A 144179-nucleotide genomic window follows, 5' to 3' on the forward strand; every position below is an offset into this window, starting at 1 on the left:
GAGTTATAATAAGTTCATTATGAGGTCCAATAGTTTTGTTGTTTCATCCTGTTTCCTGAAGAAAACATGGCTAGTGTTTCCATCTCCACTGTACTTCACATGTACAGTAATATTAAGCTCTTGACATCAAGAACAAGTGATTGATATTTCATGAAGGAAGAGGCTTACAGTTGGTACACTGAGTGCAGAGAAAGAAGTTTTATTTCTCAAGTGCAGTTCTTCCATGGGACATTTTTTATTACAGTGGTCTCGATAGCAGTGAATCTTTAACTTCCATGAGTATTTAGTCTAGCAGTGGTGATTCAAAGGCTCTTTGGTAATCTTTCTCCCAGATTATCAGTAATTATTTTATGAGGCAGCTGGAGAATTTATTTTTTCTTTGGAAAAATTCAAGTCTTAGAATGCTTTAACTATTCAAAATCCCACACTTTACACTTGAGTCATTTTCTTTTTGCAGTTCTTTAGGAAGGAACTGACCTCAGTGCTGATAAGGTTTCATACCCCTCAATGCAGCTGTTACTAGCCGTGTGTGAAGATAATTTTACTGTACTTTAAACAGACACTGAGCTGAAGGAAAAAACTAACACAGACATTTGTGAAGAATTAGTGGAACATCAGCCTGTCTGAGAGACAATTTAGACTGGCCAAAAGTCAGCCCTTTTCAGATATTCAGAAACATTTTATCAGCTTAGCTCTTTGTGTAGAACTGAGGTGTAGACAAGAAAAATAATGATAAAAGATGGTTCCCACGTTAATCTTTCTGCTTTATTCATCACCTCCTTCTTCATAATCCTGTACAGTATATTTTTAATTTTATTTTTTTTCCATGTCTGTGGGAGTTTTCAATCCATTCAAGAATTTAAAACGTTAAAAAAATGGAAAAAACGGAAGTCTGTTGTGCTGAATCTGTTCTGCCTTCCTCACCGTTTCTGGTACATTGTGTTCTGTTCTTTCTCCCACTCCAGCTTGCTCTCTCTCCCTCCCACTTAATTTTCATCCCACGTTTTCTCCCTGCCTGCCCCTGCTCACTCTGAAGCCAGCTGACAAACTCCTGAAACAATTTATGGCCTCAGCTGATTCTTCAGTTAGCTCATCAGCACTGTGAAATGAGACTGCAGTCTAAAATTAGGCATCCTCAACACTCCCACACACGCACACACAAACACACACACACATACAGTTTTTGTATTGTTCCTGCCTTTTCTGGGTAATAATTTACTTATGTAACAAAGCAATTTTAGCTATTCTGCTTCAGTTACAAAACACAGCTCATAACTGAAATAAAGCTTTAAAGACCCTTATAACTATGACCTCTTTAACCTCATGGCTGTCTCCCAACTATCCAAGACTAATTACAGGTTATTCTGGAGTAGTATTTTATTAATAAAACGGCAAATACTTGAAAATATTGTGATTACAGTTTTTATATTGGCATAGAGAAAACTACTGGAACAGTTTTTGGTGAATAGCTGAGAGTACGTCATAAATTTAAATTAAAGTGCCTTCGGTAGAGTGAAAAAAATCCAAAATGCAGGAGATATTTTTTCTTGTTGTTTGGTATACTGTTTCTGTCTAGGCAAATAGAAACAGACTGCAATAAATGTGTCACATGAATTTCCATAAAAAATTGTTACGTGGATAGTCCTTGAAGAGCAAACAGCATTGGTATAATTCCTGAAGTCAAACCAGTGGAAACCTACTTAGGTTTTCATCTTCTCTGACATACCTTTTATAGAACAGTTCCAACACTGAAATCTGAATGAGTCAATGTGACGGTATTTATACAATGCTGGAAAAAAAGATCTATTGCATTCATTTATATTCTGTTTTTCTGCAGGCTCTGTGTGGTTGCACAGTCAACATTCCTACCATCGACAATCGAGTGATTCCTCTGCCTTGCAGTGACATCATCAAGCCAGGCACAGTGAAGAGACTGAGAGGAGAGGGCCTGCCCTTTCCCAAGTCCCCAACACAGCGTGGGGACTTAATAGTGGAGTTCCAGGTGCGCTTCCCTGACAGAATACCGCCACAGTCCAGAGAAATACTCAAACAGCATCTGCCCCTGTCCTAGGACCCAGGACGGAAAGGGAAGGGGAATCATTGGGCTTTCTTTTCTTTTTATCATTTTTTTATTACTCACAGACACTTATTTCAGAAGAAAGAAAAAAATGTGCCACAAAGAACTGCAAGAGTTAATTTTGTTATCTTTTTATGTAAAGATGTATTCATTTTTGTAAATTATAATATTTTGTGTTTTTTTTAATACAAGTGGGGGAAAAAAACTGTTTGTGAGGTTGATCAGCACCATGCAACCTCAGAAAGGTTCAGCAGTGGAATTTTTCTTCTACCTGCAATGCTTGTACTAATGGGATATGTTTTTCTAGTTGTTCTCTCTTTTGTAAGGACAAGTTGAGGACTTTTTGGGGGGATGGAAAAGAATATAGTTCTTTATTGTAAAGAACTTACATTTCTTTGAATTTTACAAAGGGAACTTGGATTTTATACTTTACAGAGAGAAGACCAGGGGACTAAGTTAACTTCCTTCGTGGCCTTTGTTTTCCCAGCTAAGCTAATTCAGCTGTTTTATGATGTGAATGAGCTCTGAATGTCAAATAAAATAAAATCCTTCTTTAAACCTTTGGGAACCGGGTCATTTAACAATAGAAAGGTACTATTCTTGTGACAATGATAAAGATTTATAATTTCAGCTGTTTTCAGGCATGACATGTGAAATTAAATCTTGTATGAAATCTTTGGTTATGGGGTCATTTTACAGTAAAAGGCTACTGTTCCTGAGATGTCAAAACCATATTGGCAGAATACAATCCTGTCACACACTAGTTAATACAGACACAAAGGCTGTGTCTTAAAGGTGCTTTTTGCCTGTGACCTTGGTATGTTAAAGAATGACTTAAAGTTGTTCTCAACTGCCTTAAACTTTTTTCAGGATTTTACACTAGGTGCCCAAATCACAGAGGGATTCTGAGTGCCTTACTTAGGCTCAAACCAGCAGCCTTCCATACAGCAGTTAGGCTTTGTGTATGTAATACACACAAGATTTTAAAATACTAAAATACAGGACACAGAAGTAACAAGTAATGATTAGTTAACATTTGAAATGTAGTTAAAAGGTGATATTTCAATCCACAAGTGCAAAATAGTGGCTTTTTACTGTACACTGGCCCTGAATGTGGACTGTGTACATGATGAATTGAGTAGGGGTGAGAATATCTATAATAATGTGCATTATGACACAGGGAATACATCAGATAAAACTAACTCCTTTTTTGTTACAAATGTTTATAAAATACTTAAGGTGAAGTGAGATTGCTCACTCTAATCATAAAAAGTTATTCATTCATATTCATATACTTTTCCACATAATTAAGACAAAGGTACCCGGCCATGTTGTTGAAGAGGGTACTCTGGCTTCTTTGGAGAAATAGCTGGAGGAGATCTTCTGATCATTTAACTGCTAACAAGCAATGAGCTGGATGGGCTACATGGCTTTTATAAAAACATATTTTTATGTTTTTATATTAGTCCAGACATACTATGCTGTCAGTATAATTTCTGCTCTCTTGAAACTAGGATTTCATATTTTACTATATACAATTTTGGAGCTTTTGTTTGGGAAAATGGTTTGTAATAAGATATTACACAACATTTGTAATACTTTGTTTAAATGAATGCTGTCTCCTGTATTTTTCCCATAATATTGTACTAATGTGCTCAAAAAGATGCCATTTGTGTACAGTAATACTTGATCAAGAAGTAATTATTCTTGTTCTTATTCAAGAATAGTAATTATATATAAAACTAGATTTTTTTAAAAAAAGTTACTTTAACATTATGAAATTTAAAATACATTTACGCTACACGTGCACAATTCCTGGACAAAATCATTTGTCTGTGCATGTACCCTAAAACGATTTATTGCTTAACAATATCAGTAGTATTTTAATGTCAGCATTTTCCCCCAAAATCCATGCCATTCAATTTTTGAATGACAAAGTATCATACATTTAACTAGTTAGTATCATAATACTTACTATAGCATTATGTTGCTTAACTCAACTTTGCATAGTGGACACAGAAATACCATCATTTTCTGTGTTATACAGGATACATTTACAATACTATCAGCATTTAACATAAAAAAGAATAATCAAAGTCTTTTTTCTGTCATTTGTTTAATCTCACTGCTCAATCCTATGTAATTATACCACCAAGTTAATATATTCTTTTAATTGTCCTTGAGAACTAGAGCTGACAGGATAAATCAATTCGATATGTAATGGTGGAACTTTGCCTATATACTGTATCCCAGTCAGTATGCTCAGCTCCAGCCACTGTGATCCAGTCCCATTGTGAGTTGCAGCTAGAACTCTTCAATCTCAAGGAAGTTAACAGGTTTCCTGTAAAAAGGTCCCCAACTTAGTCTGCTGATAGAATAAAGAGGGGACAGATGCCTCTAGCTGAACATAACCTTTAGAAACATTTTGAATGCTGTTTGTAGTGATCTTAGCAGCAGTTTTTATCTTTTTTGTAAACAACTAGGAGAACAAAATAACTTTACCAAATATTTTGACTTTAAATTTTGTTTTCTAATATTGTGGACATATTTGCATTGACGAACAATCCGAATCATAAATGAAATCTGTTAGTCCAGCATTGTATGTTTTTTATACAGCTGACTTTCTTCTGAGAAATGTAAACATGAATTTACCAATAAAAAGCACAGAAAGTTGATTTTTGGTTTTAAATGCAAAATCAAATGTTTACAAAAAAACAACCTGGAATACTATTTTGCATATATTTAAGCTTTAAAGTTTTAGATTACACTTAAAGTGTAACAGTCTACACTAACTACACAAACATGTATTGGCCATTGACTGGCGGCAAACTGTTTTATTTTTGGTGTTCTGCATTGTTTTCAGCATTATTAATTAGGATAATTGCACTTTAAAATCTTACTCTTTCTTCACCTTTATAAAGACTGCTCATGTCTGTCAAATGTAGCCAATGAATTCATTGGATTTCATATGACTTTGTTAAAAGAAATACATTGTTGATGAAAATTTATAGATAAAGAATTAAAAATACATTAAAAAAAAACTCAAAAGTGTTTTCAGTGTTATTCTGACTGAATTCAGTGTGTGAATGCCAACTTGTCACTCTCTTCCTAACAGAAGCAAACGTATCGAGCCATACCTGATATATTCTAAAACAGTCCGGCAATACCTGATACATTCTGATACAATCAGGTAAAACCTGATACAGTCCCAGAGAATCAGCCATTACCAGATAAACTGATGCAGTCAGGCAATATTTCATCTGATGCGATCAGAAAATACCTGTACCTCATTTGCAATACAAGAAAATGCTGCTGTAAGGCACTCAAGGCACATGAACCATCATGCATCTGGTGAGGCACTCTCTGCTTGTGTTTTTTAAAGCAGAGGCAATTATTATATCGGGGTGTGGGAAGAAAGGGGAAATGGCCTAATAGTTTGTGACAGAAACAATTCTTAAACTATGACTGCTGCAAGCTGTGTTGTTGCAAAATGGCAAATAAGTAAAAGAATGGAAATGTTTCTCTTCAAAGAAAGTAATGCTAAGTGCTCCAACTGCTGAAAGTCCAGTGAACTCATACTCTGGCTCAGTGTAGGGTACTTCTGTCATACTTTTTCCACTTTACTGCAGAGTGAAACAATCTCAAGATATATGGATAAAGTATTTACAAGTCAGATTTAAATGACGTCCAAGTTGCTCCGCCTGTAAAGGCCCTTATTTAGTGGGTAGCTCGGCTACTATGTCATTAGTAGACTGAGAGCCAAAGGTGCCACAGAACATCTGACGCATAGCACCAGAGTGTGGCGGGGTTAGAGATGGACAGGATATCCTTGACTTAGTGTGCAGTTGCCAATCTCCAGGTACTAGAAGAGCATCCATCCATCAATTCTGCTAACTGCTGAATCAACACAGGCAGCTTCACATTTCTCACAATTGTGTATGATTTTGACAGTACATATTCTGGAGGAAAGTGAGTATGAGCCTCATCTCACTTGTGCTGGAACAGTTAGGGAGATGAGAGAAGTTGAACAACAATTAGTAATGCTGATTTGGAGGGGTATGAATCAAAACATTACTTGCAATTTCAAATACCACACTGCTCTTGTGAAGTCTAGCTAGCATTTTAATAATACAGACTATAATTAAGTTGCTATTTGATTGTAATGCACAAAAGGTACATTTAATGAAATGTACAGATGGTGTTTGTGCAGCTGACAATTATGCTGACTACAAAAAAGCTCTCTTACTCTTCTTGTGCTTGTTTGTTGTCTATCATATGGAGATTTGTTCTACGAAATGCCAAGAAGACACTGGTGGGATGTCAATCTGAGGATAACAGAAGCAGGACAGATTGAAGATGGGCAAAGACAGACTGAGGCTACAAGAATTCACATTGTTTAAAAAAGCCTGTAATGCAGAAGATGTATTCAAGGTCATCCTAGATCCACAATGTCACAAAATAAATTTGGCACTAACAGCCTGAGTCCATAGGGTATTATGGATAGCTTACTCAGGCAGACCTATATCAAGATAGACTGTAGCCAGAAGATTTCACGTGGGGTGGTCTGTATTCCAGACATTCATGGGTATATGAATTAACATCTACTGACATCTTCTCAGTAGAAAGTCCATCTATCCTGGACTTTGACAACTTTATGGACTTGGATCAAGAAACCATGTTTTCTTCATCAGTCAAACACCTGGAGTCTACATGGAGACTGATACTCAAGCAGACATTTCTTTATAGTCCCTTAAACAACATGGAACAGGACTGTCACAAGGTGTCCTGGTCTGGTCAGGCATCATGATCTACGTACATTATGCTTCGACCTCCAAATCTTTGAATGTATGCCCTTGACTAGAATATAAAACAGAGATTAGTTTTTCTGAAAAAATGTCTTTTCAGTATTTCCATCAGCCCCCATTTCAATTTAATAGATAATTACAACACACGCAATCACCCATACGGGCTGGTCAGTAAGATCACCCAATCTGAATCTCAAACATCAAGTCTGGGATGCTGTACAGAGCGAAGCTTCCAAACATCCAGCTCCCAGCTCAGCTCTGTTGAATAACTTCATTTGCAGCATGAGAAGATGCCCAAAGGCATAAAAGGCATGTGCACCAACCTTCATGTCTCTTGTTGACCTCCTTTCCTTTTCGTCTTTACATGTCTTATCACAGTTAAAGTTTCTACCACCCTACTTGGGTTTCTGGCAGACGTACCACTGCTGCATGATTAAAAAGGTTCTTCATCTGTTTGCGTATTCACAACATCAGCTACTCCCAAAGCTGTGTTCCTAATGGAACTGTGACACTAATGTGACACGCTAGCAGCCTAATCACCATGCAATGCACAAGTGGCAACCCACTGAAGCTAAGCGGGTGTGAGCCTGGCCTGTACTTGGATTGGAGACTGGGGAAGCTAAGGTTGCTGCTGGAAGTGGTGTTAGAAGGGGCAGTAGGGGGCACTCAACCCGCGGTCTGCATGGGTCCTAATGCCCCAGTATAGTGATGGGGACACTATAAAAAGGCACCATCCATCGTATGAGATGTAAAAACGAAGTCCTGACTCTCTGTGGTCATTGAAAATCCAAGAGCATTTCTTGAAAAGAGTAGGGGGGTTACCCCAGCGTCCTAGCCCAATTTCCCATTGGCCCTTATCAATCATGGTCTCCTAATAATCCCCATCTATGAGCTGGCTTCATCACTCTGTTCTCCTCCCCACTGAGAGCTAATGTGTGGTGAGCACACTGGCGCACTATGGCTGCCATCGCACCATCCAGGTGAATACTGCACATTGGTGGTGGAGAGGAGTCCTGTAAAGTACTTTGAGTGGAGTGTCCAGAAAAGCGCTATATAAGTGTAAGAATTATTACTAAATGACTGGTATGTCATCTGAACCTGTTAAATTGAACTTTTCTAAATATCTAGTCATTGTTCTGCGTTGCCCAAGTGATGTGATGTTGGCAATTCACAATAAACAGTAAAGCACAAACTGAGGGCACACAGGAAAAAACAATGTGGAAATTGCATTTAAAACAGGGAACAGGAGGCACTTCTTTATCCAAAGGGTAAAGTGTGGAACAAGCTACCCAGCCCTGTTGTTAAAGCCAAAACACTGGTTTGTTTAAGCAATGGCTGGGTGATATTCAATTAGCTACTAACTACTGAATGAGTCAGATGGGCTGAATATCTCCCTTCCCTTTGTAACCTTTCTTATGTGCTCCATGTCATTCCCTGCTCCTGTGAACACTGACTCTGACACCCCTCTCCCCTGTAATCGCCTGTAATGAAGAACTGCACATACCAGTATATATATTCATTGCTACAGCTGTGAAGTGTTAATGTAAAGAAAGACCCATATTTTTTTTAACTTTTTTATCTCATAATTACTTTAAATCATTTAAATGTCTCTGACCCTTTTAACCATTCACAACCTTATCAATGGAGCATCAGTGTGGAGTAGGAGCTATTGCACCCTATTGTAAGATACTTCGCTCATACTGCTCCAGTAAATTCCCCACTCTACACATGAGTACTTTCCAAGTTGTCATTGCCAACGAGTATGTGGTCCTAATTAACTTATCCATCCATCCATTTTCTAAACCACTTTAACACCAGCAAGCAACAGACGCCAGACGGGATACACCCTGAACAGTCCATCACAGGGTACAGACAGACACAAACAAGAACACATCAGGGCCAATTTTACAGAAACCAATTAACCTATTAGTAAGCCATTGGACTTTGGGGGGAAATCAAAGTATTCAGAGGTAACCCACGCAAACTTAGGGAGAACACTATGCAGATAGTACCCCAGAAAATGAACCCAGGGGGGCCCCAGCGCTGTGAGACAGTAATACTAAACTCTGCGCCGCATAATGAATTTATCTGGTTAAAGAAAATATTAACCATACACCTCACAAAGCATTCAAGATAGGGCAATATCTCTTAGAAACAACCATCCTGGTATCACTGCTTAATTAAGCCATGGGTATGTAATACATGTTTGGAGATACATCTACAGTAGTCTTTAACAAACATTCACAGTTACATGATAGCATTAAGTTTACAGTATGTACAGCAGAAGCAGAGGTAGTGTTAGCCAAACTGTATAACACCCTGCTTAGTTTATGCTTTAATCTGGTCACTAATTAACCTTAATTAATGACTCACTTTATTTGCACTTGACCAAATTCACATTAAACTACATACTGTACATTGATGAAGACATTGTACATGATATTCACAATAAAGCATCAAAGGATCAAAGTTAGGTTTATCAAAGCACTCTGTCAATGACAAGTACATCCCAAAAATACATCAGTCTTGTAATGTTCATTTATCTTAATGACTTTTTTTCTCCACCGCTGTGGGAGAACATCTAATTATCTGCTAATTATTTTTTATAACAGTCTTCTACATTAGTGGAAATCTGGCCAATATGTCTCACAGGGACAGATTTTCATACTGATTTGAAATGTAATTTTTTTCTAAAGCAGGCTGTCATGGTGGACTCATTCCAATAATGGTACATCAAGTTATCTTATAATGAATGATTATACCTTGATAGATTTCCTTTGGGATTATAAAAGAGAAGTAAATTAAGAACACATAAAAGCATGTGTGAGAGGCATTTCTTAAAGAAAGCCATTCTTTAAGAAAAGGTAATTTCTTAAAGAATGGTACTTCTGATCTAAAGGGGAGAGTCCATCGAAATCAAATACACAAAGCAGACCCACAGACGGGCACAGAGGCAAATGCACAGAGCAGTTTCTTTGGTCTGTCGAAGTATTTCACAAATGAAAACTCATACTCAGTGACTGTTATATCCCTTCATAAGTTTTCCATCAAACTAATGTTTATTTAATTTCACCAAGCATTTGAATAGCATTTTAATAACTAATTAATGCATTCCAAGAACCTCAAAACACATAATGTTCAAGACGTGCATGATGTCACCCTAGAGGCAGAACAGCAAATCTCTTCTAATCTGCTTCAGGGAAAGTTAATCATAAAACTCACACACATTTTAAACTTGTGTTTTGTGGGGGGGTTTCAGAAAGCAGACTAGTTTTTAGTATTCAATTGCCCTCGTTTTTCTTCCAAGGTAACTGTTGACACCTGCTGGTTTTACAAGAAAAGACTAACGTTTTAAATCCTCAAAGTTAAAATCTTTTACTTCAAATACTGAATTAAGTTTAGATAGATTTCCACAATTAATTCAAAACGTTTTTGACAGTTTCTGGTTTTATATACAGGTGGAATCACCTCCTGATGATCAATGAATCTTTTGTATGTTATGGTGTATCTGGTCCTACATACAGTATACTCTTAATTGAGATGGTAGAACTTACTTTTTTCACACAAATATAATGAATGCTGGCTGATTATTTCTAAAATAAATAATGGCAAAGTAGAATTCTTGTGTGTTATTTGCCAAAAGAGGTCAGTTTTATCTACTAGGACTTGTTGAGGACTAGGTGAAGGTCATAAGTTGAAGCGGTTTAGGTCTAAATTTGTTAAAACATAAAATCTTAAATTGTACTCACTTTTTCACCACGCTGTAGATAAGATGTGTTGAACGTCCTTTGAGCCATGTATAAAACACAAATAGTTTATTAAGCAAATGTAAAAATGTGATGGGTTTTTATAGAGCGAGAGTTGTGGCACTACATAGGCCAGATAAAGCATATTCATGTTCAAAGATGTAGTGCTTTGTAGGCTGGTCAGAGAGCAAGTTCTTAAAATGACCACTATGTGTGTCTCAACATCAAAGCCAGAGAATGAAGACAAGCTGATTCTGTCTACTGTACATTATTTATGGGGTCATATGAGCTGTTAGCTCGTATTAATCTGCAAGCACTACAAAAATAATTGGCTCCCATATGGAACTCAGCATTCCACGAATAGGTTTCTGCACAAAGGAAAATGCTACGTACATTGAAACCCTTTCCTGGAAATAAAACAGCCCATCACACTGGATGGGAAAAAAGTAATGACATTACCTGTGAAATAATGATTTTCCTGTGGAAAAGCAGGGGGAATCAAAGTGAATGATATGATGGAGCTTGAATGCGTATTAAAGTCAAGTCCAGCAACTACATTTCAGGGTTCTGCATTTCATCAATACTAATCTTGCAAGGACATTTTTAGATGATTTGCGGTATTGGGCTTGCTAGAATGAAATTAAAATAATTATTAGTAATTAGTCAGTACTAAAAATATGCTTTTCAAAAGGCATCACTTAAATCAAACAATAATATTAAAATAAGTTTATTATTACAGGTAAAGCAACAATTACTCACAAATACACAGATTTCACATGTTCTGCAAATGGGTATTTTATCATTACCTTATCGATGTCTGTTGGTATATAAAGTCGGTATGAGATCTATATTAACAGTATAAATATGTAACTTATTCTAAGCTTTAGCTTTACATTTAAAGGTACTGTACCCTCTGTGCTCAAGCAGGACTTTTCATTCTCCAGGAAACGCATCATTGCCATCTTGTGGCTACTGAAACATAAATGTAGAAATAAATTCCAAGTTTCTAAGAAGGACCAGCAACATTAATTTACGGACACATAGGTGCACATTTGTTCTGGTTTAGAAATAATAATGCCAGTCTTGGTTGAGCATATAAACTGAGACAAAATGCACATAAGGTGTTTAGTCAAAACCTACTTAGATTTAGATCTTTGTGCAGCTGTTTTGTACTATATAGTACTCATAGTGAATGGCTATGTCATCTTTTTGAAACTGATCCTTGATTTGTTTACTAAAAACTACTCCTTTCTACTTATATACGATAAAGAAAAATCTTTCTAGTGTGAAACAGATGTTTTTCTCCTCACTCTTTCTGGGTTCCTGAGAAATGTCCACTCAATACTGGTTGAAATAAAACAGTTGCACAATTAAGAAACACTGTGAGTCAAACTGTGAGAAATTGTTCTTTGGCATTTTGTGGAAACATGTTAGAACTGCCTGTTTTCTTGATCTCTACGTGATGCAAAAGAGTGCAATTACAATACTTTTCAACTAAAGGTTTTGACATTTTATCTTTCATTCATTCCCGAGTAAGTCTAAGAAACAATTGGCTCTCAGTGCAATTTCAGGACACATTTTAAGGAATCACTGGAGCAACAGTAAAGAGCACTAAGAATCCAAAATTCCCTTCATTCAAACTTTTAATATTATTGCAGCTGGCATCAAACTGTGGCATGGGGTACAGTATGTTTCTCTCAGAAGGGGGCATCGGGCATCTAATTCATTTGATAACATTTACATATGCAAAAAAATACAGTACATGTAATTGCGTGTGTTTTCAAAAGGTTTCAATGAACCTTTAGGTTAAACAGAATTAAACATCACAAGCTTCCTAACACCAAGGGACAGACTTTGCCTTGAAAAATAATTACATAAAAAAGGAAATGTGACAAACCCAGACAGCTGTACTACTATAACATTGCAAGGGCAGTGATGTAAGAGATGAGAGAATACCCCACCTCCAGTTGGTGGCAGACCAACTCAGCTGTTACTCTGCTCTGGCCAGGCTGTAGAACTCTGCTTTGGAATGTTCCCCTTGTGTTATAATATGTTTTGCTGAATGACTAAGACAATGTTCCTAACCACATAAGGAAAACGAGCAGACTGCCTTTCTTCAGTTAATATAACCTCACTTTCAAGACCTTGTATATCACATAAATCTTTTTAATGCACAACGCTTATAACCAAAATCAAAAGAACGACCAGTACGTGTAGTTATTTCACTAAGTCCACATTATGATGATAATTAAATTAATTTATATAGCACCTTTTATCCAAAAGGACCCCAAAGGATTTTACATTTAGGAGGTGGACCAACTTTATCCATCACAGAAGTGCAGCAACTAACTGGGTGAAAGTGAGTATGCACCTACAGCCCCTCTATAGTACAGATGAGTTGGAGAAGAGAGAAATTCTTTCACTTATTGAATTAAGGGAGAACATTAGAAAGGGCAGATTGCTGAAGTTCAGAGCACAATTCAGCAAGGACACTGGAGTTAACATGTTTACACTCACTAACACTGCCATGGAAATAGGTCATGGGAATACAGAATATGTGGAATATGGAGTCATGGATTCAGGTTAAACACCTCTTCCAAAGAATGGCCCCTTCTACAGCACACTGTTCCCAGTACTGGGCTATTGGTTTTAAAATTTTGAGCCAGAGGGAAAAGTGCCACCTATTGGTTTATCAACATCAGTTACTGCAGAAACTTGGTTTTCCTTGACGATCTCCCATTCCACTACCGGCCAGACCCAGCCCTGCTTACTTTCCGAGATCTCATAGCTACGAAGTGATAAGGCAGCTCGCAAATGCTGCTACTACAGTATAACTATCAATTAAGGAAAAATTAAGGTTGCTGCTGGAAGAGGTGTTAGTGGGGCCAACAGGGGGCGCTCAAACTGTGGTCCATGTGGGTCCTAATGCCCCAGTATAAAGACGGGGACACTACACTGTAAACAGGCGCCGTCCTTCAGATGAGACGTAAAACCAAGGTCCTGACTCTCTGTGGTCATTTAAAAAATCCCAGGGCGTTTCTTGAAAAGAGTAGGGGTGTAACCCTGGCATCCTGGCCAAATTTCCCATTGGCCCTTACCAATCATGGCCTCCTAATAATCCCCATCTATGAATTGACTCTGCTCTCCTCCCCACTTATAGTTGATGTGTGGTAAGCGTTCTGGTGCACTAAGGCTGCCGTCGCATCATCCAGGTGGGATGTCCCCATTACCTGTAAAGCGCTTTGAGTGGAGTGTCCAGAAAAGCGCTATATAAGTGTAAACATTTATTATTATTAACTATGTAATCACAAAACAATCACATAAAAACAAAAAGGCGAATTGAAAAAAAAAATCTTTGTGCTTTTAAGTGAAATGTACAATTACTCTAATTTACAAAGAAACAGCCATTCGTCCAGTGAACACCATGCTAGTGTACCCTGTAATCGAAACTTTCCTGGAAATTTTATTATGGCTTTTAAAATCTAAATTAACTAGTGAAAAACCTCTAATTCTTGCTGGAAATTTGTCAATACCCATTATGTTCACGGACCCATCTTTCCTTAGCTCTCTCTTCTGGCAGAACGGTAATTGATTATCTGAGTTACTGCCAGACTAGCTCTTCTTCCGTATTGACAGTGTATTTCATTGGGTGTTGAAAGATATGGATGATAATGAGCACCACAAAATTTCAGGGTCCCTATAATAGACCCTGAAAGCACACTGTCCTCTCCCCACTTGTTTCTAGTATCTGTCTTTATTTATAGTTGCATTAAATCTCTCAGGAATAAAAAGAAGCAAAGAAGAAAAATGGCTGTGATGTTGATGATTATAATATATCAACAACACAACAAATATATTACAACAACATCACTCTCCCCTCTCTCCAACAAAAAGGGATGATGTAAGTGCTGCAGTGGGACAATTTACTGTATATACAGCACAGGATTTTTTAAAACATTGCCTTGAAAAAATGTCTTGAATAACAGGTGTGATTTGTAACAATATTTCAATTTACCTCACACAGAACAACATTTGTACTGTGGCTGTTATTGTAAGTCTGGAAAAAACAAAGAGGCAATTTGATCATGAAAACTTGATATTGAAGTTAATTTAAGACACTTGATTTGGTGGTTGCGGGTTTAAAGCAAGTAATAACAGAAAGACGAGAAAATATATTAACGTTACAAAAAGAGTTTACCCAGAGCTTGATCAGGGTAGAAGATGAAACAGCTGCAGTGTGGTAATATTAAAATCATATCCTAAATTGAATCAGAAATTCTATGATAAACAGAGCTCCTAAAATAATGCACTGTTTATACAAGATGATAAAATGGAAAATACCAGAGTGCCATTACAGCATACTGAAAACTGCCCATGAGCTATTGATACAGTAGATCCTAGATTTGTATATGAAATACAAGCCCACACTTCATTATCTACAGGGCCTGACTTTCAGTATCAATCTGTCATCATAAAACTGCTTAAACTGGTACAGTAAAAGAAAACACACAAGAAACATACTTTAACTTGAGAGAGGCCTTCATTTCTTGTGTATATTAGTTATGATTAAAGTCAAATTTCTACCTTAGTCCCAAAAGGAAAAAAAAGCATTTCATCTTACTTATTTTCAGACTTTACAAATTTACAAAAGTTCACCTTTTTACATTGTGGAGCTCCAATTTCAAAAGGCGTAGAAACATGCAATAGTGTCTTTACAAGATTTAAAGCTATACAGCTGCATCACCACATAGTTACTAAACCTCTGGTATTCCACATAAAGCCATAGATGAACTCCAGATATGCATGTATTACCATTACTTTAGTAATACTAAAGGTATACATATTAATTCGATTCAAATGTGCAATTACTCAAACATTACTACAATACGCATTTTCCCCCGTTTGTCTAGACAGCCTTTTATTTTCATTGCTACACACACATGTAGAGCAATACCCAAACTCTCTCTCCAGACACTACTGGCAATGTTCACAGCTCTTGAAGCTCCAGTTAATAGTTCCAACTTCAAATTAACAAGAAGTAAAATTGATATTTTTGTGATACAATATCTGTATGGAAAAAAATGATTTTGAATGGCTGCATCTGTATGTCTAAATGACAACAAATCTCGGAAGAGACTTAGGAAAAGATATTCCTCTATTCAAGCTATTTCAAAACTACTGGGGTTTGGACCTACAGGGTAACAAAATATTTGCAAAATCTCCTCCTCTTGTAGGGCTGCTTCTGTAACCTGATTCACAATTTATTCTGTGAAGCCTCCACTCCATTTAGAAATTACTTGCATTTCTTAGATGCCACTTTGAACAGCTGATCTTAATTGGTGATGCGAGCCACAGAACTTTGAGGTCAGCCAACTGTGAGCTTGAAAAGCAATGCTATTCCATAACTCCCTGTGTTTAATAATCTAAATATTGTTAACACATACAGTATCTGTGGAGCTGCAAAACACTCTTCTTAAATTGTAGATTTACCTGGAAACTTTACTGCTATGAAACGGAATGTTGTCAATTAGCAATAAAATATATTTTTTATAAATTAGTCAGAATTAATTAGTGAATAAATATAGTTCAAACGAAGGGGCTCCAATTTTGTCTGCAGCTATAAATGAACACCCTAAAAAAGGTGTAATAAACTATGTCCATCAGTGAAAACTCACATATTTTGACCTTAGAATTCATATTTCATAGAATTCTGTCAGATCTATTCACATCTGTTGTGGTCTCTTTCACAACTAGTTGACAACTAGCATACAGCATAAACCACAATCTACTGAACAAGCTTCTCTTTAGTTACAAGTTAACTAACATTCAGATATGGACTTTTCCCCCTTTTCAAGTTGTTAGGTAACAGATAAGTCAAGACTTTGACCTGACACCTGACCTGATATTCACTCCCATCTGAGTGAACAAATTCAGAAAGGAAAATGACCCAGTGTTGACTGAGGGACAAGAACGTTTTACTAAGGTAAGATGGACTTAAATGTTGTTTGAAAAATATTTGCCTTTGACACTTAAAACTATTTCCAACTTTCACTTGAAAACCACAAAACTGTATTTTGTTAAAGAAACAAATCGGTATGTTATGTCTTTAGCCCCAAAAATAGTCATGGTAGGAACAGAACAGGGCACAGACGTATAGACAAAAAGATTCCCAAAGTAGAAGTGTTTAAAACCAGTTTCTCTGCATTTGATATTGACTGCACCTGCCAGGACCCACACATCATATCTAAAAACTAGTAGTTGTTATTAGTTCTGGTGAAATATAAACTAATTCAAGTTGCAAGACTATAATGAAACGCATGTCCTTGAAAAGTCTAAAAACATTATTGCAAAGCATTTGATTCTGTTTCTGAGGTGTGGTTCTGTTCTGGAACATGTGATTATTTGAATTGTATTATTTTTTTAGACAAAGAGGATCTATTTTTTCCTAGTTTTCAGAAGATTCAAATTTACATTAGATTCATGGGACACAACGTTTCTCTAAAAGACCAGGCCATGATAATTGGTTAGCATAGCAATGAATTCTTACCGATTTGAGTTCAGGAGAGATCTCCCTGTGGAAATTCATCAATCAAAACCCTGTTGAGGGTTCAATTGCTGAACCAGCATGAAAACAGAATGTGTCCATATTCCCCAGTCTTCAATCCTCACCACAGATAAAAAACAGACACTTTGACACAGATCTATTTACTGAGGCTTTGAAAAACTGAATTCACAGCATGACTGGAATTTGTGCTTTTAGCCATAGATGTCCTTCTGCATTTTTGGTTTTGTTTTTATGTTTCAGATAAACCAACAGAAAAACAAAATATTCTTCCAGTTCCCTTTGTTCTGACACAGCAATAGAAAATTGTGAAAGCTTCGATCATTTCACAAGGACACAAGTTATTTGTATTGCTTTTACAACAGATGACAACTTTCTCTCTTTCGCTTTTCTTAAAGTAAGCTGAAGATAGCATTTTGTATTTGGATGCGTCTTCATCCTGGGTTCCAGCAGTAATTATTAACAGCTGACAGCTTTGCAAGAGAGAGAACTGGGTGTAAATGCTTTTCCTAGTCATGAAAATATGAAATCAAATCAGCGTTTCAGATGTATGTCATATTACTAGTGTATTTCCTACTTTATGTTGAAAAGCTTTTTTTTCAGGTGATCAACTAAAGTTATGTGTACCTTTATTAAAGGTATATTGAGACACAGTTAAAAGCAATCATTACATCAAATAAATGAAGTCAAATAGTGTCCAGTATAGCTTGGATTTTTAAAAACTGTTAATACAAAGTAATACATTTAGTCCTGTAAGACCTTTTTGATTGATTTCCAATTGTTTCTCCTTTGAACAGGTGTTTTTATTAATGAAACTGAAGTTATTATATATAATGTATGTTATGTAAATTAAGATAAAACTACGGAAGTGTATCAACATCGTCACTGTCAGACACAATACAATTTCAAATTATTCATATAATCAGTTATTTGCTCTCAGTATTCACTTCCAGCTTACTCTTTAACAGCCAATTATTCATTATAGAAGAAAAACTTAATAAGCACATTTTTAACGCAAAGCAGTGTTAACTCAACCTCTGAAAATAAGCAGTTTAATTTTTAAACCAATGGTTTGAAGATGGTTCATGAAAAACAAGACGTTACTTGCAGCAAAGTTACTCTTGATTTTTCACCCCTGTTACTTTTCAGGCACCCTGTGTTAGAAGACAATCCCAGTATAAATCATGAGCGTTCCCTACCTGACCCTCTCCATTGGGCACAAGATGCCACTCATAGGACTTGGAACCTGGAAGAGTGCCCCTGGACTGGTCAGTGTTCAACTGTGATGAGAAGTGGCCATGGCAAGCTTGAGCTAAGATTTCAAATAAAAAAAATTAAAATATGTTTGATAAATCACAGGTCACCCATGACCAGCTCCAACCAAAGGGCAGAGGATGGCAGCCCATTGACACAGAGAATCTCAGCTGAATACAGAGCAGAAACAATTAAAATAACATAAAATGTACACTGCAAGATAATGCTGACCTGCATTAAGGATTTTAATAATTCCCTTTATTTTTATTGCAATAAAAGAGATATATAGAACATCAGAGTCCTCTATAATGCAGGCTAAATGAGTAGATGTCTTTACCATGCCCACCACCAAAGAATTTGATTGTCATAGTCGCCTTTATACAAAATATGAAACGTTAAGCATGTTTAATGCATTCAACTAGGACATTCTTCACGCCTTCATTCTACCACACTGAGAAAACAAAAACAAAAGCAATATTTACTATCTGTGAAGAAAATAGGTAAAAATATGGGGGTCAACTGGTATGTCAGATGAGCTGGGGAATTTTCTTACATTTTTACTAGCAAAGGCTGTAAGAAGTATACAAGTACCTATGGATATCCCATGTTCTAGGATTAAATGACACCTGGCTCTGTAGACAAATACAGAAAGTATCCCTCTAACATTCTACATTCAGAGCACACATTGGAAATATTTTATTAATGTTCTTTATTTATTAATTGTTGTTTATTTGCAGGATGTAAAGTAAATAAAGTAAGTAAGCAGTGTTATAACTAAAATGGAGTAAATCTGTGAAGTCTGGCAACTATTCAAGAGCATATCCTATTCTTCAGGTGGCATTACCAGACATGTCTGTAACCGATTCTGGTTTTCTTTTCAAACAGATGATAAATTATTATTCATTACATAACAAATTTGAAAGAAATTAAACTTTGGGTCAACAAGATTCTATCCAAATTCCCCTCATAGTAGAGCAAGATGAAAAAAATGTGCTAAGTGTTGATTTTCCTCAGTTCTAATGTAATGCTTACAAAGAAATGAGATTTGGCTATTCTAAAGAAAATTCAGCATTTTGTTGAAAGCTAAAAAAATATATTGTCTCTGCAAACGCCTCCTGGATATTCTATTTTCTTCTTTGCAGGACAAATACCATTTTTATGCCAAAACATATGCTACAAGCAGTTATTTTAAAACAATTGATTTTTTAATTATTTTTTTTCAGACCTCAGACATGTCCAAAATATGTTGTTACTGCTGATAGAAAGAATCTTGTCTCTCTTGTTGTATGAAAACCTTCTAAATCTATTAGCAAAATAGAGTATTATACAGTAACTGTTTAGTAACCTTTAAAAAAATCATTGCATATATTTACTCAAAATAGAGTGGAAACAAATAGATATGGGACAATATTAAGAGGGAAGATAATATAATCAAAAATTAGGAAGGAAAATGAAAAAACTTGCCCAAAGTTTAGGAAAATGCAACACTTCAGATAACTGCTGCTGTTATGCCGCACTGAGAAACAAACAAGCCTTTTCTGAAATGCCAAACACATTTGATTTAAACAAATTCAGTGACCTCCAACTATGTGGAATTTTATAAATCTAACTCATTTGGTAATTAGCAGTTAATTGATTACTGTTTATTCTGAAGACATCCACTGGGTTGACTTTGTCAAGGTTGTTGAGCAACTGTTAGAAGAGTTGTGTCAGCGGCTTATGAATAACATCTTGGTTCCTTAAGTACAATACGTAGGATACCAACAGGCCCTGGAGATTTATTAACCCTGACAACTTCAATTCTCCATAGACTTCCGCCTCTTCCTTGTTTATACTATAAAAAACTTTGTCCTTCTGTTGGCTGAGGCAGATTGAAATAGTCATTTAGCACACCAGCCATTTCCCTTTCATTGTGTAGATCTTTCCCATTACTGTGCCAGATACATTTTACTTTATTGTTACAATTAATTTTGCTGTTGTGACACAGAAATAACGTTATTATTGATTTTAGCCGCCATTTTAATATTCCTTTCTATGTGTCTTTACCTTTCTAATATTTACACTTTTGCAATTCATTTTACTCCTTTAACTGGATCCTGTTTTTTGATTATTTTATAAAGTGCTTTCTTTACCCTTATATATATTTCCTAATTGATTTGTTAAACCAGTATCTCACCCACATAGAAAAAGGTCTTTCCTTGCCTCGATGGTTTTTGTTCTAAGTATTCAATCAAGCATTTATTAAACCTAAACAAATCTGCAAGAAAAAATAAAAACTACTCCAGGTACTCCCCGTGATACAAAACGTTTGGCTTATTGTACATATACAGTAGTTTGGAACCATTCGCACTCTTTCATGGTACTTTTGCTCTCGTTATCATTATAACTAATGTAATGGTACACATTATTACTGTAATAATACAAATTCACACTATTTCAATATTTATTGAAAAGTACTGTAGTATTCCACCCTACCAGTGATTAACACTGGGACTGTTCTTTAACCTTCCCTGTCCTCTTATAAAATCAGGGAAGTAGCCCTCTTCTTGTTTTTTTACCACACAGAATGTTAGAGAAAACTACTCTCTTTCTCAACCTCTCTCGGTGATTAGCACACACCTGTTAATTAAGGGCAATAATCCCCTATAAGTTCGTAGTCCTGCTGTTCTGCTTTACTTCTCTACTCACTGATATTTTCTTAGAAAAAGGTGTCACTACCTTACTTTAAGAATAAGACTTTAAGACACAGGCATTTAAAAAAAGTACACAAAATGGAACTTATACTTACTGTATACGTAGGACTAAAAAGGTTTTCAGCCATGATTAAAAGGGTAACATTGCAAATGAACACACAGAAGGCAACAAGTGAGAGCATATACATGGTTAGTCAAAATGCCGTCAACAACTTTGACAGTTTATTACAATTTAATTATTTGCGGGGACTCCTGAGATAGGCCTGCCGCACATGTTCCATAGGTGATCCACATTGTGGATACTGTGCAACTGCAGCACCATCTGTGAAGGAGAAAACAAAACTTGGGTAAAATAATTGGCATTTATACTTGTTGACAACATTTTGACTAACCCTGTACATACTTTGACGTAAAGTAGGATTACGCAAGTCAAATTTATGGAAATCGGGGAGCACCTTTTCTTGAGTATAGCAGTGTATTAATACATTAAGTGTATTAATTCTTAGCAGTGTACTAAGAATCTTAGTGTGCCGGTTAATATTTTTAATAAGTGCATTTCTCACCAGGTTAAGCAAGCTGTGCTATGTTCCCTGGACTGTGGCTACAGGCACATTGACTGTGCTGCAGCCTATGGTAATGAACAGGAAGTAGGAGAGGCCTTATTGGAAAGAGTGGGGACAGGCAAGGTAAGTCAAGTTTCTCTTTAACAGCTGAACCGAGGAATTTCAAAGTTAGACATTGCAATTTCATAACCTCTGTCTGAGAAATTAAAATAAAGTAATATTATAAGAACACAAAAAGGTTACAAATGAGAGGAGGCCATTTTCCCCATGTGTTCCATTTGGTAAATTGGCTTATTGATCCAAGGATCTCATCCAGTCATCTCTTGAAGGAAGTCAACGGATAATTAAAACTACTAATTATTATTTAATACTGTCTATTCAGTCCTATCTTCTTGGTTGAAATAAACTGATACTATTGAACCTGTTTATTCTAAAGGAGAAAAATTATTACAAAAATCTGGCTGACAGATGTCAATCAGGTATATGCTATTGGGTAATTAAGCACACTGAAAAGAGCTGTAAACATCCAATCAACCTGTCTCACTTTGAGGTCAGTATTTGTTGTCGAACGTCAAAGTGAAACCCAAAAGAACTGTCTGGTAAAGAAAACCAGATGATTCAAAATCAAGAAAACCTCGATCAGGACCATAATACAGGAACTAGGCATACTGTACAAGAATCAACAATTTAGAATATACTGAGGAAGAATAAGGCAAATATAATTACCAATCATCTAAGAACAGATGGGTCAAAACAAACAATAGTACAGTAGTTGATGACAGAACAATGATCAGAGCTGTCAAGAAAAACCCTAAACAACATCAGTGAAATCACCAACAATCTCCTGTTTGTGAGTAAGTATCAAAAACAACAAATGTGGAAGAATGAGACAGCTGATTCTGTCAAAATCTCTCAAAATGGAAACCTCTCTTCAGTATCAAGAATATAAAAGCCAGATTAGTTTGCTCTGAAGATCAGTCAGAAGCGTTCTGGATCAAGTTGTATGGAGAGACGAGCCCATGATTAAAAGTTTACTAAAGTGATTGTAAAGTCAATGTGTGGAGAAAGAAACTCCAGAAGCTCCAAACAACACCAACTAATCTGTGGTACGGTCTCACTCTTCTATATTGACAATGTAACAAGTGACAGCAGCTGCACAATAAATTCTGAAGTTTACAGAAACATTTTGTCTGTTTATGCAGGAGAAAATGCTTCCATACTTATTGGGCAGCGCTTCGTCATGCAGTATGGCAATGACTCAAAGCACATCTAAACAATGAGAAAATCTCAGAATGGCTTGTCAGTCTCTAGATTTAAACTGAAATGTGCATGCGTTTTATATGCTGAAGAGAAAACATTGCTTGGCAATGCATCATCAAGTATTATACAAAGAGCTTCACGTGCTCATTGCTCAAATGGCATACTTCATACAAGTATTCCTCATTTCTCAAATGGATATGCAACCAAATATTGACTTAAAGTTGACATTTAATGTGAATCTACCCCAATACTTATGGTCACTTGAAAATATTGGGTTAAATGCAAAGTATGTTTTTGTTGTAACAGGACTGAAATATTTCCATTAAATTACATAAAAAATAAAACATGTTGCAGTTATCATTCCTATTGGTCTCATGATCTCAAATACCGATTGTTAGTCTGTAATGCAAAAATAACAGGTTTGACTTTGCTTTTTCAGTACTTTTGAAGGACACATTTTTTAATTAAATGATTTCATAAACAGAAAAAGCTTGCCAAGTCTGGATGCCTGACAAAGCAGGACTGTATTTCAGTCATTGTGTATTTTCGACGAAGTGATATACTGCTGGAAAACTCAATCAACTTGATTCTCACATTCCTTCACCTTAATACAGATCATATGAAAAAAGATTAGATGCAAAATGGAAAGTTAATTCACATTCTTCTGCCCTAACCTTGTTTTCTCTAAAGAACATTAAACGGGAGGATGTGTTTGTGACTTCTAAGCTGTGGAACACAAAGCATCACCCTGATGACGTGGAGCCATCGTGCAGGAAGACGCTGGCAGACCTCGGTCTCCAGTACCTGGACCTGTATCTCATACACTGGCCCATGGCCTTTGAGTAAGTGGGGAACTGCATGAAGTTCCACAGGACTTCACCTAGTATCTATTCTCTGACTACTCTGAACCTTTCATAAACTTGTATAATTCATTTCTGCCCAAACTGGCGTCAAGACAGGATAATATTTGACTGCTATTTGCCCTGTGTAAATGGATAACCGACAACCTGATCTTTAAAAAAAAAAGTCCAACTGCTGTCTACAGGGCATCACATGCTAAGAATTTACAAATGTCCTTTTCCTATTGCTGAGCAACACAGATTAGTGTGCTGGCAATACAGTAACCCAGGTCACTCTAGATTGAGTGCCATCCCTACCAGGTTCAGAAGCAGCTGTTGAAGCTCTGCCCACCCCCACCCCCCCTCACTTGGCAGAAAAAGTCCATTCTTTACGCCAAGCCTTCAGGACAAGTTTCACAGACACGGAATAGTCATGGTTCAAGACCAGGTGTTCACATTAGATAGAGCTGCTATTCAGGGTCTGTCAAACCACTGCTCAGTCTTCTCAAAAGAGCTGTGTTCTCGTACAGGAGGGGGGAAGTGTTGATGCCCAGGAATGATGATGGAACAATGCGACATGGCGACACTCACTATAGGGACACCTGGAAGGCGATGGAAGGACTGCTGGACCAAGGTCTTGTCAAGGCCATTGGACTATCCAACTTTAATGCTAAGCAAATTGAAGACATCCTTAGCATTTGTAAATACAAGCCTGTGGTTAATCAGGTAACAAAACGTTTCTTTCATACATATACAGAAAACTTTCAAAAATGACTAGATTTACTGTACAACTATTAAATGTTGATTTATAAACAATGAAGACACAGATACTCTTACATACTTTGTCTAAGCAGGCACTGCTTCAAATGCATTTAGAAGAACATATTTTTATCAAACTTACCTGTAAATCTATTGACAGACTTTAAATGCGCTGATGAAGGTAGATCACTACTATTACAAAATTCTACTAATGTCATTTAGTAGAATTCTCATTCACAAACAAGAATCAGCGCAGCTCTGTCATAAGACGATGAATTACATTACCTGCATGATCCAGTGCCAGCAGCTAGCTATATTACCCTGGAACTCACAACTGGCAGCCCACTGAAGCTCAGCGGGTGTGAGCCTGGTCAGTGCCTAGATGGGTCCTCCTCATAGCTCAAGGTAATTTGGTTTGATAAGGAGTTCTCAATTTATACAACTGGGATTATCCAGAGCTGAGCGGCCAACCACATTGTAACCATCACGGCACTTAAATTACAGTTAGTAAATGAAAGCATAATAAGAGAGAGAGGAGAGAAGTAAAAACCATTTTAAGGTTTGATTTTGGTTTGTCAACAAAGAACGCAGCAGGTGTTGGGCCCTGAAGGGACTTGTCTTAAAATTAGAGAAAGGAGTTGTGTCCTTAGTACTTGTGGAAATATTCAACTTTTCCTGTCAAAACTGACAGGAAAAGTGTTTTCACTGTTCTTTGTTCTTGCATGAATTCTGTATATGAACCAAATGTAGTCTCCGTTCAGATCACGGGTTTACCTCCTGTGGTTGGTGTATTTTATGGAAACAAGTCATCCTTGCCACGTAAAGATTTGCCTACTAATGGGTAGATTATGGATTGTAAATGTTAGCAAGTACTCATGATTGGATGCAATGTTTAGGGAATCCTGAACCCACTTTATCTGTAGTCTTTAAATATTAGTTTGTTTTTTACTTGATTACTTATCACTTATCACTGACCACTGATTGACCAGTTATCACATATCTATTCACCACCAGGTTCTTCCTGAAAAATCAGAAAAGGTTTGTGACCTCACTTGGTATTCCCTAAGGATTTGGGACCTAATGTTATTATTTAACATTTACAAATCGCTTGTACTCAAGCTGATGTTAGGACTATTTAAATATTAAATTAACCTCTGTTAACCTCCACCTCAAGCATAACACAATATTCTTTCACCATCTAGAGGCCAGCTAACAGTTGATAAAAAATCATTTTCCTACTGCCAGAGTACCACAGATTAGAGTGCTGGCAATAAATTGACCCAGGTCAATCACCTCTGCAGGTTGAGTGCCATCCCTACCTCACTCAGAAGGAGCTGTTGAAGTACTGCCATGATCATGGGATAGCACTGACAGCTTACAGTCCTCTAGGGTCTCCTGATCGGCCCTGGACCTCCCCTGGAGACCCCCAGCTGCTAGATGACCCCCAAATCTTGGCCATCGCAGGCAGATATGGTAAAACACCTGCACAGGTGATCTTAAGGTAAGCACTCTAGCAGCAAAGACCACATATTGAACATTTTACTCTGCTCCTGAGAAACGCTTACAGTGTGTATTAACTGCCTATAACTGCTTGCAACAGAAAGTAAGAAAATATATAGTTCTTTCTAATATTAGACTGTATTTATAATGAAGCTAAATGGGAAATCTTCTCATTGTTTTTATGAATATGCAACATAATATGTTGCAAAAATAGGACCCTCAACTAATCAGACAAGTTTCAGATAGGACCCGCTTGTTCTTCTGAAGGTGGCAGGTGCAGAGAGGAGTAGCCTGCATCCCCAAGAGCACTACACCTTCTAGGATTCAGCAGAACATTCAGGTGAGATGCTCCCACCAGGGGGCTCTACTGAACTCCACTCCATAAGGATACTATACAGTTTCTCTATTAAAAAATAAAATACCTATAAAAAGAAGACATTTGATCATTGAATTATAAACACACTACTTTGATTTCTTGCTACTTATATTCTTCTACATATTTACTCTGCTCATTAAGGCCAGTTTTTTAATTATCAGCCTTTGCAGTAGCATAACTTGCAGTGATGCCAAACACCAAGGATTAAACAAAATACTATTGTATTTTAGTGCTTGGAGTTCAACCGTGATAGTTTTTAATGGTGTCTGTCTTATTTACTGTAAAAAGGTATTTGACTTTACACTGTCGAATGATGACATGAAGCAGATTGAATGCTTAAACCAAAATGAAAGACTGATAATTCCCACTTTAGAGGTAAGTATAAAAAGTGGTGAGTCCTTCTTTTGAATAAAAGAACATCTGTATATGATGCATTACTGTCAGAGTAGTTATGTAGTTCTCCATGTTAGTATTGCTTAAATCCACATTAAGCAAATTTCATACTACTCTACATTGTGTTCCTGCCATTGCAAGGAATCAATCTTGTGAACAGACACTAGAGATACTCTTTACATTATTAAAGAGATTCAGACTTCCCAATGATTTTTCTATCCTAGGAAAGCTTCCCAAAGGAATGAAACACAGGTGACATGTAACTATTAGAATACAGAGGGTGTAGAAAATATTGACCCCCTTTGGACCACATTTTGCTGTTTTACAACCTCAAATTGCAACACATTTAAACAGGAGTCTTTTTGTACATTAATAAAACACATTAAACATTTTGATGGTTTATAATCATTTTTATTGTAAAAGAAAATTTTAAGAAAACACGAAAACTGAAAATCCAGCTTGGACAAGAATTCACTCCTGAGACCTTTAAACATTTAATGTTTAGTTGCTTTCCCTTTTGCAGCACGTCCTTTGCATTATCTTGCAACCAGTTTTTCACATCTTACAAGTTGCAAAGTTGCCCCAGCTGCTGCAGGTTACTGGCAGAGAGGTGGTGTACAGCAATCTTCAGTTCAGTTCCCAGGTTTTCTATGGGATTTAAATCTGGGCTTTGGCTGGGCCACTGAAGGACTTCCACCTTCCTTTTAAGCCACTGAAAGGTTGTTTTCGTTTTGCGTTTTGGGATCATTGTCCTGTTGAAATATGAATCTCCATCCCAGTTTCAAATCTCTTGCATGCTGTTCAGGTTCTGCCTATATTTTGCTCCATTCATTCTGCCTTCTATTTTGACAAGCCTACCAGTCCCTGCCAATGACAAGGAATCCCACAATATTATGCCATACTTCAATATGAGAATGGTGTTTTGTGAGTAACGAGCAGAGCTTTTCTTTCGCCAGACATAACACTTGGCATTAAGGACAAATAACTTTTGTCTCATCAGACCACAGCATTTTTTCACTACATTTTAGAGGCCACTACACAACTTTTTGCATATTCAAGGCGTGACTTCATCTGAACTTTTTTTGAATGTGGCTTCCTCTTCACTACTCAAGTTCAAGTTCACCTTTGTCATTCCATCCATATCCAAGTATACAGTGGAATGAAATACCGTTCCTTCTGGTCCATGAGGCAAATACAGACAGGACAGACAAGACAGGATACATAGATATTGTAGACAGGATACACATAGTGCAAAGTGCAGATAGTGCGAATTACAAGGCAATACATAATACAATACACACAAAACCGGGGGGATTTAAACCCTGTTTCTGGAATTGGAGTGGGTGCAAGTAGATTCCAGGGTGTTGAGGAGCCTGACAGCCCGTGGGGAGAAGCTGTTACAGAGTCTGGTGGAGCTAGCCCGTACACTGCGATATCTTTTCCCAGATGGTAGGAGGGCAAAAAGTTTATGGGAGGGGTCATCTACTATACTGGAGGCCCTGTGTAAGCAGCGTTTGTGATAGGTGACATAAATGGGAGGGAGGCTCCAATGATCTTTTCAGCTGTTTCTACAATCCGTGGTAGGGTCTTGTGGTCTGAAGCGTTGCAATTCCCAAATCAAACAGTGATACAGCTGGTCAAGGTGCTCTCAATGGTGCTTCTGTAGAAAGTGGTAAGAATGGGTGGGGGAAGGTTTGCCCTCCTCAGTTGCTGCAGGAAACAGAAATGCTGCTGTGCTTTCTTGGCTAGAGAAGTGGTATTGAGGGATCGAGTGAGGTCATCTGTAATGTGTACACCAAGAAACGTGGTGCTTCTGTCTCCACGGGGGAGCCATTAATGTACAGTGGGGAGTGATCAGCGTGGGCCCTCCTGAAGTCAATGATCGTATATTTTGTTTTGTTTACATTAAGAGATAGGTTGTTTGTGCATCAGTCCACTAGTTACACTACTCTACTGTACAGCCCAGATGTGTGGAGTACCTAAACTATTCTGGACTCACTTACAGTTTCTCCCGTCTTATGAGACATTGTCGGTCTTTCAGGGTTGTTTTCTGCCTCTTGACTGCATCTCTGACCAACGGCCTCCTTGCCTGGCTGCTGAGTTTTGGAGGACGACCTGGTCATTGAAGATTCTGAATAGTTTTATGTGTCCTCCACTTCCTGATAATTGATTTAACAGTGCTTTGTGGGATACTCTGAGCCTTTAAAATCTTACTATATCACTCACCTAACTTTTGTCTGTCCACAGCTCTGTACCATTTTATACCTGATTGTATAAAATGTCCAAAGGTGGGAACTCACACAGACAGGTGTATTTAACCTTACAAAGACAGATCTGAATGGTTAACCACTTTAAATGCACACAGGTAGATTCCAATTTGTGAAAATGCTGAAGACAGCTGGTTGACAACTAAGGCAAAGCTTATTAAGGAGTGTTAATCTAAGGAGGTAAATACTTTCCCAATAAAGATTTTTAGTTTCTTTCTTTTGACTAGTTTATTTTTTAGCTCCAAACTTTAAAACACATTTACAGTATATTGTAGAGGACATTGTATGGATCAAAAGGGAAAATAAATATATCCCGTTTTCTGGTTCTGGTAACACATCGGAATGTGGCAAAATACAACGGAGTTAAATTTTTTACACCCACTGTAACTTTCAAATGTGTGATATTCTTGTTATACCCACAGAAGGTGATCTCTAGTAAAACCCATTTAAGTTAATTGCTACCATGCTTTATTACCAACCCCCTGCTTAAGTGATACTCCAAAAATCACTATGTAATGGATGGCAGAATAGTATCAAGTATATTCCAAAAATGTGTCCTTCAGAATTCTGACACAGGTGAAGAAAAGGTAACGGTCTTTTTCTCTGCTCACAGAAAGACGGCAAGCGAGTGTGGAGAGATGCAGCTCACCCCCATTTCCCCTTCCACGAGCTATATTAACCAGCACTGTCATCCAAGGACTGTTCACCTCTGATGCCACGCAGACATCCTTCTCTGTCAGGCCAGGAACTGTAAATTCACTAACTAATGTAATATCTGATTCAAGTTAAGAAACTACTCATTCCCCAAGATTTGACATGCACAGCTAATAAAATTAGTTATAATACGCACTTGATTTTCTATTAAGTTTATTCCATTTTTGCAGTCAGAAATTTTAATCCTTTACAACACTGGTTTGTAAGCATGTGTTGGAAGCCAATATAAAATAAATAAATGAACACTTGTGTATCATCCTTTGTATATCCTATAGACACCATGTTCCATACAGCATTTTAGAAAGATCATACAATTTGGAAATGGTCACAAAGGTAATAATTTCATTATGTTTTTTTAATACCAAAAATTTTATTGATAATAGAATTATTATAATACAATAGTAAAAATGTTTTAATTGCTCTAAAATACAAAATTAAATATCAGCAGTATTCTCTTTTAACATGTAATAGTATGTCTACAGAAAAACGCTTGAGATTTTTAGTAAGTGGTAGTAAATTAACTGAGTTACGTTCGGCGTCCAATCACATCCAAGTCGGTGTGGCTACCGTGTAAAAACTTCCCATGTATTAATCAGCAGCGAGGGGACTGCTTTTATGCGGAGAATTTAATTAACAATGACTCATTTAAGCCAGTAAATTCATAGTACCTCAATTCAAATAACTAGGGTGATAATTTAGTCGCTTCACTTGGCATGAAAATAAAAATGGGCAATACTGCCTTAAATCGGTTCATCGAGACATGCAAAGTGGGACGCACGGCCAAAATTTTCATCCCCAGTCACAAATTGAATTAACACCGAGTGTTATTATCAACATCTGTTAAACTAAATATTAAAACTTACCACGGCTGACGAAGAAGCAGTAGTTTATGGTACTGGTTAAAGTGTACACGAGCAAAATGCCAGAATGAACACTAGACCCTTGACTATACACCCAAAATGACGATTCCAGCAGCGTCTATGCCCAAGAAAACCGTCTCGTCCAACACTAAACCCAGTGACGAGCAGGGCCTGATGTATATTTCTCAGCTCTTGAATTCGCCGGCTTGTGAATACAGACTGAAATCATTTTTGGGGAAAACATTCCCCAATTGCTTATCACTGGCGAAGGCCCTGGTCGTTTTTTTTTTAAATTTCTACCTGCTACCTGTCTGATTTTACGCCCGTGTTGTAAATGTTATTTTAAGCAGTTGAATATTTTAAAACAGAAAACTAAGCCGCTTGTAATGCAATGACGCACGGGGTGATAGGTCCATCATCAACACCAGCTCTGAACGAAACTTTGCCCGTTCCGAGTTTAACGCTACTTATTCTTCTTCTCATACCCTGCGTTGTTCTTCTCCTGCTAGTGAACTGTTTCATATTAGGCTACAAGCTAATTACACTCAGTCGGAAAAGAAGGAAAAAACGGCGGCTGAGAAGCTCAGACAGTTCGTATACCATTTCGACACAGTCGACCGGGCAAAGCAGGATAACTAAGCTGTCGGAGGTGCCGTCGTTTGCGAACCAAGGCGGGAGAAGGGAACCACGTTCAGTTTCAACGCCAGGTGTAGCTCAGTCGGTCCCTTCTTCGCCGATGTTGTCCAAGCAGAAGGCGGTGACGGGACAGAGAATTAGTTTTTACCGGCCAGACGGGACTACAGGGGAAGGGTCGGGGTCGCTGAGGCCACCCAGCACCATCCTAGCCGCAATGTCCTCGTCTGCGTCCACCACAAGAGCCGATCTTCCGCACAGACCACGGGTTTTCACGCACAGCTACTCGGACTGGCGAAGGGGCGTCCGGGTCGTGCCGCTGTCCAGTGATTCAGAGGCGGATCGAGCGAACACTGTTCCGCCAAATTCACCGGCGACCGTGGCGCTACCAGGGCGGGTGAGTGCTGGAAATAGTCAAAATCGATCAAAGCCACCTTTGGCTTATGGGACGAGCCTTACAAACTGTGTATAAGATACATTTCTTTTTGAGTAGTTTCTAGAAGTCGAGTGCCGACCGTTTTTCCTGGACTGCATCCATCTTTCCCATTTGATCGGAAATCACGTTTTTCAGTTGGAATCTCTTCAAAGAGCTGTCCGAATTGCGCCAGACAACAGTGTAAAAAGGTCTATGTATATAGTGAAAATTTAACTCATCTAGCACTTGACTGTTTTTTGGTATGAAAATCGAACTGCTCTGATGAAAACAAGGGGCCTTTTTTTGTCGATCGTCCACCCTTCTTCAGTAGCTACGAGTGCAGTTTTAATTTGGTAGTTTGTAGGATGCGGCCCTGTTAAATGTAAACGGAAGGACATGCAGACATAAACTATCCATTTTATGACGGTTTAAGGCCCAACCACTTTAACAACAGCAATGTGTTATTGATACTGTTTTTATTTATGTGATACTGGAGTAATTCTGAAAAGTAATTGTGAGAGACTTTTGTGTAGGACTGTATCTAAGAAAACTAAGAAAGATTTTATGTTACAAGTCATTATATAAGAGCATAACTCCTGTAGCGTGAGGATCCCTGCTAATTTGTGTTGTGAGATAGAAGAAGGAACTTTATTTCAATGTTTCAAGGCTGTATAGATAAAAAAAAAATCTTGGACTTTTACACATGGATAGGTTGGACTACTCTGGAATTTTCCTCCTGGTGCAATTTAAAGCTGTATATCAACTCTGAAAGGTATATTGAACTTATTTTTTAGATTATGCTGCTATTCCAAAGAAAATAATACAAATCAGAGCTGTGATTGTGTCCTTAAATATTAGTTTAGGTTGAAGATGTGGGTGTTAAAATGATGCTATTCTCCATAGCGCAAACGGGGGGGGGGTGTTGAAGCTTGTGAAGAGGAGGCTGAAGATTCTGAAGGTTTTCCAGTTTATTGATTTGATTCATCTGTTGTAGGTGTGCTGAGGTCCTTGCGGCTGCTTCATGGAGCCAGCTGATATAATATCTTTTATTCATTGTTTTGGTGGAAAAACGGTTCGCTCAGCTTCATGAAAATTTGCAGTTCTCATTTACCATTTCTACCACTTGAAAATTGTATTTCTTCAGAAAACATTTATACCAATCCTGTTACCTCAAATCATTTTTAAATGCAACTCTAAACAAAATGGTTAATTGGAGGATTAAGTCACTTAAGATATTGGTTACAAATGTTTTCTTTTTTCAACTTATCCTGTTCAGGGTCACAGCATTAGACTCATCCAGGGTGTATCCTGCCTTGTGATGCCAGTCCATGAGATGGCACACACACACAAACTAGGGACAATATAAAAATTAACCCACAGAGAACAAACAGAATTCACGCAGATAGCACCCCAGGTGTTGAATCCAGGGCTCCAGAACTGATATACAGCAAAGCTAACTACAGCGGCACCGTATAGGGAAACACATTAATTATAAAAACAGCAAAATACACAGTGAATTTATAGTAAGCAGTCTCTTTCTCTACGCTCAAACTGTCCCATGAGACCAATCCTTATTTTATTTTCTAATTTTATATCTCAAACTCAACTCTTTCAATACAAACAAAAGAAAACCCTACAAAGATCACAAATCCCAGTCCTACATATGTCCACTGAAAGAAACAGTGTGTATACAGTATGTCTTAATAAACACTTCAGAAACATCACAAATTGTAGGCCAGAACATTTTTTTCACAATCTCTATGTTATGCAACCACTGCTATTATGTCAGTAGTAGTACTATTACTTCTAAGCTGTGCATTGATAAGGTCATGCCATGGTTTAATGTATTTATTGAGATTATTTATATGCACTTTACTGTGATTACAGAGGTCTTATTAAGGTTGGGGTGTATTGGGGTGTATAATGAGTAACTACTTTAGCTGGCTGCTTCAGGAACCACACCTATTCCAGTCCCTTAACAGATCTGAGAGAGTGAAATCATTCTTGTTTAATGTTATTTGAAATCTAATATTGGGCACTGTCTTCATGTTTTCTTTTTTAAACTAGAACATGTTAAATATAAGGCCCATCCGACGAAGCAGCACAATGGAGCTTCAAAATGAAAGACAAGCCGTTATCCCAAATCCTACTGAGATGATTGGCTTTGAATATGCCAGCAGCATTCCCCCAGAGGAGTCTGAATTAGTTATTTCCGGTAACTCTTCCACCCTGGGGCCTGGACTGGACAGCGATTTTGGAGCCAGTGCTGGTAAGAACTTGAAAGACAAAAGATGGTTTCATATACATTTATTTCTTAATCATATTACATTATAATATAGGGTGATATTTGCTTTTGACTGAAGGCGGTAGCTGGCAAAAATGTTTGTCTGTACTAATCTGTTTTTTGTGCGTGTATCTTTAGAACTAGAGTAGATTTTGTCTTATACCCACTCAATTTGGAAGAGCCAATTGAGTGTTTTTTTAGTCTTTCTCGTAGCTTCGAACCCTGCGACCCCGCACAGGGGAGAAAAAGGAAGTGTCATCCAACCTAGATTCTTTAAAGCTGTCTCTTTTAACATGACACAGACAACACAGCCCTGCCCTATAAGTTTAGTGCCAATTGGAGGAAAGGTGTGTCCCTCACTGACGGTATTGCATGTGTAAGCACCCAGGAAACCACAGTGGGCGCTGTATCCCTGAGAGACAAGGGATCCCTGAGTGACTAATTCCACCCTATCCTCAGGGACACTCAGACAGTTTTATAGCCACTTGGGGTCACAGTCGGGTAGTGATAAGCCAAACTCAAACTCTGAGTCATGAAGCTCAGTATGCACTTCAGTGAGCACCTGTAATAGTAAAGCCACCTTGGAGTATTCTCTATTTTGTATTGTGTCATGGTGATATTATATTTGCACGTTGGACGTTTTGGTTCTGTAGTCAGTATTACCTCAGCTATAAATATAGTAGCAATACAAACCAATTTCATTAATACTGACTCTATCGCTTGTCTCCAGGGATTTCTTTGCGAATCTTGTCGTCAGACAGCGAAGTCTTCCCTACCACTGTCAGGGCCTCAGGGTTGGATTGGGATTATTATGACCCCAGCTACAAGAGACGAAGCCAAATGCACAGACACTTGCAACACGTGCCCACGGTCAGCACCAAGCAATACTGGGTTTAACTGAACCTCAAACTCAACAGCTCTATCGAGAGCCACACAGCACAATCACTTCTGAAGGCACAGATACAAGGATAAATGAAAAATTCTGCAATTTTGAATGTATATTTAGAACTATAGTTAAGAAACACTTTAATTAACAGTGCACAATTATGTTCTAATTAATTTTTTAGTTTAAAAAAAAAATCTGAATATTTTTTGTTCCGAGAATTGAGCACACAGCAAAAATCTCACTTTTCAAGAAGATAAAGCACGTTTCATAAAATCTGTTCTCTTAACATCACGAAGGTAGACGCTAGCACCACATCTAACAGTCCAAACACTTCTGTTTAAAAGGTATTCACAAATTTAACAAAAACATATTCAGAAATGTTTTTTTTTTGCCAGGAAAATTAATCTACCTTCACTTATAAAAAATTTAACCATTGTTTATATTTCTAATTTAGTGAAGCACTTTTGTTTTTGCACTATTTATGCTAGGTATTATAAACCACAGATAAAAAAAATATTTGAAAACAATGTTGTGTAATTTATAATTATTTTGGGGGGGAAATGCAAAATATATGTAAATACTGTATTGTAATAATAAAATATTTTATAATATGAACCTACTGAAATTTTGTCTATGCTTTCAATAAGATCTCCTACCATTTATCCTTCCATCCAAGATCAGAAAGGCACTTATCCCTGGTAATTAACCATGGTTATGGACTCCAGTCCATTGCAGGGCACAAACACACACAATTTAAAGATGTTAATTTATCAAGCCTCCATGTTTTTGGAAGGTGGATGGTGATATAATGTAGTTTGGTACTTTATATATGATTATGTCAATAAGTTTGTGGAAGCTCATAATTAAATTTGTTGTAGACAGATCTCTGTATCACTTGTGTAGTTTCCTCTGAATTTAATACACTTGGGACTCAGATCCTTTTGAAATGTCAGCAAAACAGAATGTTCCTTCAGGCTTTCATAATGTGCAAACATTGTAACATGAAAGCCTTAAGATTAAAAACTGTAATCGCAGCACTGGAGTGTCGGGTGCTAGAAACTGCATTGAAAAATTGTGGGTTGAGAGCTGTCAATGATTTTTTATATTTTTCCTTCTACTTGTCAGTTTGAGACACCTTTAAGTTCACAAAAACAGATAAGCAACTCCACTGCCGACTAAAGAGGAAACTCAGATGTTTGATCCTTCCAAATCCTTGTAAAGGGCTCAAAACATAGAATCTTCTTTTCTCACAAAAAAGCACAGAGGTTGAACAAGAAGAAAAACACGTTTTGACCCTGACCAGAGTGCAGACATCCGGTTCTGTCATTTTTCAATTGTAGGAAGGGAGAATCAGCATTTTCTTCCAGTACATTGTCATGTTAGGCTGCTCCATGTACTAATGGGCTGTCTTAGACTACCCAACCAATATGCAAGTGCTGGGGAACTTTGCAAACATGGACTTGTTATATGATTGCTGTTAAATATTGACAGACATGGTGCACTGGCTGCTGTTGTAATGTCAGTGATTGCAGTCAAATGCCTGCCAGATATTGGAACACATTATGCAGGTTGAGTAGACTTTAAAAAAATCAATCTTACCTTGAGAGAATGATGTGCTATAAGTGAATGAGCTATACATTTCAGTTGTTGAATGTTAGTGTTGGAAAATGAAACAAATGTTAGGATATAGTTACAAGTCTAGAATTTCAAGGGATGTTATTTTACAATTGTACTACTTTCTAGTATAAAGTAATTTAGAATACTGAATACTGTGTTGAAAAATATTGCTGATATGGAAATAACCTAGAGATTATCAACCACATTCATAAGGGATCATCCTAAACTGACAAACTGGGAATTGAAACTAGTTTTGAACACAGAAGAGTGAAGGAACCTAATCCAATTCCAAATCCAAAATTGTCAAAGGCATCAACAAACGCATTCGAGTGGACTTCTTCAGAATCGACAGTGAAACATTAACCAGAGAATACAAGTTGAAACTACATGGAAGTGCACTTAAAATACGAGATCAGGAGGCACTTCTCTACACTAAGGCTTGTAGGAGTCCACAACAAATTAACCTGCTATTTTGTTGAAGCTGAAACCCTTTTTTCAACAAAGAAACAGCAAACAAAGAAAATCTCTTCACCTTACAAACATTTGTTACAGGGATACCAGCACTAACAGTGAATGATATTGGAACAGCTTTATCTTTTATACATCAAACAGGCAAAGGCCAGCTCACTTTGCAGGTTTTCTCCTTACATCTTTCCATCCATTTTTAATTGCTTCTTCCAATTTCGAGCTGCAGGGGAGCTGGAGCCTATCCCATCAACCAATGGGCACAAGTCAGGATACACCCTGGACAGGATGCCAGTCTATTGTAGGGCAGACGCACATACCTGGGCCAGTTTCCCAAGAAGGTAATTAACTCAGCAGTATGATTTTGGACTCTGGGAGGAAACACATGCAAACATCCAGGGCCCCCCAGAGCTATGAAGCCCCCTGTCTTTCTAATTATTTTATAATCAGTTTTTATGAGGAAGAAGTCTTAGAAAAAGTGTATTTGTAGGCAGACATTTGAGTGGTGGTAATTTCCAGTGACAAATTCTTTCATGGCAACGTTTGTATTAGTCCTACAAGCATTATACACACACCTTTTAAAATTCTTGGATTTTTGAGGCAGTGTCTCCTTTTTGAGGCAGACTTAGGCTTATAGGCTTATAGGCTAAGTTTAGAGAAAGTTGTTTTAGAAGTCACAATTCACTTATAGATCTCAAAAAAGTATTCGTATAAAAAGCTACCTGTGCCGAGATCACAGACCTACATCGTCCCCTTGCTTTAGAAAAGCAAACTGACAATATGGGTGCACCAAATGTATTTAAATGAACACGTCCAAAACTAAAAATTAATACTTTTGCCAACTATATTTTATGAAATAAGACCATGTAAAATAAGACTATCCTATTAAAAGGCAACCTTTCAAGTGGACAAGCAGCAATGAATGAATCGATGAATAGCAACAGGGTCTCCCAAGGTGTGACGACACTGCTTCTCATGGAATCCTGGTTATATTTGCACATAATAAGCCCAATCACAGAACAGGACTAGTAATGCACGTAAAGCATTCAACTAACACTTTCCCAAAAAATCCCAGATTGGTTTCCAAAATCCAAGATTAATTTTAAATTTGGAGGGTGTTGTTTTTAGATATAGGTCAGGTTTATAGAACATACAGAAATGGTGAGGCAGCATAATACACCCTCTGCTTTGATGGTCAGAAACATACATGGAAAGTATTGCTTTTCTTGCATCAACCATGTATTAAGATATCAAAACCAATGGAGATGTGAACAAGTTTGTTGCTTATCAAGTAATAAACTAACCCATCTCCCCACAACTCGCGTTAATGCTCAAAATAAACCAACATCGTAAGAGAAATTGAAGTATGAAACCTCTTCAACCACAGAACAAGAATTTTATAGAATTTTGCTTTATTTTATATATAAACAAGTGTCAAGCTGATTCCATGTCAGTGTCAAACAGCTAGAGTATAGAAACCTTACCCATACTTACTGTCTGAAATGCCCTATTAGCACTCCAGCAGAAATGAAAGCTGCTACCAGTACCACACAAACATTCTCTTGACAGACACTATCACCAGGTAATTGTTTCACTTCTTAAGATTTTATTTTTAACAACATTTTTTCAAACTCGTAATACATTATATGCTACGTTCATAAAAAATGAAAAGTCAATAGCAATTAATTTTTCCATTTGATTTTTCCTTACAGACTAGCATTGTACCCATCACTAAAGAGGCTCACAATGTAAAGTTGTGAATTAAAAAGTTCTGAGAATAAAGCCACTCTACTGTGTATGTATTCGCTCAAATGCTCCCCCAAACATTGATAAAGACCTCTTGGCCCTGGAGTAATCCTTTCATGTACCAGAGCATAGATACAAGCAGCTACATGCTTTCTCTGACTGTTGTGGGGAAGAGAAGAACAAAGGATCTTTTTAAAAATGAACACATTAAGAAGCATAGAGTCCTAGAAATGTGGTATTATTTAGATTTGAAGTTTTTGTACAACGTGGCCGGGATGGATAGATTTTGGTCCGCCGTGTGGTCAAGTTTAGCCATAAAGATCATCGTCATTGTCCTCGTTGTAGACGTTTCCACCGCTGCCACCAGCAGAGCCCTGGCTTGGGCCAGCACCACCCTGGTTACTTGAAGGGAATCTGGAGCAAAGAAGAAAAAAAAAAGAGAGACCAATCAATACATGGAGGTCTGGTACAGCCTTCTCTCTAGAGTCTTTACCAACTGGTATTGTTGGGATTCTGGTGTAGTGAGGTATGAGGCTAAACAGCACATTAATCAGGTCAGGTTTTATGAAGTGTCAGAGCTTAATATGCATAGTAGAACAACAACCATAAAGCACCTGAGTGTCAGTTTTCCCCTTCATTGTTAAAAAAGCTAAAGTTTTTTCTATTTTAGTCCTGTCATTCAGAAAGGTGCGGTATAATTCAAATGTTTCATTTAGGCAAGGTTATTGGATATTGTGATGTGCTATAAGCATTACACTACTTTTCATTTTGATCTGGATTATCCTTAAAGTCTGGAAATAAAGACATATCTGGCACTGTGCTAGAAGCTGACTCAACATTTTGATTTCCTTAACATACACCATGAATTTGCCATCCCACTGCTGTTACAAGAAGATATTTTGGGGTTTTAACTAGGCAGAGGGTTTTGAAAAAAAAATGATGGGTGAATTGTTTTTTACCTGAAGCTGCCAAAGCCTCGGCTCTGTTGCAGGGTCTGTGCAAACATTTCGTATTTACGAATGTCATTATCACTGACTGAGCGGCGAGCAAAGCGCATGGCCTCCTCAAAGTGGTCTTTACGAATCTCCGGAACAGGGTCATCTTCTTCCACCTCCTGCAAAAAAACGGGAGGTTTAACAGTTAAAACGTTACACAGTTTGGATTAGAAGATGTACTGCATATGCCAAGTGCCACTGGAGAAAAGTATTAGGAGTTACAGATTCAAACTGACTTTTTATAACAAGGGCTTAATAGATATGTTAGGAGCATTTGCTCCACATTCAACACTTCCAAGCCCATGACAATCCTGTTTCAAAACCTACTGTCACAAAAATTCCAAGACACTAATTTTGCACACTACAATATGCAATACTCACATTTTAAAGCAAGACGCCAACAAAAGGCTTAGGTTTTTGTCACATTATTCTCCTACACATCTAGAGAATGTTGAAGTGTGCAGATTTTATACTTGAATATTATAACTTGATCAAAAACGCTCACCATAGCTGAGGGATTGGTCTGTCTCTCACGTTCCCGCCTGATCTCATTTTCAATTGACTCTCTGATGGCTAGCTTGCAAGCTCGTTGGCAGATTTCTGTCAAGTCAGCTCCAGAGAAGCCATTGGTCATCTTAGCCAGGAAATCCAAGTCCACATCCTAATGAAAAAAAACGTTTTAAGTTAACAAGACAACACAAAAATCTCTGTTAAAGATGAATTTTTAGGAATAAAATCTCTTCAGTGAAGGTTTAGAACTATCAATAAACAAGTGTCCTGGAGTGCAGAGGTCCTAAAAGTTAGTGAGTTCATGATTTACAAAAATTGACTACACACTCACTTCAGATCTACAGCAAAGGTGGCAAAATACTTCAAATTATTAAATGTTCTTTTGTAGGTGCCCTAAGGACTAATTTGTTGAGATCATGATATACTATTGGTTTGTAACAATTTAAGTTTGACAGTCTTGTAAACTAAAGTCCACAATATTACAATATGAAATATTTTCCCCACACTGCAAATCAATTTTGTTTGCAAGTAAAGTTAGCACACCAACAATAAAACAAATGCAAGCTCAATTACAAAGAGAAAAAAAAAGACTTGCCTTGGAAATGGGAGACTTTCTGAGGTTAGCCTTGAGGATAGCAATACGAGATTTCTCATCAGGGAGAGGGATGTAGATGAGCTGGTCCAGTCGCCCAGGTCGCAGAATGGCTGGGTCAATGATATCTGGTCTGTTTGTGGCCCCAATGATAAAAACATTCTTCTTGCTGGACATGCCATCCATCTCGGTCAGGATCTGGTTGATAACTCTGTCAGCTGCACCACCACCATCTCCAATGTTGCCACCACGAGCCTTCGCAATGGAATCCAGCTCATCAAAGAACAACACACAGGGAGCAGCCTGACGGGCCTGGATACAGAGAGGGAAAGAGGTTTCAGTAAAAAGGGACCTTCACAGAAAAAGTATGAAAGTAAAAAAAGGTTTCATTACTAAAAAAAAAGCTAGCCATCTCCAAAAAAAAATTAATAATTCAATAATCTTAGCACAATAAATCTTACTATGAAACATTAAGATTATGCCTGAGGTTAGATTCATTCAGGTGCATTCTGGAGCTTTTGGCACTGGAAAACCTTAATGCAGCTTGAATTTACCCATTCTTGATAACCTTTTCTGCTCAATCATAACTTACCTTGTCAAAGATCTCACGAACATTAGCCTCAGACTCCCCAAACCACATAGTCAGCAGCTCTGGTCCTTTGATGGAGATGAAGTTTGCCTGACACTCATTGGCAATTGCCTTTGCCAAAAGGGTTTTACCACATCCAGGTGGCCCATAGAACAGCACCCCTTTGGATGGAGTCATACCAAACTTCAAGAACTTGTCTGGATGTTCTACAGGATACTACAAAAAAAACCCAACAAAATTTCAGTTTGTGATTTTAACCCTCATACATGTCTGATGTAATCATATAACATTTCTTTCAACATATACAGATCTGTACAACATTTTCTGTTAACCTTCCTCACAGCTGTTGATTGAGCTCTTCCAATTCCTAGATCATTAACCATGTGGATTTTACTGCTATTACCTGTACAAGTTCCTGCAGTTCTCTCTTGACATCTTCCAGACCACCAATGTCTTCCCAGGTGATATTGGGAACTTCCACCACTGTCTCTCGCAGGGCTGAAGGATTACTTTGACTCAGAGCCCACTACAAGATACAAAGGAAAAGATGAACCACCATACCTATCTAATAAGCTAGTAACGTCTGCATTCAGGTTTAATTTTACCACAATCTACAAACTTAAGAAGTATGTAGATGTAATTGTGATCAGTCCTAACAGAAAACTTTCAAACATGTTTTTGATTGTATGGCGATAATAGCTATTAAATGCTTTTGAGTTTTTCCCTTAATTGCCCACATTACCATATCACGTGTACAACACCCAGTTGTACACAACTGCTGCTGTGTGATGTTAGGACCTATGTAAAAATAACATTGAACTAGAATAAAATGTAAGCTTAACACTTGAAGGTTGTCAGGTTAAAATTTGTTCATTAGCACATTTTGACTGAAAGAAATACAGTATCCGCTAGCACTGTTAAGACTTCTAAATCCACCTTACAAAAAATGTAATCAAAAAGTGGAGATCCCTAGGTGTTCTCACCCTGAAGTCATCCATGGTGACAGCCAGAGAGTTCATGACCTCTGCATCAATGGTCTCATCCTCAAGATCAATGAGGTCCATTTTCTTTCTGATAGCCTGAAGAGCAGCTTCTGAGCAAAGAGCAGCCAGATCAGCACCAACATGGCCATGGGTCTCATTGGCAACCTGGAAATACAGATTCATAGACACTGAGAATTCTACCTATTGTAGCCAACAGCCAGGACATATCCTTCGTAACACTGGCCTAAACCCTTCACTCAGTCAACTGCATCCCACATTGAAATTTCTTTAGTGGTAGAGTTTTGAAAAATATGAAGTTATAGAAGAGAAACCACATCTGGCTTCAAGTCAGAAAATGCTTTCAACGAAGGGAAGTTTACATCAGATCAACAAAGAGACCTAAATACTTCCCCAATCATCCATTTTGCATAAGTGGAAAGTAAAATAATTCAACAATAATGCAATCTGCCTCTTACAATTTAATTAAGTAAATGCCCTTTACTAACAATTCCTTGAGCCAAGAAAAAAAAATCAAGATGAGAAGAGCCTATATAAGACAGACCTGTTCAAGATCAACATCATCAGCCAATTTCATGTTCTTAGTGTGAATCTGAAGGATCTCCAGTCGGCCTGTGGCATCAGGAATTCCAATGTCCACCTCTCTGTCAAAGCGCCCTGAAGTGACAGAAAAAAGGTGACATTAAAAAATGCAGATATCAAAACTAAGACATTTCTATCAGAAACAGATTTTAAATGTTAATTTAATTAAAGAGATCAAGAACTTCCTTACAAAAAGTACCTTTGCTCTTTATTGACTTTATTACAAAAATGTTGTATCAGTTAAAATGAACAAGCACCTTGTGAACTCTATCTAATGATTTAATCAAATCCCTAAGGTTCATCCAGGAGTGTTCATTTTTTTTGCTCTCATATCAACAGAATACAATAAAAATGAGTGGAAAACCCCAGATCCTAATCCCCATTCAGAATAGTAACCCCTTACTCAAAATGTATGCCATTAGAAGTCAGGCAGAAAAAAAAAAGACCAATATAAAAAAAACCTAATACTTTGATATCTTACCAAATCGCCTGAGAGCTGGGTCAATGCTGTTTGGTCTGTTGGTAGCAGCCATGACAATAACATGTGCTCTCTGCTTCAGACCATCCATGAGAGTCAGCAACTGAGAGACAATGCGCCTCTCAACTTCACCGTGGGTCTGGGAGAGAGAAGCAGACCAGTCAGCCTTTGCTCAGGGCTTTCACATGCTAATGAATGACAAGTCAGGACTGTACTGAGGATTACAGTCTACTATTTATACACGGAAGAAAATTCAAATTATATAAAAAAATCTATTTCACTCTGGAAAAGCTATTCTAAAGGTCTAGGTTTCTGCTCACCTTCTCTCTTTTTGGAGCAATAGCATCAAGCTCATCAATGAAGATAATGGCAGGGGCATTCTTCTCAGCTTCTTCAAATGCTTTTCGCAGATTGCTCTCTGACTCTCCAGCAAGTTTACTCATAATTTCTGGTCCTGAAAACACGAGTAAAAATCGGCACAGATATTAGATTTTCCTCAATATCTCTTGTTTAACTATTTCATTCTCACAGAATATTTTCAGTAATGTAGGATGATTGGATTTTAATGTCAAAGGGATCTCTCCATTTGCTTTGACAACACAAAAATTAAAGCACGATATGCACTACAAGTTAAATTATATTTATCCAAAAGTTGTGTATAGGTGTTTTTATTCTAAAGCCCCATTCAGAGCGGCATAAAAACGTAACCTGGCCTGAATCCGAAGAGTGTATCAAACAAACTGGTCTGATTTATATATAACTTTTTCAATCTCAGTTTACACGGAAATATATTTCTCCCGTATACAGCCCCTTACCATTAATGAGGAAGAAGAAAGCTCCTGTTTCATTTGCCACAGCTCGAGCAATCAGTGTCTTGCCAGTTCCAGGGGGTCCATAGAGCAAGATGCCACGTGGAGGCTACACATATAGGATTTTTCTCATTACAATTATACACTTACACACACAGAAAACAAAAATTGCTAGAATTCATATTTTTATTTTTACCTAAATTGTAGTTTCTTTTCAGTTACTGCCAAAGCAACCTAGCACTCTTGTGGCTGAAAATGTCCAGTTTTTACCCACCATTGCAATAGAGAGTATTCTCACCATTCCATTGCATGTTAGCAAACAAGTAGAAAGCATCTGTCTGCAGCTCCAGAACAGGCAATACCCACCTTCACACCAATAGCCTTGAAGAGTGCAGGGTGCCTGAGAGGGAGTTCCACCATCTCCTTGATTTGGGCCAGCTGTTTCCTCACTCCACCAATGTCATCATAACCAACTTCATTCAGAGATTCTTCCTCATCCTACACCACAAAATTCACAATACAGTACAGTACAGTCCTTTAATGTCATTGCTTTTCACAGCTTGGATTTAGTAATTCCAGTAAGTGAAAGACTTATCGAATAGTTAATCTAAAATTACACATTAGAAGGGAGCTCCAGAAATCTAGATTAAGCAGCCTAGATTAAGCTAATACCAGGGTAATAACTGCACAAGATACCGACAGATCAATCTGTAACTTATAAGCAAGCCACAGAATTTTCAACTGCTCATTGCTTCAAACAAGGTAGTGTATATAATCTTATTTTCATGTTTTTTTTACTTCAAGAAAAAAAGTGTTCTTTACTTTAAGTATTTTTAAGAAAACAGATTTCAATGCAATTTGGGTGAAAAAAACTTCATCTTACAATGTATGTCATAAATATAATAGCAGTGTAAAAAAGGCAAAAAACTACTGTATTCTCAAAGTAACCCACCTCTCGTTTAATAGGCTCTCCTTCACAGTGAATCACTGTGTCAGGAGCCACTATACAGTAAGGGCTGGGGTCTGTCTCCACCACTTTGAATTCCACAGCTCGCATTCCACCTCTTACCAGGAAAATATCTCCTACAAAAACAGCAAGTTTTGTACAAACAAGTATGTTTAGGAGCCAGCTAGCCAACTCCCATACACCCACCACAAAAATCTATCCATTCACCAATTTTCAGCTTCATCCAATTCAGGGTTGTGGGGGAGCTAGAACCTATACAGGCAAGCAGCAGGCAAAAGGCAAGGGTATATATACCCTGGATAGGACACCAATGCATCACAGAGCACACACACAGACTCAAACCAGGGCCAATTTATCAGGAATTCAATTAACCTATCACCATGTCTTTGAACATACTGTGGGAGTGGGGAAAAAGCCAGAGCACCAAAAGGAAACTCACACAAATTTAGGAAGAACATATAAGCTCCAAACAAATAGCATCCCAGGTCCAGATATGGATCCTGGACCCCAGCACTGTCAAGTAGCAATGTTACCCACTGCACCCCTGTGAAGCCCCCAATTTATAACATTCCAATCAATTTATTTGAAGGATATTCCATATTATTTGTAATTACTTTGAGAACATATTCTTTTAAAATGAATTTCTGGAAAACTGAAGGAGTTTAATTAACTCCCACCGAAATTAATATCACCTGTGGAAAATCACCTTCCGCTAGGTATGGAAGGGGAGCAGTAAATCCAGTTTCCAGGAAAAACAGGATTCAGTGAGACTTCAATACAGTATTTCATATCTATTTATTATTAAGACATTTACCTTTCCTGATGGGCCGGTAAGCCTCCAAGAAGTATGGCTTGAGATAAACCTCAAACAGATTTCCTGTGATCCCTTCCACTGTGTCATCAATGGGAAGAACATGAATGCGTTTGCCATACTTCACGTCTGGGCATGGCTGGATACTGTATCAGCAAGAAATGAAAAAACGAAGTTTAAAAATATCACCCATTGAAGACACAATTGGAAACGCAATTTAAATGACATTTCAGACTGCAGTTCCATGATTCCACAGGTGTGTGAATCTGACAAAAAGAGACAATGAACATGGTTATTAACCTGTGCAAGCACAGTCTGACAAACCTGATCAGTCTATTCAACCTGCAGATGCCACAATGCTCTCTATTACACTACTTTACAACAGCCTTCTCCCAATTTAATTAGAAGGATCAGTATAGACCTGATTGCATTAAAATACCTCCATGGAGCAGGTAGGAGCAGCTGCAAGTTAAGAAGTCTTGCTTAGCTTAACTGTGGATTCTTCACTGTGGTTAGATCTCCACCTAGTTAGCAAATCCAGCTGAATATACATTTCATAAACTTGAAACTAATTTTCTGTGATCCTTGTTATGTAATGAAGATTGTCATACAATTGATGAAAAACATACCAAAGGTCATCATGGCTTGGCAAGTACTCTACTGTATTCATAAGGGAAAGGTGAAGCCCTATTGAAACAGTGTTTGAAGGTTTTCTTTGATGTTACAAACATTAAATAAACCACTTTCTCATGCATGATAAAAAAAAACAGCTATTCTACTAATGGCTCCAAAAATTTAAAAAAGGCTATATAGTTCTAGTTCCACTTTGGAGCTATTAGATTATAAGCATACTTAATTTTAGATCATTTTACCTCATGTTCAGCCAAACAATTAAACAACCCACTCAGACACAATGTATAAAAATCTATAAATTAATAATTTTTAAATAGCAATAATAAAGAACCTTCAAATAAGCAGGTATAATATAGATAACACAATTAAAAACTAACTAAATACACCTGTACAAAACTGAATTTTAGTACTGTGGATCTGCGCCTGTGGCTGGAAGGTTGCTGGTTCGTATCCTGTGGCCGGCAGAGGAATCCTACTCCACTGGGCCCCTGAACAAGGCCCTTAACCCCAGCTGCTCCAGGGGTGCTGTATAAATGGCTGACCCTGCGCTCTGACCCCAAGCTTCTCTCCCTGTCTGTGTGTCTCATGGAGAGCAAGTTGGGGTATGCGAAAAGACAAATTCCTAATTCAAGAAATTGTATATGGCCAATAAAGTGATCTTATCTTAGAAATATTTAAGACACAAAAAGCTACTATTTAAAAGTGTATTTTATTTTTTTTCACTAAAAAACATTTCAGTTTAGCTGTTTAAAAGCTATTATAAATTCAATGTCTTTTATAGAACATAGCATCATTTGCATTTAGCTTTGTAAAACAATTATCAAAATGCACTCAAAGTGTCTGTAAATACTTAATCAGACATTGAACCCAACACATACAACTGGGGTTAAAAAAAACTAATAAGTTTGTTCACATCAAAGCCAAATAGCCAAGCTTCTACTAAAGCACCGCACCAATGAGAGTGGCAGTTTCCACCCTGAATGTCTCACCTGATGACGTCTCCCAGCCTGACTCGCAGATTGTTGCGCACAACCCTGTTCATGCGCACTTTTTCATCAGAGCAGGTGTCATCAGAGAGCACTATACACACTGTTTCCCTCCTCTTCTTCCCCTTCAGCAGTACTGTGTCCCCTCTGAAGAGCTGCAGCTCATCCATTTTCGCCTGTGGCATTGACAGTGAAACAAACAGCACAAACTACTTCTTTAAACGGTATTTTTATTCAAATAGTTTGTCTCAGGGCTGCACGGTGGCGCAGTGATTAGCATTGTTGCCTTGCATCACTGGGGCCCTGGGGTGCTATCTGTGTGGAGTTTGTATGTTCTCCCGATGTTCCTATAGGCTTTCTCTGGGTGCTCCACTTTCCTCCTATAGTAAAAAGACGTACTGCTAGGTTAACTGGCTTCTGAAAAAAACTGGCCCTGGTGTGAGCGTGTCCTGTGATGTCCCTGGATGGTACACATGTGTTTGTGCCCACTGTGTGCCAGGATAGGCTCCAGTTCCCTTGCGACCCTGAACTGGATGAAGCAGTTAGAAAATGGATGGATGCTTATCTTAATGTAAACAGCGACAGCCTTGAGAACTAACATTTGTACACACAAAGACAAAGTCCACGATACTAAATATGCAAATCAGGGAGTAAGACATGCATACTAAAGCTGGGATTACACAGGGTACAAGGGCTATTTTTTCCCAAACTGCTTATCATAAGAAAAAACTTGCGACTTCCCATTACTTCCATAATTTTAAGTCAGTCTCAGATTCTAATGAAATTTCTACAAAACTTTTTTGTGCTAAATAATGCAAAGCACCACAGATCCTGTACATGGCCAGCTCTATTTAATTATGCAATGCACGTTTTCTAAGAATTACTCGAATTAGCAGTGCCCATAAACACTTTTATCTGGTTTGTTAAAACCAAATCAGAAAATATAAAGTATCTTCCAAAACCTTTAATTGTCATCAACTTTGTTTTAATATCATGCTTCCACTTATTATTAAGCGGTTTTCAAAATGTTCTTTTCAATCGCAAAACCATCTATATTTTAAGTAACTTCAAAGGTCTTGTGAACCACGGATGTAAAAGACAGCAGGTATGAAGAGGATTTTTGTTCAGTTTACAAATCTGTTGCTTATGTTTGGAATGAAACAAGACCGAAGCTAAAAAAGTGGGGAAAAAAAACTTTGAAAGTCATCCTATAAATGTGAAGAATGCATTTCAGAGATCTACCAGACATACTAATTCAGAAAATGGTCTGTAATTGTGTTTAAAAGAGAAATGTCATCTATCATTGAGAGAAAGAAAATGGAATAAAGTTGACACTTTGCTATGTGGTAGGGGTGTAACCCCAGCTTCCTGGCCAAATTTCCCATTGGCCCTTACCAATCATGGCCTCCTAATAATCCCCATCTAAAAATTGGCTTCACTACTCTGCTCTCCTCCCCACTAATAGCTGATGTGTGGTGAGCGTTCTGGCACACTATGGCTGCCGTCGCATCATCCAGGTGGATGCTGCACATTGGTGGTGGTGGAGGGGAGTCCCCATTACCTGTAAAGTGCTTTGAGTGGAGTGTCCAGAAAAGCACTATATAAGCAATTATTATTATTATTCCTACTGACATTCAAGACATTTCTATTTTAGTCACAGGTCTTTCTCAAACTGTATTAATGAGGAAGTACTTTGTTGAATTGGAATGCATTCATCAAACAACTACCCCAAATTAAAAGTATAAAAAGAGCAAAAAGGCACAGCGAGAAAATTTACTACATATACCTGAATATACATATATAGAATATACCTGAGAAAGCGAAACCACACTGTTATCCTCATTGATGGATTCATCAACGATCAGCCTGTTTGGTCTGTTCTTCTGTTTTAAAATTGCAGTGGAAAGATCATCATTTTTGGATCTGTAAAAAAAAGTTATGTATTAACCAACAAGGTTCAATACTGTACAAATGAACACAAACCATTTAATTATTTGAGCAATTAAAAACTACTCAAACATTAATGGTAAATAATGACAAAAAGCATCACACGGCTCTTTGCTTTTCTACAATGTTGTGATTTTGTTATATTATTTCCTCGCTGTTAACACCTGTACACATTAGAAGGACGTTTTTGGAAGAAAAAAACTTGGAATTTAAATGCTGGTAAAAATGTCTTAAAATCATTGGCTTAAGAAAATCAGTAGGTACTGAAGGAATAAAATAGATTCATCATTTGGACAGCTTGTTTTTCTAGAACAACATGCTCAATGATTTTAATTTTTTCATTCCCATGGTAAAAAGGCATCATGATTTTGTATTGGCAGGGATGAGATGTATTATATTAGCTGAGTTTTAATTTGTTCACTGTTTAAAAGTCCTTCAGACTATAACAAACAACTCAAAAGCCATGGTTTACACCACTACAAGAAAATGTCAAATTAAAACTACATATACCCTTAAATGTTTAATAACAAAAAGAAAGCCACTGAATTATTGCACGTTTCAAATTTTCTTTTTTAGTTTCCCTTTCAATGTTTAAAAAACGTTTACATGTAACTGCTTAAATAACTACCAAATCACAGTAAAACTCCAAAATCAACAAGACAGACCTTTGAGGGAATTTGTTCTCTCAAAAAACAAATTTTGCACGTGCTTTAAAAAAACCTTCAGATTTAAACACCTAATCAAGTTTCAATCTGAAATAATTGAATTCTAAGCTACTGATAACTGACATGACACCTTGGATCGAGAGCCTTACATACCAATTGAAGAGGTCAATTAAAATGGTTTTAAAAGCGTTTTTAAAGAGTGAAATGGTACATGGTGAAAGCCAATGCATTTGCTTTTTCCCTGGCAAAGATAAGATTCCACCTTTTTTCTTTCCTATGGGCATTTGTCTTTCTATGCCCTTCTCAATGGCTCACTGTATTCTCCAGGGAATTGTTACTGTATATACTCCTAACATAATCCAGTTTACTTTATTGATTAAAACACCAGAAACTGCCTATAAGCTATGAGCATTAAAACGAAACGAAACCACTTCACCCTGCATAATTGTAAATGAAAGCAAACTCGCTATGCGGAAAACCCCTGCTCACTGACCAGCAGAAACAGAAACGGTAAATGTAGGTCTGGTAGAACAGTAAATAGTGCCTTTATTTCCTATTTTACAAGGCACTTTACTGTATTTGTACCAAATAAGAACACATAACATGTTTCAATCAGTGGATTACACTCAATACAAATTCAAAAATTACAGTGGAATGTAACCATTTCAACGGAAATGAAGCATGTATAATCAGTAATACATGTAGTGTTAAACGTCTAGTAATATATGTAGGCCTAAGACTACGTGCTGTGCTTTCTCCTACTGTCCAGTATGACCCTCCACGATGCTGGTATTGACCCACCAGCGGGCCTGCATGACTCGGCTTTGTTGTCATCCGTCTCCTCACGAGCAGGAAATGACGTCTAATACAATGTATTTACGACAAGCAATCTATCATACGGATTAGAATGGACAACTAAATAAAGATATCAAATTTATTGACGTGGACAGCGTCACAGATTTTGGGGAATAAGTTGTTTACTTTTTACTGAACCTGCCATTTTGCCCTCCGGCTCGAGCTATGTCGCCTTTGCAGTGTCATTACAAAGACGCCTCTGAAGAGTAAAACGTTCACAACTGTGCCCATTAGCGCACATATACCTTGTGTAAAATACATATAAGATATCCGCATTTTTAGTAGGATCCAAGCAGTGTTGTTTTTAATAATGCCTTTGTCGCTTTGATTTACACAAATGTTGCCATGTTATCCTTCATATAAACATTGAACTATGCAGCTTCGCTACAATCTTCCTTGTGTCTTTAAAACAATTTTCACTCCCAAACTGTCACGTGGTGGATAACTCGGCTCAAGACCCTCATCTTAAAAAAATATATACATAGTAAAACTAAAGCGGAAAAACGGGAATATAATGTCAATTTCGAGACCCCCAGCACAGGGTTTTGTGTTGAGGGACTGCGTCTCTTCACACGCGAACAGGCCTGGATGACACAGCAAGAAAAAAAACGAAACTAAAGTGCACCGAAAACACAGCGGGAACGAAAATGCTCTGGGCAAGCAACTGAAATGTGCTGCATTATCTAGAAAACTAATCGAACACAGAGGAGAATACGTGGCGTTTTAAAAATCCGCCACGCCAATCTAATAAAAATAAAATGCTACGACTGAGTGAAAATAAAAACTTCCGACAACAAAAAAACCTCCACGCTGACGATATTCCTGTGTGCCGGAACTGGGGGGGGGGAGGTGATCTCGCACGAAACAGACAAAATGTATCTAATTATTTGATCACATTCAGGGATTCGGAAATCGCGCCGCGTTTCAGCTGGTTTAAGTCAACAAAGTGAAGTTAAAGCCCCGATCGCCGGTTTGCGGAGCCGAGACAAGGTGCCGGTAGGCCGGAAGCCCTTCTCCTCGGCTCGCCTTGGTTCACACTTCAAACTGCACCGCTCGTCACATTTGAAAAAGCAGCACACGCAGGTATACATTATCGGGTCTTAAAACCCTTCAAAAACAAAAATACTCATCCAGATCTCTCTTTCCAACTGGTTACCCCCAACCCCAACTCTCCCCATCAGAGCCCCGCATTTGCACTTCGATCCTTATTGCGGATCAACTTCATGGTACCCAAACAGGTTTAGGTCACGAAATTTTCAGAAAGACAGGCCCAGTTAAATAAAGAAAAAAACATTAAACAACGGCATTTCAAACATCGGTACATTTAACTCATGACGTCTAGATAAAAACGTCATTTTTTCTCCGTTCCTCCCCGTTGGCTGAGGCGAAATCTCCTCATCGACGATGATTCATTAAAAATTCATTTTGGAGGAAACTAAGAAAATGTATTTTTTTAAAACAAACAAGGCGTACATCATTTTATTTTGTCCTACTTACTCTCCTCCCGATGCCATGTCGCCCCCTCTTGTGTTATTTTACAAAACAAAAAGAATATCTCGGTATTTCGTTATTTATTGCTCCTCTACTAGCTTCTCGCCACAGTCCTTTTCCTCTCCAACTGAGTCCAAGGCCGCTCGGCTCGCTCGCATCAAAGCTGCGGAGAAACTCCGTCGCACAGACGGTGGCTAAAAACTAGCCAATCAAAAAAATCAATTTTGTTTTTCACCTGGTAACGCTAAAACTATTGGTCATATTTTTAAAACACTGTGGATAATCGACCAATCCAGAAAATACGGGGGTTGCGGAATATTTTCTTTACCCAACAACAGAGGCGTTATTGGTTAATTTTGACAATGCTCAGTGTTTTGTCAGTGTAGCAAGTGTGAGAGGACGCCCCGTAAAGCGACATGGCTTCAAATCATTGGTCCTTAATCTGTCATGTTATGTAAATTGCGTTTTCTGTTAGGGATGCTAAATTCAATTAAAATCTTCTTTAATATCTCCAAATTCCAGCCCTTGTATTGTGTCACTTTCTGTTTAAAAGCATTGATTCGGATTTAAAACGCTTTACTGTTAAATTTGCAATCTTTTGATATTAAAGTGTAGTCTACAGTTAGGATCAGCTTTGCTTGCTAGCTACGGTAGTTATTTTCTAACCCACACGAAATGTTAAAGATAAAAGGCCCTGGATTAAACTTCAGGGTTTCTTAATAGATATGGTGCTAAAATAACACGTTATGTATTATTTAATAATATTCGTACGATAAACTAGTTAATTAAGCATGCAATAGGTTATAGTAATTGACACTTGTGAAAAAATTAACAATTCAACGTATATTACTTGGAAAAGTTCAATAAAAATGAAAGGTCTGGGTTGGCTGTGATTTCATTCCATGTACCAAACTTCGTCTCTTAAGTTCTGTAAGACAAATCGTTTCAACATGATTTTAACATCAGCAACACATCAACGGCCCACTTCAGCTCAGTGAAGAGGTCGAATCTCTGCAGCACAAAAAAGGAAATCAATCCACTTTTGCCCCCTTTCATTATTCTGCAAATAACGTATTGATCCATTAACGTCCATTAAGGATACAAGTCACACTACTGTTTGCCAGTTTTGTTATACAAGCGGTCCTACAGATATTTTTTTACTATTCTTGAATCTGTGACTTCATTTCTATTTATCATTTGGTTCCGGTTAATGTTGGGTTTCCATTAATAATTCAGGTTGGTTTCATCAATCTCCTTTCATCAGGAGATTGCCTGGATCAGGATCGTTTCATCAATCTCCTTCATCTTTGATTGCCTACAATGTTTTATACTGAACAAGTCTAGAGCCACCATATTAAGGGACTATTGCAGCATTTGTAGTGCTGAGACTTATTGTCTTACACTAAAAGTAACTCATCAACCAAATGATACCTATAGACTTTAAAACAATATTGTACAGTACATTGACACTTACTGTATCAGGTCTGAAACCTGATGTGAAACCATAAACTGATTGCCATCAACTTCAATAAATTAACTTGAAAAGCAAGATAAAGTTTACCCCATTATTTAAGTATTTCTTTATGAAATAATAACTATAGAGACAATATATGGCTTCTAAATGTTTGCTGCATTTGCATGCATATGCTCTTAAAAGAATTGTTCCCAAGCAAGACAACTTCACAAAGACAGTTCTCTACTGACAGTTTAAAATTTATACTCTGTGACTGCATGCCTGATAAGTAACTAGCATGTATCATTTAGTAAATTTACTCTTCATCGTTTTAGGGAAAATGTCTGAAATTGGAGCATTTTCAGGAAGCCATCATCTTAAAGATTTAAAATAAGTTTGTGACGTATGCTGAGTATATAAGTGCAAGGAATTATTATACAGCTGCATACTAACCCTAAAACACTGACACAGCTGCAATATTTAAGAAATGTCCATTTGAAACTGGCTGTACGTGTTTTAGGGTTTGATTGAAAAGGAATGTTTTGTATTTGTTAGGTCTGATGGGACTACAGTATGTTATCACACAGTATAGTTTCAATAGCTCTGCAAGGCCAGTCCAAACCTTTTTTTGCAGTTAGAACTGTTCCAGCTTCCAGCTGCTATAACAAATTTTGAATGCGTAGGAGAATTGAGAATTTCTCTGTGTGGCAAAAATAAAGACCCCACAGTCATTTTCACATAGATTATAGTGGTAGGTTGTTTACTTCCAGAACCAGTTTATTGAAAATGTGGTCTCATGCCATAAATTAAATCACAACCAAAGATTACCATACCTCCAGTTACATCATATTTCTTTAATATCCATGGTTTCCCCATACAATACCATTGTACAATATCTTCTGCAATTTACCTTTAACAACCCAAAAGCTTTTTAGTTTGGATTTACTGTTCCTCAAGAAAAGAAAACATGGGTTTCTAATGTATGCCCCTGCATTTATAAGTCTTGCATCATTTGTACTCTTTCCAGTGTATACAAATTAAGATACTAAGAAAAACAAAAAAAATAGTACAAACTCAAGGGATGACCATAAGTGTCAGGCCTGACAGTGAAAGAGTGGAGTTCATTTTGGTTATTGTGAAACGCAACTCAAGCAGTCACAATGGATTTTTGCATCTGGAAGGACAGACACCCAAGAAAAACCAGGATGGACTGGCACAAACACACGACGAAAATGCAAATAATGGGTTCATTCTTCATCCTTTGGTACTCAGTTTCTGACACATGCTTTGTAGTCAGGTCAGACATTTGTGGTACACAAATCCAGCACCGCACACAAGTCATATGATTAGATTTAGACATTCAGTTTCTTAGACTGCACGCTTGCAGGCTCCTTTGTCCTCCCAGTGGCGGTCCTCAGCTTGAGCATTCCCTCATCCTCCTCCTCGTCTCTTCTGTGTCGACAGTTTCCATCTCTCCAACAGAAGACATCAGATAAAGGGGAAGAGCTCTGCAATACATGCATTTATAGAGGGGAAAAAGGCATCAGGTGCAACATTCCAGATGGCCTTTGAAGGTGTGAGGAAATGTTGTGTTTCCTTTCTTCTCTTTTCAGCATGGAATAAACCTTTACTTGTGCCTTTGCAGCCTACACATGCTAATACAGCTTCCTAGTTGAACTTCATTTATATGACAATGCTTTTTTTCTGGGTCTTTGCTTTTCACTCAGAAATTTCTCTGTACACTTTAGTGAATGTGATGGCTGGAGGAAAAACTGTTCGAAAGAAGATGTTAAAGAACTTAGAATGTCAACAGCACATTGGAGCACAATGACATTGAAGTTTGCTGCTTAATTACCATATGGTGCATAAACATTTTTTATGAAGTGATAAAAAACATTACTAATACGCTAGAAAATAGGAAAAACGTTGTTACAGTAAAGTTGGGACATGGCTTCAAAATGGGTCCATCTACTCTGATTGTGCAGTTAGCAATAAGAGTTCGGATTCTGCAATTAAAATTAAGACATTGCATTGCAAATAAAGACATTGCATTCTGTCAGTTAGATCAGTTCTCGATAATGGTCATGAAGTACCCCTGTGTCTGCTGGTTTTTGCATTAACTCGGCCCTTAATCAACAGTACTAATTGATGCCAGTAGTTGATACGCTTCTTTCTTCATGTCTGTGCTCATGATGCAGTTTAAAAAATATCCTAACAGAACGGTCTTCAGTCTACTCCTGGGTAGGAAACTGGCCTATTTCCTCATCACAAGATAATTTAAATTTCCAATTTAAAAGCTTAAAAAAATTAAGTTTATATATTTTTTTAATTTTAATTTTGTGTCAGATCTTAAAAGGTCAAATGAGATTTGCGATCGGTATAAGCCCTGTGCTAACTGATGATTTTCAGGACTGTACTCATTCAGGTGTGTGAGTTGAAATATAACCAATTGGACTTAGTAAGAAAGTAAGACAAAACATCCTTAGTAAGAAAACAAATACTGTGTCATGTCTGCCTGTGTCTGTTCATCATTAATAGGTTACTTACTTAGAGCTGTTTAGTCAGAAAAGAGGGTGGCACGGTGGTACAGTGGTTAGCATTGTACATTACTGGGGACCTGGGTTCAATTCTTGGAGGGCAATCTGTGTGGAGTTTGTATGTTCTCCCTGCGTTTGTGTGTGTTGCCTCAAGGTGGTCTGGTTTTCTCCCACAGTTCAAAGACATACTAGTAGGTGTATTGGCTTCTGGGAAAACTGGCCATGGTGTGTGTTCTTGCCTATGAATGCCCTGCAATAGACTAGCATCCCATCCAGGGTGTGCCCTGCATTGTGCCCATTGCTTTCTGGGATAGGTTCTGACTCCCCCACAACCCTGAACTGGTTATTATCATAAATTCTTAAATTTCTAAAAACATCTCTATGTGCTTAAGCTGTTAGAAATAATGCACTTTAACTAGGGCATTTAACTAATACTTTTGAAACCACGTACTGAGTCACAGACACTAGTAAGTACTAGTGTTTAAGGGCCTGGATGGAACAAAAGCAAGCACAAGAGTTCTGTGAACCACTTACAATCAGAAAGTTTAATTCTGTATTAAGACCAATGCATGCAAGTAAAACTAAGTCATAATTCTTTGAGAAAAAATATTTTTTTAGTAATTTAATAATTTTTCAGGGTAAAGATTTTCCCTACATAAACAAGGTAAATACATACAAGATTCAACAAGGAATGCCTTATCCACTTGGATTTGGATTCAATGCCACTCTTCTAGACAAATGCCAATTCTTCCCTCACCTTTGCGGAACTTCCTCAACAGTTTCTTGCCGTGTGGAGCTCTGATGCTTGCTCCAGAAGGCCACAGCTTCCTCCCTGCGCCCCAGGCTCCAGAGCGCTTCCGTCAGCCACAGCTCCGTCTCTTCGCAGCCTATAGACAGACCAAGAGTCCTCTGAGCCTGTGTGACCTCCACCAGCATGGCAGCGTCGTTGCTGCACGGTGGAGGAGCTTGACAAGGGCCTAACTCTAACCCCGCCTATAACATCACGCACTCGTGGGACCATAACAAAGTAGACCACTCACTCGTTTGAAATTCAACCTCCTGAGTCATAAATTCCTCAGAGTCATCTGCAACGCCTCTGTATAGCCCTCTGGTGTCATACATCGCCTGACTATTTTCTGTAAAATGTCCTCTGTCGGACAGATAAACCACCCGACTCCAGGTCACTGCCCATGAAGTTGCTGGAGTGGTTAATTCCTCTGTCACTCTGGGTTGCACTGTTTCCTCGTCGTTTTTTTTTAGTTTTAATTTAGTTTAGTTTTATAGGGAAGACAGAAATGAAATGAAAAGGATAGAAAAAAAACGCTTACAATTATTAAAATTATCTGTGGATCACAGACAAGGCAGCTCAAACGTTAAAGCGCCCTTGTTAAACAGATCAACCCCCTGTCCTGCCCTGCCCTTCAATTCACCGTGTTTCCAAAATTATCAAGTGGCTGGACTCCTTTGTGCCCTGTTCTTTAAAGCCGACAAATCCAAGGACTTGTAGTAAGGAATCCAGCAGCAGCAGTTGTCGATATAAAATCCATCCTCCTATATTTCCAAGTTGCTAGGGCAATAAGCATCTGCTAAATGCGTTACAATTTTTACAAGAAGACTGAAAATTAACTAAAGTCATAAAGCGCTGGATTGACAAAAAAAAATCCAAAAGTAGATATCTGCCCAGACCTGCAAGCCTTGAAATGATTTTTTCAAGTAAAGTGAAAACACTGCTAGTGCTCTTTATTCTATCTCTAAAAAGGAGTTCCTTAATGTGCTAATAAACAGATAACGTAAAAGCTAAATATCCTGGACAAAACACTCCACCCTTCCCACCAGCCCTCCTACATCAGATATGCATTTCATTTGAAAATTGTAATAACAGATCTTGTTTTTTTTACCACCTTGTGATACTTTACCTTTGTTAAGCTTAATAAGCTTTGTGTGTGATTTTTCTACTTTTTTCTAATGGTCTTGGAGCCTACCTGTCATAGTTGAGCACAATGCTGACTTGACTGATCGAAAGGGCTTATTTTGACAAAAACAAATCTTAATTGGCTCTTTTAAAGTGCGTTTCCATATAAAACATTTGTTTAGTGTTAAAACAATAAGTCATGCACCATAATTTCCCATTCAGCATTATGACTCTAAAGAGATTTAACAGTAACCACAGTAAGTAAATGGAGAAAGCAAACTTTATACTCCCTTTTTATACTTTATACTTGAATTACTGCCTTTGGAAATGCAATGCTTTTAATTAACCCTATAGAGCAGAAAGTAGACTAAGGAATGAATGCATTGTGTTTATCTTGGATTTGGATGCATTGATAACAGAGAGAGCAAAAACATGAAAAAAGTAAATCCCAAAAAATTGTATCTGCATAGGATTAGCAGATTTGATTATACTGGTACAGACTGAACAGTATTGGATGCAAGAAAACTGGTACAGCACATGTTATACTCCTTACTCAACAAGGGAAACTACTGTATGTGATGAGCTCTCTGAGTCATTGTAAAATGTACATGAGCTCTCTGCTTTCCCCAAGTGAGCATTTCTCCTTTTCTTTAGAATAATTTCACCACAGTCAATTAACAAACAGCCGAGATCAGTAAATAAAAGATTATGAAGAAACCGCTAAATCACTGGATGCATTAAGCTGTGCGATATAAACTAATTTTTCAAACCTTCAGTACAGCCAGTGACTTATCTTCAAATTGAATGCCAAAGAAATCCAGGGTATTGTGTAAATGGAGAAAGAGTTGTTTAAAGTGTGGAAAACAGGGCACTGATGAGTGGAGATACCTCACAGCTGAGTGGGGGCGTCAGTGGGGCAGTGGGGTGACACGAGTCAGTTTTGGGACTACGGCTTCTTAATTTGCATGAATGATTTAGAAACAGATGTATTGTGTTAATGTGGATTCTGAAATCAGACATTACAATTCATAATAAAGCAGCAATAACACCTAGTGTGATAACATATGGCTGAGGCGTGAAGAGGGAGAACACCGTACCTGGGGATGCCTGTAGACTGAGCTGGAAGTTGAGGAGAGCCTCTTTCCCTTGCTCTCTCGCCATGAAGCTCACCCCTCTGCCAGCGAAGGCCAGGGCCTTCAGCCTCCGCAAGGCCATAATGCTCGTTAGGGTCTCCTCACACGGGTCTGGACCTCCTCGCAGCCACTCTGAAACAATAAGCCTTCCTCACTGCACAGCTCGCCCAGCTGAGCTGGATAACGACACCACAGGAAAGACAGCAGCAGGCATGTGGGCCATCAACACTACTTCACATGACAACGACACCATCAGCGTCTCATTTTTCCTTGCAGCAATCTATTGAAGCCTCTTTGAAACTTGTTGTCCTTTAATGGAATGTGGCATTTTAACCACATTCAGGCCAATTCCCTTAGAACCAGGCTAAAGAGTCGAGGAGTAGTCCATGCATATGGGACAAGAGATGTCAACTTCGACGCAGTGTCGAGGCAATTAATCGAGAACTCCAGAGCCCGTTCTGCGGGTTAGAGACCTGTCTGGTGTCTTAATTGTGCTCAAGTGACATTACACTAACCTTAAATTCAGCCCTACCCTCAAATAATTCTCAACATCAAGTTAGTAAAGAGAACCTGAACAACTGTTCACCTGAGCCACAGCAGCAGAGGAAATCAAAGTTTAGGGATCACGGCTGATGGAGAGAATAGCAAGCATTTCTATTTGAAACTATACAACACTAAAGTATAACGTTCATTGTGCGTTATTTTGGTTAACAATTCATACCAGGTCTGCATGCATACCTGTGGACCATTTATCTGAAGTCCTGCTCAAGTAGCCTTTAATTATGGCCCCAACTCAACTCTGAGATATAAAAAGAACTCTGACCTTATCCGTTATCCAGACCAACTTTGATCAATTAGTAAATCCTTAATTATAATCTTATTTTTAATGTCCAAAGATAATTGTGAAACCAAACTTGAACCCTCACTTATATTCAATTACAACCTGCAGCCAATGGCCAATAATCTTAATCACTACAATAATCCAAACCTTAACTCCAAAGCTGACCACTGCCCTAATGAATATATACTACGCAACAAGCATTAACCCTTCTTTAACCCTCTAAACATACTTCTACCCTAGCAAAAATAAAACCCTAGCAATTTCCTTTATGCCACTTTAGAGATCATGACTCTTCTTCTCAGATCTCACCATCTAGTGTTTTTACACAAGAGTATGTTTTTTCTTCCAAATATCAATGGGCATATAGGAAAATAAGTAAAAGCCACTTGACAGTCAAGTGTCGATACCCTGCCCCTGAGCATTCTTAACTGTCACTCACCTGTATGTTCAACAGGCACCCTAATCAGAATATTTATACACCTGCAACACAACAAAATAAAATTTTATTCAATTAACCATTGCTATTGCATGTGTGTTTGCAGGAAAAATACATCCATCTCTTTTTTGAGGATTGATATTTACCTAGAAGGGAGGCATTCATTCATTTTGTTAATGTCAAATAGTTTGCATGAATCACAAAGACTCTAAAACAGAGGATATGCACTCATTTTCCAGCAGATTGAAAAAGGAGGGTGACGAATTGTGACAAAACAATGGGCTTCCCAGTATAATCCAGAGAATGTTTTTTTGAATGGCTATAAAGTACTGAATGATTCTGAACTGTCATCAACCAAAACAATTCTTCGCAGCAGGAAGACAAAAAACTTGTAGCAAGATTAGAAAAATGAACAATGTGGTTATGTTAAAAATGGGTATTTTAATGTAATGGGTATGACACTAAAAGTAATTTGTGAAATCCTTTGCATATAAAAAACATCTTAAAGAGAACTTCTAGTGGCTTACATGAATGAAATTCTTTATTTAAAGCAAAAGTTGGCACTTCACTACTTTTTCCAGTTTTTTATATTTCCAGCTACCTGATCAAACAAGACTGGAAAGAGCTTTGAAAACTCTGGATATTCTGTAAACCCTGCATTTAATGAGAAGTGAAGTTCCTAATTTAACATATTCCAGAACTGGTTTTGTATTTTCTGGATTAAAATCAACAGCTGAACGCTAAATGGGGAAAAAAAAACCTACATTCAAGCTTTAATGTTTTTCTTTTCTAAAATAAGTAACACAGTAATCAGGTTAACTGTGAGAACTTCACAAATCTACTGTTTTTAACTGAGGCTCTAGAACATCATTAAGATCCCTTTTCAAGGGCTGAATCATTAACATGGACTCTTCTGTACTCTGGTTTGTGAATATAGACAATTCAGGACTAAGAGAGTGGGACAAAGAGGTTTTTACCTTACCTGGTATAATTAGTAATTGACTCCTTACTCTCTTTTAGCCAAGTAAATGCCTGTCCCTGGAAGAAAAAGGCCGTTGCAGCCCAAAGGGCACAGTTCAAGCTTTCTTTCTTCCCCTCTGTATCTTTCCGAGATTGTTTTCCACTCGGAGAAGGGACCAGAAAAGCGGCACTGGTTTCTTGGAGTTCTTTCTGTGACAGATCCAGAGTGAGTCTCTGTGGAATGAGGTCTACCGTCTTAGCAACAACTTCCTCACATACTGCAACAACGTCCCAGTATCTCTTGGCCTTCAACAAGGATACAGCCGCTTCAAGATAGATTTCAGGGATTCTGGGAAGGGCTGGACTGCTATCTGTGGTCACCTAAGAAACAGCATTGCACAGTTTACAATGAAAGCCATTAACCAGGAACAGAATTTGCTTGCAGGTTTCCATTCCACGCAATATACTTCTCTATTTTCTTGACGTATCTGTAATTTTCATTTTTTCCCCTGAAAGAGATTAAACCATGAAATTCTGATACAGTGGAGCCAACTCCAGCTGCAAAGTTAGAAGAGACATACGTGTTTCCTGAAAAGCATTTTAATTATTTTAAGAAAATATGAAAGGAAAAAGCATCCAATGTATATTTTCATTGTAAACCATTTATATCCACAGACATTTAACCACAAATTGAATTTAACTTGTCTCTGTGGTATTAAATGCATATGGAACAAGAAATGATCAATTCCACATTGCAAAGCCCTCTTCAGGTGTGTAAATAAGGCACTACAGCCAAAGTGTTTACTTTTTCTCTTCTTTTACCTCATTTCCTCATGAAACTTTTATAGCATGGACAGTGACAGTGCTCCTCACTCAAATCTGTGGAGCAGTGAGATTTTCTTTTGGCTAGCCAGCTTAGGGATGAATGTGAAGAGTTAAATTAATTATTTTCTCATAATAATTATTTTCCATGGCGTTGGTGGAACAAATACTTATTATGCAATACACCTTGCTTGCAAACCCAGATGAATCCTGCCATTTCTTTCTAATAACACTCCACTGAAACCTTTAAACTAGATATTTGATGCAGTATTTTCTCTACTCATTTCCTTCAGAGCAGACAAGCTGTTGCGAGTCCAGAGGCCTCTAAAATAAAAGTTTTAGAATTTCTTGTAGTTTAGCTCTTCTTTAGGATGAGAGGATTTTTTGCATTTTGAAATTCATCCTTGACCTCTTTCTCAAGGAGAATTAACTTGATCCATGATGTGAACCTACCAGCTGTTCATCGTTATGAAATGAAGTCAACAGGTCGAGATATTGCTCTACTGCTTCTGATATTCTGTAGGATAAAGAACATCAAATTAAACAGCTAATTAACAGCTATACTAGACTCATATGCACCATTAAGACAACCAAACATAATAATAATAACATCACTTTATTAACCCTTTACAATTTCTTGCATTAGGAACGATCTTTTCGCATACCCCAGTTTGCTATCCATGAGACACACAGAGAGGGAGAGAGCCTCGGGTCAGAGCACAGGGTCTGCCATTGTACGGCGCCCCTGGAGCAGTTGGGGTTAAGGGCCTTGCTCAGGAGCCCAACGGAGTAGGATTCCTCTGCCGGCTGCGGGATTTGAACCGGCAACCTTCCAGCCACAGGCGCAGATCCTTAGCTACAGAGCCACTGCTCTGCCCAACATGCATTTAAATAATTCATCAAATAATCCTGAAAAACATGCCTTTCAATATCTCAATTACATTGTACCGAAAAAAAAAACAATTATGCCAACAGCTGAAATTAAACTTCCCATGTAGCTGTTTTATAATCATTCTTTTTATTCATTTTTTGTGCACTTTCAGGTTTATCCAGATGTTGGAGACCATGACAGGTGATTCTAACACTAATCAACAGTGCTCGTGCGGGTATACAGATACCCTCTCCCACACACCCCAAAAAAGAGTATTAGGTTCTGAGGTGGAACTCTACACCACCTAGATGCAAAAAGCAGTAAAGGACATCAGGTGGCTACAATTTTACCATCAAAATACAGTACATGATATTCAGCATACTTTTTCACTCAATATAGGCAGTTTTTTTTTAGATGACTGTTGCAGTGTGTGGATAAATTGTTAGAATGGGGTATTGATAGAATAAAATAAACTAGCTATGAACATTAACAAGTGACTTGACTGTATCCAGTGTGACAAACCCCTGAATGTTTGCGATGTACCTGCAATGTGGTACAGGAGATCCCTGAGATGTATACAGAGGAACTGTTCCCCATAAGGGCAATGTACATACGGTGGCTAGGAACCACGAGAGCATAACCTTTGCCAATTAGACTTAAAGCAGAAGGCTTTTCTCACTCTTAAGAATGGAAGAGAGTACAGTTAAGGACCAAAAAACACTTGTAGCTAAGCAAGAATGTAATTGGCTTAAGATACATTCCCAACATACAGTTCAGTCACAGGTATATACATTTAATGTACCTATAACCCATAAAAAGCAATACATAGATAAATAGGGTCACTAGACTCCTTTCAAATTAAGGTTTTGTCAAAACCAACAAAATCATTCACTGCTTCAGGGAAGATTATTCCCCCCCCCTACATTGTTCATCCATACCATTCAAGCCCTAATCCTTGCGTCGTAGTGTGTGGTGGTAAAAATTCCACTTTAATGTTGGGGCATAATGATTCTTAGTCTTAGTCATTGACTACAAAAAAAAAACGTTTTAATGTTACATTGAAGTCTATAATATCCTCAAAATATTTTTTTTTCCATTTCCAAAACAAAATAAGCCACAAAACACCTACATTGCTGGTTTTTGGTGCTTTGAAATATAACACAAGTCCCTTTTTCATCAAACACTAATAATCCCAATCATCTGTATTGTGGCTTCAGGGAAAAACAGCAAAAACACCTTATCCTTTCAACACCAATAAACGGTTTGGTCTTTATTAAAAAGTTTTAAAAATTGCTCTCTTAACACAAAAAAGGACTAAGTAGTAATTTACTTCAAAATAAAAAGTACTGAAAATTAAAGATCAACTACAGAACACTAACTCAAAGGTCTAACCACTCACTGGTACAACCTGAGATATACAGACCAAATAAGTCCCTTGTGAAAATGTGTTCTCTCCTAAGTTATACCCCATTTTTACAATTATTTAGTTATACTATATAATTATAGTATTTAGTTATTATATATAAGTAAATAATTAATATTTAGTTATACTCTGCAACTCATAACTGGCAACCCACTGAAGCTAAGCAGATGTGAGCCTGGCCTGTACCTGGATGGGAGACCTCCTGGGAAAAATTAAGGTTGCTGCTGGAAGAGGTGTTAGTGGGGCCAGTAGGGGGTGCTCACCCTGCGGTCCATGTAGGTCCTAAGTCCCCAGTGTAGTGACGGGGACACTGTACTGTAAACAGGCGCCGTCCTTCAGATGAGACGTAAAACTGAGGTCCTGACTCTCTGTGGTCATTAAAAATCCCAGGGTGTTTCTCGAAAAGAATAGGGGTGTAACCCCGGCGTCCTGGCCAAATTTCCCATTGGCCCTCATCAATCATGGCCTCCAAATAATCCCCATCTATGAATTGGCTTCATTAATCTGCTGTCCTCCCCACCAATAGTTCATGTGTGGTGAGCGTTCTGGCGCACTATGGCTGCCGTCGCATCATCCAGGTGGATGCTGCACATTGGTGGTGGTGGAGGGGAGTCCCCATTACCTGTAAAGCGCTTTGAATGGAGTGTCCAGAAAAGCGCTATATAAGTGTAAGCAATTATTATTATTATTATTATTATACCATTAGTGAGATTACGCCCAAATGAACTAATTACAATATGAAGCACTATTTAGCGGCCTCTAGTGGCAGATTATCCTTCATTACAGTCTTTTCTTATGTAGGCCTGGCACACCAGTTACACACAAGGCATTACAATTGGAAATTTGCCTGTTAGAATTATGTTCTATAGAATGTAAAGTGCTGATCACTTTGGAGAACAGCTTGTGTAATCTGAAGTTTAGTGGCTTCAAAACAGAATTTAGACTTCAGTCTGCCCAGTAAATATCACACATTATCTATTGTAACTAATGTTTTGCTAAGGTTCTTAACTGGATGTTGATGTTCAGATACAAGGTCATTTATCTGCAATAAGCTATGTGAGCACTTTCAGTCTGGGATAAGATCAATGCAGAGGGCAGAAACAGCTCTTACTAACTCCTGATGGCTGCTGATGTTTTTCTTGCTGGATTCAGTGTTGCCTTGATATTAGGCACCAAGAAAGTAGATAAATCCATTTTGTAACCGGTTTATCCAATTCAGGGTTGCAGGGGAGCAGGAGCCTATCCTGGCAAGAAAAGGACGCAAGGCAGGATACAACCTGGATGGGACACCAGTCAACCATAGGACACACTCAGAGACACAAACACATATGCCTGCACTCAAGACAGGATCCAGTTTTTCCAGAAGCCATTTCCAGTATGTCTTTGGACTGTTGGAGGAAACCCACATGAACATGGGGAGAACATACAAACTCCACAGTGCACCTTAGATCTGGAACTGAATCCAGGGCCCCAGCACTGAGGAAGCAATACTAACTACTGTGCCAGTGTCCTCTGCAGTAAATAAAATAAAGGTAATTTTCATTGTAGTTGCTGCATGATACAATTTACCCATGATGAAATTTCAGTATTCCCCTTATTTAACAATTGTGGCACAAACAAATCTTAAACCTAGAAGAAAGTGACTTACTATTTGACCCCATCAAGTCTCACAGCTGTCTTTGAAGTCTTACCTTCCATTACGCAGATTGCTTTGTGCCAGGGAGTGCTTGACACTGAGCACGGCTGGTGTTTTGAACGTGGAGATCAGAGATGGGCTGCAGAGCAGAGACTCGTGGGTAATCAGATGGATCCAATTACAGCAGGACTCTTTCTGTGCAGAACACACCACAGCCTGTGGAGAACAGTGGGCCTCATCTGTACTTTGGTCTACAGATTCTCGCAGGGTTACTCCTCTTATTTCTCTTCTACAAGCAGTACTCAGTCTTTTTTTCTGGTAATGCCTGTTATACTTATTGCCATACCTCTGACCCCTTCTGATGAGTTTTCAGACCTTTGTTTATAAGCCATCCTCAACTTCAGCTACTTTCGAACAAACTGATAGTATTTGCTTTAATCCTGTGTCTATGATTTGTTTTTCCACTTTCCTTGTTGAAATGCAGTTATTCAAGTTGAGCAGGCTCTTTTAGTAAGCTGTTCAGTCATACAACTATTTGCAAAGTGATTTTTATTAAAGAGATTCAATTTACAAATGAACCACTGACACCAATGAAGAGAAGATTCAGATCCCCCTTCTTGAACTAACTAACAAAATAAGGAGCATTAGTTGACGTGAGGATAGAAAGTATACAAGTAGCTTTCAGCAATGAAAAGTTACTTACGGAATGAAGCAAACGGAGGGCCTCTATCTCTGCCTGTGCCATTGCTAGCTGTCTGAACACAAGTGAGCTCTGATAGAGTGCGCTCAGACAGCCAAAATCTATTTCCAGGGCCTTTCTGTAGCACTGCAGGGCACTCTGGGGCCTACCCTGTATACCACAACCAAAAGCACAAGACAAGTTGTAAAGACATTATACATACAGTGGTGTGAAAAAGCGTTTGCCCCCTTCCTGATTTCTTATTTTTTTGCATGTTTGTCACACTGAAATGTTTCAGATCATCAAACAAATTGAAATATTAGACAAAGATAACACAAGTAAACACAAAATGCAGTTTTTAAATAAAGGTTTTTATTATTAAGGGGAAAAAAATTCCAAACCTACATGGCCCTGTGTGAAAAAGTGATTGCCCCCTAACCCTAATAACTGGTTGGGCCACCCTTAGCAGCAACAACTGCAATCAAGCGTTTGCGATAACTGGCAATGAGTCTTTTACAGCGCTGTGGAGGAATTTTGGCCCACTCATCTTTGCAGAATTGTTGTAATTCAGCCACATTGGAGGGTTTTCGAGCCTTAACCGCTTTTTTAAGGTCATGCCACAACATCTCAATCGGATTCAGGTCAGGACTTTGACTAGGCCACTCCAAAGTCTTCATTTTGTTTTTCTTAAGCCATTCAGAGGTGGACTTGCTGGTGTGTTTTGGATCATTGTCCTGCTGCAGAACCCAAGTGCGCTTCAGCTTGAGGTCACGAACAGATGGCCGGACATTCTCCTTCAGGATTTTTTGGTACACAGCAGAATTCATTGTTCCATTTACCACAGCAAGTCTTCCAGGTCCTGAAGCAGCAAAACAGCCCCAGACCATCACACTACCACCACCATATTTTACTGTTGGTATGATGTTCCTTTTCTGAAATGCTGTGTTACTTTTACGCCAGATGTAATGGGACACACACCTTCCAAAAAGTTCAACTTTTGTCTCGTCAGTCCACAGAGTATTTTTCCAAAAGTCTTGGGGATCATCAAGATGTTTTCTGGCAAAACTGAGACAAGCTTTTATGTTCTTTTTGCTCAGCAGTGGTTTTTGTCTTGGAACTCTGCCATGCAGGCCATTTTTGCCCAGTCTCTTTCTTATGGTGGAGTCCTAAACACTGACCTTAACTGAGGCAAGTGAAGCCTGCAGTTCTTTGGATGTTGTTGTGGGGTTTTTTGTGACCTCTTGGATGAGTCGTCGCTGCGCTCTTGGGGTAATTTCGGTCGGCCGGCCACTCCTGGGAAGGTTCACCACTGTTCCATGTTTTCGCCATTTGTGGATAATGGCTCTCACTGTGGTTCACTGGAGTCCCAAAGCTTTAGAAATGGCTTTATAACCTTTTCCAGACTGATAAATCTCAATTACTCTGTTTCTCATTTGTTCCTGAATTTCTTTGGATCGCAGCATGATGTCTAGCTTTTGAGGATCTTTTGGTCTACTTCACTTTGTCAGGCAGGTCCTATTTAAGTGATTTCTTGATTGAGAACAGGTGTGGCAGTAATCAGGCCTGGGTGTGGCTAGAGAAATTGAACTCAGCTTTCCAAAGATGTGATAAACCACAGTTGATTTATGTTTTAACAGGGGGGGCAATCACTTTTTCACACAGGGCCATGTAGGTTTGGATTTTTTTCCCCTTAATAATAAAAACCTTCATTTAAAAACTGCATTTTGTGTTTACTTGTGTTATCTTTGTCTAATATTTCAATTTGTTTGATGATCTGAAACATTTCAGTGTGACAAACATGCAAAAAAATAAGAAATCAGGAAGGGGGCAAACACTTTTTCACACCACTGTATACTGTAGGGGTTTTCCATATATTACAGACCCCTATTAATGTTCTTAATTATTTCTGACCGTTGCCAGCTAGTCTTTTTTCTTCCCTTATAACTATTTTAAGATAGTAGAAGGTACCACTGTACTCATCCACCTAGACACCAGAGATGAAACTCAGGGAAACACCTCTAAAGGTGTCAGATAATGCACCTTGTTTACTGATAATGGATGAAATTCAGAGCAGTGTTTCTGGGCCAGATATCTGGGCTCACCCATGGAGCCACACAGAGGACCATTAGAAAAAGAATAAAATCAAATTGCCTCAAGTTTCATATTTCAAGGTTGCAGTCACCACAAAGTGAAAGAGTTCAAAATGAGAAATGTCTAATATTAGGGGAGCCATTGTGTTGTGTCAAGAACGGCAATAATCAATCTGATATTGCTATGCCTTGTGTAACGCACAAACAAATTTGAACAATTATCTTTATCATCTAAACACCTCTTGAAGTATATCTGCACGAGAGAAGGACAAAGGCAGTTAAGCAAGTTCTTACCAGCTGTCTTAAACAGAGACCCATTAAGGTATGAACCTGAGCCAGGACACTCCTCGGACAGGGCAGGGCTGCAGCCTCCTGGAAATTAAGAAGTGCCGCAGAAACTTCCCCTGCCTCCATCATCTCAGCGCCTACCAAAACACATAGGAACTGAATGACAGAGCCTGTGCAGCAATGGCTTACTGCAAATATGTCACTGGTTTTAAAAGCCTTCTGTGCATCTGTGAAACCTTACTCTATGTGAACCAGGCACCATTTAAGGGACTATTTCTTAAAAAAGACCCTTTTTTAAAAAGGTTTAAAAATAAGCAAATCTGACTCCTGAAAAACTCTGCCACTCAGTATGGCCACATTCATACTTCAAAAGCCTGTAATCTTTTTATTTGTCACAACTAGACACAATTAATACACAGTCACCAAGATCAGAGGTTTAATGCACTACTCATGGCTTGGGGGGAGATATTAAACTCATCTACTCATCTAAATGGCCCCAATCAGAAACCCATGAAAGTCTGGTTGAGGCTGCTTAGTTTGAGGTTAACCCTCACGCATTTTGCTAATTTGATGGTATCTATTGGTCTACTGCATGGTAAATTTCACTTAGAGCCTAAGGCAGGAGTTTTTAAACCTTTACTGCAGCCTTTGTAGAAAAATTGTTGACGTACGTCAGTTCTTTAAACCTAAGATACACCATAATTAAAGAGATAGAATTATGTAATTATTTTAATTTTGCAGAAAAACTAAGATTATGTATAAAATTATACACTTTTTCATGTTTACCTTAACATACATAGGTTTGACGAAACAAATTAATTATACTTGTGCTGTGTGTAATTTGTGTTTTAAGTGATTTGCCTTTTAAAAGTACTACAGACATTACAGCAGAAAAAAATCCATTCATTTTCTAACCACTTGATCTAACTCAGGGTCGTGGGGGAGCCAGGACAGGCTCTGGCAGGCAATGGGTGAATGTAGCGGGATACAACCTGGACACACAGACACAAGCATGCAAACACTCACACCAGGGTCAATTTTCCCAGAAGCCAATTAACCTACCAGTATGTTTTTGTGGACAGTGGGAGGAAACCCGAGCACCCGCAGGACATACGAACTCAGCGCAGATAGCACACCACGAATTGAACCCAGGGCCCCAGCACTAAATAACAGCCATGCTAATTACAGCACCACTGTGCTATCCTAAGACAATACAGGCTTGATGTAATTAATGGTAACATATTGGAGGAGATCATTCCAGGTCAAGAATGGAACATATTCTCTAGAACAGTAATAAATGTGACACACTCTTCCAACATGAGGTATTTTAAGATTATAATATTTTTCTGGATTTGTTTTTCTTGCAAATATCCTGACTTACAAAAAGTTAGTTCAAAGATAAAAGGCTCTGCTATGGGGACTTTAAAGATCACTATAATCTGTTAAAAAGGCAAACTTAGCACTAAGAAATGACCTTAAACATTCTGGCTCTGAGAAAGTAGACCTTAGATGTTGGAATCTTCCTCTAAAACCAGACTATAGTCCCAGCCACAGGATGCCATACTAACCCTGAGTGACCACAGTGCAAATGCATAGGAGCTCTCTTAACTCCCCGGCACTCAGTGCAACAGCAAGGGAGGGATTCTCTTCAATTGACAAGCTTATATTTCTAACTGCCGTCAGCGTGTCTGCTGGAGGTGAAAATGCCTCTGTCTGAAAGAGAAAAACAAACTGTCACATAAATGCAGAGAACTCCTCAAAATCAATACTGAACCACAATTTAGGATCTGTCTTAAAAAAAAAAACACTGATTTAAAGTGGGTATTGACATATATTCTTCTTGCCACATCTATACAACTGTCCAGGTAAAACAATCCATCCGCAGCGATTTAGACATCTGACAAAAAAGCCTATCATAAAACGAGTAATTCATGAAACAAAGTGAGTCTCAAAGAGTGGATTTATCATTAAAATCAGGCAACTCTTAACCAGAATCATGAGCTAGACTGAGACAAAGGTCCAAAGCATAATACAATAAAAGAAGAGGACTCTTCACAGGCAGCTATAATGGGATGCTTTCCTATAGGAGCTTATTCTCTGCATTGTGGCGGTAGTGCTTACTTAATCTGCATAGTCAGCAATCTCCATGTAAAGGCCCCATAGCAACCTACGTATGGTGCATTGAATATAGTCTTTCAGAGAAAGACAGCACTGCTGAGACAGGAGAAACATACCACCAGCAACACTTTAAAAAGCATTCTTTTATTCGCTATCCCTGTTGTGCAGATTCTTAGGTTCATGTGAAATAATTGGGTAAAATGGCACAAATAATGCAAAGCAGGCCGTTCTTTAATGCAAATGCCAAAAATAACAGGAAAGATGCAAGAAAATCCTACTCAAATCAGACAAATCGCTATGGGGCACAAACAGCATAAGCCACTTATTCATTAATTCTCTGCAGAAATGAATCGGCTTCTGGATGATATTAACCTTTCTGCTTAAAGAAAGGACAAAAAAGAAAACCGCAGGTGAAATTAATTTTGTTTGTCCCATACATCAATGCTATTTCTTTATCCTTCCAAATCAATAGGATCAATCATCCTTGATCCTATCACAGTCAATGATTAATTTTCTAGAACGAGGTCACTCTGCTGTAACATGTAAACAGACTTCTACACCCCAGGTCTTTGTTGTCAATGTCTATCAGAATATCTTCATTAGTTTTGTGTGACACTCAACCACTCTAGCCAAGAAAAACTGATGGCGTCCTGTCCAGAGGAACAGCTGGAGAATATCTGCATTTTAAAACTGGCGTCTCAATGCATTCAAAGGGCCTGGAAATTGAGGCCACTGGACATAAAATATGTTGAATGTAAAACATGACTGTCCAGAAAGACAGAAATGAGAGCCTTCTTTTCACTTGAGGTGGAAGCCAATAATTAAGAGATCTAAAAATTGTAATTGCCTGGAGATTAAATATCACAGCGATGGGTGGCAAAGATAAAGGTTTTGTCAACTGTATTTGCTAAACACCTTGGATTAAATCCAGTAAGACAATGTAACATTAGCAATTAGATTCTCCTCCACTTCTGCTTGGCAGAGAGCAGACACTAATAACTATTTAATATGCTGTATATGGCACCACTGCACCCAAGTTTGCAATCACTCATATAGAAAGGACAGATTCCCATTTTGTATAGCACTCTGAAACTTTACCATTTGGTGCATTCAGCAAACCCCTGATAGTCAGCAGAAAATTCTGATGCGAGAATGTACTAGCCTTCTTGGAACAAAATTCTTGTGCAATTAAAATTGATTTTGACCATATACAGTAGGACCGACATTTATGACAGCAGTGCTAAAGCTTCACACTTGATGAAAAGGTGACTAACCTTTTACGCGCTTGTTCACACAGGCCAGGACAGTTTTATTGGGCACTCTAAGGTCTTTTTGGCTGTCAGTAAGTCACAGGGCACATGTGATGCATTTCAAGTACATAATCCAGCATTTCTGAATAAACAAGCAAATCTGGGGTCAAACCTGATATTTTGATGGGAGTAAGTGTCACGGAAATTGAAAATGAAAACATTGTAATGGGCTATATTAAGCTAGCCCTGTGACAAAAACCAGCTGACAGACTACAGACATTAATAACTGGAAAATAAAGGATGACTACACTAACTGCCTGTAAGTCTGTAAAACCCTCACAACTGACAACAAGGCCATTTCTCACGGCAGGTTACAGCAAACACGCCGAAAGAAATCCAACCATCTTCTTTTGATGCAGTTTTATTGACCTTCTCAATTCTTCAAGATGAAAAGGGATGGAAGCCAATTCGAGGGTGTCAAGGTTACAGACGTAAGCTTGTTTTTCCTTGGATCACTAGTTGATTTCACAAAACAAAAAACTTTTAGCAGTAAGCAGAAACCTCCAGGACTACTGAACTGAAACCATTCCCTTAGCACAAGCAAGGAAGATTTTTTTGGGTAGCCTAAAGGATGTTTTTAATGTTACCATCTTTACCGGATTAACCCACTCACACACCCTCTTGTGAGAGCAAAGGACAACAGTCTGCTTGCAGGATATTTCACTAGCTCTCCTACTAGGGTCTGGTGAAATTAAGATAACACCTGTGGATTTCATAAAACAGAGCAAATCCCTTACTTCTATCTAAAAGGGAATACAGACATCATGGACATTTGAGAGAAATCTACTTTTTACTTTAAACAAATCACTTTTAAATCACAACCACCGGATTGATCATTTTGTTCCGTGTAAATTTTCAATTCCCCACTGGAAAACCCATGGAGATGAAAAGCCTGGTTCACATTTGCGTCCCAGGGACACCCCTAGAATTTCAGGGCATGGCAAGGCTAAAGTCAATGACTTCACCGGACCACACAAATGTTCCTTTTAATGCACTACGAACAAAAGAAACAACCTTCCTGCCATTTGACAGTGGCTCACCCGTGAGCCGGCCAGCAAGACAGCCAGTTCCCTGATATTCTCAAGCTGGCCGGCAGACAGCCACTCCGCCCACTGCAGACAGGCCAGCTGGTGGAAGCAAACGATCCATTCCTGAGAGCCGGAGATCTGCAGTACTGCTCGCCACAGATCCAGGGGCTCAGAGCTTTGTAGCTCACTGTCCAAGGCTTCCAGTGCTAGGCGAGGTGAAATCAGATTGGAGTCATTCCTAAAGTACAGCACCTACTCTCGAGTACTTTATAGATGATTTACTCACTGAAATTCAACTGTGACATACTGCACAGTTCTTTCCCATTATTGAAACTCAAAGAGGCCTGAAATGGAGGTTGTCTTGGTTACATGCTGCCCTAGATAGAGAACTCTTTACTGTTTGACACTGGACTGTATACTAATTTTAAAATAAAATAATTTCACATAGTGAAAAGCCTAAAGGTTTTAAACAGAGTATCAGGTTACAAACATAGCAATAAAACCAATTACTATTACCAATACCTCGTTATGTCACTGCCAAAATACTAGTAGACTTTAGGCTCACTGTTCATAAAACTACTTGTCAAGACAAAAGTAGCATTTCTGCTGTCTGATAAAACCCTATAAGCTTCTCTGGGGTCTGCAACATTACTGTTCTCCAAAAGATCACTAAACAAATGTCTTGGTCTGGAAACACTGAATAAAACAGGTGTTACAGGAAAAATAGAATTATGCTGTCCATGCAACAGCTCTGACCACAGGCAGATGAGGCAGGCTATACATTTCAGTTCCTGTAGATGGCGTACTTATACCTCTGACTAGACCCAGAGTCAGGAGCTCTCCTTTTCCCGCTGCTCCATAGTCTGACAGGCCGAAACTGAACAGTAAGGTGTTGTAGAGAACAGTCAGTTCCAGAGAAAGGGTGGCAGCGACAGAGGGTAGCCCTTGTCAAACACAAACAAGCGAACATTATGAACTAGTTTACTCTGTGTTTTAAAATAAACTAATGTCTTACTTTTTTATACATTGGGAGAACTAATATGCCATCTTACCTTTTATTTTTTGAAGCAGCTTGCCAATTTCGGAGTAGCACTGTTTCAGTAGGTCTTTTTGATGGTTTCCTTTCTGCACTCTTCCAACTGACTGTACGCAGGAAGAAACACCGTTTTTACTTACATTTATGTACCTTGCTCATTGAGATTTAGCAAATAGGTTGCACTTGTAAAGACATCTAAAAAATGCAGATCATACCAAAGTTTGGAATTGAGTCAAGTTTCAAGTTTGTAAGCAATGAACTGTACGTGCACATCTTACATGTACACTTAGTACAACTTTTATGAGATGAACAATGGCTTGAAAAACAGCAGAAAGAAAGACTGGCAGTTTATAAAAGTTAATACCTTTTATATAAAATAAAAATCTGAAAGGATCTATAACGTTCTTTAAGCTAACTGCAGTATGTTGGTGCAAATACCTTCCACTTTGTTATAATACTGTTGTTCTCCTTTGTCCAAAAGTCCAAGCAGCCCCGGCGACCAAGGCAATTTTCCTGATCCATTCTTTTTTCGACAAGTACACAAAACTTAATCGGAGCTTTTTTAAGGCTTACATTGTGATATATTGGTATCACGCATTTACACGAAAAAATATATCAAACGATATTGCATGACTACATTCACTAAACTTTGAGACTTAACGTACATAAGAAACAGTTCGTGTAAATTAACGATCACGGGAAATACGACTCTAAAATTGACGATACAGTATTTACAGAAGAGTAAAGCTAAACACTCTCGCACAGGCAAAGATGTAAATCCCGCTTCCTCGCCAGCTTTGATTGACTTCTGGGATTGAAGCGACAGCGTTTCAGCCAATAGCTGGTCTCATTTCTGATGACGCACATGACAGACGGATGTGAGAGCTCCTCCAGTGAAGGCGGGAAATTTCAGTGTAATTCATGTAGTGCAGTAGAGCAGAGGGATGTTATGGTACAGGAACAGCTATTTTGCTTTCAGTGACGAATTATAATTTAAGTGATGACGTCTTAATTGTTTATCAAGCTATTGTGTTACAAGATTCAAATTTATGTGTGCTAGCCTTATTTTGAAATAAGGAAACGGTTTTCTGGTTGAATGTTTCCTCTCAGCAGTAGAATATCTGAATTGTCTCTGATGTTAATTACGAACGTCCTTTTTTTTAATTGCATATCACATCTTATCACCGTTTATCAATCCGGGGCTATATACATAAAATAATAATTTAAATGTCTGTGCTTTACTAAGTCAAGACACACCTGTAAATGAAGTTTAAGTAGGTACAGTAGCTGCGTCAGCATGCGTAGGCTGCAAAGGAACAAGTAAAGGTTTATTCCATGCTGAAAAGAAACAACGTTTTTTGACACCTGAAGAAGGCCCCACTGCTGAATCATTGTGTTCCTTTTCTTCTCTTTTCAGCATGGAATAAACCGTTACTTGTTCCTTTGCACGCCTGTAACTGTCATGGAAAGTGACCCCTAAGCACAGGAACTGATTTTAAACTTTTCATGGGGAACTCCAAAGGGCATTCTGTCATGATTTCCCAGATGGTACCTTTGCACCATTGGATCTCGGGCACCAGGTGCCTGAACCTGTGCTTCCTTTCTTATAGCCACAATTCCAAGAGTGCTAAGAGTCCCAGAGCCACCAGTGCACCCAGTCAAGACTACATAATTGCCTGTTTTGTACTCTAGTAATTACAACATGCAATACTGCCGACTGATGCACACTGAACCCATGACACAAAATACCCATGAGGGACACACACTCTCGGAAACACATGAGCCCCATGGACCCTAGTTACCCAAACCCAATATTCCAAAGGAGCCGTCCGGTATCAGTGTTCTCCAACAACTGCTCCCGTCACTGACTTGCTGTGCTCTCTTCCGCAGACCCTACGAGAGGAGGGGCCAGCAGGGCCATTTGGCCCAGGCCTCACTTCACAGGAGAGCATCTCCTCATCCAAGGGTGCATGGTCCTCCACTTTAACCCTTTGGCTGTGTTTCTCGACTTGAGTCAAATTTGGAACTTTTACCATATGCTATGATTCTTGACTGAAGTCCACTTTGAAAAAACGTCCTCCTTTCACTGCTGAATCTACCATTCTTTTTGAGTTTCAAAATGGCTGCCTTAATATTCCCACCATGCCATTCTTTACATTAAAATATTTTTTACCCCTCTTCCCAAACAATGAGGGGGCCTCACAATGTGAAGTGGGCCTGGCCTCATCTGAGGTCACGGAGGGCTTGCCCTTCCGTATCAGAGAAGAAACTCTGTGTAGTCTTTCGGTGGTTTTAAGCATCCTCTTCAGTCCTGGCTGACCTGAACAACATCAGATGGCTGGGGGGAGGAAGACAATGCTGAGTCCTTCCTCTACCCCTGACTGCAGAGTCCCCCTCTTTTTGTGTGAGTCCCCTCCTCTCTGAAATGCTGCTCTCTGGGTCTCCCCAAAGTCTTCTGTCTCTGTCTGCTGTCTGCACTTGAAGGGGGAGGAAACAGACACTAACAGCAGCCATATCACCCTGCAACTCACAACTGGCAACCCACTGAAGCTAAGCAGGTGAACCTGGTCAGTACCTGGATGGGAGACCTCCTGGGAAAAACTAAGTTTCCTGCTGGAAGAGGTGTTAGTGGTGCCAGTAGGAGGCACTCACCCTGTGGTCCATGTGGGTCATAATGCCCCAGTATAGTGACGGGGACAGTATGCTGTAAACAGGCACTGTCCTTCGGATGAGATGTAAAACCAAGGTCCTGACTCTCTGTGGTCATTAAAAATCCCAGGGTGTTTCTTGAAAAGAGTAGGGGTGTAACCCCAGCCTCCTGGCCAAATTTCCCTTTGGCCCTTACCAATCATGGCCTCCTAATAATCCCCCTCTATGAATTGGCTACATTACTCTGCTCTCCTCCCCACTGATAGCTGATGTGTGGTGAGTGTTCTGGCACACTATGGCTCCTGTTGCATCATCCAGGTGGATGCTGCACATTGGTGGTGGTGGAGCTGTAAAGCGCTTTGAGTGGAGTGTCCAGAAAAGTGCTATATAAGTGTAAGCAATTATTATTATTATTATAAACACACTGGCCACCATATACAAACCCAAGGTCAACACAGTCCCTGACACCTGCCACCTCACACACATTTTTCACCCTGTAACATAAACCCACCCATCTCCATATACTGTATCTGCTGTAATTCCTATATCCCGTATCCTGTATTGCTTTGCGAACTTCTACTGCTTTAAATGACTTGCTTTTTACAGTTAAGTAATTCTTTTGAATAAATTATGCCTTAGATACAATAAAAAATTGTATTTTATACATGTATTATTATCTTATAAATAAAAACATTATTTCTTATAAATAAAAAAACTGTAGATATTTATGCAGCTTGGTCTGGATGAACACCAATGTTTTAATATATGTCTATGTAAAAAAGTAACGGTGATGATGAACCTTAATAGTGTCTGGAAATGGATGCACCAAGGAAGTATATACAAATTCTACCAGTCCCTAAAAGGCAATCGTTAATGTAATTAAACATTTTCTGATTTCATTATTTGGAAGTTTACATCCAATTATATAACATCAAAAAACAAACAAGACTACTCATACCGATAAATTTGAGTTTGGATTTGAGTTTCTATGACTCGAATCTCAGTAGGCAAAATAAAAATGTAACCTGTTTTGTTGAATGTGTGTTCTCTTTGATCAACAACAACAGCTTCTGCTTGTAAACAAATCTTTACAGTGTTTTTACTGCTCAGAAACGTTATTGCTCAAGTCGACTGCAGTCCATAAACAATATATTTGCTTTGTGTGTGTATTATTCCTCATCTTGATAACTGATCTTGAGAAGACAGTCATGGAGGTATAAAACATTAGGCCTTCGGTGTATAGAAGGGCACACACTAACAGGTACTGCATTTAAACTGTGATACATTGATTAGAGTACCGATTCAACAATGATATAATATCCAAAACTTCCATCTTTTCAGATTCAGAAGGTGTGTGTAAATGAAAGTGTAATAGTCAGAAAACTGTAACAGTTTTTAAAGACAAAAGATGGAGTTGAGTTTTATCCATTGTGCTTTTAGTACCGCTTCTCTTGCTTTCGATTGATTGAAATGCTCGAGAGCTCCACTTAGTGAAGTCAGCGCAAGTACAGGACTGTTGCAAGACAAGGGACAGGCGAAATCTTGCTAACACTGCAGAGCCTGCGTGGATTCCTGAACTGCAGCAGTCCGTGTGTGCGCTGGCATTACGTTTGGGCGCCTCAGTTCGCCTGGAGACCAGCTGAAGCCAGCTTTGTCACCTTGCTGTAGTGGTGTGACCTGGGTGAGTTCGGTCCATATGACCTGCCGTGTACTGGGTGCTGCAGCATAAGCAGAGATCCTACGTCATAGTCAGCCTCTTTCCCCTGAAGTCCTCCTTGGAAGAGGTACCCGTCCGGAATCTGCAGAGGCCGACCCTGATATTCGGGAGATATTCGCCAAAATGGTAAGCCGTTTGCTTATAAATGTATGAGCAGTCCAGAAATAGATGAGAATTCATTCGTAACTGCATATCTTGAATGTAATATCGGCTTATTCTCCCGTTTTAAAGACGCAGAAAGAGGTTTATTTCAGATCACGTAGTGGATCAAAACTACCTGTTATTTATCTGATAACGCGAATACTAGACTTTTTGACATGATATAAAATTAGTATTGTCTGAAGTATCGGAATTAAAAACCTTTTGCAATTTAACGCTGATCTAAAATTAAAACGGCTCGGTTAAAATATTTCAGGAAATGTGAGAGCACTGTAGTCTTGTGTTATGGAGTCGCCTGAGCATGTCCACCTTTCATGTTTGGTCATGTTTATCAAAACACACTCACAGTCTCTGTTGTGCGCATATTGCTCCAAGATGACCATTTACTATCGACTCCTTTCAGTTCTTTAACATCAAATGTTAAATGTTTTAGGCTTTCGCTTTTTGTGCTTCCCCTATCCCCATCCGGAGAGGGGTATAGAGAAATGGGAATAGCGTTACCCCCTGTTTATAAATAGTGAGGGCCCGCCCACTTGTACTTCGCTGGGCGTTCACCTATCGGGCTTTAATTTGCATAATATCAGACGTCAGTGGGGTTGGCAAAATTTTGTAGAAACGCACCATCCCGATGTCAAATCGCCGCTTTACGTTGTGTTTTATTTTGGCACTGCGTTCCGCTGGGTTGTTAAAGGCTGGGTTTCCTGGATGGAAAGCGCTGGCTGCCTGCGTGCAGCCTGTGTGTCGTGTGGGCGGCGGTAATGCGGCAGACACAAGAAACGGGGAAGGCCCCCCCTCCATGCACAGGTTAAACCAGATCTGCAAGGCCAGCCTCACGCTTTGTGTAAACTAAGCGAAGAGTTCTTAACGCATTACACTAATATGACAGCAATTCATGAAAAATCTGAACCGAATCGGTACCTATTAATAAATAACGACTGACGCCCGATTATTAATTTATCAATATCATAAATTATAATTAGAATAAGCTAAATTTAAGGTGATTCAAATAATATTAAAGCATCCTTGATGTATTTTTATCATGAGCATCCAAGAGTGAATTAACTGTCACCCCTAATAAGACATGAAAACCGACGATTTTATAATCGTTAATTCCGATAATTAAAAAATGAAGTCGATAAGTGTAAATTATTATTAAACTCATTTATTAGGGAACAGATATGCATTAAAGGCTGCAAACAGCATAACATTAAAGATTAGGTTATTTTGGAAAGTACCTTTAACTGGAGGCTATAAACACATCGAAAGAAGACAAAAATAAGAACTGTTAAGTTGCTCCTAATAACTTTATTTATCTAATTATTTAAGCAAACATGAATGTGTTGTTTAAAATATGCACATCATCATTCCTGAGTTAAATTGAAACAAAACATATGGCACCAATCAAAACTTGTCAACTCATGATTTACAGTGATAGATTGGTCAGGTTAATTGCTTTTTTTACGTTAGTGTATTTGTTAGTCATTCCATACTTTTATTCCTTGAAACCCACTAGCAGCCCAGAGTCCATCTTGGAAATAAAGGTGGAAGGACTACACACTGGATGGGATTTCAATCCATTGTAAAGCTCACACACACAATTCAGAGATAGCAGTTAACCTTGCCAGCAGCTCTTTGGGAGGTGGGAGGAGATCAGAGAAAACCTGCTCATAGAACATGTCAACATGCAAACTCCACCCAGAAGGTGTCTCAGAATTGAATCAAGCTTGTGATCCTATAGCCATCAGGCAAAATTGCTAACTTAAGAACATAAGAAAGAAAGGAGGCATTTGGCCCATTTGATCCATTTGGTAGTTAAAAGCTTATTGATCCAAGAACCTCATCCAGCTGGGAAGCTTGTTCCATATGCCCACAAAAGCTATGGGTAAAGATATGCTATGCCTCTTATCCTTGGTTTTAAATACACATACACATAGTTTCAGTTTGTGTCTTCTTGTTCGTGTTGGACTGTTCATTCTCAACTGACGCATGGATCTTTCTGTTTTTCACTTATCGTTTTTTAGAATGTAGTAATGGCTGTATTAGTAAATCCCATGCACTGTTCTTGACATTCTTAACCCTAATTTGTAACTGCTGTATTTGAAAATGTTAATTGGGCAATTTTAATTTTCACCTTTTAGGATTGTACCATGTATATTTTTGTTTGAAAACTAAAGAAGAATTCACAGAGTTTCTAAGCTGAATGAACAATTGACATTTCTGGGGATGAAATCACACTATTGACATTGACTTATTCAGAAAGGAGCACAATACAAATGATTTTTAAACATGGATAAACATATTCTACAAAGTTTGTTTTATATTAAACAAGCGTAAGATATTTTAAAATATTCATTGATCATTCTGGTTATCATTGAACTTTTTAGAGGCACAATAGCTACAGTTTTAATTAAATGCATGTTGAACAATCTATTATGGCTGGAGGCATATTGAAACACTATCTGTTGAATTGGGGTCAGTATAAAGTATTTGTCAAATGTATGGGCCAATATTTTTTTTCTTGTTAGGTGAACTTCACTGTAGACCAGATCCGGGCAATCATGGACAAGAAGTCCAACATCAGGAACATGTCCGTGATTGCACACGTAGATCATGGAAAGTCAACCCTGACAGACTCTTTAGTGTGCAAAGCAGGAATTATTGCCTCTGCAAGGGCTGGGGAGACCAGATTCACAGACACAAGGAAAGACGAACAGGAAAGATGCATCACCATCAAGTCAACGTAAGTATTTCTCAGGTAATTAATACTGAATCTTCTACTCTAAGTCAATGACAGATATAATGATCTTGTTTTTTTTTACATTTTCCTATTTTTTTTTACTTTTTACCAATTTGTGTAGAAAACAAAATGTTTTGTTATGTATGCTCCTGTTGAGTCCAACATATCTCATGTAACAGTTACTGAAGAACTGGAAAAGCGTCCGTAGAAGTTTAACAATAAATATCTTAATAAAATAGATGTCAGTAATTTGCTTCTTTACTTCCCTCAAGACTTTGTTATAATGTGCAGTGTTGCTCTGAGTTCTACTTTCTGAAGATAAATGGTAATAGATTGGCAATTCACTGGTAACAAAGCAAGAAACAGCAGGCTAATAAAGTACTGTCCCAGATACAACGTGAAAGGGTTCAAATGATCTCATCTGTCCATCAGTTTTAGTGACAATCTGATACCCTTTTTCTTCCACGGCCACAACCATATTTGAAGAGAACTAGAAAAGCCTCAGATCGGCTGCCTCTTTCTTTCTGTAAATGCACAGAGACAAAGTAATGTTTTCTCTGACCGTGTTTCAGTTGCGCCACTCCCTGTGGATGAGAAATAGTCCAGGAAAAGTTATTAACTAAAAGCTGCTGAAAAGAACAAAAACTAAAGGACTGCCAGTTTTTTGTTCATTGTAATTTATAGTTTATAGAAACCTTTTAAAACATGGTTTAATTCACATGTATAAGCTAAAAAACCATTAAGCAACTGCAAACAAAAATAAAAAACACATGGAAAACATCTTTTACAGCAGCCTGCCTACCGTAACATAGTTTATTTCCCAATAGATAATCATTTGGCAAAGCAAGCTAAGTATATAAGGGAATTTATTTTTAATTAGTACTATTAAATTAATAAAAAAAAACAAGCAGTATTAATATTAATAAATCAATGGCAATTGACCACATGATGTTTAGGATAAAAGTATACCTGGTCAGGCCTACTAATGGCAGAGTTTTGCCAAAAAGCTGCCACTTCATGGCTAACTCTTCACAAAAAAGACTTTTCCTTTCTGAGGTGGCATAGGATTTTTTAATATGTGTATGGAAGAGTAGTTTCTCTGATTTGTGCCTCTCTTCTGTAAAATTTCCATCGTAGTATACAGTATCTTCTTTTTTTTTCTTATAACCCAAGTAAATATATTTGCTTAACCTTTCTTTTATATGTTGCCTTCCTTACAGAGCTATTTCTCTGTACTATGAGCTCAGTGACAATGACTTGGCCTTCATCAAACAGTGCAAAGATGGCTCTGGTTTCCTCATTAACCTGATTGACTCTCCTGGTCACGTTGATTTCTCCTCCGAAGTGACTGCTGCTCTGCGTGTCACTGATGGTGCACTTGTAGTTGTAGATTGTGTTTCAGGTATGGCATTGCTGAAGTTAAAATGTTATCTTCTAGATTCACTAGTTGTCACGGAAAGCATTTTTACTGCACCTGCCAAGAAATACAAATATTTGTACACATCGTCAGTCCTTGCAAAACTGATTGAATATTGTTTAGGATTTGAAAATACTTGTAGAGTTACTTCATTACTTCCTTGTTAACTTATCTAAAATATTCCTGCAAATCACAATAGATTTTTGTAACTCTGAATGTTTAGGAATTCTGAACCCAGACTAGGCTTGCAAATTTTTGTTTGATGTGTAATAGTATCACTGTCTGTTTCTGGAGATCATTTTGTGGAGAACTGGAACTTGAGAATATGGCTGGGTGGACTGATTCACTGTCATTTATAGCTAACATTTGGACTTTTGTAAGAAACTCATTAATATTAATATTAAATCTTTTAATGCCTTCTTAAAATATATTGAGAAGCATTAAAAACACCACAAATGCTATTGTTTCCAATATTAATTAGATGGAATTTTAATGATTCTCAAAATATTTGAGGTGGTTTTCTTTTACAAAATTAAACATTATCCATGGAATGGTTTAATGACACCTGCTGAATCCTATTTAATATATTAGTGGCTTAGCTAAGGGAAGTATGGATCACATGGTATTTAATTGTGTTTACCAAGGCAACATTAGATTTTTTATAAGATTTTCTTGATATAGAAAGTATTTGCCTGTACTACAGGTGATGGAGTATAATGTCTACTACTCAATACTTATTTCATAAGAGTCAATTTAATTTTGTTTTTAGTGCAGCTTTGTAGTGTTTTTTGCACAGCATATTGTTATATGTAATATAATATTTAAAATATTAAATATCAATGTTATTATATTTAACAATATGAAGTATCAGTGTTATTATATTTAATAATAACAAACTTATTAATTTGATATTCCTCTTGTTAGAAGTTCAAACCTTCTGCTTCTGCTAATAAACATGCACATCGTGTAGCTAGACATTCAGGTTCAACCAAGGAAAACAAAAAGCCCAGCATTTAAGAAAATCCTACATGACTCATACGTTTCCCTATTTTAAATTTTTTTTTGGATGATATTTTGTACAAGGGTGGCATGGTGGCTTGACCTAGGGCACTGCTGCCCTATGGCTACTGTGTCCTGGGTTCAATTACAGGTACACACGTTCTTCCTGAGGTTTTTGATTGATGCTACAATTTCTTCCCACAGTCTGAAGACAGCCCTTATTAGCTGATGTCTCTAAATTGTCCTCCCTATATGTCCTTTTTCTCTTGGTCTTGGCTCTAGCTCACCGCCATCTTTAACAATAACTGGACAGATTTTGTACATGCAGAATATATCCACTTACATTACGCGTACAGAGAACTGTCTCAAAGACAGCGGCTGAATCCATTCCTTTTTCACATGACTTACCTTAGCTTTACCATTATAAATACTTTTGAATGAGAGATAAATAACAGATTATTTCCCATCCATCCATTTTTTAACCCCTTCTTCCAATTCAGGGGATCCTATCTTGGCAAGCAACAGGTGCGAGGCAGGCTACACCCTGGACATGACGCCAGTCTACTGTAGGGCAGACACATCCATAGACACCTAGGGCCAAATTTCCCAGAGGCGAATTAACCTACCAGTATGTTGTTGGTTTTTAGATGCAAACGGGGAGAACGTACAATCTCCACATTTATAGCAGCCCAGGTCTGAAATTGAACCCAGGGCCCCAGCACCGCGAGGCAGCAATATTAAGCACTGCGCCCCCATGCTGCCCACAGATTATCTTCATTAGAGATAAATTTTGGATTCTAAAGGTCATCCAGCAAAAAACCCACTGTAGTTCTTCTGTGCATGGGGGATGGCCTGTTGGGACCAGGTCTGAAGCAGAGTGAAGGGTGAGCTGAAGGACGATGTGTTGCACAGGTGTGTGCGTGCAAACGGAGACGGTGCTGCGGCAGGCCATCGCCGAGCGGATCAAGCCCGTGCTGATGATGAACAAGATGGACCGTGCCCTGCTGGAGCTGCAGCTGGAACCCGACGAGCTCTACCTGACCTTCCAGCGCATCGTGGAGAACGTCAACGTCATCATCTCCACGTACGGAGAGGGGGAGAGTGGGCCCATGGGCAACATCATGGTAAATGAAAGCCAAGCACTTACAGAAGGATACTGTGTTTAACAAGAATGTCAGATCATCCACTGTTACCATTCAGGCAGTGGAATCTTGGCGCCTTTGAGACCAGTCATGTGTTTTTATTGGTTCTGTGTGAAATTTAGGTGGATCCAGTCATCGGCACAGTTGGTTTTGGATCAGGACTTCACGGCTGGGCCTTTACCCTGAAGCAGTTTGCCGAGATGTATGTTGCCAAATTCACCGCTAAAGGTGAGAAGGCACAGCTGCCCCCTAGCGAGCGGGCCAAGAAAGTGGAGGACATGATGAAGAAGCTCTGGGGAGAAAAGTGAGTGTCTTTACCATCCGTGTGTAAAGACCAGATAACAAAGCAAGTCCAGTTCTGTGTAATACTTCTGAAGGAGGAGGTCTAGATTATACTGTATTACCTCATTGTGTGCCTGCAAAGAATTTCTCTTTTGCTGTGAAAATGTTGGTTAGACACTTTGTGTTTTCTTATGAAAAAAACAGAAACCTGGGGCATCTTGGACTCCAAATACAGCTGCAATTAAATAATTGAATATCACTCGTCATTAATTGATGTTCCTTGTTCCAGATACTTTGATCCTGCAGCAGGTAAATTTAGCAAGACAGCCACCAATGCTGAAGGAAAGAAACTGCCTCGCACTTTCTGCCAGCTTGTCTTAGATCCCATCTTCAAGGTACTTAGGACTTCTTTTTATCCCCTGTCGCCATGCTGTACAGCTTCATGAATCTGCTTAAGGACGCTGTGAGAAAGAAAGTTTAAAAAAGTGGAAAATAGCTATGGACATGTGGGCTTGTATTAAGTTTATTATTGTTTTTAATAGTATAATATTTCTAATAACTATTTTTATACAGTATTTAATTATCAGATATTGCTAGCATTTCTTAATTACCCTGCTTAGGCTGACAGTTCAAAACATACAGTATGAGTGAAAACTCCTTAAAGATGAAATGTGTTAAAATGTGTTTTTTTTTACGTGCAGCACTCTGTTTGTTTGTACATATTAATATAAATTAGTTTTAAGCAGTAACAGAAAGTTCCTTTATTTTTTTTTAAATATTAGTTTTCTTTAATAACATACAGGTCTTTGATGCCATCATGAACTTCAAGAAAGAAGAAACAACAAAGATGATTGAGAAATTGGATATCAAGTTGGATTCAGAAGACAAAGAAAAGGAGGGTAAACCATTGCTGAAGGTATCTATCTCTGTTTAATCTTTAATGATATATTAATTATTCAAAAATACTGTCAGATTTTGGTTGAATTATTATTGGTAGTAATCTATACTTTGAATGCTTCTCCTTAAAGCATTGAGTCAGCACTGTGTTATTGTTTTGTTTTGGTGTTGTTATGGGCTGCACGGTGGCCTGGTGGTTAGCATTGCTGCTTCAAAGTGCGGGGGTCCTGGGTTCAGACCTGGGATGCTATCTGTGTTGAGTTTGTAAGTGTTTCCCCATGTTCGCGTTGGTTTCCTCCTACAGTCGCAGGTTAATCGGTCTCAGGGAAAATTGCTTGCCCATTGCTTGCCGGGATAGGCTTCAGCTCCCCTGTGACCCCTGTGAATTGGAAGACGTGGATGAATGTTATTCAGAATTGTTAGCCAGGGTTCAGGTGCTCAATACCGCCTCATGTTCTTTCTGAGACACTAACTGTGCCATGCCATTTGCCTGCTGTGCTGTTCAGGCAGTGATGCGGCGCTGGCTGCCTGCTGGAGATGCCCTGCTCCAGATGATCACCATTCACCTGCCCTCCCCAGTGACAGCTCAGAAGTACCGCTGTGAGCTGCTGTATGAGGGCCCACCTGATGATGAGGCTGCCATGGGTGAGTAAATATAGCCCATGCAAATGCAGAAGCACTTACACTCAGGGTTATAGTGTGTATAGCAAGCAGCTGCTATGAACCATGGAAATGCATATTAATTATCTGTCATTGTTTCACAACACTGGAAGGTTCAAGCACTTTTTGTATATATAGAGTTCAAGTTAGCAGCCACAAAAAACTGTTTTGCCCTTCAAGTGGACTCTTGAGTGGGACAAAGCTAACTTTGACCAATGGAAAAGGCATTGTCTTAAAAGACATGCTCTTCAGGGTTATGATGTTATTTAAAAGCAAGAAGTGTTGGATAAACATACATAAATATTGCTTACACACGTTCTGTTTATTAGGATATCTTATTCAATTAAATGTATTGTACAAACTGAACTAAGAAACCATGATATTTGGTATGTATGATAATATAAATGGGGCTAGGGGAAACTCATTCCTCTATAGTACAATAACTATATACAGAGGGAACACTGTTGCTTAGATTTATGCAGGCTATATGCTCAAATGAGGCCTGTTACATATTCACAAAACTCACTCTTCTCCAGTGCTCTCCCACATTGGTCTCGGTTATCTTAAAACACTCTTCCTTCTTCGCTTGTGAGGTGCCATCCATCAGAGAACATAAGCAAAAGCTTAACTGATATTAGGGAGTTCTTTTGCACTGATAAACTAAAGACCACTGTAACTGACTTATAGTAGTCCTGTTTAGTCCTGCTTTGCTGGTCCAGTTTCATTCCCTGCCATGGGACACACTGCCTGGATTTGAATCAGGCAACGGGACTCATGCTCTAGCCTGGACTGAAGATGTTACCAGATGATCACTATTTTTATCTTCAATATATCTTCATGGTAGTGTTCTACTTAGAAGAAAACTGATATTAAAATCAACATCTTTTTTTGTGGTACAAATCCATATACAGTATGTCAAAAGTTCTCAATTAAAAACGCAGCCTTTTATGACAGTTATTTATAATATACTTCACAGGATTTAGGTGCCCTCCCTTTGCTTGCAGAAAAGTACAGAATGATGTATTAGGAACTGAATAGCTCATTGTTGAATGTCTTGACTCCATTTTACGTAGACAAACATACAACCAGCAGTTTTTATTCATAACATCTTAGGTATGAATATGGGAAGTAAAGAAAAAGAATTGGCACATGGAATCTGAATGTTTGTAGTGTGACATTAATAGTGCTCATTACTGAGGGCTAAAAATACATGCTTATTTTAGCTGACTCTGCCAGATCAGTTTTGCGTGCATAAATGATTTCTATATTTAATACTTTAATGTTGCTACCCAAAGAGTTTGAACAGCAAACAGCAAACATTTAATTTCACCAACGCTAGACTGCCATGTTAGTTGAAAATGCTGTTTATTTGTCTTAGTAAAGACACCACATGGTGCTCTCTTAGGCTTAATGATTGCTGTCATTATGAAGATGAATATTTGTAGATCTAGTCTAAAGACCAAGCCTAATGTTTTTGTTCAGGTATCAAGAATTGTGATCCAAAGGCTCCTCTAATGATGTACATCTCCAAGATGGTACCCACCACTGACAAAGGCCGTTTTTACGCCTTTGGTCGGGTCTTCTCTGGTGTGGTTGCCACTGGCCAGAAGGTGCGCCTCATGGGTCCAAACTACACACCTGGCAAAAAGGAAGATCTGTATATAAAACCTATCCAAAGGTGAGCAAATTATTTTTTCCGTGCAAATAATTAATTGAAGTTCTAGCCCTTTCCACTTTTGTAAAATCTTTAAAAAGCAGTTTTAAAAATGGATGGATATTTTACTGGTAATTTTGCCCATGATTGATTTCTTAAATTTATTGTTATCCGTCCATGTATTCATCCGTCCATTTTCCTATAAACCCTGGATGGGACGCCAGTCCACCGCAGGGCACACACAGACACAAACACACAAAATCATACGAGGACTAAGTGTACAGAAGCCAATTAACTTACCAATATGTCTTCGTACTGTGGAAGGAAATCTATTTGAACACAGGGAGAACATACAAACTCCACACAGATAGCACCCCAAGAATTCAACCCAGGGCCCCAGTGCTGTGAGGCAGCAATGCTAATCACTTTGCCAATGCACCACACATTTATTTTCATTTAGATCCCAAATATAATTCTTTACAGTCACATTTATATTTGGCATCTCCACAACTAATGACACTGAGCACCACATATTTAAACAGCACAAGAGCAAATATGTATCCCAGAACTTCATTACTGCCAAACATGGAACTTTAGTTAAAATATTCCACTTGTAAATGCTGATTATTTTCTTTCTTCTATACTGTATATAACACTATAAATCAGCTCTTGAAGACCACAATGAAGCCCTTAAAAGCAAAACAGTTAATTGTAACATAATGAAGTTTTACTTTGTCCTGCGCACAGAACCATCCTGATGATGGGGCGTTATGTGGAGCCCATCGAGGATGTGCCCTGTGGAAACATTGTGGGCCTGGTGGGGGTTGACCAGTTCCTGGTGAAGACTGGCACCATCTCCACTTTTGAGCACGCTCACAACATGCGTGTGATGAAGTTCAGTGTCAGCCCCGTGGTGCGTGTCGCTGTGGAGGCCAAGAACCCGGCCGACCTGCCCAAACTGGTGGAGGGCCTCAAACGTCTTGCCAAGTCTGACCCCATGGTTCAGGTATTTTACATGGCCATTACGAGACAAAAAAAAACATATACAATTATAATCTATTTAACATATTTACAAGTATGTTAATTATAAGATAAGATCAGATCACTTTATTAGCCATATACAATTTCTTGGATTAGGAATTTGTCTTTTCACATACCCCAACTTGCTCTCCATGAGACACAAAGACAGGGATAGAAGCTTGGGGTCAGAGCGCAGGGTCATTTATACGGCGCCCCTGGAGCAGCTGTGGTTAAGGGGCATAACATAGTAGGATTCTTCTGCCAGCCACGAGATATGAACCGGCAATGTTCCACCCACAGGCGCAGATCTTAGCCAGAGCCACCCCATGTACACCACATGCATGTACACAAAAATGTATGTTATATGTATAAATTGTAGACATAAAATTACATATTTACAGATGTAAGTTTATAAATATATAAATATGTTTGTTTATGTATTTAATTATCATTTAATTAATATAAAAAATGAAATTAAAACAGCATTTTAAAAGAAGCTGAAAATGTCGAAAGTAAGAACGAACCCTTTGGTGGTTTGCTACTTTAGTTTCAAGAACATGGCTGGGTAGCTTGCTCCTTTCTCCCATAATCTTTTGCGTAAAGAAGTTGCTTTTGTTCTTTAATGCCCAGTTGACTTTGTTAGTGCCTTTGATGATTTGTATTGGATCTCCTCCCCTTCTCTGTTCATGACTAAAAAGGTTCAGTTCCTATTTCTTGTCAGTGTGGGAGTTTCCCTTAAGACTGTAAAATACATCATAAACAGTTGTTCCTACACTTGCATACCATATGTGTGAAGATTATTTTATAAATCTGGTTATTTTGGCTGGTAAAGAAAACTGTTAGAACTTAATCTTAGAACTTCGAAAGAAAAGGCAAATCTTACAGGGAACACAGATTACACCGAATTTCAATAATTCATAGTAAATTAATAATTCTAACATTCAAGGCTTTTTTAATTTTAGACCTTTGTTCATAACTAATTTAAATTGTATTATTTTTCTGTCCAACGGTTACATTTTGTAGTATTGCAGCTGGGAGCTGTAGTGAACTATAGAACTGCTTTCTTTATATATTTTTTTTTAATAAGAGGCTTTTAAACGGCTGTTTTCATGGTGAATCACTGCCTTGAAATTAAACATGAGGCTCTTAGCTGTTAAAACCACTAGTTTAAATGTTTCACCAAGGCTTCAGTTTTAATCAGTAGAATTATTTGAATATGAACAAGTATCAACAACCCCTTCATATATTTGATACATGACTGTCTGGAAAACTGAAAATGATTCATTCAGTTCATTCATTTTTTTAACAAATAATAGCCAGTTACACATATTCTCATAGCTGATGTAAGTTTGAGCTAACCATGAGAAAATATTGAGATGTCTGTGTACACCTGAGTATATTATTCTCTTTGCTAGGTCAAAGTCTTCTTTTCTGTTCTTTGAAATCCCTTTCCTTACTTTGACAGTGTATAATTGAAGAGTCTGGGGAGCACATTGTAGCTGGAGCTGGGGAGCTGCACTTGGAAATTTGCCTTAAAGACTTAGAGGAAGATCATGCCTGCATTCCCATTAAGGTGAGGACTGTGGTGCAGGCAAAGTATCTGTGTGTCTTACAAAAGTCAATTATCTGTTGATGAATAGGAGGTACAGGCTATAGCTCTTCAGAGGCTTATTTACCTAATTCGTCAAATTATACTGAGGCAGAAGACATATCACAGGAGGAAAGCTTTCCTACAAAAGCTTCTATAAGAAACATGCTATACTGCTTATTTAGGTGTTGGTATGTGATGAAGGTGATGTACTGTTAAGTGCTGATAAATGTTTTATGTTATTGTGGTTCTCCTCTAGCAATCAAACACATGTGTTATACTTAAATCTTTCATGTCTTAACAGAAATCTGACCCTGTGGTGTCTTATCGCGAAACAGTCAGCGATGAGTCCAATCAAGTCTGCCTGTCCAAGTCTCCCAACAAGCACAACCGTCTCTACATGAAAGCTAGGCCCTTCCCAGATGGGTTGGCTGAGGATGTTGACAAGGGGGACGTGACTGCGCGCCAGGAGATGAAACAACGAGCCCGCTACCTGGCAGAGAAGTACGAGTGGGACGTAGCTGAAGCCCGCAAGATCTGGTGCTTTGGACCCGATGGCACTGGGCCCAACATCCTGGTGGACGTAACCAAGGGAGTGCAGTACCTGAATGAAATCAAGGACAGCGTTGTTGCTGGTTTTCAGTGGGCAACCAAGGAGGTGTGTATTAATGAATTTCTGTTTAATGTTAATGGTGACAGGAGCTTCCCAAGTGGCTCAACAGTAACGGCGGTTACTCAGCACACAGGTTGAGCCTTTGGCCACAGATGTTGCTCGTTTTAATCAGGGTCATGTCGAGAGCTGACTGTAAATGTGACTTCCTGGTAGATAAATGGTAGATTAGCATGAGGGTAGGACTGGTGTTAGCCTGGTTCTACCAATAAATGGTTTTGATGTGACTTGCTGGAGAAACATATCTGCTGGTCCTCTTGTGCTGTGTGTGAAGAACTGGAGGGGGGGCACTTCTGCCCTTCCTCTATTATTCAGTTTCTGTCTTCCAATTTAATCCCTATCCACACTGACACTCACATCTAAAGTTTTGAGTTCCCTGCACCTCCCTCCTCCTCCTTTCTTTTCGTGTTGCCTTTGCATTAAGGTTCCCTCTTGGGGGGGTAAGTGAAGCTCACTTCCCTGACCTCTGGTTGGCAGAGCCCTTCTGGGGAGGTTCTCACAGCGCGAGTCGTGAGGTGGAGACCCCTGGCAAACTTTCAGATTTTTCTCTCCTCAGTCCCCTGAGGGCCAAGCCCACTCATGAGGCCTCCCACAGTGACTCTCAGTGAGTCAAGAAAATTCTTTCTCTTCATTTTCCACCACTAGGACAGAGCCTCTCAAAATGACTCTGAGTCGGGGGTTCTTTCTCTTCCTTTTCTGTCCCCCGCGGGCCAAGTTCCCCAGTCGTGAAGCAGCTCCTCTCAAGTGATTCTTGGCGAGTCAGGGGTGTTTGTGTTTTCAGGTCCTGGAGGCTGCTAAGCCAGCAAAACCCCCAAAGACCACTAAAGTTCCCAGCGTGGTCCAGGTGCTTCTTTTCATACTTAACCAACTGCTGCTTTTCCCTGTGAACAACCTGTCTGTCTATCTATCTTTTAACAAAGATACAGCTTACAAGTCAATATGTGGACTACATTTTCTTTAAAAATGTGCTAAAAAATAATCTACTTGGGAAAGAAAGGTACAATGTCGATAAAACGGACCTGATACTAACTCCAGAGCAAGGTAAATTAGTATCCTGCAAAACCTGACGCAGAAGGTGGATATCCATCGGGCAAACCCAGTCTCTTTTTCCAAATGAAAGAAAAGTAATGGTAATAAAGAAATCACATTCCTTATTTAAAAATATCTTCATGAATTGCTTTTTTAAAATGTGTATTAAACAGAACTGTGTCTTGGGAGGGGTGTAAAAGTCTTGGCACTGCTGTCCTACAGGGTGCCCTCTGCGAGGAGAACATGCGTGCTGTACGCTTTGACATCCATGATGTCACTCTCCATGCTGACGCCATTCACCGCGGAGGGGGCCAGATCATCCCCACAGCTCGCAGAGTCCTATATGCCTCAGTACTGACAGCACAGCCCAGGATGATGGAGCCCATCTACCTGGTGGAAATCCAGGTAACCGGATTACACTTGTGGCCTTTTGTCCAAGACTTATTTTGTTTTCAGGGAGCCAGGTTTTTTTTTCAGGTAACATCACAGAGTTCATCACACATCAGAGATGTTAAATATGGCAAGACTGAAAGACATTGTTTTCTTTTAGAGACAGCTTAGTTCAAAAAGCTTAAGCAGACAGCTCAGCAACAATGTGGACATCTCACATCACACAGTTGGTAGCGTGAATGCCATGCATTTGGGCTCACCAAATGAAGAGCTGAATCTATGGTTCAAAATTGACAGGGTAGCAACAAAAAACTCGTTCTTTTCAATGAAAAACAGCCAGCTTCACGTGTACGATTCATGTGTATGGAAGTCTTAAAAGTCTGTTGTATGTATATATATGTTAGGTGAACATGGACTTTCGTTTGCTCTGAAAATAAATACCTTGAACCAGAGAGCTCATACTTTTCTGAAGAATGCCCCATGAGTGCTTTATGAAATAGTATAGTTTTGTGATGCATATTAAACTTTATTCTTTCTTGTGTGCACTAGCACTTACAGAGCTCCAAAAGGAAGAGGCAGGATGTAATCTAAATTACTGGCTTAATAAACTCCATGTAATATGAAACACGTACGGAACAGAACAAGCAATGACTTAATGCAATATTTTTTACCTCATTTGTAGTGTCCAGAGCACGTAGTGGGTGGCATCTATGGTGTCCTAAACAGAAAAAGAGGTCATGTATTTGAAGAGTCTCAAGTTGCAGGAACACCAATATTTGTCGTTAAAGCTTACCTTCCTGTAAACGAATCGTTCGGTAAGTGGGCCTCATCTTCTTTGGCAATAGTTCACAGTTTGCACACTGAAAATGTTTCACTTAACAGAAACTGAAGTCTTTAATATACCATTTAAAACCTTTCTAGCATTTTGATGTATGTTTACAAAATAGAGCTAACCGATGGAGTATGAGAATGAAAAAGTAACTGTTTGTATAAAACAGGTTTTACAGCAGACCTGAGGTCCAATACTGGTGGCCAGGCCTTCCCGCAGTGCGTCTTTGACCACTGGCAGATCCTCCCAGGGGACCCCTTTGATGACAACAGCCGTCCAAGTCAGGTTGTGGCAGAAACCCGCAAGCGCAAAGGCCTGAAAGAGGGAATCCCTGCTCTGGACAACTTCCTTGATAAACTTTAATCCATCACGATGCTTCTGTGTTTTAGGCCATGACCGCATCTCAGAAGACAAGAATATACACTGCAGAGTAACAACGCATTTCAATAAAATCATTAAGGCTACAGCTTTGTTAAAACTAGTGTTTTGAAACCACATTAAAACTATGAAATAAAAGTGTAATTATTGAAAATGTCATTTTGTACAACTGTTGAAAAATGTTTCAGGAATTTAACACGTTCTATAGTTAGCTTTCTGTTTTTAAAGCCAGACCACTTGACAAAAGCTAGATGTTAACTGATGATAAACTGTTCAAACAGGCCTAAATTTCTTTATTGAAGTTCTAGCTTCAAAGTTACCAAAGAGATTTACTTTGAAAGCACAATTTTTGTGCAAGGCAATGGCCAATTTTAAGATGTTTGATCCCTCCTAAGCTGGGTCTCTATTGTCTATATTAAAAGAGACCCCCTCTTTAATACCTTTGAATTCAGTTGGTTGTCTTTCCAGTCAATCTTATGCGTTTGGTAGGCAGATATTCCCAAATGTGCTTTTTATAAAAAAACCTGCTCTTTGAATACTTTTACACAGCAGTCTGTTAATTTACACAAAATCCTTTTTTGGATATAAATAAAGAGGGTGGGTAACTGGTCCAAGTGGCCAGAAACATTCTTCTGTATCAACCAAGTCTCTGTAGTGTGCTGATAAAGCTCTAAGATGGTAAAAAGGATTTACAGTAGGATTATTTTAGATAAAAGATCCTGGAGCGATCCATGTAGAATTTGAAGTTATTAGTGCCGCATGCAACATAAAAATTTACAATGTTGTATATATATTTTCCAACTCATTGTTTTTAAATGTTTTTTTGGGGAAGTTTGGAAAAATGTGTACGACCTGTAACTACACAACTATACTGCTCTATAATTTGACTACACATGCTATGATTTATCTTCAGCCACATATTAAAGCTTAGTGAAATATGGCAGATGCTTATATTCTGTGACCCATAAGACTCATTAGACAATCCAATACTTTAAAAATAACTGGAATAATGCTTAGAACCACAAATATCAGACCACATTTAAGGAACATAAAAAATGTAAGTGTAAGATGTGAACTGTTATTTCTTAAGTACTGTGGGTACAATCACTAATAAAATACCTTACAACTATTCTTTGCAGGTGATTAAAACATCACAACACAGCTATTGCTTTTTACATAAAATGGCTGACCACATCTGAAGCATTATTATGGAAGGCTTAGTTTATTGCTATATGTAACAATCAGAACATAAGGAAAAAATGCACCGCATGAAGTCAGCTATTATAAAGTTGAGCTGCCTCTGAATGCTTTATACAACTTAATCGGAGCATCGGCCTTCAAAACACATTTACACATCAATAGTTCCCATTCACGGAGTCTGTCCTTTTTTCCATCTGAATGGGTTTTGAAAGTCCACTTCATTGAGTCAAAGGCAATGTGCAGAGTTTTTTTTTTAAAAAAGAACCAAAGGATTTAAATTTTGAATGGCTTAAAAACGGTTCAGTTCAGTACACGCTGTATTTCACGCTGTCTTCTGCTGTGTATGAAGAAAAGGTTTGAAGTCTATATTCTTTAATCCAGGGAAATGATATCTGGAATGCTGGTCCCCCCGCCTCCTGTAATGACTCCAGTTTCGTTCCTGGCAGAGCCACTGCTGTGACTGCTGCTCTCATAATGGCTGCTTGTGGAAATCAGGCCTCCGCTTGTTGCTTGTTGCTGTAAGGTGCTGGGGAGGTTGTCCAGGAACATCGGAGTGCGATACTGCAGTGGACACAAAGCACGTAAAAACGCCTTAGTAACAACATATTGCTTCTGAAAAATTGAACTGGGATTACAGATTATTTCTAGAACATCTTTTCAAAGGACATGCCACCTCAAACCTCTTTAAAACACCAAATTAATATTCACAAACACAAAGCTATGTTCAAAGTTATTACAAGACTCAAATAATTATACAATTAATTAAAATACCATCATGGGGACATAGCAATACTAAGAAAGAAATGACCACATAAGAAATAATAAACATTCGTTACCTTCACCAGACAGGCAGGAAAAAGTTTATATACTGCAAAAATATTCTGAAGCTTTTGAGAAAATAGTGATTTGGTGAGATTTTAGATACTGACAAGATAATTATGGTAGAATAAACTAATTTGTAGCAGGTGCTACAAAACTGCTTATTATGTAAAATATCATTCAGGAATCCATTTTCAAGTATACAAAAGAGTCGAGAAAAAAAAATGCCAACATGAAAACAGAAACCCCTGTGAAAAGAAAGTCCAAATACAACACCAACAACTTTTAAATTTAACCTTTATTAAATACAGTATCAAGCAGTTTCTAAAAAATAATCGCACACATTATATTTTCATATTTGAATGTATATAAATTCGTTGGGTGTTTTAATTTAAAAAAAATCTAACATTCACAGACTGGAAACCACAAGCTAAATTATTCTGGTCAATTTTGCTTTTCTCAGTGCTGAAATCAGTAAAAACATTCAAATAACCTAACATAAATCTACAAAACAGGCAGTTTCAAAACAAGCAACCAGCTAAAATTACTGGTGAAATGGTTACAGTATGTAACCTCCAACTTCATGGTGGTACATAACTTAAGTCCATTACAACAAACTACATTACTTTTGATGAACTGTGCTTGGCACATGCTTCATTTTCAAAGTTGACAGCATGTCCAAAAACCTGAAAATGTAAAGCTAATATCTATTTCTGGTATAAACAACTTGGGAGGTAGTCTGGTGGGTAGGATTCTCATAGAGAATGTATGATATGCTGCAAACTTTGTAGTACTGAAGAAAGATGTTACTTAAAAATTATGAAAAAATTCATTTTTTAGTGCTTTCATGCACCTTTATCAGCACTACTTGCAGATTATTCCATATTATTTTAGGTGAAGAAGTCTAGGACTTTCACTATTCTTGGCCTGGGAATCTAGTGTGGAGCCACTGCAGTGCTTTAGGGTGAAAATATCACCCCCAAGGTCTTCAATTTATTGAAATTCAAGTACAGTCCCATCCACAGAATCCATCCACAAAATTCTGAGTCATTGAGGTTTTTACATCAGAGATACAGTTAGAGACATCCACTTCAGTGTCAGGTTTAATATGGATGTAGATTTGAGCATCATCAGCATAGAAATGACTAACTCTCCTTCCAGCTGATCCTGTTTGGTCGGGGATTCTCCTTCCGAAATAAACACACAGCAGCAGCCGAACCGATATCTATGGAAGCCCGTTTCCGCCAGGGAGTAAAAAAAAAATGCGCTATGATATCTCGCAATTGCGACTTAAAAACTCAGATTACGACTTCAAAACTCAGAATTGTGACTTCGAAATGGCCCACATTTCATTGTCTGTCATTTTGTTATTGTAACGGATTCGGATTCTAGGGCTTGCGCCCTCGCCGCTCCCAAGGAAAACAATAATTTTTTACCTAAATTCTATTAGAAATTTAAAGAATTAAAAGGCAAGACATACAATGGAAATATGTAAAAAGTTTCAGCTTTTATAACTGTGAATTCCTCTGGATGTGAAGTGTCTATTTCTGTATCTTTTTTCATATTCTGTCTCCTTATTTCTGGTGTTTAAATAAGAACTTTTTTAAAAAGCCCACCGTCCACTATTCCATCCAGGTACTATGGAAGCCTCCCTGGCGGAAATGGGATTCCATAAAAACTAGTGTAATTAATTTGATTTTTATCAGGGCGCTGTACAAGACAAGTCTTCAGGCCTATAGATCCTATGATCCTGTACGATTTATGAATATAGTGTAACGGAACGGCCGACATACAGGTTGTACGATCTGGTTGCAGTGCGGTGACCGCACAGACCTCCCCTGCGCATAACAGGGATGCTGGCCGCCGGGGCTAAAGAAAGTCTTCTTTAGCTCAGCTAGCAAGACCCGGGTTCGATCCAATGTAGTGAGGCATGAACTAGGGTGGGAACGGCGAGGGCACAAGCCCTAGAACCCGAATCCGTTACAATAACAAAATTACAGACAATGAAATGTAGGGCCATTTTGAAGTCGCTAATGTGAAATAAAAAGTCGCAATTGTGAGATATAAAGTTGCAATATGAGATCAGAAGTTTATAAATTGTAATTTTAACTCAAGAAGGTTGCCCTGACATCTGTGAAAGGCAACATTTGTTTTCAGCAGGGATTCTGTCAATTAAATGTATGTAATATAATCACACATGGCCATTCTAGACTCAGCCATATGTCAGAAAAATGATAAGGAAAAAAGCCCTAAATTACTTTACTTACTATAAACATTTTGCTTGCATATACTTGACTTTCTGCTAATGAAAATGCATTGAACCCAAATATAGGTAAGATGTGTAACATTTTAATCTGTAAAGAACAATAAGAAAACATACCTGAGGGTCTCCTTGTATCAATGAGAATAAACCTAGACCTAAAAGGTAAATTGGAGAAATTAATCAGAAAACAGCACAAAAAATACTGTAAAAATCCACAATCCACGGTGGTAATATGTGAAATGGAAAATGTTGTCAAGAGCAAAGCCATATACAGGTATCTCTGCTATAACGCGATAGATGCATTCCTGTAAAACCTTGTGTTATGCAAAATCGTGCAATAAAAATAACAGGGCTTATGGGAAAAATAGGGTTAGGGGCAGACCATTCAAAACCTAACCAAATGTCTAACCAAAGCTTTACCAAATGTAATAATTATCCTAATAAAACTTTTAGCACAGTTTAAACACATTAAATTCATAATAAAGAAATACTACAGTACATTTAGGACTTTACCTTGAAAAAAAGTTCACAACCTGAAATTTTATCACCAGCATGCTTCTTAGACACATTTCTTGTCACCTTGTCCACTAATATTTACGGCAATGCAGAAGACTTAGGGAAAACAGCACGAAAATTTAGGAGCACCTCCCAATTAGCACTTCCAAAACAAAGCACGTGGGACAACTGAGCATCATGTGTATACCTCCGCGGACCGCCACCTTCAACTGTGTTATTCCACAACGCAAAACAAACATGTAAGGGAGGAAATCGCATATAAGACAACTTTCTCATGTAAGACATCTTTCCCCTATTTACCAATCGTGTATGAGGCAATTTCTGTTTTGGAAACTCGCATAATAGCAGAGATCACTGTAGTTCTTTGAAATTAACCACATTTCACCCATGTGAAAAAGAAAAAATCAGTATATTTAAATAACAGATATAGAGTCTGTAATTGCACTCTAAGTATTTCGACAGTGACAATTTGTGTTGTTTTGGCTCTGTACTCCAGCACATTGGATTTGAAATGAAGCAATGACTATGAGGTTAAAGTGCAGAATGTCAGATTTAATTCAAGGGTATTTACATCTATATTGGGTGAACCATATAGGAATCACAGCCTTTTTTATACATAGTCCTCCCATTTTAGAGGACCAAAAGTAAGTGGACAATTGGTTGCTCAGTTGTTTCTTGGCCAGCTGTGTGTCGTTGCATCGTTAGTTCATGCACAAGAGAGCTAACAAAAGGTCTAGAGTTGATTCTAGATGTGGCATTTGGATCTGGAGTCTGTTGCTGCTGTCTCTCAACATGAGGACCAAAGAAGTGTCAATGCCAGTAAAGCGGGCCATCGTGAAGCTAGCCAAAACATTAGATGTGTCAAAATCAACTGTTTGGTACATTGTTAAAAAGAACACACTGGTGAGCTTAGCAATAGCAAATGACCTGGTAAGCCATGTGTAGCGGCAATGCTTGTTAATAAGACAGAGTTAAGCGTTGGTATGCTCCTAAAGGAGGCCCCATCTCACCCTCCATCTCTGTGGTGCAACCACAGAGAAAGAATTCATGCAAGCTGATTTAAGATGTTTTTCTTTTGATAAGAAGCAAGCTCCCAGACGGGGATGCCATTAGCTAAGCCTGGCTATCATGATCAATGGTCATCCACTGGCGCCTATCAGTCTAGGGAGTGCCGAATGGACATCTGGACTGCATTTCTAAGTGTCAAGAGTAAGTGACTTATATCTCACCTTGACCAACCAATCAGGGACTGGTAATACCACGTGGGTCTCCAATGCCCGCCAAACTCTCAACCAATCAGCACACATCTGGGTCTTGATCAAAAAGGGAGCGCAAGCTCAGTTCTGGGCTCTCCTTGGCCATTTTCGCGCATCCTCAGAGACAATCACGTGACAACTGCTGTTGTCTGCAAAAGGACTTGGACTTTGTTCTAAGCGCGAGGCCGAGGATCCCGTACGTACTCAGAATTCTACCAACGTGAATGCTCCGCTTGATAAACGGCAGCCTACAGTTGGACCCTCGTCGACAACCTGAATAGCTTATTCAGAAGCAGCGCTGGACCGGGAACGAACCAGTTTCTTCCCAGGCAAAAGAGTGACTTGTGAGGACTCGCGGTCACACTCTGTGCATAGAGACTTTCTACTAGCCAGCCGGACTGCTGGTAGATCCCCTCGGAGCAACTACTGCCCTGCGCGCCGCAGTCAGATTCCTCCGCCCGTCCTACTCCGAGCTGCACCTCGACTGGTTGGCCGGTAGCCAGAGGACGCCGACACAACGCCCATTGGACAACCGCTGCAACAGAGGCTGCAACAGAGCCTGTCAGCTGGTTTGGTGTTCGTGCCGGGAAATTCCAAATCCAAACACAGTGGATAAGTAAACCCCATGTTCTACATTGCGTCTCGAGAATTTAATTGTACCTCAACACAAGTTGTTATCAATTTAATTCATGAGTAATGTATTTACTACCGAGTTTAGAGTAACAGTGGGTAATAACACTGATTAGCGATTTGGTAACCGAACGATATATATTGACATATATTCTCTGTTGTGTATCTCTTTGTGTTTGCATCTCTTCGAGATTATATACCTTGTATATTGATAACCCTCACAGTAAGGTCTGCCGCTCGTATCCAGGCAGACTAGTATATGTTTGGTGCACAGTTTATATTAATAAATGTATCTCGTGTATTGAACCCGTGTGTGTGCGTTGTTAGTTGTTCTGACGATTGATTTTCTAAAAGCCCCAACGAACAACCTTGTGATAACTGCTACAATTGATAATTGTCTCAGTAAACCCATCAAACCACTACACATGGAAGATCACAGTAGTGGATGACCAAAGAATACTTTCAATCGTGAAGATAAACACCTTTTCCACTGTTGAACAGATCAAGAACACTCTCCAGGATGTAGGCATAGATCTGTCAAAGACAACCATAAAGAGAAGAATACACCAGCATAGGTCAGAGGGTTCACCACAAGATGCAAACCACTGGTAGGCCTCAAGAACAGAAAGGCCTGGTTTCAGTTTGCTAAAAAGTACAGAAAAAAGCCTGTAGAGTTCTGGGACAAAGTCTTAACCAGTACCAGAGTGATGGAAAGAGGAAAGTGTGGAGGAAAAAAGGAACTGCTCACAATCCAAAGCATACCACCTCATCTGTGAAACATGCTGGAGGTAGTGTCATGGCTTGGGCATGTATGGCTGCCAGTGGAACTGGCTCACTTGTCATTATTGATGATGTGACTGCTGACGGCAGCAGCAGGATGAACTCTGAAAACTCATTGGATGGCACCTTGCAGCAGGACAATGACCCCAACCATACAGCTAAAGCAACTATGGTGTTTTTCAGAGCCAAAAAGTGGAATGTTCTTGACTGGCCAAGTCAATCACCCGACCTGAATCCCACTGAGCATCTATTTCACTTACTGAAGACAAGACAAGACTAAAGGCAAAAAGTCCCTGAAACAAGCAGGAACTGAAAATGGCTGTATTACAGGCCTGGCAGAGCATCACCAGGGAAGATACCCAGTGTCTGGTGATGTCTATGGGTCGCAGACTTCAAGCAGTCATCGATTGCAAAGGATTTGCAACCAAGTACTGAACATGACAAGTTTATTTAAGATTATGTTAATGTGTGCAATTACTTTTGGTCCCCTAAAAATGAGAGAGCTATGTATAAAAAGGGCTGTGATTCCTATTTGGTTTAGCCAATATAGACGTAAATAACCTTGAATTAAAGCTGACATTCTGCACATTAACCTCATAGTCATCGTTTCATTTCAGATCCAATGTGCTGGAGTACAAAGCTAAAACAGCATAAATTGTGTCACTGTCAAAATACTTACAGACAGCACTATTTAGCAACAAAAAATGATTTTAATCTCACTAAATATGAGAATGAAAATGTAAGAATAGAAATTCTTACTTTGCATGTCTGCTGAAATTGTAGATAAGGTTGAGTGATGGAATGGAACTGCATAATCAGCTAGTGGAGAAGTTATGTATGATGTTTCCACGGTTTGGACATTTGGCACTCGCACAGTTGAAGGCTGGTAAGTTAAGACCCTGCAAAGCAAACATCAAAAAAAATCCAAAGATGTTTTATGGAAAACTGATGTCACCCATTTTATCTGAAAGTAGCACAATGTGTTACTCCACAGCGTGGACTTGCTGTTAGGGCTCTTGAGTAGGTAAGAGACTGCATATGTAAGAAAGGTACCCTGAAGCACTTCACTCAGGACTGCTCCAGTAAATTCTCTACTGTAAAAATGTCAGCCTTTCTCCATGCTGTAAATTAAAATACTAATTTCATAATTAAATGAACTAAATTACAAAGAAAAATAAAATAAAATTCACATAGACTAGCATGTTGCGTTGCAAGTAACCTAAATTTAAAGTACTAAACTAACACTGCTATTTAAAAATTAAATAAGTATATGTCAACAATGGAGATTGTAGATGGTTACATCTTCCTATTGTTTGATCTAATGCATTATCTTCTGCTTTCAAACCAAAAAAAGGAAAGCACAATGCCCTTTATATTATTACTGACCCTTTTCCATGCACTTCCTCAGGCTTAGACATGTACAGACAGCGTTTCTTGAGTGGTGGTATCTCCTCTTCCTCTTCTTCACCTTCAGAGGAACTCTCTATAGTGAGATCAATTATGTCTGCCTTCTTCAAACTGCTGGGGTCACTGGCTGGCATCACTGCACAAGGCCTGTTGACAAGACTTGAACCTGCAAACATTTTGAAAAAGATCATTCCAATGTGTCTCTGTGAGACTGACTAGAAATGATCCTGAAAAGCTGCCTGTATGTAAGCCTGTAGCGTTTTCCTCTACTTCAAAAACTACTGATGAAATCTTTGTCGCACAGCAGAGATAACACTATTATCTCACTGTTTCTCACAGGAATTCATCTTATGAGAGTACAGACAGTATGCGTCGGGTGGGAAATTTGCTCATTTTTAACAACGTGACAGAAAGACTGCATAAACCAGCAACCTTTAGAATTGATCAATCATCTGTAACCAATGCTATATATCCATTTTGATACTTTACAAAATGAAAAATGTCATACATAAAGTATCTAGGATAGTCAAACAGGTTCTTAAAACGAATTTCTCCCAATGGTTAGAAAATATTACATTTTGCATCAATCTTTAAACAGATTCAGGCAGGAAACCAGGTCTTATATTTAATTTCAAATACTAAATCTAAACTAAAAAAGTACTCACATCATAAACATTAGGAATTAAGAAAGGATTGGTCATTTAAGTAAGCTTGCCAAACTTCTTTGGCCAGCTAGGCTAACAAGCTAAGGTAGCACATACCACTACATGTAAAAAGTGTGATATGACACATTAAGACTTTAAAGAAACCCTCTGACTTGATAGATGGATAATTAAGGGGAGAAGATAACAGCTGAGGTGATGAGGGGTCTGTTTTATGCTAAAAGAATATTTGTTATCATATAATGATGAAGATACAATTATATACAGTATTCAACATGTTAGAAGTAAATACTGCTCTGGAATAAAAAACAGTGTCAATCTTATTTCCTGACATTTAAGAAATATTTTACACAGTCATATTAACTTAAGGACATCTCCTTTGCCTTGGAGAAAAGAATAAAAAAAGGTTAAGAAATTGTGAAACAAATCCATATGCATTTGGGTACATTACAGACTGAAGACTGAAAACACAGGGCAGCTCTTTATCAAGGGCTGTTGGACTGAAATAAAATCCCTAGTTCTTGAAGCTGCTTGCATAGTTTGCTTCTAGAAGTGTCTAGAAAAGATGTCTAGGTGAATATGCTACTAGCAACCAAACAAGAAAGATGACTTCCCTTCATTTCCAACTCTTAAAGTTCTTTGTATATAAAAGGAAACTATTTCATAAGAGGCGTTTACAAAATAAAAACAGCTGTGAAGGGGCAAACTTTTAAATGATTAAAATAAAAAAAAGATAACACGCTAAACATGACCGGACCTTGGCTCATAAGACAGTAAAACACTATCAGGCAGGAAAACTGGACAAGGCTTCCACAATACTGCACATTGGTCTTGGTTACACAGATGAAACAGGTGTTGTGTGTTTTAAGCTTGTATGACCACCCTTGTCAACATATAAGTAGCACAAGAGAGACTGATGCGTCATCAGGCTTAGAGCCTTGTTGTACTTCCTGCCTACAACTCACCTCTCGGATAATCTCACTTCAAAAATCAGTTATGTTATCTGAATAACTGAAGTTCAGAAAGGATTTGTACTGTCTTAAAACAGCCCTCTCTGTTTATATTACAGAAAACTATACCGGTTTCAGAAAACACAGGCTTAAGCAAAACAAAATTAAAAAGTACTTTGACAAAAAACCTTACAGCACTTTACACCAGCACAGCGCCCATTTGACTTCATTGTTTCCCAGAATCTTTTTTCATTAAAATCAAGTGTTTGACCTTTCCTGTAGCTCTGTTGTCTGCATGTCACTGCCTTGTTGATTGTGGATTTCTTATTAGCACGACGACCTCCAGAAGACAGGGAAATATGGTGGCAATAGCCATGTGACCAAGCCCCACCTCTTAACACTTAATATTTTATTTTCAAAGGAAGTATTACTTATGCTACATTTTAAGATCAAGCTAAGTTCAGCCAAAGGAAAACCTACCACGTTCATTAATGATGGAAACGGTAATCCATCTTTGTCATCTGCCATTCACTTGTCTGCCATCCAACCTCCCACACCTTCCCAGAAAGGTAAGAGTAACTTCCCCGTTTCCTTGTTTGACACACAACATTCTACAGGAACACAGGCTTCAGCCCAACTGTTACCCATGAATAAAAGCATGGGAAATAAAAAATCTAAAAAACCCACTCCCAACATGACAAGTTATTTTTAAAGGTCTTACTTTCTATTTTTGTGCTACACTGGGCGGACACTTTCAGTGTTTCTTTCTTTGGTCTCATTGGACACCAGCTGCCATCTTCCTGGAATTTAATTTCATCCACATCTGTACAGTCATTCAGGATTTCCATGAACAGCCTGAAAGAGAAAATAAGAGAAGAGGAAGAGAACAAAATCTTAGAATACCTGACGGTGTGTGTATACATCTGTGTTAAATCTAATAAGAAAGTTGCTTCAACTGAGTTAGGAACGGTTGACTCCACAAACGATGAAGCTGGAATTTCTTGGATGTCACCAGACAAGGTCATTTCAGTCTACTCACCCATCAATGATCAGACTTTCATAAGCAGCTTTCTTGTCACAAACAGGACAAATCCACGTTGGTTTTTTCTCATTCATCTGAAGGTAAAGAGCAGCATCAAAGCACTGCAGATGCGAGCAGGTAACTGCACGGCATGGGACTGTCAAACGCATTTTACCAAGCTGGAGGAGAGAAGAGAAAGTGTGTGCACCCAAAGGTCAGAAACCTTATTTAGGATGGGAAGGAAATTTAATAAACTGGCACGTCATTCACTACATAGGAGAAAGCTTACTGGGCACATCAATGAGACTCTTAAACTGGTTGTGGCAATCTCACTGTCAGGGTCTGCAGTCAGCTTTTCTTTAACTGAGGAAAAAAAAAATCAAAAGTCTTAATTAATACATGGAGAGAAAAAAGCATAGGATGTTTCATTTCAGCACTATTTTGGGGTTCAGAACTCTCCAATCCAGCATATTGTACAGGTCTCTTTAAATCATCAAGGTTTTAGCCTTTAAGTGAAACAAACAAATATGAAACAAAGTAATAACCAAATTCCACAGGTTGATAATATAATAAACAGTATAATAATAGAGTATAATAGCAAATCATACAAAAATGGTACAGCACTACAATCACTAAAACACAAACAGACTTTTCAGTTCTTCATGTCACATGACTTGACAAAGTAACATTATAGGCATGGCATATGGAACAAATCTTGATGTATAAGATCAACCTTTTGATCTTTTGATCAACCTTTTGAAGTTTGCTGATCATTCCAATGTGAACATGTTATTACACACAGTTTTCGATTTAAGCTGGTACAAGATTATAAATCACAAGTGTGACACTTACTTAGAGCTCTAGAATGGTCAGGGTTTCTAATGCCTTTCATTTTTAGCCTCTGCAGCAGCAGTGAAGATGTGAGCTGCCTCACAAGGTACACAGACATAGAATATGTCTGAAAAACAGAAAACAAAAGACATACTAGATACAAAAAACCAACAAAAAAGCATACTCTGCGTAGAAAAAAAAACACTCAAAAGACAAAATGCACATATTGCAATGTGTTTCAATACACGCTGACATTTTATGTACTATATGTTCATCTAGGAGAAATGCTGTTGCTGAGTCAGAACAACAATATTAACAAATGAGTAGTAACAGACCTAATTAAAGATTAATCACTCATAGTAATTCAATTAGGTAGCTGCGTCAGCATGCCTCGGGTGCAAAATTAAAGGCATTAGATTGACACCCGAAGAAGGCTCCACAGCCAAAACGTTGCGTTTCCTTTCTGCTCTTTTCAGCCTGGAATAAACCTTCAACTTGTTCCTTAATCACTCATATACCTACACGTTGCAGTAAAAAGCCCTGTATGAGAAACAATTATAAGCTGTTGCATATTACAAAAAGGCAAATGGGCAATGACACTCCCCTTTTACTTAATAGTTTCAGAAAACAAGAATTTTGTTTCATGAAAGTTTGAGATGCAAGTTAATCTCATCCTGCAAAATACTCAATAAAGTTGTCAAACATAAGGTAATTAGCTAAATGCACTGATTACATGCTGCTATAACAGAGCTTCCTTATTTCACTCACTTTCTCGTTGAGTTCTTTAAGGGCTGCTATAAGGTGTCGTGCAACTGCTTCGGACCAGACTGGTTCAGATTTCATATGAACCCTTTAGAAAATTGCTGCAAGATTCACCTTCCGATTTTTATATTCAGTTAAGTAATATTTTTTTGTTTTATACCATCATGGTCCTAAATTATGCACTTGAGCTGCTGTAGGCAAAAATATTTCCATCGGGCATTATTAGCTTCTCTGATGTGCAGGACAGTTTTAGAAAAATAAATTATCCTTCACAACACAGACGTTGAAGCAACCCCTTTGCGAATATAATAGATTTTGATTATTATGTCTTAATGGGCCTTCCTGTTCTCTGAGAATCTCCCCCTTCACATTAAGACAAGGGGGCAAGTGAAAAACAACATCTATAAAAAATGTTTATTTACAAAAGAACTAAATATTATTATTCCCACAAACAGATGATACTTTAAAACACTAAGCAAATGCTACATTAATTTCTTTTAATGTATACATGGGAAAAGGCCAACATCATACATACAACATAGTGGAGATATTTAACACAGACCAAAGATTATCTAAGCAATTTTTACAACCACTGATTAGTCTACTGAATGGGGAGTTTAATCAGTCAAAAAGAAATGGCACCTGATGTAAAGGAGCCTACTCTTAGTAGTAACCTTTAACCTTTTATTTTTGTGCACCGATTAACCTGTAAGTGGCCTTCCTACCAGAACAAAAAAGAACAGCTGCATGTTTATCTTATTCAAACGAGTAAAACATTAAAATCCCCTTTAATACTATTTTTGACTGTTGGACATTTCACCAACAAAGGTCAAGCTTTAGAAATGTAAAGCAGAAGCTTACCTTTCCAATTTCAGGTGCCCATGTGACAGAAATCTGATTAGGCACAGCGGATGATAATCTGACCGAGGAAGTAATATTTAATGGCCGGCCTTGCCTTTTCTGTTCCACTCCATTTTTAGGAGGGGGAGGATAGCCCTATGACAAAGCAAACTTTCATTTGCAAACTCATAGCAGAACATGCAAGGTGAACTACATTATGTATAACACAAAGAGAGGACATACTGTACTTCGCTTTCCTATAGATAGGAGTTTATGAATCAAAGCATTTACAAGACGCAAAACAAATGAAAGCATATTTGTAAATCGGTCTGCAAAGTAGATATTAGCATAACACTCTTTTGAAATAAACATTATTAAAAATAATCATCTGTCCACAGTTCTCAAACATCTAGCAAGTAAGGTAAATAAAGAGAAAGAATCTAGTAAATCTAGCAAATAAAGAGAAAAAATAAGATCACTGGGTGTGATGTACTCAATAAGATCTTAATTCAGATAATGTTTTTCTTCCTTTGTCCAACTGCTATATTAGTCAGCTTTAACAGTAAAAATGTCAAGAACAAAAACAAAAATGTTTACCGGTAATGGGAAGGGTTTGCCATTCACTTTTATGCACAAACTGTTTGGATAGTTGTCTTCCTGAGGGCAACTGGTCTCTGCAAGGCAAAACCTGAAGCCAAAGGTAAAAGACACACTGTAAAAATGCAACCTTGTGAATCTCCAAAAGACATGTTCGTGAGCTTGTAAAAATTAAGGTACTGTACACTGATGTGGATCAATACATTATTGAATTCTATATTTTATTTATTGTAGCCACTGAAAACAGGCACGGTGGTAAAAAAATAACTTCACCTGTTATGTGGAGTATTTAAATGGACTTTACTATTTTTTACTCAACTGTGCATTTTGCTCCATACACTGTACGTGTTTCTCATCTCAATTTAGTTAGTAACCTTGGTACAATATGTCTCACAGTTCCTTTACAATTGCTGTGTCAGTTCCCCAACCACATAACATGTAATATGCAAGCAAGGCTGAGGTTAGGAGATACATTATAAAGACAAGTCTGAAAGACTGTAGTTCTGACTTTGCATCCAGTCTTTTCAAATTATGCACTCTAAGGGTATACTCCTTGTTTTCAAATTACGTTTTGGACAAAATCTTTTTGCATCTACACAAAACCTCATATTGAAGAAAGTCACATTTTTTCTGTTTCAGTTTCAAATGTGGCTCACTTAGAAATGTTCATACACTATGATGGCTTATCTGTTATCAAGATCAGCATTTATATGTGATTCCTAACTTAAACTTAACAAAAGCCTAACTTAAAATGCCTGCATACTTCATTCTTCACAGTCAAATCACAGATGGCAAATTTCTTGTAACATCCACATTCATATGCTCTGTGCTTCTTTACTCTGTCGGGATTGCCCGGACTGTGACATGTGAGGATCCTCTCTAAATTTATTGTCCATGTCTGTTTGTCATTTGTGCCTTTTTTTTTCTCTCCTGTTACTGGGTGGAGCTGAACGAGTAAGCATTCCAAAACACTTGTTGTATATGGCAAATAAAAAATCTTGAATCAAACTGCAATACACATTTTGTGCCACCTTTGAAGCACTCGATTACTTTAATTGAAGGAATAAACAATAAAAGGTTTATAATCATAAATTACAATGTCAATGCCATTAAAGGGCATACTCTATTAACATTAAGTGGTGTTAACAGAAGGCATAGTAGGAATTTTTTAAGCAGCTATTCTGAATGAATTATAAAGAACTGTTGTTAGATAAAAACTGATGGATTACGTTTATAGATAGGATACTGTAAGTTGTGCTTATGAGGAATACTCAAAACGTTCTATGTTTTAGAAAGGAATTACTGCTTAATTGCTTATAGAATCTGATAATGAATGATTCTACACTACAGGTAATTTTAACCTGGGGAAAAACTTAAATATATTTAATATTAAAAATATATTGTATATAATTAATTTTAAAATTATGCCACACTGTAGTGCTGTCTCCTAAAATTCATAATTAATATGTGTACTTCTGGAAAACCAGATGAAGCTTCTAATGTCATATTAATGTGACTCATTATGAAACGTATACTCCACATTAACATGGAGAGCCACTCCATGTAGGATCATGACACTGCAGTAGAAAAGATACCTCACACATCTTGGTACTTCCCAAAAAATAAGGTTGTACCAGGCAATACCCTCTCAGCTCTTAAACAGGTGAGTAGCTCCCCCTGTGTACCAGAAGACAAAAGCATGTTCACTTCCAAACCATCGGATTCATTCTTCTGCAGGCTGACTTTATCGGTAGTTGGAAAATGCCAGAGAATTGAATGGTGGGACTTGTGCTGGGACTGACATATTACAGACCCTGAATACATATCCAACTACATTGTTTTCTGAAGGGACAATCATAACTAAACCTCTCTTTACATGCACTTGTGCTTATTAATGAAAATCAAAATTTATTAAATAAACATAGGCCTATACAATGTATACCAGAAGCTTAAATGTTTATGAAGCATATCATGTTTTTTAAATAAAAAACATGTATATTTACCAAATTGTTAATGTAGTATATGGTGGTTTTTAGCATCAAAAATGTTTGCTCAGATTGAATAATATTTAGTTGTAAGACAGTTTCTTTATACTGCATTAATTTAATATTTTGAACGGGATCAGTATTCACATTAATAGCATTTGATCACAGTGGAATATTGCCCATCACAGGTGGATGGGGGTATTCTTTCTCTAGAAGACTTGCAAATTGTTACCGCTGATGGAACGTGGCAAAACAGTGCAATTTTTCACTTTTGCAAGTGAACACAGCCGGTGGTGAAGAAAACTGGAATCTGCCTCCACTTACCTCAGCTGGATTTGGACCATATAATCTCTTCTTCCACCAGGGAGAAAATCCCTGAAAAAAACACATACAATTGACATTTTGCAACTACAAACCACCATCTGAAAAGCAAAACATGAAATAATAATGGTTTTATTAACATGATAAAAGCACTTTTGGCTACTGTTCAAAAAATAAATAATTTCTTAACCCTTTCCCTCTGGGACACGAAACATAAAAGCCACCTACAACCATCCCGCTTTTCCATTTGGAGTCTTCGACTCTCACAATAAGCAAATATGTCACAGAACTTCACTTATAGGAATCAAAGAGACTGAATGGCATCTTGTTATATGCCATTGATATTCTGCAGTATTTTATATCTCAAAAATGACAGAAAGCAACAGGCACAAGGCACGGTACACCCTGGAGAGGACTCCAGTCCATTGCTGGGAAAAGAGACACACACAGACACGCACACACTCACACCAGGGACAATTTTCCCAGCTTCCAGTTAACCTACCAGTACTTGTTTGGGAGGAAACCAGAGTACCTGGAGGAAGCAATACCAACCTCTGCACCACCATGCAACACCTAATTAGTACACCTTTACTATTTTTATCTCCGAAACCAAATCAGTCAAATATAAGTTTAAAGATATGTTGTGTAACAAAAACAAAAACATCGATCACTACAAATAAGGATGGAAAATAACTTTCACCTGGAAATGCATACTTCTCGTACTTGTTGTGGTGTCAGGGCAAAGATGAAGTACTTCTCCTGAAAGCGCTGAATACTGCTGGCACCTAAAATGAGATTTTAAGTTACCGGTTGTGTTCCCTAAGATCTTCTAATTATAATGGTAATTTCAACAGAACAGTGTGTGTTGTATTCAGGAAGAAATTTGTTCAGGGGGCCACTAGGGGAAATGTTCACCCCATCTTACTGTGAGAGTGCTTTACAGTTAAGCTTATTTACAAATACCAAAAATGGTATTGGTAAATAAAAAAAAACTTTCTTCTCCTTTACCCCTTAACTAATTCACTACAACCTCAGCATTTTTTTAATTCAATATTGTTAACTACATCTCAGTTTCCTTATTTTCATGTGTGGTCCTTTAGCAAAGCCGGAGAATGATCTTGCAAAGATCATAATACAAACACAACACATGGCTTAAAAAGTATGTACCCAGCAATTCTACTACTGAGACATTTTAGCCTTGTTAGCCTCATGCCTGCTATGGATCTCAGACAAGATAGACCAAAATGTAAGCTATGAAAAGAAGCCTACTGATGTCTCTTGGGACTGGTCATTCTCCATGCTGGCCTTCTTTCTATTCTTACAGCAAAATGCACAAATACATAAGTTGTGCTAAACTACACCACAGATTAAGCCAACTGCTCCTTCCCAATGATGATTCCAAAGCTATAATCTTCAGGCATGATCTTTTCTAAGTGCAGCCATAAAACGCGTGTCTTGAGGTTGGGTTGAGACTGTCACACCCTTAAAATTGCCACTGGTTGCATTTGCAGAAATTGTTCTTATGGAAAGACGTATAGCTCGAATGTATTTGCTAGTGCAGACACTGTGTGGTGAGATGCTTTCACTCATTTTGCAAATTTGATTAGACCCCTCAAAATTCAGTATGATGATTGTTCAAAAATAAGATGAGGGAGATAATATCATTATAACGCTCCTTTATGTCCAATGGTCCACAACCAGCAAAATTGTTCACAGTTTACTCTAGAACATCATTATCTGAATTAGCGTTGCAAAGAAAAACAGAGCTAAATATAAGAAACATTAATGATTGATTACTTGCTTAAAAGGAGCACTCTACCGCCAAAAGTGTTCTATTATATTTACAATTACAGTGGCCAATTTATAATAAAGTATTCCTACGTCCTTTTCTACAATCATTTTTGCATGCACAGTGCAGAGCAAAGAAGAGACAGATGCTTACCCAAGCTTGAGGGTTTGATCAGGACATCCAGCACATCGTAAAACGGCAAACTTTTCAGCTGGACGTCAGGATGGACAGGCGGGATGGGAGGTGCCGGCTGCTGCATGTCGATCCCGGGCTTCGTTTCGTGCAGCAGGACAGGACTCTGCGCTGCAGAGGGCGGCGGGATCGAGCCAGGCGCGCGAGAATGCACACCGGCTACGGCCAAGTCCGGGTCCACGAGGGAAGAGTTACTATTCAGGGAGAAGCCGGAGGGCTTGAGGGCAGACAAGTCGGGGAGACTTTCGATTGTTCTGGGGTAACGTCGTCTATACAGTTCCTTAATTTTGATCTGAACAGCTGGACTGCACCCACTCTTTAGCAAGTGCAAGGCTCTCAGAAGGAGTTCATGCTTGCGACCGCTCTTGTTACGTCCTGCAAAGCCCAATAAAACCTGTAGCTCTGAGACCCGAAAACTTGAAACCATATTCTGAAAAAATACAAAAAATATAAACATTTGACGGGTGTTTATTTGTTCGGCACAACTTCAGCAAGGCAGAACACTGGGCAAATTATACTATTGACACTATAATAAAAGGATAATCTACCATCACTACAAGCGTTGAATAATCATAGCTCTTGTGCTACAGGGCTCCTTTATCATCATTTTACATCACAAGCAGAAAGGCAAGAAAAACATCACAAAGAACTAACTGAGATTAAACCACCTCCTGAAGAGCTCAAGAACTAGAAGTGTTCACCACTATAGCAATGTGCGGGTAAAGTGACAAACAAGTACAAAACACTTTCTACGGCTACAGCACCTTATAAAGCTCCAATTATTCCTATTAAATACTCAGACAACTAAATTATTTTTACTGTGTTAGTCCAGGTATGCTTCAGTGCCATCTTATGTATGACTGTAAGAATGAGGCTTACATTTCCTCCAATAACTGATTTAAATTCTTCATAAAATGAAGTACATCAAAGGCACACTGTAGACGTTAGAAAGCAGCCAGGTGTGGTTTCTGTACATGATTTTGAGTGCATTCAGCAGAGTGAACGGTACTTTGTCTATTAGCACGGTGGGGGGAAAACGACTGTCACCTCTTGAGCAGTAGAGCTCCACCGGCTCTGCACTGCTCGCTGAGCCGCATGAAGTTTATACTCCACCCATACACATCTATAATATCCATCATCAATTTTACAAAGAGGCGGCTTTTTCCCCTTAACTGTGGTTTGATGACCACGTCCCTCCCAAGCAATCCCATCTGAAAAACCCACAGAAAAAAAGTAAGAAAACCCCGACTGACCCTTCATTATATGATCCATGCTTGATTGTTCTTACTTGTTAATCCTTTTTCTTTACATTTCCTTAACAAATGTGATCGTATAGCATCTAAAATGTTAAGAATAATTCCAAAACCCATTAAAAACGGGAAAAGAAAAAACAAGGCAGACAACACACGTACTGTAAGCAGTCCTTGTCGCAAACACACTGCAACAGAGATTAAGCAACAGTTAAAAGTTGGAATAATAAAGGGATAAAGGGCACCATAATCAGAAGCACGGAGTGCACAACAGATTGCACGGTTCTGGTGACAAAACGGTTGATCTCGAAATCGGTAGAAATGCATCTGCAAGACGGATGAAGAGGCTACTTACATGGTTTCGAGAATTGGCACAAACTGTAAATATGTACAACACAACAGTCTAGACCAGATGTTTTGGAGGAAAAAAATGCCGTTCATAAAATCTAAAAACACATCTACGACAACAATGGTGAATCAAATAGCAGAAAATGTGTACTTAAAGACACATCTGTTAGAATTCAAAAGTTACACTCAACAGGCCTAATAATATAATTATTTTACGAGACACCAAATAAACCGTAACCTCCGACCAAAACACAAGAGGCAGACATTAACGTCTCCACTTAGGAAACTGCACTTAAAATGTCAGTTCTAATGTAACGTTTCCAAAACAGGTATACCGAATCATTCCAATGTTTTACGACGATGCTCAGCGCTCTTTCTATGTAACACGAAATTAATTTAATACTTTCTCCTACCCTCAGCTCCTCAAAATCCGCCATTTTCTTTCCGCGACCATCCTGCACCGCTCCAGGGTACCACCCACGTGACTAGGGTGAGCCCTTGAAAGAACTGGGAAGCGCAACAAACGAAAGGACAAAGCGTGGGCCTATTGCATGTTATCTAAAAGGCTTTACTGGAACTGGTCACAGTGAAGGCAGAAGTGTCCATTTCTGATCGTAAACTGCATAGATACAAAAAGAACATTAAAGTTGCCAGTCTTGCAAATTATAATTATCAGAGTATTGGTAGCTTGCAATGCCACTGCTTCATTTAGAAGGCTTTTGGAAGGGTATTTGAATCAGCATCCTCTACAAAACTAGATTTCCTTTTCTTTCTTTTCTTTGTTAATCCTCTCTCTTTGTGTAAGCAACTGCCTACTGTTTCACGTACTGCCTCCCCCACCAATCAGAGGAGCCCTTGTGGATATTAAGGCCTGGTACATTTAAGACAGAACGAGAAGCCATTCAATCACTCTAAATGACCCATATTTGTATTAATAAAATCCTGCAAATGAAGTTTTAAGAAATTAAGAAGATTACTTTAAGAGGTCTGCCCATGGCTGTTTAATTACCTCAAGGGGCCCAAGATCAATTTGTAAAACAAAACAAGAAAATAGTGATTTCAAATACTTAAATATTTTACATGGCAATCTGTACTGAAATGTTGGCAGAAATTTAAACAATGTGAATCTTTATAAAATAATTTGAAGGTACATTATTTAAAATGTAGTAGTTCAGGTGGGTAGCTGCATCAGCATGCGTAGGCTGCAAAGAAACAAGTAATAGGTTTATTCCACGCTGAAAAAAAGAAGAAAGAAAACACAATGTTTCGGCCATGGAGCCTTCTTCAGGTGACTTCAGCCTTCACCTGAAGAAAGCGCCACGGCCGAAACGTTGTGTTTTCTTTCTTCTTTCTTTCAGCATGGAATAAACCTATTACTTGTTCCTTTATTTAAAATGCTAACAACATGGTAAAACATCAAAATAATATGAAATATGTGAATATTTGAAATCTGTCAAGTAATGTAAGAGGCTGAATGCTTGACACATTTTAAATCACACTCAAAATTGCAGATAATGATTTGAGATACAGTATAAAGTGAATTTGACATAAGTAATGTTTTGTACTGCAGCTCCATATTGCAGAAAGAAAGCTTTTCTATATTCATTCCAGATAAAAATAAAAAAAAACATCCGAAAAAATTTTTAAACGGAAAACTGTAACCAAACTGACTGACATCTTAATGAATTCCTTCTGTTCTGTTACACATTTTACAAAACATAATCACACTACAGTCAGCTCAGAATCGTTACTAATATATACTGTCTTATGGCAAAAGAACTATACCAGAATGAATACGAAAGTGATACCAAATACAAAGGCTTTGGAAATCATCACTGAAACTAGATGTTGCTGTGCATCCTATTGCCACAAGATGGGAGCATCACCTCATAACTGGATATGCTACAACAAAACATGCAGAACTTTTTCTGGTTCAAAAAATGGAGGGAATCAGAGTCATTTTATCAGCAAATAACCTATTGGCGTAGTGTAACACCCAAATTTTTAATTCACAGACATCATAAATGGAATTATTTTTAAATGATCAATGTTGTTCCATGTTGTTTCCACTTGTGTTGTTTAGTTTATGTTTCAGTGTTCTTTCTGAAGAAGTGCACTACGATGACTTAATAGAATATTCCACAGCTCTGGTGGTTCTGCTATTTAGAAAACAAAGCACAAAAAAACAAAATATACACTTGACATACAGTACTGTAAATTCCTGTGTTTAATTTACAAAGCCAAATAATAGAATAATAAATAATTGTCACGCCCTCTGCAGCCAGAGGGCACTCCTTCTCTGTCCTGTCCCTAGCTTCTGGTCTGCTGTCTTTCCAGTCTCTCTCTTTCCCTTGGGCTATATATTTCCGGGTCTTGCACTCTGCCGGGGCTCAGCATTGACGTTCGGATGTCCTGAGACCCGCCTAGCACCAGGTCGCCCCACGTCCGCTACCTGAGGGCATAGGTTTCTATACGGCATTCCTGAACTCTTTGCACTACGAGCCCGGGCCTTTTTCTCGTCTCGCCGCTACGCATATGGGTCTTTTTCCGCTCTCCTGCTCTCCACGGTTAGTCCCTTTGGACATCCGTGACAATAATAGAATAATTATGGATTTTTGTTTGTATTTTGCATTTTCTATTTAATCAGACGGTCATGAAAGTCACATTCATCACCATCAATCCATCCATTTTCCAACCACTTCATCCAATTCAGGATAGCCGGGGAAACATAGCCAGCGATTGACAGGCGAAAGGCAAGGTAAACAGTGAATGAGATGCCAGTCCATTGCACACACTTTCACACCAGAGTAACAATTTTCTCAAAAGCTAATTACGGTACATTACCAGTATGCCTTTAGACTGTAGGAGGAAGCCAGAGCACCCAGAGGAAACCCACATGAAGCTGAAGAGAACATACAAACTCCACACAGATAGCACCACATGTACAATAACACAGGGCCCCATCACTACAATGCAGCAAAGCCAACATCTGCACCACCGAGTCACCATTCATCACATACCTTACCATATTTATTTGTCACTACTTTAGCTTCTGATTTATACAGTATGATGGAACTTTCCTAAATTATTTACCACCTATTCCAAAAGAACTAGTTCAGAGCTGTACAACACTGGACAGAGAAAAATAACGAGACTCTGCTGGGCACTTGAAATCCACATGGTTCACTTCAATAAGGCTATATTAGTGTCATTATACCACAGGTGTCAAATCCACACCATGAGCAAAGAGTATTCCAAGATTACTGAAACTCTATGAAATATAGAAATTCATGTGCAAAACGCAGTGAAAAAAGCTATAATCAAAACTCTCCTGAAGAAAATGGCCGAAACATTGTGTTTTCTTTCTTCTTTCCATTCAGAAGGATGAGAACATTAGAAAGGTCATACAAGAGCCATTAAACCCATCAGGCACATTTGTTTCTATTTCTGTGTTGTTCCAGTACTAGTCCTACGAGGAAAAACTGCCCCAAGGTAGTAATGAATACCTTAACCATAAGCATGACTTTGCCTATACACAGAATGAGAACAGAAGAAAATGTATGCTTTTAAATGATCTTTTCAAAAGCGTCTCTGCATAAATTGGCTGAGGTTACTGACTGATTTTAAGTGCTTGAAATGCATCTACAGCATATGTTTTCCCTTCATCCCATTAATTAATTCCAGGGTGCACGCATTCAGTAATTCGGTATCCAAATGGCCTATTTAGAGTCATTTGAATGATTTAGCATGCCGTCCTGCACAAATATCAACTATTTACTTCTACAGACACACTGTTGAAGTCAGCAAAACCCAGGAAGCTTTTCCATTTGAAGGAAAATCAGGAATAATGAGAATCAAATAAAATATGCAAGGTAAACTGCAATTTCTGCTAGGAACTGAAACAATCAAGATGCAGATTGCACCTTTCTTCATTTGAATTGATTTACGTTAATAAGGATATATCACCGCTGAGTCTAATTAGCAAATGTGTCTAAATTGTAGCTCTCAGTAAAATAATCTTTGTTGTTGTCTTCTGTTCTCTGTTAGAACTATTGATCACGGAATTACTGAAGTCTAATCTAAGATAATTTGCATGTTACAGTATGCTAAGAATACTGGTAACAGGTAACTGCTTGATAACAGCTCCAATCCTTTATTAAGAGACCTTATTAAAGTAATAAAGCATTGCATTACAATAATTATACTGCATGATTATCTTAGAAGTACAAATTAATATTAATAGAGTGAACTGGGTGCTTGGGGCAAAGTAAATAAAAATATTGTCATAACCAGTTTGTAGCCTTTTATGGACCACACCTACTGTAGCGTGCAGTGGATCTTTAAGAAGTAACCAAATAACAAATGTCTGATTAATTAAGAATTACATAACATTTATCCCATCCCTGAAAAATTAACTAATCTTACCAGTGCAATATTTGTGCCAGTGATGGACTATTCACAAATTCTACAATGAGAAGAGAGAATCAACAACACACCATTACAGCAGGGGAACCTTCTTCAAGTGAGTTTTATTTTTTTACTTTGAAGCGGGAAATTAACATTTTCTTCAACTTTTTAATACCAAGCACCTGAAGAAGAAAGAATAGCATTGTTGTACCAAAAAAGGATAATGTACTGTAGTTATATAGAACTATGTACAGTACAAATGTTAATATTTCACAAAAACACAAATTCTGCATATACTGGACACCACATTGTTACTCACTTGCCATCTCACGAGAATGAGTTTCTTCCATGAATCCGAAGGGGACTGACAAAGCCAATCAGGGAACCACACACTCTGACAATGTGAGCAGGTAACAACTTGTCTCAGGAGGCATCCTGCTGTATACTGTGCAATATGATCATGGTAAGCTCTCCTTGATACTCTTGCCTTGCTTCCTCAGTTTGACACCTTTGTTTCTTAAAGTGCTAGGCTTCATTCCAAATATTCTTCCTCCTTCTGGGTTTTTAAAAAGCCATAATCTCAGAAGAATTGATAATGTTATGATTTATACCCTTGATATATTGTCATGATTAAGCTAGGAGACAACATAAATAAACCAATGGAGCTGATGGGAGATGAAGGTGGCAGCACTGCTTGGAGAAAAAAAAACAACTAATGTTGGTGTGTCTGAAGGATTTGTTCAGAATCAACAGCGGACCTCACACCAGAGGACAGAAGTGAAAGTTACAGGGAAGTGTTTTTAGCACTGAGAAAAGGAGTCGCTTTTTAAGCAGAAAATCCACAAATTGAATGTCACATGGTGGGTACTGTAGGTATTCATGTAGAACCTGATGTTTAATTACATTGTTAGGGGCAGTACAATGTAAGCATATACAATTCAATTTCCTGTAGATCTGCTAAAAGGGTCCCTGATGAAAATGTTCCTAGTAAATAATGCAACATGACAGCCATAACTGTGGTCATGGGAGGACTATGCACACAGCTTTACAGCTGTACAATTTGCTATAAACGTGAAGAAGAGCTTTACAAATCTTTTACATAAAATCGAATTTGGAAGATTATCTATCATTCAGGTCAAGATACAGATCTTATATAATACAGTATCTGAAATCTACTAAAAATTCAAGCCATTTTTGTTGGATTTTGATTGAAAATTAATATGATGGGATGTATACATGAATGACAAGAAAACTGCCGAATTTCAAGTCAGTCAGCACAGCGATTGTACAGATGCCGCTTTTCAATGCAAACACGTAACATGACAGCCATGGTTTCAGTTTGAGCATTTGTGATAGAAACAGATTGTGTTGTACTGGCAATGGTGCTGGAATTAGTCTTTTGTCACAGTGTGGTAACTAGAGTGAGTTTTAACTCGACGTATTTTAAAACCGATTAAAATGGTAAAAAAAATAAATATTTTTTGTACTTTTGAATGTCACCAGGCTAAAAAGAGTTAAAAGAAACTAGTGTTTTTTTTTTACTGTTTTACATCACAAAACCACAATCGCGATTAAATAATACATTACGTCATTCTATTTCTTTAGAAAATACACAATTATCTATTTCTTTAGATAATATACAGGGCCAGGAAAATCATTGTTCCTTGAAGAAGAGGAGGAGCACTCCCGCACAAGAACCGTCCATCCTGAATTCCTTCCTTACATGACAAGAAGGTGAACATTAAGTCGCTGTATCCTGTGCATCCTTCGTCTCTGTTATAGATTTGTCTATTAATTGTCACGGTGTTCCCTCATCTCTTTGTATATTAACAGGAAATTTATAATAATTCCATACATGTTCAAGCAGTGTTTGCTTGGTATACAGTAGGCTTGATTTTACACCATTACACTATTAAAGATTTGTGAGGTGAAATTAATATCGAAATACCTTCACCTTGTTTCTTCTATGACTTCCCTTCCAAAAATACACAAAAAACCCTCATGGACGTCTGTACCCCACTGATCTATTCAAAAGTCGCCACTAGTCTGCCGCTAGAACAATTAACAATTTCCTTTTTTCCTTAATTTTGACTATAATTTTTCTTTTTGTCGTCGAGTCTTCGTTTTAGTTCTAACGAACTTTTTGCTGTCCAAAATTCCAAAATGGTAGATTTTTTTTTTGCTTCCGAGCAAAGCAACACGCACAAAGGACATCTGTGGTGTAATAATAATAATAATAATAATAATAATAATAATAATAATAACCTTTCGTTTTTAATGGTGAATCTAACCTTTTCTCGGTACAATATTATGCCAATGATAATAGCTGTTTTCTGAAGATGGCCCGTTCATCGTAGAGATACCGAGTTCGAATCTTCAGAACCTCAAATTAAAGTAATACTAGTTCAGAACTCCGCCTTCTTATTATCTGTTGTAGCATTTTGGGGACTTGGAAATTATGACTCATGTACTCCCATTCGCCTGTAATTGCTCGTTACATAAAAATAAAGTAATCAAAAAAGGATTTCGTAATCAAAATGCCTACTCGCATTTAATTCAAAGTTTGCAGTATCCATAGGGCCCACAGGAGGGAGCTCTAATCTCTCAAAATGATTGGGAATTTATGTCTTTTTTTTTACTTTTTACTTATAAGAAGCATTTAGTAGTATTTGTTAAAGGCTTAAATATTGTAAGAATTGTTTTTCTTTTCTTTTCTAATGTTTTAAAATACACCAGAAATACAGAATATTCAGGTGTTCCAGAATATATTGAAACACTCCCTCATCATTGTGTTCAATTATACATGAATAGTTTAATTAACTGTAGCTTTGGTTTCATTAAGACAAGAACCACTTTAATATGCACATATGCTTAGTTTTTCTTATTCTCTACCTTATTTAGATAGATGAAAGTGCTGGTGTCGAGGGGAAATCATTCAAAAAATCTTTTTAAAGACTTTTAATTTAAGAAAAATTTTAATTTTCCTTTGGGAATGCAGGTTCCTGCAACACTGCTGTGATGGATTTGGGTTTTTAGTTTGCATATGGTAAGAACACACATTGCTACACAACACATACAGTACCTAAAGAACATCATGCTGGAGAGCAAACATTGAAGAGCCTCTCTTTTCATATAGAAGAAACAGCAATGCCAGTGTTTACACTAGTTTCATATAATATTTAGTGAAGAAGGTACAGTTTCAGGCAAGCATCTATGATAAAGGAGTACTGTATTCCACATGTGGAAAATTACAAAACTCCAAAACAGAAAAACAAGAAGACAAAGCCAAAGTACATACAAACTAAAAAAACTAAAATAAAAACTTTCAGGCGTTTATTGAACATAAGTCAGTTATAATCTCTCATACTGTATATTAGGTTTCCAGCAGGTGCCAACTAGTTTGCGTTGAGCAATTGCCAAAATAAATATCTCTGATAATTCTATTTATGTCTTGGAACATTGCCTAATCATCATTCAAAGGTCTGATTAAGTACATTAGGAAATATTCAATCGGTCCCTATACAGAAGGTTATCTGACTAATCTGTTAACTGTTTGCTATCAAGATTCTATGAAATAGGACAGCATATTAAGTACCCAACTCGTACCCGACCCAACCAATAGCCCCTCTCTACTCAACAAAATATGGCAGCTTTTAAAATACTGTACAGTACCTTGATTAGTCTCCATCTCAGTGAGAAGGTGATATTAAGTAACATACACTAAAAAAGGATTTATTTGAAGAGAGAGTTTTTTCAGCTTTATTGTAGATGACATTTGTGCAAAGGATTGCCAGCCAGTGTGGTATTTTTATAAATACCACATTTATAAAAATATAATCTTACTACTACAATGGTGTATTAAAATAACTTTAAATTATGTACACAACATACTGGCACCCCAGTAAATTCTTCCATTCGAACAATGTTTTTCCTCAACTCATCTATTTACATGTGTAAGGTTTTCTATTATTTTGCAATTACATTCCAAAATAAGCACAAAATTGTGAACTTTGTGAAAGTAATGTATAGTCACCATGCTGTCGGTTTTTGCGCTAGATCGGGAGTTTGCGCAAAATTGTGATGTGAAACTGCCCTTCCTGCTCACTAGTCACTGTAATGGCTAATGGAATGTGATGTACAAGCGAAAAAGTACAGTTTGTGCAGCAGGCATTTCACTGCAGAAATGTTTCAACGTGATCTGCATGTAGAGTTAATAAGTAAATTGTATTTGCTAGCATTACCTCGAAGTTGAGAGCAATATTTCTTTTGGATTAAAAGAGATGTATTCACAAGCCTGCTTGTTTACAATTTAATAGGGCCTCTGTCACACCCTCTGTAGCCAGAAGGCGCTCCTCCTCTGTCTTGTCCCTAGTTTCCTGTGCTTGCTCTCCTTCCGGTGTCTCTCTCTCTGGGGCTATATATTTCCGGGTCACTTATTCTGCTTCGCTCAGCATTGACGTTCGGATGTCCTGAGACCCGCCTAGCACCAGGTCACCACTCCATCCGTGGCCTGAGGGCATAGGTTTCTATACGGCACTCCAGAACTCTTTGCATTGCTGAGCCTGGGCTAACCCCTCATTCCGCCGCTTCGCATAGGGTCTTTTTCGCTCTCCTGCCTCTCCACGGTTTGTCCCTTCCAACATCCGTGATATATATATATATTGCAAAACTAAGGCAGTTTCTCTCTACTCAAGACACAGAGACATTAATACATGCTCTTTTATACAGCAGGTTAGACTACTGCAATGCCCTATTATCAGGGAGCACCCACCACTCTTTCAACACCTTACAGCAAATTCAGAATGCAGCAGCTAGAATTGTTACTAAGAGCAGAAAGTATGACCATATAACCCCCATACTTACCTCTCTTCATTGGCTTCCTGTCAGGTACAGGGCGGACTTCAAAATCCTTCTACTTACTTACGTTTACCATCCAAGTTGCATTGCTTAGATCACAGAATGCAGGTCTTCTTCATATTCCACGAATTAATAAAATAACAGTTGGTGGTAAAGCCTTTAGTTACAGGGCCCCTAGCTTATGGAACAGTCTCCCACCCCATATTCGGGATGCCGAGTCAATCTCAGTATTCAAATCCAGACTGAAGACCTATGAAGACCAAACTATCCTATTCTCCTCCCCACATGTCTGGATGGTGCCCGTGCTGGGTACCATCTGAGTTAGATGCCGCATCACTGCCATGGATCTAAGAGGGACATCGTGGATATAGCTATCGTTTAGGAGGAATTTACTGGTCTAAAGAGATCTGCATGCAGTACTAACACACAGAAGACATGATGGATGGATGGATTAATACCCTCATCGTTTCCTTTTTAAAATTATATAATGTTAGCATGCCCAAAGGGGTTGGGCAACCAGTTGACCTTGGACCCCTAGAGGTTTTTTCTCTCCTTACTAAGGAGTTTTTGGTTCCTCTCCTCCGTTGTCTTCTGGTTTTCTGTTTTGTATTAACAAAACGTATCGTCAATTGTATTGTTATGTGCTGTGGGGCAACCTTGCTGTGAAAGGTGCTATATAAAAATAAATTTAATTGAATTTTCCTTTGAATTGTGGTTTGAAATGCTCTCATCAATGTCGTTCTCTCTAACCCTGAAATACAAAAATAGCACTGCAGTTCCCCTTTAAAGACCTTATGGCAACACAAAATCAAACACGGTTAGTCTACTTTTCATCATTTACATTATTAAGACTGATGTATTTCCATCTTAGAGCTCCAGAACACTAAAAATGCACAACTGCATTTTTATATCTGATATCTAAGATAAACAGGAAAATCAAGACATAACTAATGTTATTTTGTGTATTGTTTTTTAAGATGCTCAATGTTCTTGCTCTATGTGTAGAAGTCAACTTTCCTTTGTTTAACTATCTGCAGTGCAACTTTTTCTTTGTATGCAATGATAAGACCATAATAATCACATGTGGATTAGATCATCATGGACCCTCAATAGCAAGACTAGCCCCCTACTCTAGTAAGACTGAGTAAACAATGGCAGTAAGTTGGCAGTCTATAAGTGCAGACTGTCGCATATCAAAGAATCATCTGGAATGATTCTGTGTGGAGGAATGGTATAAGATCTCTCACATCATGTTCTCCAATCTATCCCCAGTCTGTCAGCAGCTATATCACCTTGTAATTCAGCAACCCACTGAAGCTAAGCAGGTGTGAGCCTGGCCAGTACCTTGATGGGTAAAGTTAAGGTTGCTGCTGGAAGAGGTGTTAGTGGGACCACTATAAGTGTAAGGAATCTAATAATAATATAATATAATTATAAATCATCTAATAAAATATTATTTTTAAAAAAGTGCTGTTATTGCCCTTGCACGTTGAGGGTGCACACAATACTGAAAACACGGTTGGCAATAATTTTGGCTCATAGTTTTTTGTAAGGAAATGTGTAATTTGAGACATGTAATTTTAGTTGATTCTACTGAATCATTAATATCAGTAGAATATAATAATAATTAATAATCATCATTGCTTTCACTTATATAGCGCTTTTCTGGACACTCCACTCAAAGCGCTTTACAGGTAATGGGGACTCCCCTCCACCACCACCAATGTATATATTCCAGATGTTGGAAAATGACATTACCTGTGTAGTTTATTTTATACTTATACCTGTATATATTTACTGGTCATCTTAATCAAGAGTGCCAATAATTTTGAAGGTGACAATATATTCACAGTTAATAGACTATACTTTGCATTTATTATCTATTAAGGGTTAAGAAAAGATTAATGAAGGCTTTATTATTAAACCTTTTAAAAAGTGAACAAAAAAGATGTAAGAGTGAAAAAGTGAGTACATTTACAGTGGAGCCAAAGGCTTAGAAAAATGACCCGGCTCCATAATCGCACACGTGAAATTCGGTGTTCAACTGATATTGGCCTAGGTTGCAATTTTGGTTAGCCTAACGATTAACAATTACAAGGAAAAACAGGCTACTAGCAATAACACTGAACTTTAAAAAATTAAACTACCACACTTTATTTGATCAGTTAAATATTTGAGTTGTTGTTGCTGGTGAAATACAGCATTGAACTGAATAGGAAGATGTATAGTAGTAGCTCAATAAGCAGGGTCTTCAACAAGAAAGTACAGGTGTCTAATTGTTACTGCTATACTGTAAGTATCCTTTTTATACAGGAAGTCTAACTTTTGCATCACACAACGTCTCACTCAAATTGCTTTGTGTAATGGAAATAGCTCATTGTGTAATTTTTTCCTTCCTTTTTTGCAATGAGAAGATTACCAACACTTATTAAAAAAGGAACAGTACTTTAGCATGAAAAATAAAAATTGAATCAGAAATGAAAATATGAGAATTTGAGCAAATTGAACAAATTATATCAAGATTATGCTTAATGACAAACCTACTCCTTCAGTAAATTCTAAGGCTCAGATGATGGGGTCAGTGCCTCACAGGATCAATGCATAATAACTGAAATGACTTTGTCATGGCCAGGAAGTTGAGCCTAAATAGCCATTTGAGTGTATTTTCTATCAATGTGTAAATGCTGTGCGTAATGGCACTTGATATATTGCCAGCTGTGGCAAAGCAGTGACAAAAATGTAAAAAACGTCAGTCAGATGCCATTAAAATTAAAATATGTTTGCTTCCCTTTAATTTTGATTGAATCTTCATTTTAATGTAAATTCTGCTGAGTACTTATAAACTGATAAATACAAATCTGTATTATATACTGCATACTGTATCTACCTATCAGCATAACAGGGTAGCAAAGAGTTGTCATTATTGAATAAAAAAGAGCTTTTTCAATATTTGTGCCCCCAGGCCAAGGTTACCCTAGAGGAATTACAATCAATTATGATGCACAAATGGTGTGGGTGTGTTGCCTATTTTCAGTTTAATTCAATGTCCTAATAACTAAACGCTTAAGGAGATAATTGCACGATTATAAGAGATACATTCGATCCACAGGATTCATTTATTCAATAAACATTTGTTTCCAATGGAGCCAGCCAATAAAAGCAGAAAAAACAAAATAACTAATAAAAAAGCAGAAAATAACAAAATTACATTCCCCATGTAACAGCATCACCCCAGTAACTATGGAATGATATTTCCAATGTAGGGCTAGTGCTGGACAAATGAGAATTTCTTCTTTTTCTAACCCCCAGTCCACCAGCACTGCTTAATGGATGTTAAATGTGAATGTGGACACAGTAAGGGTCATGGCTACCTATAAACCACCCAGAAAGTATAGGGCCTGTGCCTAACACTGGTTAGGAACGCCAGTCCATCACAGACCACAAATGAATACTTTGGAAGTGCCATTAAACTTAGCCAACGTGTCCCTGGGAGTTACACTAGACCACTTATAGAACAATCAGGGAAGCACAGGGGAAATATGTAAACTCCACACAAAAGCTGACCCCAGTCTGGTGTCAAAACCTAGGACAGAATATGCTGCATATCAGCAGCAGCAACCGTCATGTCACTGAGCCTAAACATTATCATTCCTACAGATTTTATCTTTTGGAGGCCTCAATATTTTAAATGCCATTCTCCATTATAGTGTGAGATTACCTTGTTGAATTTCCCACAACACGAGCCAAGGTCAGCCCTTTATATGTTGTTTTCTTCCTGTATCTAGAAAACGTTTGAGCACAAACATATTTTAGGCTTATTTTTAAAGCAGGTACTCGAACATGTTGGGCCAAAAGGCCAAATGCCTAAACGTCAGCTATAACACTAAACTTAGGTGGTCTCCCATTATATGTGCTGTCATTTTTAAACACTCAAATCACACACAGAGCCATTGACTTGCATTACTCAAGTGAATCAACATCTGCCTTCTGAATGTCTAAGGGATTTAAAGCAAGGGCTTTGCAGATGACCCAGAAGCAGACATTTAACTCCTTGAAATCCAGAACTGAGGAAGACAAAAATGCTGCAGTATGCCAACTCTAGGTTGCTACATTGTTGCTAGGGAAACACATCTTTGTTTATGGTTAGCAGTGGAAGGCTGATCCTTAGAAATGAAAAGATATCAATAAAAAATAATTCCTAATGGTTTAATTTGTTTTTTAAGGGGTATGGCACACACCAAACAATCCTGACCCCGAAAAGACTAAAGCCATTTGCCATTTGTGCCAATAATTTATCTCTCAGTAAGAGTGTTTATATATAGGTTTTCCTTTTCTATGATTCAATTGAAATGTTTCAGAAAACAAGGTTAGATTCACACTGTGACCACTGTGACTCTTCTGTGCTCCAGACATACCCCATATTATATGAAATATAACAACAACATACAGTATCAATGATACTGGATTTTAAAATGTTGCCAATCTTTGTAATGGGAAAGAAGGACTTGTTTTTAGTCATACATCTCAAGTAGCAGGCACATTCTCTATAAAATAATATATATATATGTACAGATTTCCACACAGGATTATTTTTTATTTTGTCCATTTGAAGCATTCAAAATATTGTTAAATATGAAATTGAGAGTAAAACATTGTACATGAATCTATGAAAGGGATAATTCTTGGCAAAACCAAGGTGGAAAATTATAGTCTAAAAAGTCAGTTGCCCTGTGCTCAATGCATTGGCTGTCATTGCAGATTGTAATACAGTGTGTATTCAAGACTGTTTATTGTAAACAAAATGCAGTCGATATTCAGCTGTAACTGTGGAAATGTTGTGAAATTAACTTTACCTAGAAAACTTTTCAAACTCACGTTCTCTGAAAAAACAGATCCGAGCTGACTTTAACTCCATTGTCATCAGATCTGAAATGGTATGATATTTTCCTGTGGGAATAACTGTGAGGTTGAAAACTCCAGGCTAACCCTTGGTTTCCAGGCAGTAACTGAGCAACCAATGTTTTAAATCTGACAGGTTCAGCAGTGTATTGTGGAATTTGGCTGGGTACTTGCAGAATGTAAATGCACATAGAGGCGAGTGTGTGAAATGGTAGTTTGAAATAATGTACAGTACAAACCTGTGTTAATGTCCATCCTAATTTGGTTTAGCTTGATTACATTATTAAAATACCGGACTTCTGAGTAGCTCAACCAGTAAAGGTGCTTGTGTTGGGAATAGGCTAAGCCCTATAGCCCAGACAGTCCAGTGCTTGAGCATGGGTCACGTTAGGAGTTCCAAGCAGTTCCTGAAATCCTTAAATGGTATTATGCATTTGGCTGAGCATTTATAAGCTAAGATTGGTAGGTCAGTATCTTTTAGTATCTAAGAGACCGATGTAGCTTCCTAAGCCACTGCAGATTTGCAGTGATGTCAGGGAGAGACATGCTTCTCTAACAATCAGTAAAACTCTCCTGTCGGATACTGTGGACCCTGCAACCTTTCAAATGAAAAACCTCTGTAGGCAAGCATACTGGAATATGTGCATTTAATGTTATTCCCTCTGCAGTTACAAGGAACTGTTGCCTGAAACCTCCATTTAAAAAAAAAAAAGTAATTGGTTGTTCCCAATTGAGTAGGTATATAATAAAAAATAATGGGCTATGCCAGTTTTGTTTTAAATTCAAATTTTAATTGGAAAGGCTCATTGGTTAAAAAAAGCAATAACCTAATTATAACCATGCTTTGCCCCAAAGGCACTGGTGTGGAGTGCTGGTTAGTGGCTTAGGACTCAGCCCTGGAAGGTCATGGGTTCAAACCCCAGGTGGGATGCTGCTGTTGTACCCTAAAGCAAAGTACTTCCTTTAAATTGCTCTGCTGTATAAATGGGTGCTCTCCACATTGTCATTGAAAATCTGAATTTGGTCTCAGTTCTCTTTGATCTTTGAATCAATTAACTACTAACAGCCAAATGAGCTAGATTTGGTTGTAACTGTTCTTATGTACAACATTTTATTCACAATAAACGAAGCTGCAGTAACATAGAACATAATACCACACGGCCCCCCATATATCCTTTCAGGATATGTTCTAGAAAGTGCAATGCATATTCAAAGAACACATGAAGTGGAGTGTTTCCATGAAAATAAACATGAAAGCAAGAAAACAGATTTTTGCAGAATAATTAATTATAATAATTGCTTACATTTATATAGTGCTTTTCTGGACACTCCACTCAAAGCACTTTACAGGCAGTGGGGACTCCCCTCCACCACCACCAATGTGCAGCATCCACCTGGATGATGCGACGGCAGCCATAGCGCGCCAGAACACTCACCACACATCAGCGATCAGTGAGGAGGAGAGCAAAGTAATTAAGCCAATTTATAGAGGGGGATTGTTAGGAGGCCATGATTGATAAAGGCCGATGGGAAATTTGGCCAGGACGCCGAGGTACACCCCTACTCTTTTCGAGAAACACCCTGGGATTTTTAATGACCACAGAGAGTCAGGACCTCGCTTTTACGTCTCATCCGAAGGACAGCACCTGTTTACAGTATAATGTCCCCGTCACTACACTGGGGCATTAGGACCCACATGAGCTGCAGGGTTAGCACCCCCTGCTGGCCCCACTAACACCTCTTCCAGCAGCAACCTTAGTTTTTCCCAGGAGGTCTCCATCCAGGTACTGACCAGGCTCACACCTGCTTAGCATCAGTGGGTTGCCAGTTGTGAGTTGCAGGGTGATATGCCTGCTATGTCCAGGACCTTCATCATGCCTGTACATGTGTATGTAAAAACACAAACAATAGAAATATATTTTATATTCTCTTTTATGCAGAACACTATTTTAAGTTTTCTGTTCATGTATAATAAGATTGGCTAGAATTATATAGATTCAAATTACTGCATTCATGGAGCATATTGGCTTTACATGCACAAGGAGGCAAACTGGGAGAGAGAGACAGTGGCTCAGAGCATGGTGGAAGTGGATCCTATGAGCTGGTTTATCACCCAATGCAGACCATTCCTACACTGCATTTGAGGGTGTTTCACACCATATTGAATTCTTTTGGCTTCCTTTGGAAAATGACATATGAAGTATGGAGTATGGAACTGGCTTGTATAATGTCATGGAATGAAGGTAGTCATGAAGAAACCATTGTTCTCTAAAAAGAACGTTGCTACCAATCTCAAGCTTGCCTAAGAACACCAGGATGATCCACACTCCTGAAAGGATAGTCAAGGCAAAACTTTTTGGCACAATGAGAAACCTTTTGTTTAGCAAAAACCAAACATTACTTTCTAACAGAGGAACCACACCTCCATCATCAAGTATGTTGGGAGTATCATGATGTGGGGCTGCTTTGCTGCCATGGCTGGCTTGTCATCATTGAAGGAACTATGAATTCAAAGTTGTATCAGCAAAGTCTGGAGGAGAAAGCCATTTATCAGCTGAAGTTGACTCAAACCTGCAAGACATTGTTTTCCTAAGATTCAGCAGAATAGCTGAAGAAGAAAGTTTGCATTTTGAATTGGCCAAATCAAAGTGTGGACCTAAATCCCATTGTAATGTTATGGTAGGGCCTGAAGGGAGCTGTTCATGCAAGGAAACCCTTAACTGTTAGTAACTTAAAGCTGGTCTGTAAGGAAGAATGGGTAGACATGAAAACCCTACGTGAAAGACCGATAAAGTTACACAAAATTAGCACTTTTGAGCAGCACCTTAATCTAAGGGGTCGTACTTTACTGTTGGGTCATTTTGATAAACAATCCAAATGTATCTTTTATTTTTGTGTTATATGTTTACGTTTATGTTTAACTAGTTCAAGTAGGTAGCTGTATCAGCATGCGTAGGGTGCAAAGGAACTTTGTTTTTTTTTGTGTAAAAGTTTATTCCATGCTGAAAAGAGAAGAAAAGAAACACAACATTTTGGCTTTCGGTGTAATAACGAAATGTTGTTCTTCTTTTCTTATCTTTTTAGCATGGAATACTGCAAACCTTTACTTGTTCCTGTAACTAGGTTACATTGATCTTATATGAAAACTTTAATGAATATCCAATTACATTTAAATATATAGGAATATACTGTATACTGTATTTTCTAGGGGATTCACAAATGTTTTCTGAGCACTGTGACATGGAGACATATAATCGGAGGGCATTGTACTTCTTCTCTCCATTTTAGACTTCAGAAATGGACCTAATTCATTTAAGCAGGTAGAACAGAGAACAGACATTAGTAAAACATACAGAATCACTATAGGGCTATTAAAAGTACAATTATTTTGTAATATATGCATGGGTGTTGGAACACTGCTTAGCATTGCTGCCTTACAGAGCTGGGCTCTGCTTTCAATTCAGGACCTGGCGTGCTACCTGTATGGAGTTTGTATGTCCTCTGGGTGCTCCTGTTTCCTCCCACAAGACATGCTTGAGCTGCAGGTTGGCTATTCAGCAGTCTTATTGTCTGGAGGTAGAAGCTGTCCCGTAATCTGCTGGACTTTGACCGAATGCTTCGGTACCATTTACCGGACAGTAGGAGAGAAAACAGTTTGTGACTGGGATGACTGGGGTCCTTGAGAATAGACCTGGACTTCTAGGGCTTAGAGACCAATGAATGGTCATGCATTCATCCAGATCTATGAGGGGAATAATACAGTATCTCACAAGACAGCATCTGCAACTTGGTGTAAAGCATATGTCACAGATAAGACCGTTTTTAATTGTACAGTATATGTTGTGAAACAGACACATTACTCTTTATTCACAGTAGCCTCCCTGTTGAAACAATTGCAACATGTGTGGCCTCCATTATTGACAAATGTTCATCTGCATAGTGAATTTATCTATGTCAAGTATGTTCAATAAAGAGTCAGTGCATGTGCTACAAAAAAGATTATTTTCCTGACAATCAATTAGTGAATCTGTTGCTGTTAGAAGTGCTCAGTTTTTTTCACGCTCAGCATGTATTGTTTTAGCAAGATGTTGGGAAGCCATGTGGGTTGCCCCTTGATAGGTGTAGAATGACAGCCCCTACTTGGTAGCACAACAGTGTATAAAAATAATCCTTTACTTAACCAGTCGAGAACAAATTCTCACTTCCAATGACGGCTTGGTATAGAGGCTTACACCAGCGTTGTACAGAAGGCAAAGCACTGAAAGGAAGAAGAAAATCAATAATGTTAATAACATAACAGGATGTGGCAATGTTAGCAAGTACCAGTGTCAGACAGAAAAGATTTAATTATACAACAGAAAATGCCCTCATATACAATGTGGATTGTTTCAGTTCACTAACAACAGCAATTGGAATGACTTGCGCCCAAAGTCTGCAACTGCTCTAGGATTCAGTTTGCTGTTAGTACTACATATTAAATTGTGGGGTGGCAGAAAAGAGTATATCTTTTACTATGTACTGTAAACTTTCCTAAATACAAACATTCTGTGGCACACCTTCACACACACACACACAATATCTCCCAAACATGATTATGAAGTGGGCTGAACTGCTCTTTGAAATTTTCTGGTTTTGTTTTTCCGGTCGGTCAATCTTGAAAAACCAAACTCACACCACGTGCAATTCCCATGTTTACAGTTTTAGAGCTTTATTACTTTATTAAATTTATTCATTTCTGTTTTAGCTCATCCATGACTTTTCCCAGTTTACACAGGACAGCCCTTGATGTCCGAAGACACACCACTGTGAAATACCGGAAGACACATATGGAATATTATATTATGAATGAGTTTTCAGCTCTTTATAAAATATAGGGTTTGTAGGGAGGCAGAGCCTAATCTGGTAGACAAGGCAGGAAACCCCTGGACTGTTCATCACAGAACACAAACATACACAGGTGACAGTTTAGAGATACCGATTAACCTAGACGTCATAGTTTTGGACTGTGGGAGGAGCAGCCTGTAAAAATCCACATGGCTATAATGAATATGTCAAGTCCACATAAAAGGTTCCAAAGACAGGAATTGAAGCCCCTGAGTCCTAATCACTAATCACCACAACACAGCAGATCCCAAATACATTAAAAAACTCAATTAAGTTGTAGAATTTGGCAAAGCCATCCCATCAAGTAAACCTAAAAATTAATAGTTCTTATGTTCAGGTTAATAGTTTGGGTTCACACCTGAAGAAGGCTCGAAAGCCGAATTGTTGTGTTTTCTTTCTTCTCTTTTCAGCACAGAATAAACCTATTACTTGTTCCTTTGGAGCCTACACATGCTGACACAGCTACCCACCTGAACTACTTCAAAGCTAAAGGATTGCTGTTCATCTTTTCTCTTAAAATACCTACAGTACATTGATCTGAAATAAAGTGAAAAGGAAAATTTTCTAACAGCAGTAAATGAACATGAGGCATAAGCAAAATGTCTTGCCAGAGTAAATTGTGAAATTTCAGTTGCTTCAGTTTTTTTATAGTTTACCAGGGAGTCAACTCAGATGTGGCCTAACTGCTAGTGCCATTTCACAAAGTTAAGAAAAAGACATTACAGTCTACATTACATTGCAGAACTTCTATGCTCTTATTTGCCTCTTTTTTCCTCCAATGTGTAAAATATTATGGTTTTTATATGACAACAGTACTTAACTTGTCTAATATCATAGTGGAGAGGCCTAACATTTGTAAAGCACAATGGGAAATTTAACTGCTGGCCCCTTAATAGAAGCTCAAAATTCTAAAAACACAAACACATTCTTAACATGGATTCTGAAAGGCACCGGTCTGCCAGGAGTCTTTGTTAATTTGTTAATTAACAAATTCTTTGTTAATTTGTGCTTTGACTTGAACACAAGAACATGCACTAAACACACAGAATAATCAAGTTGTACATTTTACTACTTCAGTTTCATATTGTGGTAAATTTAACTGTGGTAACAGTAGCTGATACAATACATTTATTCATTCCTCTTTGAAGGCATAGTTTCAAAGTTGCTTTCCAAACCCCAAGACAAATGCTCAAACTGGAATTCCTCAGACCACAAAGTCATTTCTCTGCTTGTTGAAGGTGTTTTGATATATGTGGGGTTAGTGGTCAATAAATCATAACATTAGTTCATTTCTTGACTGTGTAAACTCAAAATAAAGCCTTCCTAAAGTATTATTTTATGATAGCTAATCCTTGAACTGTAAAGGGTTTTTCCATAACCTTGCAAATCTCTGAAGTAGTCTTTGTGCTTTTTATCTTAAAGATAATGACTTTCTGGGGCTTTATGTTGCAATTAAAACAAAATAATAAGACTATATTGTTTTTTCTTCTCATTGAGGGGTAGATTACATGTACTGTACAAATAGTATTGCTTAAATCCCTAATTGCAACCATATCTGATTACTTCCCTATTATTTATATGTTGGTCAGATGGCACTGTTACAAGACAAGCTCCAGATCAGTTCTGTGTATGTGTGTGTAATAATTAAAAGTTAATTAAAGTCTTTTTATGTAATTACCAAGGCTTTATTGAATGCAGCAATCTCTAATATCTATTTACAGAGTCACAAATTTAGACATGTTCATATGCAGCAAATTAGGACACTGATGTCAAAATTCGACTAATAATAAAAATACAAATATTATGTAAAATGTAATGAGCTGAATGGTGAGGAACAAAATTGTTAATGATAAGATTTACTTATGAAGTACTCATTGTCTAGCCAATATGTCATGTGGACACTAATAAAACATAATTAAAGGACTGAGGATTGCAATATTTTCACAGGTCATCTTTAAATGAAATGGCTATTATAATATATAGCCTTATATAATTTATGGATTTTGTATTCCTAAGGCAAGAACATAGGAAATGGCTTAGTCAGTGAAACACTCCTACAGTATCACAAAGCTTTCAAACAATATTCAGTGTTGTTTTATATTGATACATTTAAAAATATCTACTGTATGTTCTATTGTGCCAGCAGCCATATTGCCCTGCAGCTCTCAACTGCCTGCCCCCTGAAGCTAAGCAGGTTTGATCTTGGTCAATACCTGGATGGAAGACCTCCTGGGAAGCTATGGTTGCTGCTGGAAGTTGTGTTGGTGTGACCAGCAGGGGGGTGCCCACCCTGTGTTCTGTGTGGGACACTATACTGTAGTGGGCGCCATCTTTCGGATGAGACGTTAAACCGAGGTCCTGACTCTCAGTGGTCATCCCTGCGCATTTCTTGATAGCAGTAGGGAGTTATCCTGGTGTCTGGGCCAAATTTCCCCCCCTTGGCCTTTACCATGGCCTCCAAATTGTCCCCATGTATGATAGGCTTGCACTTGCCCTGCGATGGACTGGTGCCCTGTCCAGGGTGTACCCTGCCTTGCACTTGTTGCTTGCCAGGTAGGCTCTGACTTCCCACAACATAGTATGGTATAAAGCAGTTAGGCAAATGTCATGACATTCTATTGTATCAACTTATATATAGATATAGATATAGAAACCATATCACAAATGAGAGGGTGTTAAATGGAGAGCAAAGACTGGTAACAATATTACTAGCTCAGGCGATGTTATGCACTTGAAGGCAACAAGAAGGACATTTCTGCAAAGGGCCAACAACAAGATAATTCCAACTACTTCTCATTTTATGTTATGGCACTGCACTGAAAACCTCTGAAATGTCCATGTTAATTGTGCTGGTAGGTTACTTTCTTCACATAAATATAATGGCCTCTTCTTCGATTAAATCCTCTTTCCCTGAATTGTTTGGGTTACTTTACAGGTAACATGCTGGTGTCTTATTTTCATTGTTTATTGTTATGTGGCCTTTTTTGCCACAAAGACTAAAAGCTTAGGAAACTAAACTTCAATTTTGTCAGAGAAAAGTAAAAATATGTTAAATCCAGTGCAAAAATGAGGAAAGTTATAGCCTGCTACTATTCTCTTACTTGAATGTCCTGAGAGGAGACATACTGTACAGTAAAAGCATCCTTACACCCACATCTATATTATAACTCGAGAGGCAGCACTCACTCATTTTAATATGTAAAACAATGCCTTCTTTATTCCAGTTTGAGCAATTGGCTTTTTTCTGATACTATACCTTGTCTAATACTATACCTTGTTTGTTGTCAGCCCTGGATTACGTTCCGCACAGCTTTCTAATCAAAATGATCAACAGGCAGCTGGAGATATCTAAAACTAGTACACTGTTAAAAGTTAAAGATCAGTGACTTTAATGCAGGATTATATTTTTAAGATGGTGCATATTCAGATGTCCAGAGCTCTTTAACCAATTTGTGACTAAACATAGTAAAACATTAAAGTTTGTTTTTTTAATTTTCTTGTTCCAACATTGCAACTACAACTACAGTAATCATAAGGTAATAATAGTAAGTAATAATAATAGTAAGGTAGTAATAATAACGTCACAGCACACATCACTTTTCAATAAAGTCTTCAAATCTCTTTGTATCCCACTGTGACACCAATATATCTAATCCATTGTAGTAGAAATCTACGCAAGTTCCTGGAGCCAAGTCTTATAGTAACAGCCTGCAGCAGTATTCCATTCGCTGCAAATTGTCTTCAGGACGGGTGATTCATTAAGAGTTCAGAGAAAATGGAGCTAAATCAGCGCTGTGGCATGGGATGGGACCTGATGGTCCAATATTATGTGTTTCCCATAGCTATGCCCTGCAAATAACTGCATACTGTACCTTCTGCATGGAAACAAATTTGTCACAGGAACAAAGCTTGCCCCTTTACTGAAACTCCCTTGTTCACATGAAGCCGCATTTATTGGTCTAATCAAGCACAATATTTTTATACTTCTGAGGCCTGAAGTCTCCCCCTTATTTATTTTTATAAGTCAACCTTTTCTTCAATTTAACATGACTGAATAAAAGAAAAAGATTTTTACTTTACTAATACTAATATGCTATCATTTTTAGCACTGGCCCAATTTAAATTCAAAGGAACCTCTGTACAATTCCACTGATACTAAGTGAAAAGTTGAATACTTACGTTTTTGTTGAGGTGACAGGTGTGAGGTAGAGGGTGTTACCTCCTGAATGAGCTGTACTAAATGTGGGAACCAACATGCCTTTTAAAAAGAAACCAGAAAAAAAGAAAAAGAAAAAGAAAGCTCATATCTGTATGAGGCTACCCATGTCGATTTCATACAATCTGAGCTATTGTGCTAACGTCGGATGTTACATGTTTTTCTATAATAAATATGATAACACATATAAATTAAATAATTAAAATATCCTTAAATGTAAATTAACTATAGATGTAGATATTTTGGCAGCAGGGTGGTGCAGTGGTTAGCATTGCTGTCTTGCAGTACTGGGGCTCTGGGTCCAGTTCTGGACCATTGGTGCTATCTTTATGGAGTTTGTACTGTATGTTCTCCTCATGTACATGTGGGTTTCCTACTTGTGCTCCAATTTCCTCCCACAGTCCAAAGACATGTCTTTGTGTCTGTGTTTGTGTCTGTGTGTACCCTGTGATAGTCCTGCGATGGTACCCTGTGCAGGATGTATCTTGCCTTGTGCCCATTGCTTGCTGGGATAGGCTATGGCAAGAAACCTCTATGTTTCTTACCTGTATGTTTCATAATGCTTTGGTTTTTCCTGCTTCCTATTTTGTCTGTACAGTACTTTGTTTTTCCCAGTTTTCCAATTGTTTGTGCTATAAAGAGATGGGTAAATGTCATTGTGACAAAGGAGTTTAACTAGATTAAACAGTAGGGAAATCAAAGCTATGATTGAACTCAAAGACAGAGGAGTGCTTTAAATGAAGTGTATTTGTAGTCATTAAAAATGACCCCTGAGACCTCCTTTCTTTGGATGAAAGCAACTTTATCAAGCAGGGGCAAGTTTTTCACCTATAAAATGTAAAACCCCATTCCTCAGCCAGCCCTTTTCTTTTATTACCATTGAGAGGAAAGCTGGCTTTTAATGTTGGTAGGGTGGTCAGGGGGCAAAAGGCTCAATCCATCATTGTACACTGAGCTTGTCAGGGCAGGCGACAACTTCCCAAACAACGAGAACTTTCTAGACACACAGGTTTGTGAAAAAAGAAAACTGGTCACTTCAGAATAGCCCTCTTGGGCTGTCTGATTTAGCTATCAAAGGTGGATTGAGTTACACATATTGTGAGGGTCCATTTTTCATACAGTTTGAGTGGCGTCATCACCTCAAGCCATTAACTTTTCCATTATTTCTCAAGGAGCATTTTTTTTTCACAGGACTTCTGTGAAAACATTAAAGGGAAGAGAAATCTACTGGTAGAGAAAGTGAAATGATGTAACACTTTGCAGTCAGAGCTCATTAAAGCAGGGCAGGAAGGTCACAGTCATGTGGAAAATACTAATGGCTGCGGCCTTGAATAAGAAAAATGTGATCCCTAATTGGGAATATACTGTAACACTATCTGTGATGGAACAATTCTCTTCCAAAAAATATGAATTTTTTATTTAAACTCAATGCCTAACAGCACTCTGGTGTCGTGTATGCAATTGAAAATCCAACCTTTATTATAATAAAATATGTTTACAACATTACATAAGAATGATATATATATAAATAATAAAACATGAGGACAGAGAAAAAGTTTACATTTCATTTGGTGCAATATTTAACTTCTGTATGTTTGCAAGATCTATTGTATATTTCATAGCAAAAGACTGAAAGCATATGTTTACATTTTTGTTAGACTATGATTTATTCAGGTGTCTTTAGGGCATAACTGCAGCTTTACATAGCTAAAATCAATACTCAGAGAACATATTTTCCACTTTTGTTTTCAGAAACATATAACAGAACTGTATTAAATAATTCACAGTAATACTATAATTAATTTTTATCATATTGTTGTATGTCACATGTACCATGCTACTGGCTGAACCAAGCAAATTTCCATGGCTTAGAAAGAGTCATTTTGAGTTACTGTGAATGATTTTGATGTTCTTTACATAAAACATGTACATAAAACACATCAGAATTACTGACTTTTAAAATATAAGGTTTTTACAAAAATTTCATGTTTTTGTTAAAAAATCCTTTCAGAGTTTTATTAATAGTTCCATTTGTTTGTTTTTTAGAAGCTTTTAGTAAACTCACATGTCATCCATCTTCAGCCCAAATTTCACCTCATTTGTGCAAAATCTGATAGGTGTGTACAATAATGTCTATTGATGAGGCGTGAAACTGAAACACAGGCTAGCGTCTGAGTGATTCTGTGACAGAGCTAATAATCTTAAATGTCCTGAGGGTGGAAGGAGAATGTCTGACAGGAAAAAGAAGTGAGGGCAGGACAGACAGAAAGCCTTAATCTATTTTTATCCTCTGCTGAATCAGTTTTTGTTTTCAAATAGTAGATTTCACACAGATCTGGGAACAGATCTTGTGAAACAAGTTCCAGAAACTTTGCTTTGACTTTTTGTTTTCTGAATCACACCACAGTAGATCATATTGGATATTGTTGACTTTCAGTTTAATTTGACTACATCAACAATACACTTGCAGGTATAAATTTAAGCATAAGCATATGTGTAAAAACATAAGTATCTCTCTACTTCATATCCACACTGAACTTTAAGTAGAATAAGCACTGTTAATTAATATTATTTTTATGTTCCTGTTTTAGCTGTAATTTGTCATTTTTGTACCTTGTATTTTTGTTTGTTTTTTATCGTTTTTTATAGAAATGCTTTCAAAATTCTTTTAGCAATCTTTGTAGTTCAGTGCTAATTGTTGGTCGTTTTGATGGTTTCTTGATGCAAGCAAATCCTTTTGAGAGATTCCTTTGAAAGTAAAAAATTCTGGGGAACTCCGATCAACAGGAAGCCGAGTAGTGATTAGGAAACGATTAACCTTGAACTTTTAAATAGTTAAGTTTCTTCTTTCTTCTGTTTTTCTCTTTGACCCCTGCAACTTTTTTTTACCAGCAAGTTTTTGTCTGTTATTTTGTTTCACTAGACACAATCTTTATTTTTTTTAAAAAGTGTCATTCCCAGAATACTCATTCCTGGAAAAGATCATTCTGGTTAAGAAGTCAATATATTCTATTTTCCTTCTTAATGTCCTGGTAACTCGCTTACTGTGCTTACTCTTTCACTGACCTCTTTCTGGTCCCCAGTTTAAAAGAACTTGACAATCTTCTGCTTGCTTGTTTGTGATGTTCCCATGTTTCTGTTGTCTCATTTAGTTTGGGTTTGAGAGCTGTCTGCAGCCTTCTGAAGAGCAAATATACTAGAGAAAACAGTTTGATAGCCGTAACTAAGGTAAAAAGTCCATGAAATGTACTCTTAAAGATGCGTAATTCACATTGGGTTTCCTTTCATAGGAATGAAATATTTCAATATTTAATGAATGTAGGACTTAAATTTCTTCAAGGGGAGATAACTACTGTATGGATTCACTATATACTGCAAAACAAATATCAACACACATCTATATAAACTTTTCTAAATGTATTGTATTATTTTGTATAGTGTATTATTACTATTTTTACTAAATAAAAGAGGTGATTTATAATACAGATATCATTATCTGTAAATCAATAATGTGGTGGAAGGCACATTAAATCATAAACAAATGAAAAAGCCATTAAGTGATGGCTGGTTAACTGAAAATGGTCACTGTATGTATTTTACGGAAAACCTTCAGCCACGTGTGACTCGAAAAAATACATCCTTAATTTGAACACTTATAAAAGAACAATGATGACAGAAATACATTTCAGTGCAAATGTAATATTTACAATAATGAATAAAGCAGTAATGAAACCCCTGAAGAATAAGGTAGTGAAGGTCATTAGGAGGTCTCTTAGGTCTCCAGTGTACTTGATTGTTAGTTATTAGTCACAGCTTTTAATTGTGTGATTTCATTGTCCCTTAACCTGAATTATTTAAGAGGAGGAGACTTTGGATTTAGGGAGATTACTTAAAGGAGCTCAATCACTTGTATTTTATTTTGTTGACTTGCTGGGAAATGTGAACATTTCTGGTTAGAGCTCTGTATGCCTGGTTTGCACTAGGAAACACAACCTCCATGTAACTGAAATATCTGATTTTGATACACCTTTGCTGTCTTGATATTATTAGCTGTACTAGATGTACTCAAGAATACATTTAAGAAATAGGGTTATCCTAATATGTTTTTCTCCATTTCAAATCACGACAATGTAAAATATTGAGTAAGATCCTAGGGCCTCTGTGCTTCAGACTTTTGTTATATTCAGTTATGGTTAATAATAATAATAATAATTCCTTACACTTATATAGCACTTGACACTCCACTCAAAGCGCTTCACAATTAATGGGGACTCCCCTCCCTGACCACAAATGTGCAGCTCCCACGTGGATGATGAACCAGCGCCAGAACGCACACATCAGCTATCGGTGGGGAGGAGAACAGAGTGATGAAGCCAATTCATAGATGAGGATTATTAGGAGGCCATGATTAGGAAGGGCCAGGGGGAAATTTGGTCAGGATGCTGGGGTAACATTATTATAATGATCTACAGAACACCCTTACTCTTTTTGAGAAATGCCCTCAGAGTTTTAATGACCAAGAGAGAGTGAGGACCTTGGTGTTACATTTCATCCTAAGGACAATGTCTTTTCTCAGTATAGTGTTCCCGTCACTATATTTGAGTATTAGGACCCACACAGACCACAGGGTGAGTGTCCCCTACTGGCCCCACTACATACCTCTTCCAGCAGCAACCTTAGCTTTCCCAGGAGGTCTCCCATCCAGGTGCTGGCCTGGCTCATACCTGCTTAGCTTCACTGAATTGCCACTTATTTGTTGTTTTTTGCACACTGCCTGTTGTCTCCGTCTTTCTTTTGTTACACAATTGTATTGTTGTTATTGTTTTTTTTTCTCTTTGTACTACTTATGTCTGAGAGCTAGCTAAATAGCATTTCGTTATACCATATACCATGTACAGTGGTGTGAAAAAGTGTTTGCCCCCTTCCTGATTTCTTATTTTTTTGCATGTTTGTCACACTGAAATGTTTCAGATCATCAAACAAATTGAAGTATTAGACAAAGATAACACAAGTAAACACAAAATGCAGTTTTTAAATGAAGGTTTTTATTATTAAGGGAAAAAAAAATCCAAACCTACATGG

General features: G+C 38.1%; 7 protein-coding genes across 13 annotated transcripts in view; 4 read left to right on the forward strand and 3 right to left on the reverse strand.

Annotated features, from left to right (window-relative positions):
* dnajb5 (DnaJ heat shock protein family (Hsp40) member B5) overlaps window positions 1–4751 on the forward strand; it is a 17798-nt gene extending 13047 nt beyond the window's left edge. For all 3 annotated transcript variants that reach the window (XM_088912186.1, XM_088912184.1, XM_088912185.1), the window contains exon 4: window positions 1838–4751. In XM_088912186.1, the coding sequence (XP_088768312.1) occupies window positions 1838–2071 (234 nt within the window). In that variant the 3' untranslated portion in view covers window positions 2072–4751. The remainder of the gene's footprint in view (window positions 1–1837) is intronic.
* An 11786-nt stretch (window positions 4752–16537) lies between these two features.
* Window positions 16538–35420, forward strand: akr1a1a (aldo-keto reductase family 1, member A1a (aldehyde reductase)). Of its 2 annotated transcripts, XM_088912360.1 has the most exons (10): window positions 16538–16611; window positions 18340–18458; window positions 21704–21823; window positions 23651–23802; window positions 24330–24525; window positions 25860–26059; window positions 26326–26398; window positions 26723–26809; window positions 33784–33985; window positions 34731–35420. In XM_088912360.1, the coding sequence occupies exons 2-10, from the start codon at window positions 18375–18377 to the stop codon at window positions 34895–34897; spliced, it is 1281 nt and encodes a 426-aa protein (XP_088768486.1). In that variant the 5' UTR covers window positions 16538–16611; window positions 18340–18374; the 3' UTR covers window positions 34898–35420. The 2 variants fall into 2 exon arrangements, with proteins under 2 accessions (XP_088768486.1, XP_088768485.1); XM_088912359.1 differs by lacking the exons at window positions 33784–33985; window positions 34731–35420 and adding an exon at window positions 29708–30181.
* hwa (huluwa) lies at window positions 30179–33765 on the forward strand. The gene has a single exon (XM_088912361.1). It carries the CDS (start codon window positions 31060–31062, stop codon window positions 31771–31773), a length of 714 nt encoding a protein of 237 aa, XP_088768487.1. The 5' UTR covers window positions 30179–31059; the 3' UTR covers window positions 31774–33765.
* A 3137-nt stretch (window positions 35421–38557) lies between the features above and the next one.
* vcp (valosin containing protein) lies at window positions 38558–52808 on the reverse strand. The gene is made up of 17 exons (XM_088911406.1): window positions 52632–52808; window positions 49479–49590; window positions 47671–47843; window positions 46052–46194; window positions 45223–45353; window positions 44637–44768; window positions 44277–44379; window positions 43782–43915; window positions 43465–43600; window positions 42946–43058; window positions 42384–42548; window positions 41804–41926; window positions 41404–41616; window positions 40815–41123; window positions 40215–40370; window positions 39674–39828; window positions 38558–39128 (listed from the first exon to the last, which is right to left on the reverse strand). Exons 1-17 carry the CDS (start codon window positions 52646–52648, stop codon window positions 39023–39025), a joined length of 2421 nt encoding a protein of 806 aa, XP_088767532.1. The 5' UTR covers window positions 52649–52808; the 3' UTR covers window positions 38558–39022.
* Window positions 52809–54884: 2076 nt separating this feature from the next.
* fancg (FA complementation group G) lies at window positions 54885–75845 on the reverse strand. The gene is made up of 14 exons (XM_088911908.1): window positions 75637–75845; window positions 75215–75305; window positions 74975–75106; window positions 74175–74368; window positions 71275–71419; window positions 69713–69843; window positions 67353–67499; window positions 66705–66865; window positions 63173–63236; window positions 61920–62278; window positions 60941–60981; window positions 59625–59780; window positions 57373–57502; window positions 54885–55586 (listed from the first exon to the last, which is right to left on the reverse strand). Exons 1-14 carry the CDS (start codon window positions 75718–75720, stop codon window positions 55493–55495), a joined length of 1929 nt encoding a protein of 642 aa, XP_088768034.1. The 5' UTR covers window positions 75721–75845; the 3' UTR covers window positions 54885–55492.
* A 3490-nt stretch (window positions 75846–79335) lies between these two features.
* Window positions 79336–95569, forward strand: eef2l2 (eukaryotic translation elongation factor 2, like 2). The gene is made up of 15 exons (XM_088910927.1): window positions 79336–79690; window positions 82249–82463; window positions 83681–83862; window positions 85789–86000; window positions 86141–86322; window positions 86590–86695; window positions 87103–87216; window positions 87704–87842; window positions 89340–89535; window positions 90259–90517; window positions 91997–92104; window positions 92424–92777; window positions 94041–94223; window positions 94891–95023; window positions 95207–95569. The coding sequence occupies exons 1-15, from the start codon at window positions 79688–79690 to the stop codon at window positions 95398–95400; spliced, it is 2580 nt and encodes an 859-aa protein (XP_088767053.1). The 5' UTR covers window positions 79336–79687; the 3' UTR covers window positions 95401–95569.
* Window positions 95570–96621: 1052 nt separating this feature from the next.
* On the reverse strand, window positions 96622–116306 carry pias2 (protein inhibitor of activated STAT, 2). Of its 4 annotated transcripts, XM_088910931.1 has the most exons (15): window positions 116248–116306; window positions 115490–115575; window positions 114198–114666; window positions 112956–113040; window positions 112259–112309; window positions 109950–110040; window positions 109374–109508; window positions 107772–107877; window positions 107209–107282; window positions 106938–107098; window positions 106620–106753; window positions 104266–104452; window positions 103639–103778; window positions 99815–99852; window positions 96622–97176 (listed from the first exon to the last, which is right to left on the reverse strand). In XM_088910931.1, exons 3-15 carry the CDS (start codon window positions 114661–114663, stop codon window positions 96988–96990), a joined length of 1857 nt encoding a protein of 618 aa, XP_088767057.1. In that variant the 5' UTR covers window positions 114664–114666; window positions 115490–115575; window positions 116248–116306; the 3' UTR covers window positions 96622–96987. The 4 variants fall into 4 exon arrangements, with proteins under 4 accessions (XP_088767057.1, XP_088767056.1, XP_088767058.1 ...); XM_088910930.1 differs by lacking the exon at window positions 115490–115575 and having other exon boundaries at window positions 116248–116297; XM_088910932.1 differs by lacking the exons at window positions 115490–115575; window positions 116248–116306 and adding an exon at window positions 115842–115912.
* Window positions 116307–144179: the final 27873 nt, after the last annotated feature.

This window comes from Atractosteus spatula, chromosome 3 (assembly GCF_055471065.1).
Source record: "Atractosteus spatula isolate fAtrSpa1 chromosome 3, fAtrSpa1.hap1, whole genome shotgun sequence".
Lineage (NCBI taxonomy): Eukaryota > Metazoa > Chordata > Actinopteri > Semionotiformes > Lepisosteidae > Atractosteus > Atractosteus spatula.

What these genes read in the sequence shown, in the direction of transcription:
- akr1a1a (XM_088912360.1), top strand. Translation starts at nt 18,375, where the DNA reads ATGAGCGTTCCCTACCTGACCCTCTCCATTGGGCACAAGATGCCACTC. An exon ending in GGAAGAGTGCCCCTGGACTG is followed by an intron (nt 18,459 to 21,703) that starts GTCAGTGTTCAA and finishes ATTTCTCACCAG; the next exon opens with GTTAAGCAAGCTGTGCTATG. An exon ending in GGATTCAGCAGAACATTCAG is followed by an intron (nt 26,399 to 26,722) that starts GTGAGATGCTCC and finishes TACTGTAAAAAG; the next exon opens with GTATTTGACTTTACACTGTC.
- hwa (XM_088912361.1), top strand. Translation starts at nt 31,060, where the DNA reads ATGACGCACGGGGTGATAGGTCCATCATCAACACCAGCTCTGAACGAA.
- vcp (XM_088911406.1), bottom strand. An exon ending in AACTGCAGGAACTTGTACAG is followed by an intron (nt 41,617 to 41,803) that starts GTAATAGCAGTA and finishes TTTTTTTTGTAG; the next exon opens with TATCCTGTAGAACATCCAGA. An exon ending in TTCGTGAGATCTTTGACAAG is followed by an intron (nt 41,124 to 41,403) that starts GTAAGTTATGAT and finishes CTCTGTATCCAG; the next exon opens with GCCCGTCAGGCTGCTCCCTG.
- fancg (XM_088911908.1), bottom strand. Translation starts at nt 75,720, where the DNA reads ATGGATCAGGAAAATTGCCTTGGTCGCCGGGGCTGCTTGGACTTTTGG. An exon ending in GTATTATAACAAAGTGGAAG is followed by an intron (nt 75,306 to 75,636) that starts GTATTTGCACCA and finishes TCCTGCGTACAG; the next exon opens with TCAGTTGGAAGAGTGCAGAA. An exon ending in AGCAATCTGCGTAATGGAAG is followed by an intron (nt 63,237 to 66,704) that starts GTAAGACTTCAA and finishes TTTATCCTACAG; the next exon opens with AATATCAGAAGCAGTAGAGC.
- eef2l2 (XM_088910927.1), top strand. An exon ending in AGTTGTAGATTGTGTTTCAG is followed by an intron (nt 83,863 to 85,788) that starts GTATGGCATTGC and finishes TGTGTTGCACAG; the next exon opens with GTGTGTGCGTGCAAACGGAG. An exon ending in AGGGTAAACCATTGCTGAAG is followed by an intron (nt 87,217 to 87,703) that starts GTATCTATCTCT and finishes TGTGCTGTTCAG; the next exon opens with GCAGTGATGCGGCGCTGGCT.
- pias2 (XM_088910929.1), bottom strand. Translation starts at nt 114,693, where the DNA reads ATGTTTATATTTTTTGTATTTTTTCAGAATATGGTTTCAAGTTTTCGG. An exon ending in ATGGTCCAAATCCAGCTGAG is followed by an intron (nt 110,041 to 112,258) that starts GTAAGTGGAGGC and finishes CTTTGGCTTCAG; the next exon opens with GTTTTGCCTTGCAGAGACCA. An exon ending in GTGTAGCACAAAAATAGAAA is followed by an intron (nt 104,453 to 106,619) that starts GTAAGACCTTTA and finishes AAATGTTTGCAG; the next exon opens with GTTCAAGTCTTGTCAACAGG.